The sequence below is a fragment of the Oncorhynchus clarkii genome, chromosome 5 (assembly GCF_045791955.1).
Source record: "Oncorhynchus clarkii lewisi isolate Uvic-CL-2024 chromosome 5, UVic_Ocla_1.0, whole genome shotgun sequence".
In the NCBI taxonomy this organism is placed as follows: domain Eukaryota; kingdom Metazoa; phylum Chordata; class Actinopteri; order Salmoniformes; family Salmonidae; genus Oncorhynchus; species Oncorhynchus clarkii.
This window is the reverse complement of record NC_092151.1, coordinates 29,289,614-29,433,792: the sequence shown is the minus strand read 5'-3', so window position 1 is coordinate 29,433,792 and position 144,179 is coordinate 29,289,614. Positions and strand designations below refer to the sequence as shown.

At 46.0% G+C, this 144,179-nt stretch overlaps 2 protein-coding genes across 5 annotated transcripts; one reads left to right on the top strand and one right to left on the bottom strand.

The window, feature by feature from the left end:
* The first annotated feature begins 41,749 nt into the window (after window positions 1-41,749).
* On the top strand, window positions 41,750-66,406 carry LOC139408629 (tyrosine-protein kinase ABL1-like). Of its 3 annotated transcripts, none has more exons than XM_071152742.1 (12): window positions 41,750-42,313; window positions 42,461-42,610; window positions 46,640-46,804; window positions 48,681-48,976; window positions 51,346-51,618; window positions 57,035-57,119; window positions 57,288-57,465; window positions 57,828-58,012; window positions 58,158-58,310; window positions 62,708-62,797; window positions 63,095-63,220; window positions 63,368-66,406. In XM_071152742.1, the coding sequence occupies exons 2-12, from the start codon at window positions 42,526-42,528 to the stop codon at window positions 64,969-64,971; spliced, it is 3,240 nt and encodes a 1,079-aa protein (XP_071008843.1). In that variant the 5' UTR covers window positions 41,750-42,313; window positions 42,461-42,525; the 3' UTR covers window positions 64,972-66,406. The 3 variants fall into 3 exon arrangements, 2 of the variants coding, with proteins under 2 accessions (XP_071008843.1, XP_071008842.1); XR_011634306.1 differs by having other exon boundaries at window positions 41,774-42,610; window positions 63,368-65,746; window positions 65,806-66,406; XM_071152741.1 differs by having other exon boundaries at window positions 41,774-42,610.
* LOC139408630 (ras-related protein Rab-14) lies at window positions 65,968-125,281 on the bottom strand. 2 transcript variants are annotated; one of them, XM_071152743.1, is made up of 8 exons: window positions 124,754-125,281; window positions 112,767-112,825; window positions 111,595-111,648; window positions 106,816-107,035; window positions 99,799-99,865; window positions 72,119-72,206; window positions 71,560-71,590; window positions 65,968-69,373 (listed from the first exon to the last, which is right to left on the bottom strand). In XM_071152743.1, the coding sequence occupies exons 2-8, from the start codon at window positions 112,816-112,818 to the stop codon at window positions 69,196-69,198; spliced, it is 690 nt and encodes a 229-aa protein (XP_071008844.1). In that variant the 5' UTR covers window positions 112,819-112,825; window positions 124,754-125,281; the 3' UTR covers window positions 65,968-69,195. The 2 variants fall into 2 exon arrangements, with proteins under 2 accessions (XP_071008844.1, XP_071008845.1); XM_071152744.1 differs by having other exon boundaries at window positions 66,476-69,373; window positions 106,858-107,035; window positions 124,754-124,997.
* Window positions 125,282-144,179: the final 18,898 nt, after the last annotated feature.

The following is a 144,179-nucleotide window of genomic DNA, read 5'->3' as shown; positions in this document are numbered from 1 at the left end:
GGCTTTACCTAGCATACACTTATAGATGACCTGGAGCCAGTGGGTTTGGCCACGAATATGTAGTGAGGGCCAGCCAACAAGATCATACATGTTGCAGTGGTGGGTAGTATATGGGGCTTTGGTGACAAAACGGATGGCACTGTAATAGACTACATCCAGTTTGCTGAGTAGAGTGTTGGAGGCTATTTTGTCGAGGATCGGTAGGATAGTCAGTTTTACGAGGGTGTGTTTGGCAGCATGAGTGAAGGAGTCTTTGTTGCAAAATAGGAAGTCGATTCTAGATTTAGTTTTGGATTGGAAATGCTTAATGTGAGTCTGGAAGTATAGTTTACAGTCTATCCAGACACCTAGGTATTTGTAGTTGTTCACATATTCTAAGTCAGAACCGTCCAGAGTAGTGATGCTAGTCGGGCGGGAGGGTGCGGGCATAGCATGCACTTAGTTTTACTTGCATTTAAAAGCAGTTGGAGTCCTCGGAAGGAGTTTTGCATGGCATTGAAGCTCGTTTTAGAGGTTTGTTAGCACAGTGTCCAAAGAAGGGCCAGATGTATATAGAAAGGTGTCGTGAAAGCAGGAGTATCATTGTTAGGGGCGTATATGTTTAAGATAGTAATTGGTTTCCCATACAGTGACCCAGTAATCAGAATGAATCTCCCCTTCGGATCTGATATGTTTTTGTCAATTATGAATGGAACATTCTTATGGATAAGTATGGCTGTGCGTCTACTGTTTGATTTGAAAGATGAGCAATACACCTGTCCCACCCAAGCTCTGCAGAGTTTGGCATGTTCGGCATCACAGAGGTGTGTCTCTTGTAAAAGCGCAATGTCTGCTTTTTCCTTTTTGAGAACACATAGTATATTTTTCAGTTTTATTGCATGACCTAGCCCATGGCAATTCCACGTCAGTAGATGGAAGGTACTAGTTAACGTCTAGTGCAAGTCATCTCTGGGTAAAGGTAGATAATAGTTACAGCTGCGATCACATAAAATAAAAAGAAACAGTGTACATAAAATAACAATGTCTGAACACCCCATGTGATTTTCCAAACAACTCAACATATCCTGTTGGACCTGTTAACCCCACGCTCAGTAACAGTTCGCAATGCACAACGTCTCCCGAGAGAGAGTAAGAAACATGCCTCATCCTCTCTGACCAGCGTTAAGTGACATTGTAGCCCCCGTCCAGACCACATTAAAAAAGAGAGGGAGAAATGAAGTAAATAAAATCAATAGCCAGCGTACAAATACATCCCCCAAAGAACATAGGCCTAATCGTTTGGACTAAATAAAACAGAAAATCCCTGAGAGGGATCTATTGGATAAGTTGTTTGTTATAAAAATAAATGAAATATAGAAATATATCAACAGGATAAGGCTGTCATAACCATAGGCATAAAATTGACACACTGAGGTTCTCGTTAGGTCTGTAGATGTGAAAATGATAAATACAAATAAAAAAGTAGGCTATAGGCCTAATATAAATTGACAATATCTGACCACTGTCTGCCAATTAGTCTCAATGTTCTACAGACAAGATTACAGGCTGTAAATGGTAGGCTAAAAAGTAGGCTATAATGTTAGTAGGCCTAGTTTAGGCTATAGGGCCTATCTCTCTCTCTCAGTTAAAATAAAATATGAATAAAATGGACATCTATAATGACATTTAGCGGGCGGGTGGGTCATTGGATGGTGGCTATGTGCTGTCTTATCTTCATTAGTAGTAACAGTAATCACTTAGTCATTGGTCCATTTCTCAGTGGCCAGGATTGTCCTTCAAAAAAAAGTTTTGCCTCTTCGGGAGTTTTGAAGTGTCACAGGGCTCCTTGGTGAAGAATCCTGAGCTCGTTTGGGTATTTGAATCCCCTGAAGATGCCTCGGTCAATAAAGTATTTCCTTTCCTCGTCAAACTTGGCGCTATCAGCATATTCCAGCTGACCGGTCCTGGTGTAAAGGCGCTAGCTTTTTCTGAAGCTTGCTGTTTCTTGGAGGCTTTTTCCACGGCTATTGCTCGAGTCCGGGTAAAAATGTCACATTTAATATTGCCTTTTGTAGCTGCCATGGCTTTTTTGACTAAGCTAATGGGGTTTAACTTGAAGTGGAGGTAAGATAAAATTGTCAGAGACTCAAGTCATAGACTGTTTTCTCTGCTACCGCACAGCAAACGATATCAGAGAACCAAGTCTAGGACCAAAATGCTCCTTAACAGCTTCTACCTCCCAGCCATAAGACTGCTGAACAATTACTCAAATGGCCACCGGACTATTTACATTGACCCCCCCCCCCCTCCATTTGTTTTGTACAATGCTGCTACTCACTGTTTATTATCTATGCATAGTCACTTCACTCCTACCTACATGTACAAATTACCTCAACTAACCTGTACCCCGCACACTGATTCTGTACCGGTATGCCCTGTATATAGCCTCATTATTGTGTTATTTTTTACTTGAGTTTATTTGGTAAATATTTTCTTAACCAACAGTGTAGTTCAAGAAGAGTTAAGGGCTTGTAAGCAAGCATTTCATGGTAAGGTCTACACTTGTTGTATTCCGCGCATGTTACAAATAAAGTTTGATTTGATTTGAGATTTAAGAATTTGAAATTACTTATGCGGAGCTCTCAGTTCATGCGGTCATCTCGTTCAAGGGTCACGTGATCCCCAACATGCAACAATTTTAACAATTTTGTTGAGTTAAAAGTTCATATAAGGAAATCAGTCAAGGGAGCAGGCAAATCCAGTTATTGTATTTGAAGAGGAAGTTACTGCAAGGCCGTGTGCAGTATTGACATGATCACAACTGTTTTACAACAGTGTAACCAGTATTTGACTAGGCAGGTGTTATCTGACTTGTCTACTGAGATACAGTGCATTCGGAAAGTATTCAGACCCCTTGACTTTTTCCACATTTTGTTACGTTACAGCCTTATTCTAGAATGGATTAAATAAATTAAAATCCTCAGCAATCTACACAATACCCCGTGATGACAAACTGAAAACAGGTTATTAGAAATGTTTGCAAATGTATAACTTATAATAAACAGATATACCTTATTTACTTAATTATTCAGACCCTTTGCTATGAGATTTGAAATTGAGCTCGGGGGCATTCCTGTTTCCATTGATCATCCTTGATTTTTCTACAACTTGATTGGAGTCCGTAATTTTAAATTGATTGGACATGATTTGAAAGGCACACACCTGTCTATATAAGGTCCCACAGTTGACAGTGCATGTCAGAACAAAAACCAAGCCATGGGGTCGAAGGAATTATGTGTAGATCTAAGATACAGGATTATGTCGAGGCACAGATCTGGGGAAGGGTACCAAAAAATGTCTGCAGCATTGAAGGTCCCCAAGTACACAGTGGCCTCCATCATTCTTAAATAATGGAAGAAGTTTGGAACTACCAAGACTCTTCCTAGAGCTGGCAAAGTGGCCAAACTGAGCAAACAGGGGAGAAGGGCTTTGGTCAGGGAGGTGACCAAGAACCCGATGGTCACTCTGACAGAGCTCAAGAGATCCTCTGTGGAGATGGGAGAACCTTCCAGAAGGTCAACCATCTCTGCAGCACTCCACCAATCAGGCCTTTTTATGGTGGCTAGATGGGATCCACGCCTCAGTAAAAGGCACATGACAGCCCGCTTGGAGTTTGCCAAAAAGCACCTCTAGACTCTTGACTATGAGAAACAAGATTCTCTGGTCTGATGAAACCAAGATAGCATTCATGCCAAAGAGTTCTAAGTGTCACATCTGGAGGAAACCTGGCACCATCCCTACGGTGAAGCATGGTGATGGCAGCATCATGCTGTGGGTATGTTTTTCAGTGGCAGGGACTGGGAGACTAGTCAGGGTCGAGGCAAAGCTGAACAGAGCAAAGTACAGAGATCCTTCATGAAAACCTACTCCAGAGCGCTCAGTTTCTCAGACTGGGGCGACGGTTCACCTTCCAACAGGACAACAACCCTAAGCACACAGCCAAGACAATGCAGGAGTGGCTTCGTGATAAGTCTCTGAATGTCCTTGAGTGGCCCAATCAAACATATCTGGAGAGACCTGAAAATAGCTGTGCAGCATTGCTCCCCATCCAATCTGACAGAGCTTAAGAGGATCTGCAGAGAAGAATGGGAGAAACTCCCCAAATATAGGTGTGCCAAGCTAGCAGCGTCATACCAAAGAAAACTCAATGCTGTAATCACTGCCAAATGTGTTTTAACAAAGTACTTAGTTAAGGGTTTGAATACTTATGTAAATGTAATTTTTCATTTTTGTATTTTTAGAAATTGGTAAACATTTCTAAACCTGTTTTTGCTTCGTCATTATGGGGTATTTTGTGTAGATTGAGGAAAAATAATGATTTAATACATTTTAGGATAAGGCTGTAACGTAACAAAATGTGGGAAAAGTCAAGCGGTCTGAATACTTTCTGAAGGCACTGTACAGGATTGTTTCCTTTCAATTGAAATAAATAAATTAGGCCCTAATCTATGGAATTCACATGACTGGGCAGGGCGCAGACATGGGTGGGCCTGGGAGGGCATAGGCCCACCCACTGGGGAGCCAGTTTTACCTCACAAAAGGTCTTTAATACATAGAGAATTACTTCCAATTTCATCAGCTGTCCGGGTGGCTGGTCTCAGACGATCCCGCAGGTGAAGAAGCTGGATGTTAAGGTCCTGGGCTGGCATGGTTACGCGTGGTCTGTGGTTATGAGGTCGGTTGGACGTACTGCCAAATTCTCTAAAACCACTTTGGAGGCGGCTTATGGTAGAGAAATGAACGTTAAATTCTTCGGCAATAGTTCCGGTAGACAATCCTGCCAATTGCACACTCCCTCAGAACTTGAGGCATCTGTGGCATTGTTGTATCACAAAACTGGACATTTTAAAGTGTCCCCCAGCACAATGTGCACCCGTGTAATGATCATGCTGTTTAATCAGCTTGTTGATATGCCACAAATGTCAGGTGGATGGATTATCTTGGCAAAGGAGAAATTCTCACTAACAGGGATGTAAACAAATTTGTGCACAACATTTGAGAGACATTTCTGGGATCTTTTATTTCAGCTCATGGAACATGGTACCAACACTTTACATGTTGTGTTTATATTTTTGTTCAGTGTAGACATATACGTTTCATGACCATCATAGTCCTGGTAAGGATGAAGTGGGGGAGCCAGTTCAAAGAAAACAATATTAAAAGGTGCTGCCAGTAAATGGAAAGGAGGGCTGGAGGGATCTGGGTCAGTGGCAGGATTGTTTTTTTTGTTGTTTTTTTTTCTTCCTGCGATGAGTCGAGTAGGTTACGAGAGGATGTGAGTCATGTAGCTAGAGGAGGGAAATGTCAGCACTCAGTCACTTACATACGATGTTGTTCTGCTAGCCTACGCAAAGCTTCTCACCGGGCAGGTTTAGACCTCCACACGCAGCCAGGGAGAGAAGCAGAGAGGGGCAAGCAAAGACCTGTCCCCCCCTGTACCACTGTGTTGGGCTTCTAGAGATGGTAATTGGAGGAGGATAATCTTTCCTACATGATTTCCTCTCGCATTTCATATAACAACAAAGGATACAAAGTGTGTGTCATTTGACCCCTGGTCATTGCTGTAGTTCCTTATCCGCTCTTGTTTTTTCTTTCAAGGGCGCTTGCACCAGGGCATGACAGCTGCCTGCTGGGATGTTTTTGCGGGGATTCAGGAAATGGAAATGCTGTGTGAATGTATCTAAAGGCAGTTGAGGAGATGCATTGTTTTCTTTCCCTTTGTCCCCTCAAAAACAAGCCTAGAACAGGAAGTAGGAAAGCCGTGTGGGTTGAGGATGGAGTTTGTAGGGCTGTGAAAGGAGTGAGGCCATTCCCCCAGATTCCTGACTTTCCAAGTTATTTCCCTCTGATGCTGCTGGCTGCATCTTGGCCTCTTCCAGGATTCATGTAGGCTAACATATAGGAAATATACTGCCATTTTATAAGGCCTACATCCTTGGGAAAAATCGAATGAGGCAGCCCCACTTACCTGATTTAGCCCTAAGAATTATAAGAGGTTAATTTATTTTGTCTGGTAAACAGACTCTGACATCTGCTTGGTCATATTACAATGCTCGCTTCGAGGCAAGCAACCTGCCTTGTTGCTTACCTCGCACAAGCATAGAAGGCATTTAGCTTGTCTGGTAGGCTCAAATCACTAGGTAGCTCACGGCTGAGTTTCCCTTGGTAATATGATCAAGAAGATGTCAGAGTCTTATGTTTTCCAGACAAAATTAATGAATGTCTTATTCTTAGGCCTAAGTCAGGTAAGTGGGGCTGCCTCGTTAGATTTTTCCAAGGATGTGGGCCTAATAAAATGGCATAAGAGCACCAGCTGTTCCGAACATCTGTGTGATCTCGCTCTCTGTAGCCGATGTGTACTCGGAGCATGGCAAGTGTCTTCACTGTCATTTTCAAACTCCCTGACCCAGTCTGTAATACCTACATGTTTCAAGCAGACCACCATAGTCCCTGTGTCCAAGAAACCTGTCTAAATGACTATAGCCCAGTAGCACTCACATCTGTAGCCATGAAATGCTTTGAAAGGCGGGTCATGGCTCACATCAACAACCGATCCACAAATAGCGCAATCTCTATTGCACTCCACACTGCCCTCCCAAGAGAAACACCTATGTGAGAATGTTGTTTATTGACTACAGCTCAGCGTTCATCACCATAGTGCCCTCCAAGCTCACCACTAAGCTCAGGACCCTTGGACTGAGCACCTCCCACTGCTGCTTGATCCTGGACTTCCTGATGGGCCGCCCCCAGATGTTGAGGGTAGGCAACAACACATCTGCCATGCTGACCCTCAACACGGGGGCTCTTCAGGAGTGTGTGCTTTGTCCCCTTCTGTACTCCCTGTTCACCAACGACTGCATGGCTGCACGACTCCAACACCATCATTAAGGTTGCTGATGACACGACTGTGATAGGCCTGATCACCGATGACGATGAGACAGACTATAGGGAGGAGATCAGTGACTTTCTTTCCCTCAGTGGCAGCAAGACAAAGGAGCTTATCGTGTACAACAGGAAATTGAGCACCAAGCACGCCCCTATCCATATCGACAGGGCTGTAGTGATCGAGAGGTGTCCGCATCACCAAGGACTTAACATTGAGTATGGCAACTTCTTGGCATCCGACCGCTAGGCGCTACAGAGGGTTCGTGCGTACGACCCAGTACATCACTGGGGCAGAGCTTCCTGCCTTCCAGGACCTCTATATCAGGTGGTTTCAGATACCAGGCAGTGTCAGAGGAAGGCCCTAAATTGTCAGACTCCAGCCACCCAAGTCATAGACTGTTCCCTCTGCTACCGCACGGCAAGCGGTACCAATGCACCAAGTCTGGAACCAACAACCCTGAACAGTTCTACCCCCAAGCCATGACACTGCTAAATAGTTAACCAAATAGCTACCCGGACTAACTCTTGACTCATCACATATGCTGCTGCAACTGCTTATTATCTATCCTGTTGCATAGTCACTTTACCACTACCTATATGTACATATCTACCTCAATTACCTTGTGCCCTTGCACATCAACTCGGTACTGGTACCCCGTGCACATCGCAAAGTTATCGTTAGTCATTGTGTATCTATCTATTCCTTGTGTTATTCTCTTCTATTATTAAAACTTTTTTCTCTCTGCATTGTTGGGTATTAAGCATTTCACTGTTAGACTACACCTGTTGTTTCCGAAGCTTGTGACGAATCATTTTTTGTTGTTGATAATTTTGACTTTGATACCAGGTTTAGTATTACAATACACAATACCAAAACGATACAGTGGCAAAAAACAAGGCATATTAGTCAAAAGGGGCATAATGTACCCCATAAATCTGAGAGGGCACAAAGTACTGGGCTGGCTGGCTGACTCAGCTTTTTCCTGAGTCAAAATCATTATGCTTAATTCCATGTAATTTAATTTTTTTTTTTTTTTCAGCATATCTAAGCATACCTCTTGATGTCTGTATCCTCCTGACCGGTGGTTATTTTTTTTAAAATAAATTAAATATGCATCTCTGCTAAAATCTGGGTAAAAGATTGAAAGGAATAGAGTCTTATTCAATATAAGTTATTGATTGCTTTTCTAAAGTCTACCAACCTTGCCAGCACACATGCCAGCTAAGATGTTAACTTCAGCTCCCTGTTCACCCATGACTGATTGGCCAAGCACGCCTACAACTCAATCATTAAGTTGGCAGATGATGCAACAGCAATATGCTTGATTACCAACAATGACAAGACAGCCTACATGGAGGAGGTGAGGGCTCTGGGGGTGTGGCGCTAGGAAAATAACCTCTCACCCAACGTCAACAAAACAAAGGACATGATCGTGGACTTCAGGAAACAGCAGAGGGAGCACCCCCCTATCCACATCGACAGGACTGCAGTGGAGAAGGTGGAAAGTTTAAAGTTCCTCGGAGTACACATCATTGACAAACTGAAATGGTCCACCCACACAGACCGTGTGGTGAAGAAGGTGCAACAGAGCCTCTTCAACCTCAGGAGGTTGAAGAAATTTGGCTTGGCACCTAGAACCCTCCCAAACTTTTACAGATGCACAATTGTGAGCATCCTGTTGGGCTGTATCACCGATTGGTATGGCAACTGCACCGCCCGCAACCGCAAGGCTCTCCAGAGGGTGGTGCGGTCTGCCAAACACTTCACCGGGGGCAAACTACCTGCCCTCCAGGACACCTACAGCACCCGATGTCACAGGAAGGCCCAAAAGATTGTTAAGAACAACAACCACCTGAGCCACTGCCTGTTCACCCGCTATCATCCAGTACAGGTGCATCAAAGCTGGGACCGAGAGACTGAAAAACAGCTTCTATCTCAAGACCATCAGACTGTTAAACAGCCATCACTAGCACATTAGAGGCTGCTGCCTTTATACGTAGACTTGCAATCACTGGCCACTTTCATAAATTGAACACTAGTCCCTTTTAATTATGTTTACATATTACTCATCTCATATGTGTAATAACTGACTTCTATACTATTCTACTGTATCTTAGTCTATACCGCTCTTACATTGCTCGTCCATATTTTTATATATTCTTAATTCCATTCCTTTACTTAGATATGTGTGTATTGGGTATATGTTGTGAAATTGTTAGATATTACTGCACTGTCGGAGCTAGAAACACAAGCATGTCCCAAATATTTGGGACATATTTTATTGTACTGATCAAGAACGGTTGCATAAAGTAGCTTATTTTATAAAAGTGTGCGCTGTCTCTCTTAACCAGTAATGTCACTCACAAGGGGGGTGGCCCGTCGGAACTCTATTCACACCCTGTCTGTTTGCTGAAGCAATAGATCATTTGGGAGAGACGTGAGAGAGACGTGAGACTATCCTCCAATTACCATCTCTAGAAGCCCAACTTTTATGTCACAAAGTGACACAAAGTCATAAAGTGCTGTACAGAAACCCAGCCTAAAATCCCAAACAGAAAGCAATGCAGATGTAGAAGCACGGTGTCTAGGAAATACTCCCTAGAAAGGCCAGTACCTAGGAAGAAACCTAGAGAGGAACCAGGCTCTGACGGGTGGCCAGTCCTCTTCTGGCTGTGCTTGTTGGAGATTATAACGGAACATGGCCAAGATGTTCAAACGTTCATAGATGACCAGTAAGGTCAGATAATAATAATCACAATGGTTGAAGAGGGTGCAACAGGTCAGTACCTCAGGAGTAAATGTCAGTTGGCTTTTCATAGCCGATCATTCAGAGTTGGAGACAGCAGGTGCAGTAGAGAGAGAGAGAGAGCATACTTAAATTCACACAGGACACCGGATGAGACATGAGACATGAGAAATACTCCAGATATAACAGACTGACCCTAGCCCCCCAACACAAACTATTGCAGCATAAAACTGGAGGCTGAGACAGGAGGGCTCACATCAACACCATCATCCCGGAAACCCTAGACCCACAACAATTTGCCTACCGCCCCAACAGATGAGAATTTGTTCTTAACCTCTTGGTGTTAGGGGGCAGTATTTTCATTTTTGGAAAAAAAACGTTAAACAGGATATTTTGTCAGGAAAAGATGCTACAATATGCATATAATTGACAGCTTTGGATAGAAAACACTCTAACGTTTCCAAAACTGTGAAGATATTGTCTGTGAGTATAACAGAACTGATGTTGCAGGCGAAAGCCTGAGAAAAGTCCAATCCGGAAGTGCCCCAGGTTTTGAAAGCGCTGCGTTGCAATGACTCCCTATATGGCTGTGAATGTACCATCAACGAGCTTACACTTTCTACGTATTCCCCAAGGTGTCTACAGCATTGTGACATAGTTTTACGCATTTCTGTTGAAGAATAGCCGTATGGGGGCACATTGCGTAAGTGGTCACATGGTGGCTCTGAGAGAGATTCTCGCGTAATGTGCAGAGGTGGTGAAGATCGGTCCTAGAGAAAAAGGAATTGTCCCGACGGATATATTATCGAATAGATATTAGAAAAACACCTTGAGGATGGATTCTAAACAACGTTTGCCATGTTTCTGTCGATATTATGGAGCTAATTTGGAATATTTTTCTGCGTTGTGGTGACCGCAATTTCCGGGCGATTTCTCAGCCAAACGTGAAGAACAAATGGAGCTATTTCGCCTACAAAAATAATATTTTGGGTAAAAATGAACTTTGGCTGTCTACCTGGGAGTCTCATGAGTGAAAACATCCGAAGTTCATCAAAGGTAAACTATTTAATTTGATTACTTTTCTGATTTCCGTGAGAAGTTTACCTGCTGCTAGCAAGGCATAATGCTATGCTAGGCTATGATAAACTTACACAAATGCTTGTCTAGCGTTGGCTGTAAAGCATATTTTGAAAATCTGAGATGACAGGGTGATTAACAAAAGGCTAAGCTGTGTTCCAATATATTTCACTTGTGATTTTCATGAATAGGAAGATTTTCTAAGAAGATTTATGTCCGTTGTGTTATGCTAATTAGTGTCAGATGATGATAACGGTCCCGTTCACGGGCTGGGCATTACTACAGGTTAAATGACTTGCTTAGTTAAATAAAGGTTACATTTTAAAAAATCCACAGTTGATGCAATCTCAATTGCACTCCACACTTCCCTTTTCCCACCTGAACAAAAGGAACACCTATGTGAGAATGCTGTTCATTGGAGCTGTAGTGGAGCTCAATAGCTTCAAGTTCTTTGGTGTCCACATCACCAACAATCTGTCATGGTCCAAACACACCAAGACAGTCATGAAGAGGGCACGACAACACCTATTCCCCTCAGGAGACTGAAGATTTGGCATGGGTACTCAGATCCTCAAAAAGTTCTACAGAAGCACTATCGAGAGCATCCTGACCGGTTGCATCACCACCTGGTATGGCAACTGCTCTGCCTCCGACCGTAAGGCACTTACAGAGGGTAGTGCGTATGGCCTAGCACATCACTGGGGCCAGGCTTCCTGCCATCCAGGACCTCTATACTAGGCGGTGTCAGGAAGGCCCAAAAATAGTCAGACTCAAGCCACCCTAGTTATAGACTGTTCTCTCTGCTACCGCACGGCAAGCGGTACCGGGGTGCCAAGTCTAGGTCCAAGAGACTCCTTAACAGCTTCTACCCCCATGCCATAAAACTGCTGAACAGTTAATCAAATGGTCACCCAGACTATTTGCATTCACCCCCCCTTTGTCAATGTTGCTGTTACTCACTGTTTATTAGTCACTTCACTTCTACCTACATGTACAAATTACCTCGACTAACCTTTACCTCCGCACATTGATTCGGTACCGGCACCCCCTGTATATAGCCTCGTTATTTTTATTGTGTTACTTTTTAAAACTTTTGTTTATTTCGTAAATATTTTCTTAACTGCGTTGTTGGTTAAGGGCTTGTAAGTAAGCATTTCACTGTATTTATTTTGATTTAATTAACCTTTTTATGTAGATCTTCACCTTTTGTATTCGACTGATGTGACAAATACAATATGATTTGATTAACTTCAGTGCAGCATGAGTGGGGCGCTAACATGATGCAGCCCCGACTTCCATTGCAGGCTAATATAGGGGACATCGGCTGTGCTGATAGACTTGGTCCGTGAGACACATTTGACAGAAGTACCGAGAGTAACACACATTCTAGTACCAAACTGTTTTTTTCATGTTGTATCGAAAAGTACCCACATTTTGGTATACCCTGCAACACTAATATTGTTGTCATTGGAATAAGTTATTATTCCTTGTCTGGTGCTTTTTGTCCCTCCATGCATGTAGTCGGGTGATATGAGTGCTGCCATTTAGATGACTATCGTAAACCAAGAGAAGGGCAGCCGAGATCAATGAGCCAATGGGTTATACTCTATTTTACTTTACTACATTATGGTTGCATGATCTCATTTTGAAGACCAGTGCTTCTGATGATGGCCAGAGCATACTTATCCAGTCTCTCTGCATGAGGGGAATTGTCAAGAATAGTAAAGATGTTTGCATGTTTCCCATCCGAAACAGTTCGGAACAGTTTATGCATACATTATGACAACATTTTGAGACATTTTGATCTTTGGCTTTTCGTTAGCATATTTTTTTCTCAAGGCAAGCCAATGTCGGTAGCTGAAGTCTACGCCCCTTTTGTCAGTGATTGGTCAACAGTAGGGATTGTTCAACTGTTTGTCATTCAGTGATAGACGAAACGTTTTCTTGCACATTTCTTCACTTGAGAAATACTGCACCAAACATATTAGTTAGATGCAGGAGTGAAAGTAGATTTAATTGCTTCCTGATACGAGACCTCCTATGTGTGTACGCGCTTGCACCAAAACAATGTATGGGTATTTTTATTAAAACATTTTATTTCCCCTTTATTTAACCAGGTAAGCCAGTTGAGAACAAGTTCTCATTTACAACTGGCCAAGATAAAGCAAAGCAGTGCGACAAAAAACAACAGAGTTACACATAAACAAACGTACAGTCAATAACATAATAGAAAAATCTATATACAGTGTGTGCAAATGGAGTGAAGAGGTAAGGCAATAAATAGGCCATAGTGGTCGAAGTAAGTACAATTTAACTAATTTAAAACTGGAGTGATACATGTGCAGATGATGATGTGAAGAAGAAATACTGGTATAAACCCGGCACTGGACGGTCTGCCACATAGAATAGAATAGTGTAGAGCTGGGGTCGGCAAAAGGTTTGGCTTTGGGCCCAATAACATTTTCAGCTAATAGTCGGCGGAATGGAACACAATAGTGGCCCAATTCATAATCAAATTTAAACAAAACATTTTAACACATCTGGTTAGTAGGCTCTATAATGAGTTATATGTCAATAACATATCATAATATTTTAAATCTGATTACGCTGGTAAAATCATCAATATCTCTATTCAATTATATAGAATAGCAAAGTACATTTTTTGTCTACTCTAATATTGAAGGCCGCAGCTCAGCTTCGGAATGTCATAGAGACTTAACAATATATCCCCAATTGCATCAGTCACATCTTTTGTGTCCATTTTAAAGCTTGTTTCTAGCATAAGTCATCATGGAGTTAAGCATTGTTATAGACCACTTTATATTATCTGGATACTTTTGATTTATTTCAATATATAAAGCTAACAATAGGTATCATTTTTGCCCTTGTTCCTTAAAGGGTATTTCATATCCTCACTCAATTTGAGCCCTGGTTTTAACGGAACACATCAAGCCCTTCCCAGATATGGAGGTACTGTATTTAAGGAGTGCATGGTGATAGTATTGGAGGATTTGGCTCTACCGACAAATCTATGGATAGCATAATTGCGTCTTAGGCATGTAGGCCTACTTCTTATTTTTTTTAATAGGAAGAAATCGGCTCCAACAAAGTCTAGTGAAGTCGAGTTAAAGCGAAGACGGTTGTTTAAATGAATTACTTTCAGCACCATTGACTGTCCACCTCTGTTTGATTATGCCATAGACGCTCCAAAGCTGGTCTCTGCCCGATTTCCTTTTTAGTTGACTTTCTCCTGCACTCTCTCATTAATAAGTTAATGATTGAAAAAGCGTCTGTCTCGTGACATTGTAATATATTTGGTTTCCAGTCTATGGTCTACAGAAAAACCACATAGGCTACTACCCTTTCTACCGGTGGCTACACCTTGGAGATGCACGCTGGGCATGGGCAAGCTAAATATTTTGCACCCCTGCTTTTTTGCAATGTGGGCACTGCTTTTCATGGGGCAGCATTAACGCTCACCTATATAGCCCTCACACCACTGGGTGAGAGAAGTTATCATTGTTTTTGGGCAGAATAATGTGAAGTGTTATGTGTTGTTGGAGGTGCGTCTTGGTCAGTTTAGCTCGGGAAATGCCGCCCTCGTCAAACAGACTAATCCTGTCTAATGGGTGGGACAGAATAGCAGATTATGATTATAATTCTAAATAGAATTATATTTAGAATCCCTGTTAATTTAATAGCATCTCTGTGGGCCTATGGTCATAAAGATTTGTCATTTAACTTTTAAAATGTATTACTTTTTATTGTGGCATAAACACAACCAGCCATGTTTTCATCTGATTTTCAAATAATCACTTCATAGGGCTCCTTACATTCATCCACAAGCAACATATTTCCAGCCTACAAACAGTGATGAATGGAAAGAGACATCTATTACACAAAACACCAAAAAGTCTAATGACATTTGGCGATTGTCATTAGGCTACAATGAATGCATCCACTGCGGTCCACGTGGGTCTCTGTGTCGCCCACTCAACTCTGCCTTGGCAAAATGTCTGTGTTCTTGTTGAACCACATCGCATTTTGGATCATAGGCAATAGGCCTACCAGTGGAGGCTCCTCAGAGGAGGAAGGGGGGAACCATCCTCAGTGAATTTCATAAAAATAGAAATTGCAAAACAGTATTAAAATATAGATAAAATTACACTAAACGTTTTTAGATAAAACTACACTAAATATATTCACATCACCAAATAATTTATTAAAACACACTGTTTTGCAATGGTCGACAGTAGCCTCAACAGCACTCTGTAGGGTAGCGCCATGGTTTAGCCAGAAGACAACTAGCTTCTGTCCTCCTCTGGGTACATTGACTCCAATACAAAACCTCTGAGGTTTATGGTTCTCACCCCCCTCTATAGACTTACACAGTAATTATATCAACTTCCGGACGTCCTCCAGCCTATCAGAGCTCTTGCAGCATGAACTGACAGGTTGTCCACCCAATCAAAGGATCAGAGAATGAATCTAGTACTTAAAGCAAAAACTATAGCTAGCTAACACTGCAGTGCGTAAACTGCGGTCAGTAGTTCAACTTAGAGAAAGACAATAGTTGAACGGTTTTGAACAAATGTATTTCTTTCAAAATGATGGAGAAGCAAGAGAGATTAAAAATTACCATTTTCACTTACTTAGCTATCAAATGCAGCTAAATAGTTTAGTCTACTCAAACAGAGGGATTCTATGTTACCTAGCTGGCTATGACTATCCAACACAACACTGGAACTATTCCATGCCATCTGGGGTACGCCAAATAAAAATGTGATTCACATAAAAAATATCTACTTCTTTTTTCTTCACATTTTCAAACAGTCCATTTAGATTTTCTAACGGGGCTATACATTTGGGCGAGGTTTTTTTCTCGCCTGAGTAGCCTCGTTTCACTGCCAAAAATAAAATTAAACCATATTGTTCAGCAAAATAACAACGCAATGGCAAATGCAGGTAGCCAAGTCAAATAATTAACATCCAATCTCATTAACCATTACTCTCTCGCGGGAATTTCACTAACGGTCCATATGTAGCCAAACGTAGCTGCTGCTCATTCCGAAAATTGATAAATGGTCAAAAAAATGTAAGAACCGCGTCCATAGACACATACCAGCATTACTACACCTGCACCTATCAACGACACAAGTTGTTCTGCTTCCACGAGCACATCCAATGCTAGCATCAGTAATTCTACATTTGTTGTTAGCCTAGCTAGCATGGACACTGACAGTTATGAATCTGATGCAGCCGAACAGCTACTGCCCTCTTACCTGGGAAAGCACCGAACAACAGACAGGGACGTTGGACCATCGAAGAAGTGCAAATATGATGAGAACTACATTGATTTCGGGTTCACTTATATTGGGAGTAGTGCCTTTCCTATATCTGCAAAAGTACTATCTCACAACTCAATGAAACCTTCACTCTTGTGCAGACATTTTAGAAACAAAACATGTCAATTTCAAAAATAAGCCACAGGAGTTTTTTGAGCAAGAGTTAAGATGACTTTCGAGTAGTAAGACATGTATAAAAGCAAAAGACCATTAATACCATTAATAAGAAGGCGTTAGAAGTGTCTTATGGTGAGCTACCGAGTGGCTAGGACAGGCAAGCCCCATACTATTGTGGAGGACTTAATTATTCCTGCTGCTGCGGATATGGCTGGGCCAATGCTGGGGGAAAAGGCCAAAAAAACAGAAACAGTGTTGTTTGATGATCAGTGACATGGCAGGAGATGTTTTGAAACAATTACTGCTTCGCGTACAAGCCAGTGAATTATCTGCATTACGGCTGGATGAGTCAACGGACGTGGCGGGCCTGGCACAGCTCCTGGTATATGTCCATTACGTTTATCGGGGGGTCAATTAAGGAAGACATCCTCTTCTGCAAACCACTGGAAACCAGGACAACAGGAGAGGATATTTTTAAAGTTCTGGACAGCTTTGTGACATCAAATGGACTTTGGTAGTCAAGATGTGTTGGTATCTGTACTGATGGTGCAAAAGCCATGTGCGGGAGACATAGTGGAGTGGTAAGCAGTTGCTCCCGACGCCACTTTGGTACACTGCAGCATCTCCCGAGAGGCTCCTGCTGCCAAGGGAATGCCTGACAGCTTGAAAGACGCTTTGGACACTGCAGTGAAAATGGTTAGCTTTGTTAAAGCAAGGCCCCTGAACTCTCGTGTATTTTCTGCATTATGCAATGATATGGGCAGCGACCATGTAGCGCTTTTACAACATACAGAGGTGCGCTGGATATCAAGGGGCAAAGTATTGACACGTTTTTTGGAATTGAGTGACGAGCTTAAAGTTATTTTTACTGACCATAATTTTCACTTGTCTGACCGCTTGCATGATGACGACTTTCTCACACGACTGGCCTATCTGGGGGATGTTTTTTCTCGCCGGAATGATCTGAATCTAGGATTACAGGCACTCTCCAACTATATTTAATGTGCGGGACAAAATTGAGGCCATGATTAAGAAGTTGGAGCTCTTCTCTGTCTGCATTAACAAGGACATCACACAGGTCTTTCCATCAATGCAATGATTTTTTTGTGTGCAAATGAAGCTTATGGACAATGTCAAATGTGATATATATAGCGAAGCACCTGAGTGAGTTGGGTGCACAATTACGCAAAGTACTTTCCCGAAACAGATGACACAAACAACTGGATTTGTTATCCCTTTCATGCCCTGCCACCAGTCCACTTACCGATATCTGAACAAGAGAGCCTCATCGAAATTGCAACAAGTGGTTCTGTGAAAATTGAATTTAATCAGAAGCTACTGCCAGATTTCTGGATTGGGCTGCGCTCAGAGTATCCTGCCTTGACAAATCGCGCTGTTAAGAAACTGATGCCCTTTGCAACCACGTACCTTTGTGAGAGAGGATTCTCGGCCCTCATTAGCATGAAAACTAAATACAGGCACAGACTGTGTGGAAAATTATTTTAGACAGACTCTCTCCAATACAACCCAACATTGAGTTATGTGCATCCTTTCAAGCACACCATTCTCATTAACCTGTGGTGAGTCATTCACAATTTTCAATTAACAAATAAGGTTTTATATGTAAGATGGCTGAATAAAGAGCAGCATTTTTTTATTTATTGTTATATTTTGTGCCCTGGTCCTATAAGAGCTCTTTGTCACTTCCCACAAGCTGGGTTGTAACAACTCAAACTCATTCTTATGTTTAATAAATGTATCGTATAGTGTGTGTGTGTGTGTGAAAAAACAATATTTGAGAGTGCGCTGACCCTGGTGCGCAGCTGGAGGTTGAATGTTTGAAGAGGTACGGGACTATGAAAGGTTTTTGGACCACTGGCCTAAACTTATCAATTTTAAATTGTCCTCCCTTATCTTCAACGGCACTGACCGCCACTGAGTCCTATCACCCGTTTTCAAGTCCATTCGCCATTTTTTTTATGCCTCTGACTTACAGATATTATAAATAATGGTTTAATAGCATACAGTTTTCTTGACATTTTGTTTTCATTGTGATAGACTCGTGTTTTACCGGTCAGGCGTAGCTCCACTATTTATTTTTCCGGGGCACTGTACCACCTTACTTTCACCCCTGGTTGCGCAACTAAGATCTTCTCGGCAAAACCTTTCTTAAATGATCTTAGATTAATTCTGACTATTTTGAGGAAGTGTATACTGACTACGGTGTCTCAAGATGGACAAACTACTATTGCTGCGTTTTTCTTGGTTTTTAAGCAAAAGTATTTTAAGGGAGTATTGAGCCCATTCGTTCGGTTCTCGGCTAGGCGCCACCCAAACCAAAGCATGCAGAAGGCTTTAGTGTAGGCATGTTGTGATATCACCCCCACTTCCTGGTTTCCTATGCCAGATATCTGCTCTAAATCAGCAGCTGCTTTCAGCATGCATGGAGGAGTCAACCCTAGTATTTGGTCCCCTCTCTTTTGGCTGGAACTTGTCGAATCTGTACAGTCTAGACACCAAAGCTCCCCATGATCCCTGTGGGATCTCAAGACGGGGGGCTATTTTGGACCTGGGGGGGGGGGGGGCGGCATGTGACTCATGTGGCTCTAGAGACATGCATCATTGTTTAGATGTATAATAGCCTAAATGGGTATTTCTGTAAGCTAGGGTACCAGTGAGCATTTCTTGTAGTGGACAACTGTTCGGAGCTGTTACAAAGTCATTAATAATAATTTCCTTTTTTAAATGTAAATACATGAAAATATAAAAGGGGAACATAGATACAGGGCTTGACATTAGCATTTTTAGGCACTTTTAGGAGGAGCCACTTCACCAAATAACATTCATTGTTATCACTTGTATTGACAATGAAAGGCTGCTGGTCTTTGATTCCATGCATTATACTGTATCTCCTGCCGTTGTGGCCTTGAGCAAGGCACTAACCCCCCTCAAAGTAAAATACTGCACTGGCTATGGTATAAAACACATGTGGTCCTTCAACCCTCCATCTGGAGAGCTAATGGGGGTGCGGCTAAGGTGGGCGAGGTAGCTAAGATGTTTATCTATTTGTAAGGTTAAAATATTCAGTATTCAGGGGAGATCTTGACAGAATAGGATTTACTTGTCAATTAGGCTATTCTAAGAATATATGTGTTTTTTAAAAACTTTGTCAGAATGACATGGCCGGTATTGATTAGAGGATAATCCTAGCCAATTCTGAACGCTTGAGAGACGGTTTTACAACCGGAGTATGCATCATTGGTTTCATAAACTGCGTGTCCGCCATTTGCGGTTATACATGAGTGTCGGTGGAAAGTTATTTTAGGACATTGGACATGAGTGACATTAATACATGCTAATAGCTAAATAGTTAACTCGTAAGACTACAGTGTTTTGAATTGGCTAGTTATTCTGTTGTACATGTATATCATTATTTTACCTGCTGCGCAATCGCGTTCTCTCTTTTTCTCCCCTGGCAACGACTCACTGGCACACGCAGGTGATGCACACACCATGACTTTTCCAGGATTTTCATTGCTGACTAGCAGAGTATGTGAGCGGAGTTGAGCTTCCTTTCCATCCGCTCCACTAAAAAACACTCCTCCCCCACAGGAAAAAAACTGCTGCTCCAAATTTATTCCATTCATTAAAATCACAATTTAACCAACACCCATCTACTTTTGTGACTACCTGGACTTACCATTTGGTTTTGAAATATTGAAACCAAACCATATTTTTCGAATGAAAAGTCTAATAAGCATGAAACGGTGAATTTAAGAAGCATTCATAATTTCAAATGGGCTACATGTCATATTAAACAGCTTCTAAACATTCTAAATAAGTCAGGAGCCAGACAGGGAGTCTAGGAAGCAACAAAAATGTGTTATTTAGGCTATATTATTTCAAGGCTATAGCATTCGCGAAGCATTTGCCAATGCAACACACTAGGCTGGTAGGGAGTCGAGGACATTAAACGCTCAGCATTTAAACAACATTTAGTTGTTTTAAATCATTGTAGTCTATAAATTGAGCGTATAGGCTGTGGCTTACTTAGAATTATATACAAATGCTTTAAAAGGCTACTGTGCCTTTTGAATTCATTTTAAGAAACACCAGTTTGTGGCTTCAGGCTCATGCAATGGTGCCTGGAGAGCAGGCCAGCGGTGGAGAAGATTGTCTCCGCGCTTGCAGAACTAATTTTTATATTTAGGTAGGCATAAAGGTTTTAGAAAAAATAACCCAATCAAAACGGAAAGCTCCTTCAAAGTTGGGAAATGCCAGGCCTTTTACGACTAGGGGGCGATATTTTAATTTTTGGATGAAAAACGTTCCCGTTTTAAACAAGATATTTTGTCACGAAAAGAAGCTCGGCTATGCATATAATTGACAGCTTTGGATAGAAAACACTCTGACGTTTCCAAACTGCAAAGATATTGTCTGTGAGTGCAACAGAACTGATGCTACAGGCGAAACCCAGATAAAAATCCAATCAGGAAGTCACGCATTTTTTGAAACCGCCTCATGCCAATGACTCCTTATATGGCTGTGAATGAGCTACAAATGAGCTTACTCCCCAAGGTGTCTACAGCATTGTGACGTCTTTTTACGCATTTCTGTTGAAGAATAGCCGTAAGGGACCACATTTAGCAAGTGGTCACCTGATGTCTCCCGCAGAAAATCTTGCGTAAAATACTGAGGTAGCCATTTTTCCAATCGCTTCTTATGAGAAAACAATTGCCTCGATGGATATATTATCGAATATATATGTTAAAAACACCTTGAGGATAGATTCTAAACAGCGTTTGCCATGTTTCTGTCGATATATGGAGCTAATTTGGAAAAAAGTTTGCCGTTGTAGTGATAGCATTTTCCGATCGATTTCTCAGCCAAGCATGATGAACAAACGGGAGCTATTTCGCCTACAAAAATAATCTTTTTGGAAAAAATGAACATTTGCTATCTAACTGGGAGTCTCCTGAGTGAAAACATCCGAAGTTCTTCAAAGGTAAATTATTTAATTTGATTGCTTTTCTTTTTTTCGTGAAAATGTTGCCTGCTGCCAGCAGAGCCTAGCATAGCATTATGCCATGATAAACTTACACAAATGCTTCTCTAGCGTTGGCTGTAACGCATATTTTGAAAATCTGAGATGACAGTGTGATTAACAAAAGGCTAAGCTGTGTCTCAATATTTTTCATTTGTGATTTTCATGAATAGGAACATTTTCTAGGGGTATTTATGTCTGCTGCGTTATGCTAATTTGTTTGAGGCTATGATTACGCTCCCGGATCCGGGATTGCTAGTCACAAGAAGTTAAGCCAAAATCAATTATGGCATATTGTATATGCCATGATAGATAATAATGTAAAACTTTTAAGAGATCTGATTTTTTAAAATAAATACTTTGCTACAATGACACACTTAATTAGCTACCCACCTCGTTCCTTATTTTTAGCATGTGCACGTAGTAAAGTACACCATCATGCTTTCAGGATATGTCTTTTCAGATTCCACAATGATTCTTCAGCTGTGGACATTATATCACTGCACTCCCTCTTGGTCCTCATCTTTGTAATTCACAATTAATTTGCACCTGTGTTTATCAGTTTCTTTCTGAAAATATTTAGCGAACTCCATGACAGTAGCAAAATCAAGGGGATATAGACTACAAATGCATGCTGGGACGGGCATGCCCTGAGCTTGTGAAGTGAGCGAAATTGGAGCGGGCGGGAAGGCCGACGCTTCAGGCTTTGGGAATCCAGTCAAATAGGGCACGCTCCGCTCCGCTTACATACTCTGCCAACGAGCAACGAACATCAACAAATGTGCACACGTGGCTAGGCTCGCTTTGATTCTCAAACGCATCTCACGACTGCCTGACGACTGCGCCTGACGACTGCGCCTGACGACTGCGCCTGACGACTGCGCCTGACGACTGCCTGACGACTGCCTGACGACTGCCTGGCCTACAAACATGACTCAGTTAAACCAGCTCTGTCAGGAGGAATGGGTCAAAATTCACCCAATTTATTGTGGGAAGATTGTGGAAGGCTACCCAAAATGTTTGATCCAAGTTAAACAATTTAAAGGCAATGCTACCAAATACTAATTGAGTGTATGTGAACTTCTGACCCACTGGGGATGTGATGAAAGAAATAAAAGCTGAAATAAATCACTCTCTCTACTATTATTCTGACATTTCACATTCTTAAAATAAAGTGGTGATCGTAACTGACCTAAGACAGGGAATTTTTACTTGGAATAAATGTCAGGAATTGTGAAAAACTGAGTTTAAATGTATTTGGCTAAGGTATATGTAAACTTCCGACTTCACCTGTAAATATATGGATGAGTGATGGCCGAGCGGCATAGGGAAGGTGCAGTAGATGGTATAAAATACAGTATATACATAAATGAGTAACGTAGGATATGTAAACATTATTTAAGGTGGCATTGTTTAAAGTGACTAGTTATCCATTTATTAAAGTGGACAGTGATTGGGGCTCAATGTAGGCAGCAGCCTCTCTGTGTTAGTGACTGCTGTTTAGCAGTCTGATGGCCTTGAGATAGAAGCTGTTTTTCAGTCTCTCTGTCCCAGCTTTGATGCACCTGTACTGACTGTTGTGCCATCTGTGGATCTGTTTTGGGGGCGGTATTTGAATTGTAGTGGTTCTGGGAGGATGATTTTGTAAGCCATGGCCAGCTTTTCAAAGCATTTCATGGCATAATTTAGACAGGTTACCTTGGTGTTCTTGGGCACAGGGATTATGGTGGTCTGCTGGAAACATGTACATATTACAGACTGGGTCAGGGAGATGTTGAAAATGCCAATGAAGACACTTGCCAGCTGGTCAGCGCATGCACTTGAGTATGCATCCTGGTAATCCATCTGGCCCTGCGGCCTTGTGAATGTTAACCTGTTAAAGTCTTACTCACATCGGCTACGGAGAGTGTGATCAGTCATCTGGAACAGCTGGTGCTCTCACGTGTGGTTCAGTGTTGCTTGCCTCCAAGCGAGCATAGAAGGCATTTAGCTCATCTGGTAGGCTTGCGTCACGGGGCAGCTCTCGACTGGGTTTCCCTTTTGTAATCAGTGATAGTTTGCAAGACCTGCCACATCCGACGAGCGCCGGAGCTGGTATTTGTACGTACTGTCACTGTGGGGAGGACGTCGTCAAGGCACTTAATGAAGCCAGTGACTGATGTGGTGAACTCCTCAATGCCATTGGATGAATCCCGGAACATATTCCAGTCTGTGCAAGAGAAACAGTCCTGTAGCTTAGCATTCGCTTCATCGGATCACTTCCGTATTGAGCGAGCCACTAGTACATCCTGTTTTGAGTTTTTTCTTGTAAGCAGGAATCAGGGTATAGATTATGGTCAGATTAGCCCAATGGAGAAAGAGGGGAGATCCATGTTTGCGTCTCTGTTTGGAGAAAAGGTGATCTAGAGTGTTTTTCGTTAAGTCCTTTAGTTGACATCCTGGTAGAAATTAGGAAAAACGGATTTCAGGTTTCCTGCATTAAAATCACCGGCCACTAGGTGCACCACTTCTGGATGAGATTTCTCTTGTTTTCTCATACAGCTGGCTGAGTGCGGTCTTAGTGCCAGCATCGGTTTGTGTTGGTAAATAGACAGTACGAAAAGTAGATAAACTCTCTTGGTATATAGCGTGGTCTACAGCAATTCATGAGGTATTATAAACTGGGTGGTTTGAGCCCTGAATGCAGATTTTGCTGACAGCCGTGGCATATGGTCTGATATACCACGGCTGTCAGCAAAATCTGTATGACAAAATATTTATTTTTACTGCTCTAATTATGTTAGTAACCAGTTCATAATAGCGATAAGGCACCTTGGGGGTTTGTGGTATATGGCCAATATACCATGGCTAAGGGCTGTATCCAGGCACTCCGCGTTGCGTCACGCTTAAGAACATCCCTTAGCCATGGTGTATTGGCCATATATCACACCTCCTCAGGCCTTATTGCTTAATTATGACTTGGGTAAGCAGAACATCAAGACTTCCATAATGAAACATGTTCAATTTGGTTTAAAACAAAGTGTTGGAAAAGTGCAATATGTGCTATGTAAGAAAGCTAACGTTTTAGTTCCTTGCTCAGAACATGAGAACAAATGAAAACTGGTGGTTCCTTGTAACATTAGTCTTCATTATTCCCAGGTAAGAAGTTTTAGGTTGTAGTTATTATAGGAATTATAGGACTACTTCCCTCTATACCATTTGTATTTCATTAACCTTTGACTATCGGATGTTTTTATAGGCACTTTAGTATTGCCAGTGTAACAGTATAGCTTCCGTCCCTCTCCTCTCTCCTCCCTTGGCTCGAACCAGCAGCACAACGACAACAGCCACCATCGAAGCAGCGTTACCCATGCAGAGTAAGGGGAACAACTACTAGAAGGCTCAGAGCGAGTGACTTTTGAAACGCTTCTAGCGCGCGCTAACTAGCTAGCCATTTCACTTCGGTTACACCAGCCTCATCCCTGGAGTTGATAGGCTTGAAGTCATAAACAGCGCAATGCTTGACGCACAATGAAGAGCTGCTGGCAAAATGCCCGAAAGTGCTGTTTGAATGAATGTTTACGCGCCTGCTTCTGCCTACCACCGCTCAGAAAGATACTTAGATACTTGTATGCTTGTATGCTCAGTCGGATTATATGCAACGCAGGACACGCTAGATAATATCTAGTAATATCATCAACCATGTGTAGTTAACTAGTGATTATGATTGATTGTTTTTTATAAGATAAGTTTAATGCTAGCTAGCAACTTACCTTGGTTTACTGCATTCGCGTAACAGGCAGTCTCGTTGTGGAGTGCAACTAGAGAGAGGCAGGTCGTTATTGCGTTGGACATGTTAACTCTAAGGTTGCAAGAATGTGTTCTTAACTGACTTGCCTAGTTAAATAAAGGTATAAAAAAAATATTCGGCAAATCGGCGCCCAAAAATACCGATTTTCGATTGCTATGAAAACTTGAAATCGGCCCTAATTAATCGGCCATTCCGATTAATCGGTCAACCTCTACTTCATGTTACACAATACATGTATGTTTTGTTTGATAAAGTTCATATTTATTGGCGCGTTACATTCACTATTACACAATTTACATTGGCGCGTTACATTCACTAATTCCAAAAACATCCCGTGATTTTGCATAGCCACATCATTCAACATAAATACTCATTATAAATGTAGATGATAATACAAGTTATACACATGGAATTATAGATATACACAGCAACCACTGTGTCTGATTTCCCAAAAACTTTACGGAATAAGCAAACCATGCAATAATCTGAGACGGTGCTCAGACGAAATAGTCACAATATCCGCCATGTTGGCGTCAACATAAACAAGAAATTACATGATAAATATTCCCTTACCTTTGATGATCTTCATCAGAAAGCACTCCAGGAACAATAATTGTTTGTTTTGTTCGATAGTGTCTGTTATTTATGTCCAAATACCTCCGTTGTTAGCGCGTTTGGTATACATATCTAAACGCTCATTCTGGTCAGCGTTACGTCGGACAAAAACTTCAAAAAGTTATATTACAGGTCGAAGAAACATTTCAAACTAAATACAGAATCAATCATTAGGATGCTTTTCACATTTCGCTTCAATAAAGTTCCAACCGGAGTATTCCTTTGTGTCTTGATGAGCAATGGAACGCAAGTGGGAATGCGTGTGATCAGAAAATGGCTGACTGTCAGTCACCTGATAGATTCTGCTCTCATTCAGTCCCACAACACAGTAGAAGTCTCATTCAAATTTCTATAGATGGTTGAGATCTAGTGGAACCCCTAGGCAGTGCAACATCATTAATATCTCAAGGGGAGTTCATTGGGAACTGTGGTGAGTACATACCAAGCTCAGATTTCTCACTTCCTGTTTTGATTTCTCCTCAGGATTTTGCCTGCCATATGAGTTCTGTTATACTCATAGACATCATTCAAACAGTTTTCGAAACTTTAGAGTGTTTTCTATCAAATACTAATAATGATATGCATATATTACCACATGAGACTGAGCAGGCCGTTTTACTTTGGGCAACTTATTCATCCAAGCTACTCAATACTGCAACCAGCCATAAGAAGTTAATATTAGAGACCACACACCAGTCTTTGTTGACAGAGACATCCTACCTCCACAGATTTTGTTTTTTGTTTCATTAGTCTAGGGACGGCAGGGTAGCCTAGAGCGTTGGACTAGTTGGACTAGTAACCGGAAGGTTGCAAGTTCAAACCCCCGAGCTGACAAGGTACAAATCTGTCGTTCTGCCCCTGAACAGGCAGTTAACCCACTGTTCCTAGGCCGTCATTGAAAATAAGAATTTGTTCTTAACTGACTTGCCTAGTTAAATAAAGGTAAATAAAAGTCTACTGTTAATACAGTTTTGCAGAGCGCATCATACTGTGACACTTTCTATATCTTGAAAGGTTGATATAATATCGTCAAAAATAATATTTCAACACTTTACTGCAGGGATAGGCAACTGGTGCCCCACAGACTCCCCTTTGAAGGCCCTGAGATCAATTAAACATAAATTACCCAAAGAGTATTTTATTTGTTTGAAACTGTCAGGTTCTCAACTTACTGTTGCAAGTGAATAGTCCAATACACAAGGTACGATTTCAACATTTGCTTGTGCATCATCAGTTTTTCTCTTATGTCAGTCATTGATGGTCGCTAAGTTAGCCCATGTCAGCTAAATTTGTTTTAGATTGGTAAGTTAGTCTAGCGACCAGCTATCTAAACTTAGTATTCATGCTCAAATTATTGGCTGTGGTGCCCCCCATTTTGATTTTGTTAGTCAGTCTCACTCAGATATATTAAAAACTGCAAACATTTCTCTCCATGCTATGGCAAATTGTCTAGAATTGCAGGAAATTTGTTATAAAATGTCTAAATCTTCTAACCGCACCTGGCCAAATGTGTAGAACTGCAGCGAACTTGCATTATAACTGCAACATTTTCTCTACGCCCCATTTCAAAATGTTTAGAATTGTACGAAATGAACTCTAAAACTAAAAACATTTATCTCCGCTGTCAAGGGGGGGATTGCTAAAATGTTTTTCTCACAATGTGGTGGTTGGGGGATGCACCTGTGAGTAGCTGCATCTTGCCTATGCTGCTCTGTACCATCACTCATTCATATCTTAATGTACATATTATTCATCCCTTTACACTTGTGTGTATAAGGTAGTTGTTGTGAAATTGTTAGGTTAGATTACTCGTTGGTTATTACTGCATTGTCGGAACTAGAAGCACAGGCATTTCGCTACACTCGCATTAACATCTGCTAACCATGTGAATGTGACAAATAAAATTTGATTTGATTTGAGTTTCCTATCCCCGCTCTACTGTATTGATTTCCGCCCCAACCCTACCTTCTAATGCTGGCAGATCGTTTTGACGCATAGGCCTATTTTGACTGTTCTAGAATAGTTTGGCTAACTGGTGTAACTTACCAGTAAGTAGATATTGATATTTCTCATGTCATCTGTTAGTTTTGGAGGACTTTTTGGGCCACCTTACACTTGGCACAGTCAATTCTATGTAACAGCCTTTGTCCCCTTGCTTGGGCAATACCTTGATGAGTCAATACGTTTTCCCTCTGATCAAGGTTTGACCACCTGGAAAAAAAGTTGTCAGCAAAGCTCTTTTAGTCCCAGGCCAGCTGATGGCTAGCTAAAGCAGGTGTCTGTGTGTAGCCAGAGGAGGAATGTTCCCTTTAGGTCAGCTTGACACCTCTAGGATGGCTGTTCACAGCAGGCTGGGTGTCCCAACACTTATGGACTCTTTTCCTAGTTGTCTTTCCTCCATAACATTTGAGTAAAAATGTTGTACAACAAAATGTTTTGAAACAAATGTTGTCACAAGTAATGCAGTCTCTCTCTTCACACTTGGCCAGTCCATATATACTGAACAAAAATATTAACGCAACATACAACAATTTCAACAATTTTATTGAGTTACAGTTCATATAAGTTAATCAGTCAATTGATATACATTCATTAGGCCCTAATCTATGGATTTCATATTACTGGGCAGGAGCGCAGCCTTGGGCGGCCTACCCACTTGGGAGTCAGGCCCACCCACTGGGGTGCCAGGCCCAGCCAATCAGAATACATTTTCCCCACATAAATAGCTGAATTATAGACAGAGATACTCGTCAGTTTCATCAGCTGTCTGGGTGGCTGGTCTCAGACGACCCCACAGGTGAAGAAGCCGGATCTGGAGGTCTGGCGTGGTTACACATGGTCTGCGGTTGTGAGGCTCGTTGGTCATACTGCCAAATTCTCTAAAACGACAATGGCTTAAGGTAGTGAAATGAACATTCAATTCACTGGCAGTAGCACTGGTGGACATTCCTTCAGTCATCATGCCAGTTGCATGCTCCATCAAAACTTTAGACATTTGTGGCATTGTGTTCTGTAATGATCATGCTGTTGATATGCCACACCTATCAGGTGGCATGAATTATCTTGGCAAAGGAGAAATGCTCACTAACAGGGATGTAAACAAATTTGTGAAAAACAAGCTTTTTGTTCGTGTGGAACATTTCTGGGATCTTTTATTTCAGCTCATGAAACATGGGACCAACACTTTACATGTTGCGTTTATATTTTTGTTCAGTATAGTTAGAGCTCAAGGCCCCAGGGTTCATACACCATTAGCCTACATGTAATCTAGCTTGAAGGTAATGAAAGAACACTGATGCTTAGTTTTGCCTCAACTCTCTTCTGGCTTTCTGTGTTGGACTTCTCCATTCACAATGAGATGTTTTGACATCTGGGGCATTAGCCAGTATTACTCTCCTTTCATTTTCTTCATTGGCCCAGTGTGAAGGATGTTGCTTCAGAGGCAGCTTGAGTAACATTGCCTATTGCAGAGAGAAAGATGGTTGAGTTGAACGTAGGGCAAGCCACAGCAGTGAAGTTAGGAATGTGACCTATTGTGCATTCCTCTTTCAAATAACTGGTGCAGCCCCCCTCCTCTCTCTTTCTCGCTCCTCCGTTTGCTTGCGTGCTCTTTTTCTGTCTTTTGCTCATGCGCCCTTCTCTGTTCCTTGCTGCGTCTCTCCTGCTCCCGTTTCATAGCAATTATAGGCATAGTTTTGTTGCTCAAATACCATCAAGTGTACCATTGGTCCCGGTCGCAGAAGAAGGTTTGAAGGATGGGTTCATGACCAATGATGTGATGGCTATGATAAAGGCAACGATTAGGTGTGAATGAGATGACTGAAGGCCATGATAGTGAAATAAGAATTGTAGGCGGGGGCCTCCCGGGTGGCGCAGTGGTTAAGGGCGCTGTACTGCAGCGCCAGCTGTGCCATCAGAGTCCTGGGTTCGCGCCCAGGCTCTGTCGTAACCGGCCGCGACCGGGAGGTCCGTGGGGCGACGCACAATTGGCCTAGCGTCGCCCGGGTTAGGGAGTGCTTGGTCGGTAGGGGTGTCCTTGTCTCATCGCGCACCAGCGACTCCTGTGGCGGGCTGGGCGCAGTGTACGCTAGCCAAGGTGGCCAGGTGCACGGTGTTTCCTCCGGCGCATTGGTGCGGCTGGCTTCCGGGTTGGATGTGCGCTGTGTTAAAGAAGCAGCGGCTTGGTTGGTTGTGTATCGGAGGACGCATGACTTTCAACCTTCGTCTCTCCCGAGCCCGTACGGGAGTTGTAGCGATGAGACAAGATAGTAGCTACTACAACAATTGGATACTACGAAATTGGGGAGAAAAAGGGGTAAAATTCACAAAAAAAAAAAAGAATTGTAGGCGGAAATTGAACGAGTTAGAGTTAAATAGAGTACATTGTTCATACATTCTGCAGTGCATACACTTGCTATGATCATCCTCTGGGGCACTACTGTTACCCAATGCAGGTTGTCGTGCAGATGGGACTTTACCACATGAGGTTGGTGGCACCCGAATTGGGAAATACGGGCTCGTGGTAATGGCTGGAACGGAATCGGTGGAATGGTATCAAATACACCAAAGACATAGTTTCCATGTGCTTGATGCCATTCCATTTGCACCTTTCCAGACAATATTATTAGCCGTCTTCCCCTCAGCAGCCTTAGGGCATGTCTGAATTATCAGTAACTTTCATCCTAGGGGCATGTAGGCCTAAGTGTTTGTCATTATTAGAAACACTGGTTGATAATTGTTCAGATTCCCACAATTTAGCCCAGGTCAATGGCTTGTACTTTTAAGTTTTTATTTCAGGTAGTAGTACTGTTCTCACCTTATTCCAACTCCCTGTAGGCTATACAACTTCAGGTATGCATGTATGTTGATGTTCCATTATGAACTTGACATTATAATTGTGTTAATACGGTCTCATCTCTCCAGACTTCATCTTATTTGGCATAATTTTCTTCTTCTGTTCCTCCTCTGTATGACTCCTATCTGGCATAGTTGGGCCGGGTGAGTGGGGAGAGCAGGGGGGCGGGCACCTCACCAGCAGCCTGGCTCTGGGGTCGAGGAGTTTGTTTAAGCCTCTCGTGAAATGTGCTCTGAGGAGTGTGTTTCATCATCGCTGTGCTAACCGGCGGGGCAGCAGCGGGCCCTCTGGAGGGCTGTTAAAACAACAACAGAACCCTGAGCAAAAAAAAACACTCATCAGCCCATCTGAGTCAGCCTGAGCACAGAGAGAGGGAGAGGGGATTTAAAGTGACAGGATCCCGCTCCGAATCCCTGTCTCCCTATAGCAGGGTTTCCCAAACTCTGTCCTCTGGACCAAAGGGGCTGCATATTTCGTTTTTTTGCTCTAGCATTATACAGCTAACTCAAATATTCAACTAATCATCTAGCTTAGATCATTTGAATCAGCTGTGTAGTGTTAGGGCAAAAAAGAAAACGTGCACCTCCTGGGGAACGCTGCCCTATACTCTCGTCTCCTCCTCACCCCCCATCCCATCGTCCTCTTGGTGCTCCTCCCCCTGGTGCTCCAAATTTTCGAAGCAGACGCATGCTCCAAGTCAGGGCAGGAATGCACTCTGGGAGCTCTCTTTCCCTGCCACCCTGCCTCCCCACTGCTCTGACTGGCAAAGCCCCCTCGGCCCCAGCCAGGTCAGACCTAGGCTAGCAGCGCAGCTGTTGTTTCCTCTGTGGACAACCTGATGTGAATTCCATTTTGTGAAAAAAATTCTGTCCAGTCATCCGTCCCCTAACCGAATGCTGTGTCCACAAAAGTAAATTTTGCTCATTGCTTCCAGAATTCTTACGTTTAAGCTAATTTGTGAACATTTTGAGAATGATGTTTGTAATATATATTTTGATACCGTAGCTGATTGCTCTTGGTCTAGAGCGGTGTTTCCCTGCTCCGCTCCTCGAGTGCCCCAACAAGCACACCTGATTCAACTTGTTAACTAATCATCAAGCCGTCAATGAGTTGAATCAGGTATGTTTGTTCGGGGCTTCAACAGAAATGTGTGCCGCTGTGGGTACTCGAGGATCGGAGTTGGGAAACACTGGTCTAGAGATCCAATGAATCTATTAAATGAGTAGTGTCTAGTAATTCAGCACTGCTTTTTATATTGTATTTTATAGGCAACCTAAGTTTATAATACTGTATTACAGAGCAATAAACGTCATACATATGATCATGCAAACAATCTCAAAACAAAGGATCCCAGTCCAGGCTAGTCGACATGAGCTGTCCTGTCCTTTGCACTCAAGGAACCTTCTATATATCCCAGCAGCGAGCTATATGAGGGGCCGCTACGCTGGCTGCATCTGGATCCACTTAAACACAAAGAAAACCAACCAGTAACTCCTCGACTGCAGCTCCCAGCCTCCTAGCATAGATTCATATCCACTCGCTCTCTACCCCCCCTTCTCTGGACAGGCAGGCCCTCTCCCTCTCAGACCTAGAAACATCTGCAGGACGTCTCATTAAGGTCGATCGTCTGTAAAAAAGAGCCGAGGCATTTACTGCATGTTCCCTGTTTACTGCGTCTGGGCTAAGTATATACAAGTGGCCTCGTTTAGACTGAAGTAACTGAGTCTGCCGCCACTACCATGTATTCTCTTATGTAGATGGACCTCATAACCGTTAACAGGGTTTCTATGCTCGCCAATGGGGGATAGACCAAGGTATGGTCAGCTCTGTCACAGAGCGAAAGATTCCACCAGCTACTCTTCTCTCTCTCGCTCTCTCCGCCCGCAGCGCACACGTGCACACCCACTCACCTCCTTTCTTTGTTTGGGCTTTTCTGTCCTGCACCTTCATAATACAATGGAATATCAAATGTTGCTCCATTGCTAGTTGTCTGAATCAAATTATGAGTTTTGTTAAATTTAGAAAATGACAGATTTTCTTTACATGCTACGCATAAGCCTACACATACATCTCTCTCCTGTTGCTGTTTTCCTTGGTGGGCCTCATTTGTCCGATAGCCCTCTCTCCTGCTCCATGTTGTTTTTCACCCTATTTCTTTCTGCTGCAGATGATTCATCGTTCAAAAAAACAAGTGACGCTTTTGGGATCCATAAGACTTGGCCGGGTCACACTAGCCTCCACTCCCTGCAGTGGGAAAGGAACATTATGGACAGAACATTTCAGTTATGGCATTGTATCTGACTATCAGAGAGGCCTTTTTGGGTGTGTGCATCAGACTTTGAATTTGTACATGGAATGTGTGGTGTGTTTGTGAATATGCCTGTCTGTACGTGTAGCCTAAAGCCTATTCCTGTGTTTGTGTATACACAAGTGTACTGCATTGCCCTCTGCTCCTCCTGTTAGTACTGTGTGTGTACACATTTCAACTGCATTCCCTGTCTCGGCCTCTAGCATTCCAGCGTGCAATGAGGAGAGTAGCACAGGTGTTGCTTCCTCGCCATGGCACCCCCTGAGAGTTTCCCCGACGACAGAAGAAAAGGGCCATCAGTGCTACAATATATACAGTTGGAAGTTTACATACACTTAGGTTGGAGTCATTAAAAATTGTTTTTCAACCACTCCACAAATTTCTTGTTAACAAATTATAATTTTGACAAGTCTGTTAGGACATCTACTTTGTGCATTTTTCCAACAATTGTTTACAGACAGATATTGCACTGTATGACTATTCCGGTGGGTCAGAAGTTCACATACACACTAAATTCCAGAAAATGATGTAATGATGTAAGCTTCTGATAGGCTAATTGACATCATTTGAGTCAATTGGAGGTGTACCTGTGGATGTATTTCAAACTCAGTGCCTCTGCTTGACATCATGGGAAATCAAAAGAAATCAGCCAAGACCTCAGAAAAAAATGTGTAGACCTCTACAAGTCTGATTCAACCTTGGGAGCATTTCCAAATGCCTGAAGGTACCATGTTCATCTGTACAAACAATAGTATGCAAGTATAAACACCATGGGACCACGCAGCCCTCATACCGTTCAGGAAGTTTTGTCTCCTAGAGATGAACGCACTTTGATACGAAAAGTGCAAATCAATCCCAGAACAACAGCAAAGGACCTTGTGAAGATGCTGGAGGAAACAGGTACAAAAGTATCTATATCCATAGTAAAACGAGTCCAAATTGACATAACCTGAAAGGCCACTCAGCAAGGAAGAAGCCACTGCTCCAAAACCACCATAAAAAAGCCAGACTACGGTTTGCAACTGCACATGGGGACAAAGATTGTACTTTTTGAAGAAATGTCCTCTGGTCTGATGAAACAAAAATAGAACTGTTTGGCCATAATGACCATTGTTATGTTTGGAGGAAAAATGGGGAGTCTTGCAAGCCGAAGAACACCATCCCAACCATGAAGCACGGGGGTGGCAGCATCATGTTGTGGGTAAAGCTCGCCGCCATTAGACTCTGGAGCAGTGGAAACGCGTTCTCTGGAGTGGTGAATAACGCTTCACCACCTGGCAGTCCGACAGACTAATCTGGGTTTGGTGGATGCCAAGAGAATGCGATCTGCCTGAGTAAATTGTGTCAACTTTAAAGTTTGGTGGAGGAGGAATAATGGTCTGGGGCTGTTTTTCATGGTTTTGTCTAGGACCCTTAGTTCCAGTGAAGGGAAATCTCAACACTACAGCATACAATTAAATTAATGACGATTCTGTGCTTCCAACATTGTTGCACCAGTTTGGTGAAGGCCTTTTCCTGTTTCAGCATGACATTGCCCCCGTGCACAAAGCGAGGTCCATACAAAAATGGTTTGTCAAAATCGGTGAGGAAGAACTTGACTGGCCTTCACAGAGCCCTGACCTCAAGCCCATTAAACAACTTTCGGGAAATTTTGACCGCCGACCGTGAGCCAGGCCTCACTAATGCTCTTTAACTTAATGGAAGCAAGTCCCTGCAGCAATGTTGCAACATCTAGTGGAAAGCCTTCCAAGAAGATGGAAGGCTGTTATAATAGCAAAGACCAAAAGTCAAAAGTTTGTACACACCTACTCATTCAAGGGTTTTTCTTTATTTTTTTAAAACTATTTTCTCCATTGTAATATAATAGTGAGCACATCAAAACGATTAAATAAAACATATGGAATCATGTAGTAACCAAAAAAGTGTTAAACAAATATATTTGAGATTTTTCAAAGTAGCCACCCTTTGCCTTGTTTACAGCTTTGCACACTCTTGGCATTATCTCAACCAGCTTCATGAGGTAGTCACCTGGAATGCATTTCAATTAACAGGTGTGCCTTGTTAAAGTACATTTGTGGAATTTTTTTCCCTCTGAATGCATTTGAGCCAATCAGTTGTGTTGTGACAAGGTAGGGGTGGTAAACAGAAGATATCCCTATTTGGTAAAAGACCACATTATGTCAAGAACAGCTCAGATAAGCAAAGAGAAACGAAAGTCCATCATTACTATAAAGACATGAAGGTCAGTCAATGCGGAAAATTTCAAGAACTTTCAAAGTTTCTTCAAGTGCAGTTGCAGAAACCATCAAGCGCTTTGATGAAACTTGCTCTCATGAGGACCGCCACAGGAAAGGAAGACCCAGAGTTACCTCTGCTGCAGAGGATACGTTCATTAGAGTTACCAGCCTCAGAAATTGCAGCCCAAATAAATGCTTCAGAGTTCAACAGACACGTCTCAGCATCAACTGTTTAGAGGAGACTGCATGAATCAGGCCTTCGTGGTCGAATTGCTGCAAAGAAACCACTACTAAAGTACACTAGTAAGAAGAAGAGATTTGCTTGGGCCAAGAAACATGAGCAATGGACATTAGAGCGAGTCCAAATTTGATATTTTTGATTCCAACTGCCGTGTCTTTGTGAGACGCAGAGTAGGTGAACAGATGATCTCTGCATGTGTGGTTCCCACCGTGAAGCATGGAGGAGGAGGTGTGATGGTGTGGGGTGCTTTGCTGGTGACACTATCAGTGATTTATTTAGAATTTAAGGCACACTTAACCAGCATGGCTTTGTGGTGACTACCATTTTATTTGTCGACAGAACAATGACCCAAAACACACCTCCAGGCTGTTTGACCAAGAGGGAGAGTGATGGAGTGCTGCATCAGATGACCTGTCCTCCACAATCCCCCGACCTCACCCAAATTGAGAGGGTTTGGGATGAGTCGGAATGCAGAGTGAAGGAAAATCAGCTAGTAAGTGCTCAGCATATGTGGGAACTCCTTCAAGAATGTTGGAAAAGCATTCCAGGTGAAGCTGGTTGAGAGAATGCCAAGAGTGTGCAGAGTTTAAGGCAAAGGGTGGCTACTTTGAAGAATCTAAAATATAATTTTATTTAAACACTTTTTTTGCTTACTGCATGATTCCATATGCGTTATTTCATATTTTTGATGTCTTTACTATTATATTACAATGTAGAACATAGTAAAAATAAAGAAAACCCTTGAATGAGTAGGTTACGTTACAGCCTGTTATTGTTTTTTTTCCTTCATCGATCTACACACAATACTCCATAATGACAAAGCAAAAGCTGTTTTTTGGGACTTTTTGCTAATTTATAAAAAATATAAAACTGAAGTAGCTTCTTTACCTAAGTATTCAGATCCTTTGCCATGAGACTTGAAATTTTGCTCCGGTGCATCCTGTTTCCATTGATTATCCTTGATGTTTCTACAACTTGATTGGAGTCCACCGGTGGTAAATTCAATTGATTGGACATGATTCGGAAAGGCACACATCTGTCTATATAAAGTCCCACAGTGCATGTCAGAGCATATTTGCCAAAATGTCTAAAAACCTGGGGGGGGGGGGGGGCAATTGAATTAATTTTAGAATAAGGCTGTAAAGTAACAAAATGTGGAAAAAGCCAAGGGGTCTGAATACTTTCTGAATGCACTGTATGTGCATGTGTGCAGAGACGCACACGAACACACACACCATTGATTTGTCACCCGGTCGCCTTAAACGCTACCCTACCCAAAACCTTACCCTCCGGGCCCCACCATAAATGGCCCATCTCCCACCCCAGCTGTGCCATGCCGATGGGGGAAATGTGGAACTCAAAACCCTTCTCATCTCCAGGCCTGCAAGGCCGAGACACCCAGGCTGCATTCTCTAGTGGCCCTGAGTAAACACACACACACTCGCGCGCCTGGTTCCTCACGGTCTGTCTTAGCAAGAGGGAGGCTGAACGAGTAACACTGGTGGCGCTAGGCTGGTTAGACGCAGCGATGGAATGAGGAGCCTTTCTATTATGGTGTAGAAAAACGTCTAATGCTTATATTAACTTACAGCAGGGCACCTGTCTCTTTCCATTTCATTCATTTGAATTCTGGGTCCAATACTTTACGTTGCCTCACGAAGATGGGCAGGACGAGTGCCAAGTTCTGCATGGCTGACATTTCTTACATTGTTATACAATGTCTGTGTTTAATGATCAGCGTAGGTCACTTACCTTGTGTCTCAGAGAGACGCTGAGACGACTTTGTGAGAGAACTGACTGACGTCCTCGCACTTATCCTCATTACTGCTTTCTGCCAAATGGGGCTAAGACAGACCCCTGTGGCCATACCAGTGTATATGTTTTGTTGGAAGCCTATGGTTACTTCTCTTCAATTCATCCAGTCCACAGCAACATGATGAATCCCAGAGCAGCTGACTTTTGGTAATGTCTACCTAATACCACTCTACTACCCATCTTGTGGTCTTTTACTCCTTTTCATTTCCCTTTCAACCGGATATCATCCATATTAGTCAATGGTCACAGCAGCTATCATTACCAATTTTGCTTCTAATGATCTTTAGATGCATTCCTTTGTGACCTACACTAGAGGGGCATGCGTTATATTAGTACATTTTCAGCATGAATATCCATATTCAGGTTACTACCTGAACATTGTCTGAACATTTTCCTTGTCCCACGTAATTACCGCTCTGTAAGGTTTGCTGTCAACACTAAAATGGTGTTTCACATTGCTGCTTTGTTAAGTATAGTCCCCAACTCTTCTGTGCTGGAGGGGTTCGAAAAAGGGAACAAAGAACAGGGCAAAATAGGAAAACCATCCTGTGTACGTCAGCTAACTGTTAACATACTGAGAGAGCCGGATTATATAAAACGCAATGGAGTGATTCTCCTATGAGCTCATCGCCAAACAATGTGCTTCATGTTTCTCCATCTGCAACCTTTTTCCCCCTGGCTTTTTTACAGCCTCGCCTCCATCTCTCCTCTTCCCTCTCTGCTCAGTGACTGCGGTGAGTTAATGGGGTTTCGGGGCGATGGAGGATGCGGGTACATTTCTCTTTGATTATTGTGCAGGCACTGTGTGGGTGAGAGGAACGCACATGTTTGCCATGCCAGTGACTGGATGGTCATCACTTAGTGCAACGCCATGTGTCAGAATGCCTACATGTCACACAGTTAAGATACAGTAACTTGAATGAAAAAGATGCCCAGTTCAAACCCATGACCCTTTTGGATCCACAGTCCATTGGGTAGCCTTAATGTCCAAGAGTTTGAAGTATGGATTTCCATCCGATTTGAGGATCGCATAGAATGTTAGACTATTTTGTCAGTAAACAAATAAGTTTTGAATATTTCTCTCTCATTAGGAGAATCCTATTGTCTTCTTGGTGGCATATTACCACCTTCAACACTGCTGCACTCACACCTCATAGACTGGCATAACAACCTCATTGACTGGCATAACAATAGCAACAGGCTCCTGGCCTTGATTCAGTCCTTTTATCAAATCAAATCAAATTTATTTATATAGCCCTTCGTACATCAGCTGATATCTCAAAGTGCTGTACAGAAACCCAGCCTAAAACCCCAAACAGCAAGCAATGCAGGTGTAGAAGCACGGTGGCTAGGAAAAACTCCCTAGAAAGGCCAAAACCTAGGAAGAAACCTAGAGAGGAACCAGGCTATGTGGGGTGGCCAGTCCTCTTCTGGCTGTGCCGGGTGGAGATTATAACAAAACATGGTCAAGATGTTCAAATGTTCATAAATGACCAGCATGGTCGAATAATAATAAGGCAGAACAGTTGAAACTGGAGCAGCAGCACAGTCAGGTGGACTGGGGACAGCAAGGAGTCATCATGTCAGGTATTCCTGGGGCATGGTCCTAGGGCGAGTCCTCCGAGAGAGAGAAAGAAAGAGAGAATTAGAGAGAGCATATGTGGGATGGCCAGTCCTCTTCTGGCTGTGCCGGGTGGAGATTATAACAGAACATGGCCAAGATGTTCAAATGTTCATAAATGACCAGCATGGTCAAATAATATTAAGGCAGAACAGTTGAAACTGGAGCAGCAGCACAGCCAGGTGGACTGGGGACAGCAAGGAGTCATCATGTCAGGTAGTCCTGGGGCATGGTCCTAGGGCTCAGGTCCTCCGAGAGAGAGAAAGAGAGAAGGAGAGAATTAGAGAACGCACACCTAGATTCACACAGGACACCGAATAGGAAAGGAGAAGTACTCCAGATATAACAAACTGACCCTAGCCCCCCGACACATAAACTACTACTGCAGCATAAATACTGGAGGCTGAGACAGGAGGGGTCAGGAGACACTGTGGCCCATTCCGAGGACACCCCCGGACAGGGCCAAACAGGAAGGATATAACCCCACCCACTTTGCCAAAGCACAGCCCCCACACCACCTGTATGGGTGCCAACCCATACAGGATGACCACATCAGTGACTCAACCCACTCAGGTGACGCACCCCCTCCAGGGACGGCATGAGAGAGCCCCAGTAAGCCAGTGACTCAGCCCCTGTAATAGGGTTAGAGGCAGAGAATCCCAGTGGAAAGAGGGGAACCGGCCAGGCAGAGACAGCAAGGACGGTTTGTTGCTCCAGAGCCTTTCCGTTCACCCTCCCACTCCTGGGCCAGACTACACTCAATCATATGACCCACTGAAGAGATGAGTCTTCAGTAGAGACTTAAAGGTTGAGACCGAGTTTGCGTCTCTGACATGGGTAGGCAGACCGTTCCATAAAAATGGAGCTCTATAGGAGAAAGCCCTGCCTCCAGCTGTTTGCTTAGAAATTCTAGGGACAATTAGGAGGCCTGCGTCTTGTGACCGTAGCGTACGTGTAGGTATGTACGGCAGGACCAAATCAGAGAGATAGGTAGGAGCAAGCCCATGTAATGCTTTGTAGGTTAGCAGTAAAACCTTGAAATCAGCCCTTGCTTTGACAGGAAGCCAGTGTAGAGAGGCTAGCACTGGAGTAATATGATCAAATTTGTTGGTTCTAGTCAGGATTCTAGCAGCCGTATTTAGCACTAACTGAAGTTTATTTAGTGCTTTATCCGGGTAGCCGGAAAGTAGAGCATTGCAGTAGTCTAACCTAGAAGTGACAAAAGCATGGATTAATTTTTCTGCATCATTTTTGGACAGAAAGTTTCTGATTTTTGCAATGTTACGTAGATGGAAAAAAGCTGTCCTTGAAATTGTCTTGATATGTTCTTCAAAAGTGAGATCAGGGTCCAGAGTAACGCCGAGGTCCTTCACAGTTTTATTTGAGACGACTGTACAACCATTAAGATTAATTGTCAGATTCAACAGAAGATCTCTTTGTTTCTTGGGACCTAGAACAAGCATCTCTGTTTTGTCCGAGTTTAAAAGTAGAAAGTTTGCAGCCATCCACTTCCTTATGTCTGAAACACATTCTTCTAGCAAGGGCAATTTTGGGGCTTCACCATGTTTAATTGAAATGTACAGCTGTGTGTCATCCGCATAGCAGTGAAAGTTAACATTATGTTTTCGAATGACATCCCCAAGAGGTAAAATATATAGTGAAAACAATAGTGGTCCTAAAACGGAACCTTGAGGAACACCGAAATTTACAGTTGATTTGACAAACTATTCACAGAGACAAACTGATATCTTTCCGACAGATAAGATCTAAACCAGGCCAGAACTTGTCCGTGTAGACCAATTTGGGTTTCCAATCTCTCCAAAAGAATGTGGTGATCGATGGTATCAAAAGCAGCACTAAGGTCTAGGAGCACGAGGACAGATGCAGAGCCTCGGTCCGATGCCATTAAAATGTCATTTACCACCTTCACAAGTGCCGTCTCAGTGATATGATGGGGTCTAAAACCAGACTGAAGCATTTCGTATACATTGTTTGTCTTCAGGAAGGCAGTGAGTTGTTGCGCAACAGCCTTTTCTAAAATTTTTGAGAGGAATGGAAGATTCGATATAGGCCGATAGTTTTTTATATTTTCTGGGTCAAGGTTTGGCTTTTTCAAGAGAGGCTTTATTACTGCCACTTTTTTTTTATCAGTGTGCTTCTGGGCTGTGGAGTGACACATCTAAGGTTCCAGCCAGTCTGGAGTCACCCGCTGAAGTGTGCCTCTTATCTCTGCAGAGGTAACACACACACACAGCATCTGCATAAAGGGAAGTGAATAACCTGCTGTTTTGAGGAATACTGGTCTCGACTGAAGTCACAAGTCTATCCGTCTATGACTATATTGAGTATTGCCTTCCGTCTATAGGGGTAACACTTAATTTACCCACAATTACCTCTGCACCTTTTGTGTCAATGTTCTGGTTTTGGAGCAACTGCATGGTTGTGCCTGTAATTGCCTATTCATTCAAGTGACTCTTGTTGATAACATTGCCAAGGCATAAGATGCTAAAGTATGACGCAACACATGCATGGCCACTCTAAAGACAGCTGAGGGAAGACCGAGCTAGAGAAAGGCATGTCGCAAGAGTGCCTGACTTCTGCCAGAGATTCTTTGTTCCTCACAGAAACAGCCAAACATTCTCTCCCTAGAAGCACATGGCCCTGCATGTTTCTTTTAGATGAATGTCTTTATTTTATCAGTTGAGAAATATTAGATTTCACAGTTATCACAGTTCACCTCCAGTTGACACAGCCCGGGGCAATTCAACCTTATTTGAGTAGTTTAAAAGTTAAGGGAGGGCTTTTCTCTGTTATCTGACTGTGTAATAGCTCTCTACTCCAAGCTCCAACTATTGTGCCTTTAAAAAGCCAGCCATTTTCCAGACCCCACTCTCTAACCTGTAAACATTTTAGAATCGAGCAAGAGAAAAGGGGAGGAAGAGGGGGAGAAGTGAGGGTGGGGTTTGAAGTCTTGGAGGAGGGGCTTTAGAAAAAGTGTCTTGTGACTCTCTCAAACAGAAGGACAAAGAGAAACTTCAGAATGGACTTTTCAGTTTTAACTTCAAGTTTTGTTGTCAACAGAGGTTTCATCTGTCTTTTTGAATGTGTTTTTGGCACACTGGCGTGTTTCTGTTTGTATTCTTCTTGGTGTGTGTGTATAGTGGTTCTCTCTCTCACTTTCTTGAGTGTGTGTTGGGGGAGGTGGGAGGGCCCAACCAGCTGATGTCATTCAGTGCAGCAGGCAGATCCTGAAAGAGGCCCTTTGTTGGCAGCCTGTAGCACGAGTGAGTCCCTGTGCTTCTCCTGCTAACGGACACACACACACACACACACACACACACAGGGGACAGGAGCGGGAATGGCACCATCCGGACTGCCCTACTGCCCACTCAACTGACACATCCGCATGTCCAGCACGCTTTCGGACACTTTTGGGTCGTTTCTGCCTCCTCCGGAGAGGAGCTAACCAAGACCAGAGAGAAAAAAAAGATGGAGCCGCTTGGACTAGAAAGTTTGTAGACTTTTCTGGCAGCACAGAGTTCGCTTTTCTGTTTGGTGAAAGAGAGGAGAGAAAAGGGTAATAACAGCCAAAGATTCTGAGGAGAACAGCAGAATCCCTTGTTCCTTAACCTTTTTTGTCTTGTTCTTTGTTCATGTTCTTTGTCTTTTCATGACCGACCACAAAACATTTCAAACTTTTTTTCTGTTGATCTTCCGTCGAAAGGTAACCGAAGGGACACTGGGCCGACAAACTAACAAGATTTTTAAAGTGGAAGCGAAAGAAAGCAAATGAAAATGTTGGAGATTTGCCTGAAATTGGTGGGGTGTAAATCTAAGAAAGGCCTCTCGTCCTCCTCCAGCTGCTACTTGGAAGGTAAGAATTTGAGGAACTGCTGTAGAGGGGTTGGCATGGGGTATTGCGAGTTTTGTTTTGGGATTGATTCTCAGAGAAAGACAAAGATGGTCAGAGAAAGAAAGGAGAGGACAGTGTAGAGGAGCTGGTTGTGCTGGGCAGGGAGGTGAGAAGGTCGAGAGAGGGAGAAGATGAGCTCTCTACGCCTCTGTCGTTCCTGGGCTCTGGAAAGCGGAGGAGGGGGAGAGAGGGAGAGCGAGGGAGAGCGGAGGGAGAGGGAAGCCAGACACACTGGCTCGGTGCAGAGGAAAGAGGGGGGGGGAGAGAATACAAGGAAATCTGATTCCCGGCTGGGCCCGTTTTACTTTTGTTTATGAGGAGAGAGGATCTTATCTAAATCTACACTTTCCTTTTTGTGCTTTGCTAAGATTTACATCTTGTTTATTGCTTTTCTACGTTATGAAGTGCAAAGACAAGTTGAACTGAGTTGTAGAGTTTTTTTAGGACTAAATGCCTTATAAAGTGTGCTATTGTACTTATTTTCCAAGCCTACACTCTGCCCTACTTGAAACAAAGATGAGCTAAATGGATTAGCCTGAATCAAAGATTAATGGAATTCTGGGAAATCCGGAGTACATTGAGTTTCAACCGTGAAATTGTTTTGTAATGGAAGACTGTGAAATGGCCCATGTCACATGCTCCCAGGCAGTGGTGTAAAGTACTTAAGTAAAAATACTTGAAAGTACTACTTAAGTAGTTTTTTTGGGTATCTGTACTTTACTTTACTATTTATATTTTGGGCAACTTTTACTTCTACATTCCTAAAGAAAAGAATGTACTTTTTACTCCAAACATTTTCCCTGACACCCAAAAGTAGTCATTACATTTTGACAGGAAAATGGTCCAATTCACACAATTATCAAGAGAACATCCCTGGTCATCTCTACTGCCTCTGATCTGTCACTCATTATACACAAATGCTTTGTTTATAAATTATTTCTGAGTGTTGGAGTGTGCCCCTGGCTATCTGTAAATGAAAGGAGAAAAAAAATGCCGTCTGGTTTGCTTAATACAAGGAAGTTTAAATTATTTATACTTTTACTTTTGATACTTAAGTATATTTTAGCGATTCCATTTACTTTTGCTACTTAAGTATATTTAAAACCAAATACTTTCACTTTTACTTGCCTAATTTTCTATTAAGGTATCTTTACTTTTACTCAAGTATGACAATTGAGTACGTTTTCCACCATTTCTCCCAGGATTGCGTAAAATGGTCCCGGAACACATTCCAGCAAAGTGAATGTTGATTAATCTTTCAAACACACCCTTTCATATAACTTTACATACACAAAAATTAAGATGGACCAAAAAGCATGTTGAATGAACAGTCTCTGATTTGGAATTAAGTGTTTTTCTCTTAAAAAATGAAGCAATTCTCTCTGGAAGAATATCCACTGAATGAATTTGCAAGAGGAAAGATAAACCCAAATGTAATCTTCTTTCAGTTGACATTACTGATAGCAACAGTATGTGTTACAAATTCTTCAATAACTCCTAGCAATTTACACCTGTCCCCCTCTGTGTGGCAGGTTCACTCACCCTCATGTTTAATGCCCCAATGTTTGACCTAACCACAGTAGAGCTGACTAGTCTACAGCGGCACCAGCCACAGATCCAGATAGGATCTCCAAACAGTGGTTAGACCTCCAGATCTCAGGCTTGATCCAGCATCAAGCTCTTTGTCACCCGTCACAGTTGTCAACAGCCAGGTGATGCAACAGAATCGCCCCAGCGTGAGTTATTTTCCGTCCTTCACCTCACGTGGCTTGGCTCTACATCATGGAACTGGAAAGTTTGGACCTACTGTGTTTTGATCTGAGGTCAAGAAGGTACTGGTTGTGATAAACTCCACCAGGCCAATCTCTGTATCCTGTGTTCTGTCAGTGTGTTTGGGGTTAGTTTCAGCTCATCAGTTCATCTCTAATACTCATACCATCTCTGTCATAGAGTGCCTCGATTTCCACACATATTTCATCACTGCTGGATGGATTCTCTTCCCCAGTAATGTAGTCAGGATATGATGTAATCCCCGCCTCTCCACGAGCTACTGCTGGATTTCTAGCTTTCCTTCTTTCTTTTTAGCCTCATGTTCAGTCTCATTCCATTTCTATCTCTGATATCATGCAGTGTATCAGTCTGCTGTCACTCTTCACTCACTAAGAGCAGAGGTGTTTGTGGTCAGTAAAATGGATATACAGTATGTGTAGGGGGTTGGCTGTTCTAGTGCCCACACACCAGTCTGTCCCCTCCACCCTCCTCCTCTCATGTCTTACTCAGTACACTCATGTGTTTATCTTCCTCCAACTCTGTTATTTCGTCACCATGCAACCTTCGTTTGCCAATGTTTATTCTCCAAAATCGAAGAGCTTATTTTTTCCGACTTGAATCATAGCCTTGGAGTTCGATTGATTTCAGCCGCTCACTTTCAGAAATCAAGCCGTCTTTCCTCATGTGCACCCTTGCGCTTGTAGCCTATTGTTAGAAAGATAGGGATTCTCAAATGTCATGAATGATTATAGAGTGAGAGACCTTCTTTCTGCTCATCGTCTGAATGGTTATGTTCTTGCTCTGCAATCCCAATCCACTGTTAACAGGAGGCCCCTCTACCAGTGGCTCAATGCTGGGGAGCAGAATGTGTTCAGATGCCTCTTATCACAGACTCCTCGGGAATGTTCATCATGCACATCCCTAATGTCTGTCCTGTGCCCAGCACCCAGTTAGAGCCCCAGCGCATAGCACCCAGCCGGTGAGCAGTGTGTGGTAACCATGGATTTATTTGATCTCTCTCTGTGGCTCTCATCACACTATGTATGCCCACAGTAGAACACAAAATAGCCTTCCAGTCTGCATTTCACCAGATTGCTCTGTCAGGGCTGTTGGCTTGACGTAAGATACAAATAAAGATCATAACAATCAAGGATCAGTGCTTTGCCAGGGTTCACTATATCACAGCATCCCTGTCTCCTGAATGGATTATTTAGCATAAACTCAGTAGGTTAGCCTACTACCAACAGGCCTGTCCTTTCTCTCGGGTATCACTATGGCCTCAGCAGATGATCAAAAGACTCTCCCTGGCTTTCTCAGGCCGTGACCGAGCTGAGGAGGTGTGTGGTGAGAGGCGCAAGGTGCTGAAACAGCTGATTTGGCCACACAATGAAGTCACCATCACACAATAAAGTCACCTCTATCTCTTCCCCTTTCTCTTTCCATTGTTTCCACATCTCTTCTGCAACACTCTCTCTCCAGTTCTGGTGACATTGATGTGTCATCCAGATACCTCTCAGGCTCTCAAACTCCCATTATTTGGGTATAATGAGCATAATCTGTTGTTGTAGTGCCTGTAAACAGTTATTTCACACCTTATTGGAAGCTTATCACAGTTAGAATTTCCCTTCTTACTACAACATTGCAGGCAAAGATGGGTCAACTCTTATTGGAGAGTCTTGTTATTGAAAACAATGTCTTGAAATTGAAGCAAAGCCATGGTACTCCAGGAAATGAAAGGTAAGTAGTGCAGAGATGGACAATGTTATCGGCCTGGTCTTAATGAAAGATATCAGTTCATATTGCTGCCTTTAATATCATAGTCAAATCACAGCTGCTGTGCAGGCCAGCACAATAGTGCAACCATGAAACTTTTTCTGAGAAATGTTCCTTCGGTGTGACGGGGGGAGTTTTTTCTTTAAAGAACAGGCTACATATACAGGTGTGAATGACTTTAGTGTTTGTAATGTGTTAAGTGTCTGTGTGTGTTCCTGGAATAGCCTGAAGACTGAAATGTCAGTACATTGAGAATGTATTTTTCTCTTATGTCTGTTTCTATGACATGGTGATAGAAAGTCTATTGACTTGTTAGTTGTTGGTTTATTTAACACAGATCTGATCGACTCACTCCCAGTTCCCGATCTCGCTCTTTTCCCCCAATGTCCACTTGTTTAATAGATAAAGACATGTTCTCACATTGGACCTGTCTGTTGTGTGTTCCAGAAGCTCTCCAGAGACCAGACTTTGAGCCCCAGGGTCTGACCGAAGCGGCCCGCTGGAACTCAAAAGAGAACCTGTTGGCCGGGCCCAGCGAGAATGACCCCAACCTTTTTGTTGCGCTGTATGACTTTGTGGCCAGTGGGGACAACACTCTCAGCATAACTAAAGGTAAGAGAATGTGTGTGAGTGTGTGTGTGACAGAAAGTTGCGATCAAATGCAGTACTGTGACTTAAAATGGAACAGTCCCCAGCTCTGCACTGTGAGTCTGTCTCTGTGAGGGTACATTAGTTTCCCATCACAGAACCGTCTCTGTGAGGGTACATTAGTTTTCCATCACAGAACCATCTCTGTGAGGGTACATTCGTTTTCCATCACAGAACTGTATCTGTGAGGGTACATTAGCTTCCTGTCAGAGAACCGTCTCTGTGAGGGTACATTAGTTTCCCGTCAGAGAACTGTCTCTGTGAGGGTACATTAGCTTCCCGTCAGAGAACCGTCTCTGTGAGGGTACATTAGATTCCCGTCAGAGAACTGTCTCTGTGAGGGTACATTAGTTTCCCGTCAGAGAACTGTCTCTGTGAGGGTACATTAGTTTCCCGTCAGAGAACTGTCTCTGTGAGGGTACATTAGTTTCCCGTCAGAGAACTGTCTCTGTGAGGGTACATTAGCTTCCCGTCAGAGAACCGTCTCTGTGAGGGTACATTAGATTCCCGTCAGAGAACTGTCTCTGTGAGGGTACATTAGTTTCCCGTCAGAGAACTGTCTCTCTGCTCTGAAACGTTTAACAGTAAAACCGTCCATCATAGCCCAGAGAGCATCAACAGGCTGTGTGAAAATACTCCCTCTGGTCTTGTTGTTGTCAGGGACCTGCCTTCGTCATGGGGTCAATGTGCAAAACGGCCCTTATCAGCAGTAGATAAACAGGACTGTGTGTGTGAACTGCTTGTGTTTTTATCTTCATTTAAAAGTTCTGACTGCGCTGAGATGGGTACAGTGTCCTCTCGGGGGGATGGGGAGGGTTTAGACTGTCTGGAAATCCACATATTTGTGTCCCGTTCCCTATCTCTCCTTGATTGTCAGCTAGGTCAAACATATACAGGCTAAGACAACGTAATGATTCCATGTGTCAGCATTAAAACATAAAACAAATCATTGGACGAGCGCTGTTGCTACCTGCTACTGCTATTGCTAACTAGCATAGCTGGTCCCATTGTCGCAAAGAGCTCTTTCCACTGGAGCGGCTGGAACACAATGCAGCAGGCAGGAGAGAGAGAGATGCAAAAATTCATATTTATATATGAGGAAATAAAAAGGCAAAATACGTTATGTAATAAGGCAATCTAAATAGTTGTGTCACTAAGGCTATATAAGGGTAGATTTTATACAGAAGTCTATAAAATAAATATTGAATTTAGGGCTTCAATTAGGGCTTCTTACTAAACAAGTTGGGTTGGCATCGTATCTTCATATCTCCAAATTGAAAAGTACAGTTTTCATGTTAATGTTTAAAAATACATATATTATTAACTAATACACTTTTGCATGAAACTCTCTTGTGAATTGTAGTTTATGCTGAGCCGCTATGCTGAGTCTAAAACCAGGATCAGACAGTGACGTCAACCCTGCTAACCCCATAACCAATGGGAAAAAAACCCAGTGTCACAATCTGAGTAAACATTACATTAGATACAGTGGATTAACCACTCTGGCTCAGTCTCAGAATACTGAGTATGTGGCACTTTCATGTTGGTCTATGATGCAACTGGAAATAAACGTTAGCACAAGCTCCTTGCAAGCATTGCCTCAATTGTGTAGAATGTAGAACCTTTAGGATAGTAACTATACTAGTAATTTATAGCAACCAATCAACCATTCTATAGTAAGTCTCTTTTACATGTGACGTTTCTCCTTTAACCAGTAGAAATCTACTTGGAGTGGTGTCTATATAAACCGCCTGCCGTACTCCTTAAAGGTCTCGCATGTAGTGTAGAATCCCCCTGTAGTTTCCCCTGATTTCACTCTAATGGCATGTCCGTGCTGCAGGAGAGAAGCTGCGAGTCCTGGGTTATAACCATAATGGGGAGTGGTGCGAGGCACAGACCAACCACGGCCAGGGCTGGGTGCCCAGTAACTACATCACCCCGGTCAACAGCCTGGAGAAGCACAGCTGGTACCATGGGCCTGTGTCGCGCAACGCTGCTGAGTACCTGCTCAGCTCGGGTATTAACGGCAGCTTCCTGGTCAGGGAGAGCGAGAGCAGCCCCGGGCAGAGGTCTATCTCACTGCGCTACGAGGGTCGCGTCTACCATTACAGGATCAACACAGCCTCCGACGGGAAGGTGAGGATATACAGTACACACACACCTCCTACCTCTACTCTATCACATCTTCATATGTAAAGGTGCCCAGACAGAGACCAATGATGCAAGTACTTAAGTAAAAATACTTGAAATCAATTTGTTTTTTGGGGGTATCTTTACTTTACTATTTTATATTTTTGGCTACTTTTATTTCACTACATTTATGTACTTTATGAAAATATTATACTTTTTACTCCATACATTTTCCCTGACACCCAAATGTACTCGTTACATTTTGAATGCTTAGCCTGACAGGAAAATGATCTAATTCTCACACACTTGTCAAGAGAACATCGCTGGTCATCCCTACTGCCTCTCGTCTGGCGAACTCACTAAGCACATGCTTCGTTTGTAAATTATGTCTGAGTGTTGGAGCATGCCTCTGGCTAGCCGTAAATAAAAATAAGAAAATTGTGCCATATGGTTTGCTTAACATAAGGAATTTGAAATTATACTTTTACTTTTGATACTTAAGTATATTTTAGCGATTACATTTACTTTTGATACTTACGTATATTTAAAACCAAATGGTTTAAGACTTTTACTCAAGTAGGGTTGTACTGGGCAACATTTACTTAAGTCATTTTCTGTTAAGGTACTTTTACTCAAGTATGACAATTGGGTACTTTTTCCACCACTGCCAGAGTCCTATGTCCCCAAGTCCTAAACATCCATGGGTTTTACCTCTCTCTCTGGTTAAGTGATTATTGGAGGCAGCTGTAAGTGACATGACTGTCTCACTGAGCTCCTCTGGTTATACAGCCCATTACGCTGTGGCCAAGGCAGACGGTGGGCTTTAGTGGAGGTCTCCACAGAGCAGCTTACTGTACCCCCTCTGGGAAAGGCTCATTTAGAGAGGACACGGCAGGTCTGGAACTGGTTAAGGTTAGAGGCCTATATTTCAACACTCTAAAATGGCCTCTCCTCTCCTTCATGACCACTGACCACAATAGAAAGATGCTGAGGACCAAATCCAGGTGAAAATACAGTGAGTGGAAAAATCAGTACCTAATAGTTCATTATCAACCTATTATATTTTCAGCTCAACCAGCATCATCATTCATTGCAGAAGCCTGTCCGTTTGAAGAAAAGGAGGCTGTATGTGACTGTTAGGACACACTGTTATTGTGCTATACCAACCGTTATTAGTGGTCAGGAGGAATGGAGACTGGGAAAGAAGTCGTACGAGTATTAGGATAGTCAGTCTGCCAGCTGTCTTCTCCCCTCTCTTAACCCAGCTGTCTGTCAGGCCAGCTGAGGTAAACCACCTCCACCGCAGGACAGCTGCCATCCTTTCTATGTCATACGGATCCCAGCATTCCTCACTGCACAGAGGTGAGCGAGTGGAACGGCATGCACGAGAGGAATGCTCCAAACGACCTCTCTGTTCCACACCAAACCAGCACGCGCACACAAACACACACACGTAGACAAAATGACACACACACACACTGGTCTCGTGCGTGTGTGTGTTAAAGTATCAATCTCCTACCCTCCCTATCCCCTGCAGTTCCGCTATCTCCCACTGTGCTCACAATCAGCCGGCTGGAATGCAGACTTTCCCAATATGTGTACCTCTCCTGTCTGTGGAACACTCCTCATATCACCCCCACACAACACAGTGATTGACAGTATTCTGATCAGCCCAGATTCTTGTGTTAATGAAATTGAGCTCCCGCTTGGATGGTTTTTACTGAGACAGGCCCTGATAAGTGGTCAAGTTGGAGCTTTAAGCTGAATGTGAGGTAGTTGAACAACGGAACAGGCCTCTTTATTGTTCCAGACCCTCGGATGCGGCTCTTTTCAGGTTCTTTCACGACCTACCTACTCAGTTAGTACCTACTTACATTATCTCCATTGACATTATGTTATAAACTCTGGAAATCTATCCATTTATGAAGATATGAAGAGTGCGGAATGTTTCCACAGTGGAACACAGGATCTGGGACTGTGGTCTTATATAAGACATGGACAATGGAAAAGACTGTGTTCAGTCAGCCTTGACCAATATCTCTCGCCAGAGATCATCTGCTGCTGGAAAGTGCTTTTCTTGCTCTACGTGCTTTCTGAGTGTGCTGCTTTTCCACATATTATCATATCCAGCCAGTTCAGGTGATTCATACTACAGAATCATTTATCTATCCTCTTTGGTGTTCATCTATTAGACACTTTAATGTAATGTTACCTATTTAATGTCTATGTAACTCGAGCTGGATTTAAACCCACATCTCCGGTGTTGCTCCAACCAACCTCTCACTCCCAAGGTCATTGAATCTCCTTTCTGTTATGGGCTTAACAGTCATAGTCTCAACTGGAAATGGTCTCTTCCCTCTTCTCCCTTTCCCCAGCTATATGTGTCGTCTGAGAGTCGATTCAACACACTGGCAGAGCTGGTTCACCACCACTCCACGGTAGCCGATGGCCTCATCACTACACTGCACTACCCAGCGCCCAAACGCAACAAGCCCACCATCTATGGCGTGTCACCCAACTATGACAAGTGGGAGATGGAGCGCACCGACATCACCATGAAGCACAAGCTGGGCGGGGGCCAGTACGGAGAGGTCTACGAGGGGATCTGGAAGAAGTACAGCCTCACCGTGGCCGTCAAGACCCTCAAGGTACACGTGAGATTAAACCATCAGAATGAGTTGATGACAGTGTTTTTGTTTTATTTTATTTGTCACACACACCGGATAGGTGCAGTGAAATTGTTTTACAAGGTCCGCCATAATAGTAGTATGGCGCTCATGGATCAAATTAGGGTTAAGTGCCTTGCTCAAGGGCACATCAACAGATTTTTCACCTTGTCGGCTCAGGTATTCGAACCAGCTACCTTTCGGTTACTGGCCCAACGCTCTAACCGCTAGGCTACCTGCCACCCTAATGTAGTGCTGTAGTCAATATTGTCTGTAGTAGTTCGTTTTTGTATTTATTTTTTGTAGTAGTTAATAGTGCAGTTGTCAATATTGTATTTTAGCTGCTTGTAGTCTTAGTTAGGCAGTTGTAAAATAACAGTGGAGTTTCAGGATGGTGTGATGGGAACTGGGAACTGTGCTGAGTATACCACCACCTGGTGTAGAACAGAAGAAGGTTACCCAGTTTAGACATCTGCTGAGCAAACACACTTATTGTAACGCTTCTATAGGTAGAAACATGTGAAGCTAGCCATGCGTATAGTCTACAGTGCCATCAAAGTATTCACACCCCTGGACTTTTTCCACATTTTGTTACAGCCTGGATTTAAAATGGATTACATTTAGATTTTTGGTCACTGGCCTACACACAACACCACATAATGTCAAAGAGGAATTATGTTTTTTGAAATGATAAATTAATTGAAATGGCTTGAGTCAATAAATATTCAAACCCTTTCTTATGGCAAACCTAAATAAGTTCAGGAGTAAAAAGATTGCTGAACAAGTCACATAATAAGTTGCATGGACTTGTGTGCAATAATTGTGTTTAACATTGTTTTTTAATGACTACCTCATCGCTGTACCCCACACATACAATTATCTGTAAGGCCCCTCAGTCAAGCAGTGAATGTCAAACACAGATTCAACTACAAAGACCAGGGAGGTTTTCCAATGCCTCGCAAAGAAGGGAACCTATTGATAGATGAGTAAAAATAACTAAATTAAAAAGCAAACACTGAATATCCCTTTGAGCATGGTGAAGTTATTAATTACACTTTGGATGGTGTATCAATACACCCTGTCACTATAAAGATACAGGCGTCCTTCCTAACTCAGTTACCGGAGAGGAAGGAAGCTGTTCAGGGATTTCGCCATGAGGCCAATGGTGATTTTAAAATCAAATCAAATTTATTTAAATAGCCCATCTTACATCAGCTGATATATTAAAGTGCTGTACAGAAACCCAGCCTAAAACCCCAAACAGCAAGCAATGCAGGTGTAGAAGCACGGTGGCTAGGAAAAACTCCCTAGAAAGGCCAAAACCTAGGAAGAAACCTAGAGAGGAACCAGGCTATGAGGGTGGCCAGTCCTCTTCTGGCAGTGCCGGGTGGAGATTATAACAGAACATGGCCAAGATGTTCAAATGTTCATAAATGACCAGCATGGTCAAATAATAATAATCACAGTGGTTGTCGAGGGTGCAACAGGTCAGTACCTCAGGAGTAAATGTCAGTTGGCTTTTCATAGCCGATCATTGAGAGTATCTCTACCGCTCCTGCTGTCTCTAGAGAGTTGAAAACAGCAGGTCTGGGACAGGTAGCACGTCCGGTGAACAGGTCAAGGTTCCATAGCCGCAGGCAGAACAGTTGAAACTGGAGCAGCAGCACAGCCAGGTGGACTGGGGACAGCAAGGAGTCATCATGCCAGGTAGTCCTGAGACATGGTCCTAGGGCTCAGGTCCTCCGAGAGAGAGAGAATTAGAGAGAGCGTACTTAAGTTCACACAGGACACAGGATAAAACAGGAGAAATACTCCAGATATAACAGACTGAACCTAGCACCCTGACACATAAACTACTGCAGCATAAATACTGGAGGCTGAGACAGGAGGGGTCAGGAGACACTGTGGCCCCATCCGATGATACCCCTGTACAGGGCCAAACAGACAGGATATAACCCCACCCACTTTGCCAAAGCACAGCCCCCACACCACTAGAGGGATATCTTCAACCACCAACTTACCATCCTGAGACAAGGCCGAGTATATCCCACAAAGACCTCCACCACGGCACAACCCAAGGGGGGGCGCCAACCCAGACAGGAAGATCACATCAGTGACTCAACCCACTCAAGTGACGCACCCCTCCTAGGGACGGCATGGAAGAGCACCAGTAAGCCAGTGACTCAGCCCCTGTAATAGGGTTAGAGGCAGAGAATCCCAGTGGAGAGAGGGGAGCTGGCCAGGCAGAGACAGCAAGGGTGGTTCGTTGCTCCAGAGCCTTTCCGTTCACCTTCACACTCCTGGGCCAGACTACACTCAATCACAGGACCTACTGAAGAGATGAGTTTTCAATAAAGACTTAAAGGTTGAGACCATTCCATAAAAATGGAGCTCTATAGGAGAAAGCCCTGCCTCCAGCTGTTTGCTTAGAAATTCTAGGGATGACAATTAGTAGGCCTGCGTCTTGTGACCGTAGCGTACTTGTAGGTATGTACGGCAGGACCAAATCGGAAAGATATTCAGGAGCAAGCCCATGTAATGCTTTGTAGGTTAGCAGTAAAACCTTGAAATCAGCCCTTGCCTTAACAGGAAGCCAGTTTAGGGAGGCTAGCACTGGAGTAATATGATCAAATTTTGGGGTTCTAGTCAGGATTCTAGCAGCAGTATTTAGCACTAGCTGAAGTTTATTTAGTGCTTTATCCGGGTAGCCGGAAAGTAGAGCATTGCAGTAGTCTAACCTAGAAGTAACAAAAGCATGGATTCGTTTTTCTGCATCATTTTTGGACAAAGTTTCAGATTTTTGTAATGTTACGTTTTTTGCAATGTTACGTGTTATGAAAAAAAGCTGTCCTTGATAGTCTTGATATGTTCGTTAAAATAGAGGTCAGGGTCCAGAGTAACGCTAAGGTCCTTAAGAGTTTTATTTGAGACGATTGTACAACCATCAAGATTAATTGTCAGATTCAACAGAAGATCTCTTTGTTTCTTGGGACCTAGAACAAGCATCTCTGTTTTGTCCGAGTTTAAAAGTAGAAAGTTTGCAGCCATCCACTTCCTTATGTCTGAAACACAGGCTTCTAGCGAAGGCAATTTTGGGGCTTCACCGTGTTTCATTAAAATGTACAGCTGTGTGTCATCCGCATAGCAGTGAAAGTTAACATTATGTTTTCGAATGACATCCCCAAGAGGTAAAATATATAGTGAAAACAATAGTGGTCCTAAAACGGAACCTTGAGGAACACAGAAATGTACAGTTGATTTGTCAAGGACAAACCATTCACAGAGAAACTGATATCTTTCCGACAGATAAGATCTAAACCAGGCCAGAACTTGTCTGTGTAGACCAATTTGGGTTTCAAATCGATGGTATCAAAAGCAGCACTAAGGTCTAGGAGCACGAGGACAGATGCAGAGCCTCGGTCTGACGCCATTAAAATGTAATTTACCACCTTCACAAGTGTCTCAGTGCTATGATGGGTCTAAAACCAGACTGAAGCATTTCGTATACAGTGTTTGTCTTCAAGAAGGCAGTGAGTTGCTGCGCAACAGCTTTTATAAAATCGAGAGGAATGGGAGATTCGATATAGGCCAATAGTTTTTAATCTTTTCTGGGTCAAGATTTGGATTTTTCAAGTGAGGCTTTATTACTACCACTTTTAGTGAGTTTGGTACACATCCGGTGGATAGGGAGCCATTTATTATGTTCAACATAGGAGGGCCAAGCACAGGAAGCAGCTATTTCAGTAGTTTAGTTGGAATAGGGTCCAGTATGCAGCTTGAAGGTTTAGAGGGCATGATTATTTTCATAATTGTGTCAAGGGATATAGTACTAAAACACTTGAGTGTCTCTCTTGATCCTAGGTCCTGGCAGAGTTGTGCAGACTCAGGACAACTGAGCTTTGGAGAAATACACAGATTTAAAGAGGAGTCCATAATTTGCTTTCTAATGATCATGATCTTTTCCTCAAAGAAGTTCATGAATTTATTACTGCTGAAGTGAAAGCCATCCTCTCTTGGGGAATGCTGCTTTTTAGTTAGCTTTGCGACAGTATCAAAAATACGTTTCGGATTGTTCTTATTTTCCTCAATTAGGTTGGAGAAATAGGATGATCGAGCAGCAGTGAGGGCTCTTCGATACTGCACGGTACTGTCTTTCCAAGCTCGTCGGAAGACTTCCAGTTTGGTGTGTCGCCATTTCCGTTCCAATTCTCTGGAAGCTTGCTTCAGAGCTCGGGTATTTTCTGTATACCAGGGAGCTAGTTTCTTATGACAAATGTTTTTAGTTTTTAGGGGTGCATCTGCATCTAGGGTATTACGCAAGGTTCAATTGAGTTCCTCAGTTAGGTGGTTAACTGATTTTTGTCCTCTGACGTCCTTGGGTAGGCAGAGGGAGTCTGGAAGGGCATCAAGGGGTCTTTGGGTTGTCTGAGAATTTATAGCACGACTTTTGATGCTCCTTGGTTGGGGTCTGAGCAGATTATTTGTTGCGATTGCAAACGTAATAAAATGGTGGTCCGATAGTCCAGGATTATGAGGAAAAACATTAAGATCCACAACATTTATTCCATGGGACAAAACTAGGTCCAGAGTATGACTGTGGCCGTGAGTAGGTCTGGAGACATGTTGGACAAAACCCACTGAGTCGATGATGGCTCCGAAAGCCTTTTGGAGTGGGTATGTGGACTTTTTCATGTGAATATTAAAGTCACCAAAGATTAGAATATTATCTGCTATGACTACAAGGTTCGATAGGAATTCAGGGAACTCAGTGAGAAACGCTGTATATGGCCCAGGAGGCCTGTGAACAATAGCTATAAAATGACTAGAAGCTCAATAGACGAAAACATTTGGGTTTTTTTGTAAATTGAAATTTGCTTAAAACAGTTAGAGTTTAATGGCTGTGATAGGAGAAAACTGAGGATGGATCAACAACATTGTCATTACTCCACAATACTAACCTAAATGACAGAGTGAAAACGAAGCCTTTACAGAATAAAAATATTCTAAAACATGCATCCTGTTTGCATTAAAGTAATACTGCAAAAAAGGTGGCACTGGCAATCTACACTGGAGTTGCTTACCAAGAACACAGTGAATGTTCCTGAGTGGCCGAGTTACAGTTTTGAATTAAATCTACTTGAAAATCTATGGCAAGATCTGAAAAGGGTTGTCTAGCAATGATCAACAACCAATTTGACAGAGCATGAATAACTGTTTTAAGAATAATGTGCAAATATTGTACAATCCATTTTGAATTCAGGCTGTAACACAACAAAATGTGGAATATGTCAAGGGGTATGAATGCTTTCTGAAGGCAGTGTAGATGTAGCTAACTCTTTGAATATATTTTCACCTGATGTGTGTGGTTGACCCTCTGACCCTGTTCTCACCCACTCAGGAGGACACCATGGAGGTGGAGGAGTTCCTAAAGGAGGCTGCTGTCATGAAGGAGATCAAACACCCCAACCTGGTACAGCTACTGGGTGAGTTACTGGGTTATGTCTCAGGCTGCGTCTCAAACAGCACCCTATTCCCTTTATATTGCACTACTTTTAACTAGAGCCCTCAGTCTTAATTGTCTCTTTGTGAAATGCCACACTGTACTGCCATTGTCAGTGCTGTGACTAACTCTGCCTCTCTCTCTCTGCCAGGCGTGTGCACGCGGGAGCCCCCATTCTACATCATCACAGAGTTCATGACCCATGGCAACCTGCTGGACTACCTGAGGGAGTGTAACAGGGAGGAGGTGAACGCTGTGGTGCTGCTCTACATGGCCACGCAGATCTCCTCCGCCATGGAGTACCTAGAGAGGAAGAACTTCATCCACAGGTGAGACATGACACTAGCTTAACCTCAGTTTCTCTCTCTTCGCATTTCTTACCTTTCACTAACCTCCCCTGCCCCTCACTCTTGCCTATCATTTGTCCTCCCCTCCCCCAGACAGAAATATCATATGTGCGCTGTTGCTGTGAGATTGACTTTGCCCCAGCATGTTTTATTATGGCCTAGAAGATGTGATTTATGTCCTCTTTTCGATTCCCCAATTTGCTTTTAATTGTCAAGCTTGTTGAGACTCAGCTTCATACTCAAGTGCCCACGTAACAGACAACACCTAAAGACATAGATATTATAAGAGAATTGCCATCCTAAAAAAATACATCATGCTCCTCTGTTTTCACTCTGTGCTCCAGGGACCTGGCAGCCCGTAACTGTCTGGTGGGGGAGAACCACCTGGTGAAGGTGGCAGACTTCGGGCTGAGCAGGCTGATGACGGGGGACACGTACACGGCCCACGCTGGGGCCAAGTTCCCCATCAAGTGGACCGCCCCGGAGAGCCTGGCCTACAACAAGTTCTCCATCAAATCTGACGTCTGGGGTGAGTTTGAAGATGACACAGTAACTCAATGACAAATGTATTTCTGATATTTAGAATTATTTATGTCATTGTGATTACAATGTCATAGTCTTGTTTTGGCATGCAAATAGACTAATCTCTGTACTTTGTTATCCCAAACTCCCAGCGTTCGGAGTGTTGCTGTGGGAGATCGCCACCTATGGGATGTCTCCGTACCCTGGCATAGACCTCTCCCAGGTGTATGAGCTCCTAGAGAAGGACTACCGCATGGACCGTCCGGAGGGCTGCCCAGAGAAGGTCTACCAGCTCATGAGGGCCTGTGAGTACACATACATCTGTCTGTCTAAATGGCACAGCCTGGCTTCTCAAAATAGTTCTCTAACTATCTTCATCATGTTTTGTTTGTTTAATGTCTACTGGAATGAAGTAATTGAGTGCTTAATGACTAACTATACTGAACAAAAATATAAACGCAACATGTAAAGTGTTGGTCCCATGTTTCATGAGCTGAAATAAAAGATCCCAGAAATGTTCCATACGCCAAAAATCTTATTTCTATCAAATTTTTTCACAAATTTGTTGACATCCCTGTCAATATAATATATAAATCAAATCAAATGTATTTGTCACATACACATGGTTAGCAGATGTTAATGCGAGTGTAGCGAAATGCTTGTGCTTCTAGTTCCGACAATGCAGTAATAACCAACGAGTAATCTAACCTAACAATTCCAAAACTACCACCTTCTACACACAAGTGTAAAGGGATGAAGAATATGTACATAAAGATATGAATGAGTGATGGTACAGAACGGCATAGGCAAGATGCAGTAGATGGTATCGAGTACAGTATATACATATGAGATGATTAATGTAGGGTATGTAAACATTATATTAAGTAGCATTGTTTAAAGTGGCTAGTGATATATTTTACATCAATTTCCATCAATTCCCATTATTAAAGTGGCTGGAGTTGAGTCAGTGTGTTGGCAGCAGCCACTCAATGTTAGTGGTGGCTGTTTAACAGTCTGATGGCCTTGAGATAGAAGCTGTTTTTCAGTCTCTCAGTCCCTGCTTAGATGCACCTGTACTGACCTCGCCTTCTGGATGATAGCGGGGTGAACAGGCAGTGGCTCGGGTGGTTGTTGTCCTTGATGATCTTTATGGCCTTCCTGTGACATCGGGTGGTGTAGGTGTCCTGGAGGGCAGGTAGTTTGCCTCCGGTGATGCGTTGTGCAGACCTCACTACCCTCTGGAGAGACTTACGGTTGTGGGCAGAGCAGTTGCCGTACCAGGCGGTGATACAGCCCGAATTTCTTTAGCCTCCTGAGGTTGAAGAGGCGCTGCTGCGCCTTCTTCACGACGCTATCTGTGTGTGTCCGTGATGTGTACGCCGAGGAACTTAAAACTTACTACCCTCTCCACTACTGTCCCATCAGGAGGGGGCTCAGAACTCACCCTTGTGGGGCCCCAGTGTTGAGGATCAGTGGGGTGGAGATGTTGTTACCTACCCTCACCACCTGGGGGCGGCCCGTCAGGAAGTCCAGTACCCAGTTGCACAGGGCGTGGTTGAGACCCAGGGTCTCGAGCTTGATGATGAGTTTGGAGGATACTATGGTGTTAAATGCTGAGCTGTAGTCGATGAACAGCATTCTCACATAGATATTCCTCTTGTCCAGATGGGTTAGGGCAGTGTGCAGTGTGGTTGAGATTGCGTCGTCTGTGGACCTATTTGGGTGGTAAGCAAATTGGAGTGGGTCTAGGGTTTCAGGTAGGGTGGAGTGATATGGTCCTTGACTAGTCTCTCAAAGCACTATGACGGAAGTGAGTGGTAGTCGTTTAGCTCAGTTACCTTAGCTTTCTTGGGAACAGGGACAATGCTCTTGAAGCATGTGGGAACAGCAGACTGGGATAAGGATTGATTGAATATGTCCGTAAATACACCAGCCAGCTGATCTGCGCATGCTCTGAGGGCGCGGCTGGGTATGCCGTCTGGGCCTGCAGCCCTGCGAGGGTTAACACGTTTAAATGTTTTACTCACGTCGTCTGCAGTGAAGGAGAGTCCGCAGGTTTTGGTTGCGGGCCGTGTCAGTGGCACTGTATTGTCCTCAAAGCAGGCAAAAAAGTTATTTAGTCTGCCTGGGAGCAAGACATCCTGGTCCGTGACGGGGCTGGTTTTCTCTTTGTAATCCGTGATTGACTGTAGACCCTGCTACATACCTCTTGTGTCTGAGCCGTTGAATTGTGACTCTACTTTGTCTCTAAACTGACGCTTAGCTTGTTTGATTGCCTTGCGGAGGGAATAGCTACACTGTTTGTATTCGGTCATGTTTCCGGTCACTTTGCCCTGGTTAAAAGCAGTGGTTCGCGCTTTCAGTTTCACGCGTATGCTGCCATCAATCCACGGTTTCTGGTTTGGGAATGTTTTAATCATTGCTATGGGAACGACATTGTCAATGCACTTTCTAATGAACTCGCTCACCGAATCAGCCTATTCGTCAATGTTGTTGTTGGAAGCAATGCGGAACATATCCCAGTCCACGTGATCGAAGCAGTCTTGAAGCGTGGAATCAGATTGGTCGGACCAGCGTTGAACAAACCTGAGCGCGGGAGCTTCTTGTTTTAGTTTCTGTCTGTTGGCAGGGATCAACAAAATGGAGTCATGGTCAGCTTTTCCGAAAGGAGGGCGGGGGAGGGCCTTATATGTGTCGCGGAAGTTAGAATAGCAATGATCCAAGGTTTTACCAGCCCTGGTTGCGCAATCGATATGCTGATACATTTTAGGGAGTCTTGTTTTCAGAGTAGCCTTGTTAAAATCCCCAGCTACAATGAATGCAGCCTCGGGATATGTGGTTTCCAGTTTGCAAAGAGTCAAATAAAGTTTGTTCAAGGCCATCGATGTGTCTGCTTGGGGAATATATACGGCTGTGATTATAATCGAAGAGAATTCCCTTGGTGGATAATGCAGTCGACATTTGATCGTGAGGAATTCTAAATCAGGTGAACAGAAGGACTTGAGTTCCTGTATGTTGTTGTGATCACACCACGTCTCGTTAATCATAAGGCATACGCCCCCGCCCCTCTTCTTGCCAGAAAGATGTTTGTTTCTGTCGGCGCGATGCGTGAAGAAACCAGCTGGCTGCACCGACTCCATTAGCGTCTCTCGAGTGAGCCATGTTTCCGTGAAGCAAAGAACGTTACAGTCTCTGATGCCTCTCTGGAATGCTACCCTTGCTCGGATTTCATCAACCTTGTTGTCAAGAGACTGGACATTGGCGAGTAGTATGCTAGGGAGTGCTGTGCGAAGTGCCCGTCTCCGGAGCCTGACCAGAAGACAGCTTCGTTTGCCTCTTTTACGACGCCGTTGTTTTGGGTCGCTGGCTGGGATCCATTCCGTTGTCCTGGGTGGAAGGCAGAACACAGGATCCGCTTCGCGAAAGTCATATTCCTGGTCATACTGATGGTGAGTTGACGTTGCTCCTATATTCAGTAGTTCTTCCCGACTGTATGTAATGAAACCTAAGATTACCTGGGGTACCAATGTAAGAAATAACACGTAAAAAAAACAAAATACTGCATAGTTTCCTAGGAACGCGAAGCGAGGCGGCAATCTCTGTCGGCACCGGAAGTACTATATATAATCCATCCACCTGACAGCTGTGGCATATCAAGAAGCTGATTAAACAGCATGATCATTACACAGGAGCCCCTTGTGCTAATAAAAGGCCACTCTAAAATGTGCCGTTTTCCACCGATGTCTCAAGTTTTGAGGGTGCGTGCAATTGGCATGCTGACTGCAGAAATGTCCACCAGAGCTGTTGCCAGAGAATGTTAATTTCTCTACCATAAGCCGCCTCCAACGTCAGTTTAGAGAATTTGGCAGTACGTCCAACCGGCCTCACTATCCACAGACCTTGTGTATGGCGTCGTGTGGGGGAGCGGTTTGCTGATGTCAACGTTGTGACAGTGCAGTTATGGTTTGGGCAGGCATAAGCTACAGACAACGAACACAATTGCATTTTATCAATAGCAATTTGAGTGCACAGAGATACTGTGATGAGATCCTGATGCCCATTGTCGTGCCATTCATCCGCTGCCATCACCGTGTTTTAGCATGATAATGCACAGCCCCATGTCGCAAGGATCTGTACATAATTCCTGGAGGCTGTAATTGTCCCAGTTCTTCCAAGGCCATACTCACCAGACATGTCACCAATTGAGCATGTGTGGGATGCTCTGGATCGATGTGTACGACAAAGTTCCAGTTCCCACCAATATCCAGCAACTTCGCACAGCCATTGAAGATGAGTGGGACAACATTCCACAGGCCCAAATGTACAGCCTGATCAACTCTATGCAAAGAAGATGTGTTGCGCTGCATGATGCAAATGGTACTGACACACACCAGATACTGGCTGGTTTTCTGATCCACGCCCCTACCTTTTTTTAAGATATCTGTATCCCCAGTCATGTGAAATGCATAGATTACGGCCTAATTTATTTATTTAAATTTACTTAATTCCTTCTATATCCCTGTAACTCAGTAAAATCTTTGAAATTCTTGCATGTTGTGTTTCTTTTTGTTCAATATAGTTGAAACATGTCTGCCAATATTGAAAAATCCCTGAATGTGAAATAACCAGACACATTCATATCATGCAGACAGTTTTGTGATTGGTACCAAACCTAATTTCCTGTTCTCTCCCTATCTCCCAGGCTGGAAGTGGAACCCGACCGAGCGGCCCTCCTTTGCTGAGACCCACCAGGCCTTTGAGACCATGTTTCAGGAGTCCAGCATCTCTGACGGTGAGTGTCCTTATATTGTCACAATTACTCACGTTATAGCTGAATTTAAGACAACTGTAACTCTTAAATTTGAGGTATTATCTGTAGGTTGTGTGCTAGATCAAACCAGATTGAGAGAGAATAGCATCTAAGCACTTCCAGACAATATTTGGGTCAGTAATCTTTCAGCTTAGAGGAGTTAATTTGCCATCTGTTTTCCAGGTGCTGTACTCCAGAGCTGTTTAAGGGTTATAAGAGCAAGAAGTAGGTTAATACACAGTCTCTGATGCTGGTGTGTGTGTGTGTGTCATGTGACAGAGGTGGAGAAGGAGTTGGGCAAGAAAGGGAAGAAGGTGGTGCTGGGCCCCATGCAGCAGGCTCCACAACTGCCCACCAAGACCAGGACCCTCCGTAGGAACGTGGACCGAGATGGAGACAGCCCTGGTGAGATTCGCCTAACATACCCCTCTTCTCAATGCATTGCACCCTTAAGTGTTTTTAACCCATATTTAACAGATGTCAAAAGAGCTTTGGGACAATTTATTGAGTGTTCAAACAACTGATGATATGCATATCTGTGTGTTCACCCAGACGCGTTGGAGCCGGAGGTGGCCGTGTCCCCCATGCTCCCCAGAAAAGAGCGTCCGTTCCTGGACAGCAACCTGAACGAGGACGACCGCCTGCTGCCCAAAGACAAGGACAAGTCCCGCAACAGCCTCTTCAACCTCATCAAGAAGAAGAAGAAGACGGCGCCTGCCCCGCCCAAACGCAGCAGCTCTTTCAGGGAGATGGACGGACACCCGGAGAGACGAGGGCTGGCGCCTGACCACCGAGACGACTTTAACAACGGCAACTTCAGTGATACACATACCAACGATCCCAACAAGGTTCTGGGTGCTAACAACAACGGGGCAGGGGGTATTACCAACGGGGCGCCCACCTACCCGGGCCCCTTGTTCCCCCCTCATCATGCCAGGAAGAAGTGTACGCCGGTGGTGCCCAGTGTAAGTGGTAAGACTGCCACCACTCCACCCAGCGAGGAGGATATAGTATCTAACTCGAAACGTTTCCTGCGCTCCTCCTCGGCCTCCAGCATGTCCCCAGGCTCGGATCGCTCTGAGTGGAAGTCAGTCACGCTGCCCCGCGACCTGCACAAAGGCCATTTTGACTCGGGCACCTTCGGGGGAAAGCCCGCCCTGCCCCGCAAGAGGGCCAACGAGAAGCCAGAGATCAGCATGCCTCGCATGGGCACCCTCACCCCCCCACCCCGCCTGCCCAAGAAGACAGAGGATCCATCAGATGAGGTGTTTAAGGACGCGGAGTCCAGCCCCCTGACGCCCAAGCTTAGTAGGAGGCTTCCAGGGCAGGGGGTAGACAGCTCCAAGACCAGCGCCCTGCAGGCCGAGCTGCTCAAGCCCAACGTGTTTCCCACTCTGGGGGCAGCTGGGGACGAGTGCAGGGCCCGCCGCCACAAACACAACCTGGACTCCTCCGGTCCCAGGGAGAGAGGCAAGTTCCAGAAGCCCAAGCCTGCTCCCCCTCCACCCCCGCCCTCCAGTGCCAAATCAGGCAAGATCTCCCGCAGCCCCACTCAGGAGCTCCCCTCTCCCTCAGACTCCCACAACCCATCCAGCCCCAGTGACCAAGCTCGCTCTCTCCTGGAGGGCCACAAGAAACTCAGCCTCAGCACCTCCTCTAAACCACAGCCATCAAAGACCTCCTCTTCCTCAGTGTCTGGCTCCACCTCCAGCCCCCTGGGCTTCTCCTCCCTCACCTCCCCAGGAGACCAGACCTCTCCCACAGCCTTCATCCCCCTCATGAACACCCGCCGCTCCCTGAGGAAGACGCGTGCGCCCCCAGAGCGCCAGCCCAACTCTGCCATCACCAGAGAGATGGTCCTGGAGGGCACGGAGCTGCTGCGTGCCGCCATCGGACGCAACTCTGAGCAGACTGGCAGCCACAGCGCCGTGCTGGAGGCGGGCAAGAACCTGTCCAAGTACTGCGTCAGCTACGTGGAGTCCATCCAGCAGATGAGGAACAAGTTTGCCTTCCGCGAGGCCATCAACAAACTGGAGAGTAGCCTGCGCGAGCTGCAGATCTGCCCTGCTGCCATTGGGGGCACCAGCGGAGCACAGCAGGACTTCAGCAAGCTGCTCTCGTCTGTCAAAGAGATCAGCGACATCGTTCAGAGGTAGCGGAGAGGCCACACTGACTGAAAGAAAAAGCAGAACTTTAATGAACTTCCCCCTTCTCTCTCACTGCATGTAATGTTCCATAGTCGTGTCTTCTACACTGTGGTCATGCTGAACTCACGTTGAGGTGGAGCGCAGGGCATGCTGCAGTGGCACTGGACAGTTTGAGCATGATGCACACTTCGGAGAAATAGATGTTATGCAGCCTTACAGGATGTCGGAGGACACTTCAAACACTAGACTGTGGTTACCATGCTCAGAATCAAAATAACCTTTTTGAGTTTTTCCTCATGTGTTTTGTCTGAAAGCCAGAGAGGCCTGGGCCCAATTCTGCATCACGTCACCTTTTCATCAATCATTTTCTATGTCTATCATGTCACAATAGACAAAAAGCATATCCCATTCTTTCCTTTACTGGCAGAGTTGCAAATGTGCCACAAACTTAAAGCCTCATATGGCTGAGGATGCCTTTCAGCTCTGTGGAGACAAACAGCCAAAGCGTCTGAGTGAAGTGTCTGGAAGTGCACATTGTCTCTCCACCTCATTTACCGTTTTCCCCTCAGCTTGCGACATCACCCTTCATGGCAGATCTCTGTGGTGTGAGATGAATGGTGAAGATGTGACTGTCAGTATTGAGTTTGAATGGATGCTAGTAGCAGTAATGCAGCAAAGTGAGCAGGAAGACTACCTGGGAACATGTTGTTTCTGTGCACAAGATCTGAATAGAGTGCCTTAAAAAACACTGGCTTTGGGAATTACATTGATAAACTAAAACAGAGCAATATAGCCTTATAAATACTTATGTGGATGAGGAAAATTGTAATGTTTCTCCTTCAGGCAGGCACATGACTGTCATATACTGAACACTACTGGAGAGGGACCAGGGAACTCCAACTTAGCTCCGATGGATTTGAATGTTGTTTCCATCTTGTCCTCTTGACTGACCATTTTATTACATTCAACACACACCACTTACAAACCTCACAAAAGCCTTCTGTATTTGGATGGACATCATGTTTTAATGTATGGAGGATGCATAACCAGATATACAGTGAGAAATTGACCATTGATTATAGGGCAGTTATTTCTTACCAAACCAATGAAATGCCACTGTGTAGTCAGGGGGTGACTAAGATATTCTACTTGTCGTTTAAATAATGCATTTCTTTTCAGTATTAGTTTGTGCTGTTCCCCACACCCTTGCCCTGACTGACTGCCATGCCTGAGGACAAAGTCAACCTGAAGCTGCCTTTACTTCATGGTACTGTTCATGTTTTTTTTATTCCCCCTCTCCACTACTTAGATTTTTGTTTGTGTGTCCGAGCCACCTCACAATTTGACCTATTTTGCTTTCCTTTGTAAATACATATTTTCTCCCTGTAACCTTGGTGCAATTTGTTGCATTAAAATGCAAAGCAATTTTGCTACTTGAAACCCATCAATTGAATCTGTTCTTACTCTACTTACATGTTTACGTGCACAATGTGACAAGAATGACAAGCAGTACAACAGGTTATGTATAATGTATTTTCTGTCTAGAGCATTTTGTCATTGAAATCATATACACGCAAGAATGCATTTAAATGTTAACACAGCTCCTTCAAAATGTATACATGTACGTTTTAGAACGTAGGAGGACCCATCTCTAGACATTCCCACGCCCCAAAATTAAGACAGCAATGCATCATGTTACCATTGGTGTATTAAAATGAGTTAGGGTGATGGCACCCTATCCCCTTAATAATCCCGCCAACATTGGGGAGGGGACCACTATCATCGTAGAAGCAATTTTTCCATACTTTGGTCATAGTTTTATCCAATTTCATTAAACATTACATGGAGAGAAAAAACCTAACTCAAAAACAGTGACATTCTCCACTCCACCTCCTACAAGCAAGAGTTGAGTGGAATCGACAAAGCACTAGTTTGAACACTTCCACTCCCCTTCTACTCAGACTGAGGATGAAGAGTGAAGAAACAAAACGATGGAACCACCAAGTAGCACTATTGAGTAGAGGGAGTCTGTCCAAACATTTATTCATAGAAACTATGGGCTCAATCTAATCCGCATAGCGGTTGTTTTGGCAGTGTGGAGGTTTAACTGCATTAGAGCTGTCAAATCCACAAGCGGCTCCGGGCATTATACATAAAGCGTGCATTGCCATTGGCTACACAGAGCTGCATTAAAATGCAACTTGTTTAGAAGTTCATACATTGGAATGTGAGAAGTAATCTACACCTTGATTTGGCTGATTTGAAATGAATCCTAATTTGAGTGATTATTTATTTATAGCCAACACTTTCTTGTTATGAACTTCGATGGGATGGGTGTGGCGTCATGACAATGATCAAGAGCACCTCACTGATTTGACAGCTCCAAAACATCAGCTATGCTTTTAGTCTGCCATCCCTGGCTAATGTTACAGAATTCCCAAGCATGAAATAAACATGCCGAGATGTGTGTATCTTCAATCTCTGGGTTGACCAATCCTCTAAATAGCATGGTCACCTACAGAAATTGAGCTTGAAAAAATTCCGTATAACTATTTCCGTTTGGGGCCGTTCTGGTGGGGCATGTTGCTTGGTGTTGTTACTATACAAGCCTGTGAGGAGAGTGGGCTGGGGTGAGGGACCACAGGTGTAGGGTTAAGATGGAAGCTGATCGCAGCAGGTAGCCTAGTGGTTAGAGCGTTGGGCCAGTAACCGAAAGGCTGCTAGTTCAAATCCCTGAGCGACTAGTTGAAAATAAATCTATCAATCTGTCTTTGAGCAAGGCACTCAACCCTAATTGCTCCAGGATCCCTGGCTGTGACACCACTCTCCGAGGGTGTCTCAGGGGTAGTGGGATATACAACAAAATAACATTTCCATTTCACACTTGTACATGTAAGAAACAGAACAAATATAAAACAGCCCCAATTTGACTTTTGTTTTTAAATCCTAGCTCTGGATTTAAGGGGCAACATCTACCTTTCTTCACCAGCACCCCTGTGTTACACCAGTTACCATGTTTTACACAGAAATATCACCATATTGTAAAACAGTTTGTTTATTTGACAGCAGTATGTAGCGCAGCAAAGAAAAGATGAAACAGTAATAATATTAACCATAAGGCAACAAACGACAAAGAAAATGCTGGTAAGGACAGACAGATTCTATTGATATGGTCTGGGGGGGGGGGGGGAGAGGAGGAAGTTGGTGCAATGAAACTGATGATCTGAAGGAATCCTTCCCCATAAAGGAAAACGTTTGTTTTCTTAAGTGTCATTAACTTAGTTAAAGAAATCCCTGCACACAGACACACTGTAGTGGCAGGAAAACACCCAGAGCCTTTCCTGTGACATCCTATAGGGAGAAAGACAAGTAGGTTGGGGAATTCCAGGTCTCTTGGGCTTTAAAGTGTCTCTCTACTACACTAGTGTTGCCACTCTGAGGTGTACTGTAGAACACCATTAGAGGGATTCCATCTCTGCCTAGTATCATAGCTTTACCATAAGGACCAGGGGGCAAAGCTTTGGGTAGAGACAGTGGATACCTGTTCTAGACCAGGTTCAACAACTGGACCAAACACACACGCACACAAACACACACACCGCTAATAGTGATCAGTAGCGGGCCGCGTCATACATTACATAATTTCTTTCACTAACCATCTCCTCCCCCGGAAGAGACCAAGCCATCGAGGGAAATTTTTTACTCATACACATTTCAGTTCAATTAAAATAGTCCTAGATCATTAAACCATGCAGGAGTGATGCAGGGGGAGAGATGCGGAGAGAGTGTCTAGATAACTCAATGTCAGTGGAGGTTAGACTATACAGGCTTGGTTGGTTTCAGATGTGCTAGATGAGACTTGATTGATAATATAGTAGAAGCTATAAAAGGAAACGTTAAAAAAAGTATTTCTTCAGGTTTACCCATCTATGTGTCTTTATACATGGAACTGGAATCCCATGGCAGATGAGCTGGACTGAATGATGAGGAGGAGGAAGACGTGAAGACTACGACCATGTGAAAAGGTGGAGGAGGATGCACAGACAGGAAAAGAAGAGGAATAACGAGGGAGGCAGAGGGACGTACACTACTACACAACCCAGCCAACCCATCCCTTGTTCCCTCCCTCCATCCGTGCCCCACCCTCATGCAGTCCCAGTGGGGAGGGGATGATGGAGGATGAGGAGAGAGAGGGGGGGAGGTGGAGAAGGACACAGAGAGAGGCGTTGGTCATTAGCAGCCGCAGCCTTCCCTCTGGGGCTGTGGTTCGTTGGATAGTGGGCCTCCCTGGGGGGCAGAGGGCTTGTGTTGGACACCAGACTCTGCAGCGTTCAGGTCCAGACTACCGTCCTGGATGTTCTGGTAGATCTTCTTAGCCGCCTCCAGGAAGGCATCCTCCACGTTCTCACCCCTGGGGAGAGGACACCCACAGTCAGTCACCCGGTTAGGAACACAGTCAGTCAGTCACCCGGTTAGGAACACAGTCAGTCAGTCACACGGTTAGGAACAGTCAGTCAGTCACACGGTTAGGAACAGTCAGTCAGTCACACGGTTAGGAACACAGTCAGTCAGTCACACGGTTAGGAACACAGTCAGTCAGTCAGTCACACTGTTAGGAACACAGTCAGTCAGTCAGTCACACGGTTAGGAACACAGTCAGTCAGTCAGTCACACGGTTAGGAACACAGTCAGTCAGTCACGCGGTTAGGAACACAGTCAGTCAGTCACACGGTTAGGAACACAGTCAGTCAGTCACACGGTTAGGAACACAGTCAGTCAGTCACACGGTTAGGAACACAGTCAGTCAGTCACACGGTTAGGAACACAGTCAGTCAGTCACACGGTTAGGAACACAGTCAGTCAGTCACACGGTTAGGAACACAGTCAGTCACACGGTTAGGAACACGGTCAGTCACACGGTCAGTCACACAGTTAGGAACACGGTCAGTCACACTGTTAGGACCACAGTCAGTCAGTCACACCGTTAGGAACACAGTCAGTCAGTCACACGGTTAGGAACGGTTAGGAACACAGTCAGTCAGTCACACGGTTAGGAACACAGTCAGTCACACGGTTAGGAACACAGTCAGGAACACAGTCAGTCACACTGTTAGGAACACAGTCAGTCAGTCACACGGTTAGGAACACGGTCAGTCACACGGTTAGAAACACGGTCAGTCACACGGTTAGGAACACGGTCAGTCACACAGTCAGTCACACGGTCAGGAACACAGTCAGTCAGTCACACCGTTAGGAACACAGTCAGTCAGTCACACGGTTAGGAACACAGTCAGTCAGTCACACGGTTAGGAACACAGTCAGTCAGTCACACGGTTAGGAACACAGTCAGTCAGTCACACGGTTAGGAACACAGTCAGTCAGTCACACGGTTAGGAACACAGTCAGTCAGTCACACGGTTAGGAACACAGTCAGTCAGTCACACGGTTAGGAACACAGTCAGTCAGTCACACGGTTAGGAACACAGTCAGTCAGTCACACGGTTAGGAACACAGTCAGTCAGTCACACGGTTAGGAACACAGTCAGTCAGTCACACAGTCAGTCAGTCACACAGTCAGTCACACAGTCAGTCAGTCACACAGTCAGTCACACGGTTAGGAACACAGTCAGTCACACGGTTAGGAACACAGTCAGTCACACGGTTAGGAACACAGTCAGTCACACGGTTAGGAACACAGTCAGTCACACGGTTAGGAACACAGTCAGTCACACGGTTAGGAACACAGTCAGTCACACGGTTAGGAACACAGTCAGTCACACGGTTAGGAACACAGTCAGTCACACGGTTAGGAACACGGTCAGGAACACGGTCAGGAACGCGGTCAGGAACGCGGTCAGGAACGCGGTCAGGAACGCGGTCAGGAACGCGGTCAGGAACGCGGTTAGGAACACGGTTAGGAACACGGTCAGGAACACGGTCAGGAACACGGTCAGGAACACGGTCAGTCACACGGTCAGGAACACGGTCAGGAACACGGTTAGGAACACGGTTAGGAACACAGTCAGTCACACAGTCAGTCACACGGTTAGGAACACAGTCAGTCACACGGTTAGGAACACAGTCAGTCACACGGTTAGGAACACAGTCAGTCACACGGTTAGGAACACAGTCAGTCACACGGTTAGGAACACAGTCAGTCACACGGTTAGGAACACAGTCAGTCACACGGTTAGGAACACAGTCAGTCACACGGTTAGGAACACAGTCAGTCACACGGTTAGGAACACAGACAGTCACACGGTTAGGAACACGGTCAGTCACACGGTTAGGAACACGGTCAGTCACACGGTTAGGAACACGGTCAGTCACACGGTTAGGAACACAGTCAGTCACACGGTTAGGAACAGTCAGTCAGTCACACGGTTAGGAACACAGTCAGTCACACGGTTAGGAACACGGTCAGTCACACGGTTAGGAACACGGTCAGTCACACGGTTAGGAACACGGTCAGTCACACGGTTAGGAACACGGTTAGTCACACGGTTAGGAACACGGTTAGTCACACGGCGGGGCATTTCAGCACATTGAAAATGGGAGGTAAAAGCAGACAGAACGTACAGAGGTCAGTTAACTTACGTTTTGGCGCTGGCTTCCAGGAATAAGAGACCTGTAAGAAGGAATGGAGTCAGGCTACTGCAGTTCCCCAACCACCCTGCTCACTCATCGCTCTCCTTCTATGAATGTCCTCATGTCTTTGCACTCCGTGCATGAATGCATGTGCCATTTCCTCCTCATTCACCTCTCTTCCTCTATCAGAGACGAGTTGCTATTTTTCATCCCTCCATATCTGGAGGAATCTGTTCTTCCCCACGCCCCTCTTGCTCTGCTTCCAATCACCAATCAGCATTCTGTTTGAGCCGTGGTAGGGCCGCATTACAGCGCAATTCACATTTAAAGGTATTTTCTAATTGAGACGGAATCTGCAGCGTTTACCTTGAACGCTGTAATATTGCCTAAAAAAAGCTGCGTTGTCGAAATTCACAATCAGGTTGAATCGCAACTCAAGTGAGAGTGTGGGGGCATTATCGCACAGTCAATTCCATAGGGAGGGATAGAGAGAGATTGAGTTTTACTCATCGTCCATCTCTCTCAATCCTTCTCGGTCTCATGGAGTCGGAGGGTGTTTCCGACTCACCGTTCTCCTCAGCAAACTGCTTGGCCTCCTCATACGTCACGTCCCTCTGGGCTTCCAGGTCTGCTTTGTTACCTATAAGAATGATCACCTGGGGGAGGAGAGACCGACTCAGTCAGTCCTCCAGGTACCAAACACATCAACATCCTCACTACTCACCTATAGGCAGAAAACTACATGATTCAGCTCGCTCACTTTACCCAGTGTCTTAGAAAAGAGAGGTCTTATAACTTATTATTGGTGTGAAAAATGGATTTAGCAATATATACTGTATCGGCTAAACACCATGAAAGATCCAGGTATTACTATACAATTTCCAATGCATCTGGGCACTAGTCATGTATCCTTTTCCAACGTGAAACTCTGTTGTCTGAGTACAAACTAGGTGACTGAGTTTAGGATGTTGCCTTTGTATAAACACCCTAAAAGCATATTCTGCACTGTAAATGAAAGCAGGGTGATTTGGCCATAATACATTTGGCCATAATACATTTTGTCAAAATCCAATTTAGAGATGCACAGGGCTCTAGGACATCAAACACACTGGGTGTGCTGCAGTAGTCGAGAGAGCGACACGCACAGGATGAGAGAGCGACACGCACAAGATGAGAGCGAGACGCGAGAGATGAGAGCGAGACACACGTGAGATGAGAGAGAGAGAGAGCGAGAGACACACGAGATGAGAGAGAGAGAGAGCGAGACACACACGAGATGAGAGAGAGAGAGAGCGAGCGAGACACACACGAGATGAGAGAGAGAGAGAGCGAGCGAGACACACACGAGATGAGAGAGAGAGACACACACAAGATGAGAGAGAGAGAGAGAGAGAGCGCGAGAGCGAGACACACAAGGAGAGAGAGAGAGAGAGAGCGCGAGAGCGAGACACACACAAGATGAGAGAGAGAGAGAGCGCGAGACACACACAAGATGAGAGAGAGAGACACACACACACAAGATGAGAGAGAGAGAGACACACACAAGATGAGAGAGAGAGAGACACACACACAAGATGAGTGAGAGAGAGAGAGAGCGCACGAGACACACACACACGATCTGACCACACTAAGAGAGGAGCTGCAGGAGAGAAAGAGAACAGAACAGAGGACAGGCTGCAGGAGCAGCTAGATCACCACTCTATGACCTGCCCTCACACAGCAGAGGAGCCCAGATCAACCAGCCAGGCTTCCCCAGCCCTGCCTGCTGCACCCCTCCTCCCCAACCCACAGAACAGCCTAACACTGACAGTGGCACAGGCACAGACCTGCCACACCCCAGCTCCAACTCCCACCAGATCCCACTCTACCCCCTCTAGTCCAGAAGAAACACTGGCTGACATCGTCCTGTTGATGGACTCAAATAGGAAGTTTGTTCAGGAGAATAAACTTTTCCCTAGACACAAAACCAGAAAGGTGTGGTGCCCAACAACGCAGAGTGCCATGGAGCTGCTTGATAAGGCCCATCTCGGGTCGCCAAGCCACATAATCATGCATACCGGAAGCAACGACCTGCGTGCTCAGCAGGAGAGGGTGGCGACTTCACTACGGGGAGTGATTGAGAAGGCCTCCGTAATCTTCCCCAACTCAAGAATCGTGGTGTCAACCCTTCTACAGAGGAAGGACTTCCACCCTGCCACAATCCAAAGAATAAACACCAGCCTATCCCGGGACTGTGCCCTGCGACCCAATGTACACCTGGCCCACCCTCGATCTGGACTGTCTCTATGACCATGTTCACCTGTACAGGGAGACAGTCCCCATCCTTGCCAAGACTCAAGGACGTTGCTTTAAACCGCAGTCCGTCCTCTCCACCCATGAACCACGGAGCAATCTCCACCCCGCCAAGATCACCGAGACAACACCCCGGACCACCCAGCCACGACCACAGCACGACCAACCTCAATGCACACCACAGCCAGCACAGCACTGCACAGACCACCCCAGCCCAGCTTCAGAGCCACCCAGACGAGGCCTCCCACCCCCCTGCACCCCACCGCAGACCCACACTTGGAGGAGCCACAGCCGAGCAGGCAGAGCTACGCACAGGCTGTGAGAGGAGCAACTGGCCCAGCCCCCACCAACCAAATGAGTGACATTAAACAAATGCTGAGTCTACTATGCTCACATGTGATAACCCTCTGCCTATGGTAAGAAGAGCACAATAACTCCACACACACTACACCCACCCAAGTGGCATGACACAAATTCTATCTTAAATTATAAACAAATCACATTTGCATAATAAGAGTTGTTTAATAGAAAAATCTTATTTTAATAGTTATTGTTGGATTGTGAGTGTGTCTAATTTTGAAGGTAAAGAAAAATACATTTTTGTTTTGAAATAAAGTTTTGGAATCTTTTTACGTTGCATGTTGGAATTTACAAGGATTGAAGTCCTCTGCTTTTGGACGAAAGAGCAGAAACCCAGACTTCCTGAAAGAAATTGATGATGTTGATATTGTAGTACTACAGGAAACATGGTGCAGAGGTGATGTTTCCACTGGCTGTCCACTAGGTTATAGGGAAATAATCATACCATCCACTAAATGAAAAGGAATCACAGGGCAGAGACTCAGGGGGAATGCTACTATGGTATAAATCTGAACTAATTCAATCAAATTGATCAAAACAGGAGAATTCTTTATATGGTTAAAAATCAACAAGGAGGCTATCTTGACAGATAAAAACATCTTCCTCTGTGCCACATACATTCCCCCCTCAGAGTCACCCTACTGCAGTGAAGAGAGTTTCTCCATTCTAGAGGGGGAAATTAGCCACTTTCAGGCCAAAGGCAACATACTGGTCTGTGGAGGCCTGAATGCTAGAACAGCAGAAGAACAAGACACTATTAACGGTCACGGGGATAAACACCTACCAGAAAGAAACAACCTTTCACTCCCTACATACCCCCACAGAAACAACTATGACAAAGTGAAAAACAAAAACGGAGTACAGCTCGTGAAGCTCTGTCGAATACTGGGTCTGTACATAGTAAATGGTAGGCTGAGAGGGAACTCTTTTGGTAGGTACACCTACAGCTCATCCCTTGGCAGCAGCACTGTAGACTACTTCCTCACCGACCTAAACCCAGAGGTCTCTCAGAGCCTTCACAGTCAGCCCACTAACACCTCTCTCAGACCACAGTAAAGTCACAGTGTATCTGAGAAGAGCAGAACCCAACCATGAAGCATCACAGCCCAATAAATTACATGGTACAAAACAGGCCTATAGATGGAGTGCAAACAGTACAGACATACCACAAAGCAATTAGTAGCCAAAAAATACAATCTCTCCTGGACAACTTTTTAGCCTTAACATTCTCCTATAGCAATGAAGGTGTATATTTGGCTGTTTGGAACATAAACTTTATATTTGACAAATTAGCAATAACAGATAATGAAAAATCGTTTGATAATGATTGCAAAAATCTAAGAAAGTCATTGAGAAATATATCTAATCAAAAACCTAGAGAACCAGACAACAAAAATAGGCCTTCAATATGGGTAACACTGAAGCAATACAAACACACCCTAAGAACAAAAAAGGAACAGCACATTAGAAATCAGCTGGATGGAATTGAGGAATCCATAGAATCAAACCACTTCTGGGAGAATTGGAATAAATTAAACAAGCCTCATCATGAGGAATTGGCTATCCAAAATGGGGATATGTGGAGAAATCACTTTCCAAACCTCTACAGCAATATAACAAAGAGCCCAGAACAAAAAGATATTCAAGAAAAATGACAAATCCTTGAATCAGCAGTCAAAGACTATCAGAATCCTGTGGATACCCCAATTACAGAAGAAGAATTATTGGAAAAACTACGCACTCTCCAACCCAAAAAGGCCTGTGGTGCTGATGGTATTTTAAATGAAATGATCAAATATACAGACCACAAATGCAAATTGGCTATACTTTTTAGATTAACTAACTTCAAAGTAATGACTCGGACATTGGGTTTGATACGAAAGCTTCTTTTAGTAATAATACTTGTTCACGTTACATTTAACCACTTTGTTTTGGTACAGAGCAATGCAGGTAAGATGCTATCGGAAAGTCAGCCACCATCACTCGCACATAATTGGCGCGTTATTTCTCTCATTCCTCTCGCAAGGCATTCTGGAACTTGCAGTCAAAAAGCCGTAATTCAACACAACCCAATACAATTACATATTCGAAATAACTGTAAAGAAATATCTTTAGATACAGCTCAATGAATAAACTTAAACATTAACTCTGTAACACATTAAAGTTACAACAATACTCAAACTCTTAAACATTATCCTCACTGCAGGTATTTTCCCCGATATTTGGAACCAGGGATTGATCACACCGATCTATAAAAACGGAGACAAATTTGACCCAAATAATTACAGAGGAATTTGCGTTAACAACAACTTGGGGAAAATTCTCTGCAGTATTATAAATAGCAGACTACGTAATTTCCTTGACGAACACAACGTCCTGAGCAGAAGCCAGATTGGATTTCTAAAAAAGTATCATACAACAGACCACATTTACACCCTCCACACTCTAATTGATAAACAAGTAAACCAAAACAAAGGAAAAATCTACTCGTGTTTTGTAGATTTCAAGAAAGCATTCGATTCAATTTGGCACAAAGATCTTTTTTATAAACTAATAGAAAGTGGTATTGGAGGGAAAACATATATGATTTTATTAAATCAATGTACACTAAAAACAAATGTGCGGTTAAAATTGGCAACAAGCAAACAGACTTCTTCTCTCAGGGACGGGGAGTGAAACAGGGCTGCCCAATAAGCCCAACACTATTTAACATCTACATTAATGAATTGGCAAAAACATTAGAAGAATCGGCAGCACTTGGTATCACCCTACACAACACTGAAATCAAGTGTCTGCTGTACGCAGATGACCTGGTGCTGCTGTCTCCCACTAAAGAGGGGTTACAGCAGCACCTAGATCATCTTCACAGGTTCTGTCAGACCTGTTAACCTAAAAAAAAATATATATGATATTCCAAAAAAGGTCTGGAAATAAGGATGACAAATATCAATTCTATTTGGACACAGTTCTATTAGAACACACCAAAAACTACACATATCTAGGACTAAATATCAGTAACACAGGTAGCTTTCACATGGCTGTGAATGAGCTGAGAGACAAAGCAAGAAGAGCATTCTATGCCATTAAAAGGAACATCAAAATCAAAATTCCCATTTGAAACATTTTGAGACAGATTCTATCAGTTATAGAACCAATTGCTCTATATGGCAGTGAAATATGGGGTCCAATCTCTAATAATGAATTTACCAAATGGGACAAACATCCAATTGAAATACTGCATGCTGAGTTTTGCAAGACTGTATTGCAAGTGGAAAGAAAAACTCCAAATAACGCATGTAGAGCAGAATTGGGCCAATACCCCCTCCTCATTCAAATAGAAAAAAGAGCCATCAAATTTTACAACCATCTAAAAACAAGTGACCCCAAAACATTCCATCACACAGCTCTACAATGTCAAGAGATGAAACAAGAGTCCCCTCAGCCAGCTGGTTCTGAGGCTCAGTTCACCAACCCAAACCAACCCCATAGAGCCTCAGGACAGCACTCAGAAAATCTGGCCCAACCAAATCATCACAAAACAAAAATAAAAATATATCACCTATTGGAAAGACACCACAAAAAATCAAAGTAAACTTCAATGATATTTGGCTCTAAACAGACAGTAAGTACATGGTGGCAGACTATCTGACCACTGTGACTGATAGAAAACTGAGGAAAACATTGACTAGGTACAGACTCAGTGAGCACAGTTTTCAGTCATGTTGACACTGGTCCACTACTATTGCTTTAATGTATTGTTGTTCTCATTAATATTGTTGTTGTAGTTAATGGTAATCCCATGTCCACTACTACTATTATTATTGCTGTTGGTCCCACCACTAAACCAGAGAGCGAGAGACACACACAAGGCGAGAGAGAGAGCGAGAGACACACACACGGCGAGAGAGAGACACACGGCGAGAGAGAGAGAGAGAGAGACACGGCGAGAGAGAGAGAGAGAGAGAGAGACACGGCGAGAGAGAGAGACACGGCGAGAGAGAGAGAGAGAGAGACACGGCGAGAGAGAGAGACACGGCGAGAGAGAGAGACACGGCGAGAGAGAGAGACACGGCGAGAGAGAGAGACACGGCGAGAGAGAGAGAGCGAGAGAGACACACGGCGAGAGAGAGAGAGCGAGAGAGACACACGGCGAGAGAGAGAGAGCGAGAGAGACACACGGCGAGAGAGAGAGAGCGAGAGAGACACACGGCGAGAGAGACACACGGCGAGAGAGAGAGAGCGAGAGAGACACACGGCGAGAGAGAGAGAGCGAGAGAGACACGGCGAGAGAGAGAGAGCGAGAGAGACACACGGCGAGAGAGAGAGAGCGAGAGAGACACACGGCGAGAGAGAGAGAGCGAGAGAGACACACGGCGAGAGAGAGAGAGCGAGAGAGACACACACGGCGAGAGAGAGAGCGCGAGAGAGACACACACGGCGAGAGAGAGAGCGAGAGAGACACACACGGCGAGAGAGAGAGCGAGAGAGACACACACGGCGAGAGAGAGAGCGAGAGAGACACACACGGCGAGAGCGAGAGAGACACACACGGCGAGAGCGAGAGAGACACACACGGCGAGAGCGAGAGAGACACACGGCGAGAGCGAGAGAGACACACACGGCGAGAGCGAGAGAGACACACACGGCGAGAGCGAGAGAGACACACACGGCGAGAGCGAGAGAGACACACACGGCGAGAGCGAGAGAGACACACACACACGGCGAGAGCGAGAGAGACACACACACACGGCGAGAGCGAGAGAGACACACACACACGGCGAGAGCGAGAGAGACACACACACACGGCGAGAGCGAGAGAGACACACACACACGGCGAGAGAGAGAGCGAGAGAGACACACACACACGGCGAGAGAGAGAGCGAGAGAGACACACACACACGGCGAAAGAGAGAGCGAGAGAGAGACACACACACACGGAGAGAGAGAGAGAGACACACACGGCGAGAGAGAGAGAGAGACACACACGGCGAGAGAGAGAGAGAGACACACACGGCGAGAGAGAGAGAGACACACAGCGAGAGAGAGAGAGAGACACACAGCGAGAAAGAGAGAGAGACACACACGGCGAGAGAGCGAGAGACACACACGGCGAGAGAGCGAGAGACACACAGCGAGAGAGAGAGAGACACACACACACACAAGGCGAGAGAGAGACACACACACACGGTAAGAGAGAGAGAGAGACACACACACACACACACACACACAAGGCGAGAGAGAGAGAGAGACACAAGGCGAGAGAGAGAGACACACACAAGGCGAGAGAGAGAGACACGGCGAGAGAGGCGGCGAGAGAGAGACGGCGAGAGCGAGAGACACACACGGCGAGAGAGAGAGAGCGAGAGACACACACGGCGAGAGAGAGAGAGAGCGAGAGAGACACACGGCGAGAGAGAGAGAGCGAGAGAGACACACGGCGAGAGAGAGAGAGAGCGAGAGAGACACACGGCGAGAGAGAGAGAGCGAGAGAGACACACGGCGAGAGAGAGAGCGAGAGAGACACACGGCGAGAGAGAGAGAGCGAGAGAGACACACGGCGAGAGAGAGAGAGCGAGAGAGACACACGGCGAGAGAGAGAGAGCGAGAGAGACACACGGCGAGAGAGAGAGAGCGAGAGAGACACGGCGAGAGAGAGAGAGCGAGAGAGACACGGCGAGAGAGAGAGAGCGAGAGAGACACACGGCGAGAGAGAGAGAGCGAGAGAGACACACGGCGAGAGAGAGAGAGCGAGAGAGACACACGGCGAGAGAGAGAGAGCGAGAGACACACACGGCGAGAGAGAGAGAGACACACACACACACACGGCGAGAGAGAGAGAGACACACACACGGCGAGAGAGAGACACACACACACACAAGGCGAGAGAGAGAGAGAGAGACACACACAAGGCACACACACACACACACAAGGCGAGAGAGAGAGACAAACACGGCGAGAGAGAGAGAGACAAACACGGCGAGAGAGAGAGAGACAAACACGGCGAGAGAGAGAGAGACACACACAAGGCGAAAGAGAGACACACACAAGGCGAAAGAGAGACACACACAAGGCGAGAGAGAGAGAGAGAGACACACACACAGAGAGAGAGAGAGAGAGAGAGAGACACACACAAGGCGAGAGAGAGACACACACACGGCAAGAGAGAGACACACGGCGAGAGAGAGAGAGAGACACACGGCGAGAGAGAGAGAGAGACACACGGCGAGAGAGAGAGAGAGACACACGGCGAGAGAGAGAGAGAGACACACGGCGAGAGAGAGAGAGAGACACACGGCGAGAGAGAGAGACACACACGGCGAGAGAGAGAGAGAGAGAGACACACACACGGCGAGAGAGAGAGAGAGAGAGACACACACACGGCGAGAGAGAGAGAGACACACACACGGCGAGAGAGAGAGAGAGAGAGAGACACACACACGGCGAGAGAGAGAGAGAGAGAGACACACACACGGCGAGAGAGAGAGAGAGAGACACACACGGCGAGAGAGAGAGAGACACACACACGGCGAGAGAGAGAGAGAGAGACACACGGCGAGAGAGAGAGAGAGACACACGGCGAGAGAGAGAGACACACACACGGCGAGACAGAGAGAGACACACGGCGAGAGAGACACACACACGGCGAGAGAGAGAGAGAGACACACACACGGCGAGAGAGAGAGACACACACACGGCGAGACAGAGAGAGACACACGGCGAGAGAGACACACACACGGCGAGAGAGACACACACACGGCGAGAGAGACACACACACGGCGAGAGAGACACACACACGGCGAGAGAGAGAGAGACACACACACGGCGAGAGAGAGAGAGAGAGAGAGAGAGAGAGAGACACACGGCGAGAGAGAGAGAGAGAGACACACACACACACGGCGAGAGAGAGAGAGACACACACACACAAGACAGAGAGAGACACACGGCGAGAGAGACACACACACGGCGAGAGAGAGAGAGAGACACACACACGGCGAGAGAGAGAGACACACACACGGCGAGACAGAGAGAGACACACGGCGAGAGAGACACACACACGGCGAGAGAGACACACACACGGCGAGAGAGACACACACACGGCGAGAGAGACACACACACGGCGAGAGAGAGAGAGACACACACACGGCGAGAGAGAGAGAGAGAGAGAGACACAAGGCGAGAGAGAGAGCGAGAGACACACACAAGTTGAGAGAGAGAGCGAGACACACACACACACAAGGCGAGAGAGAGAGAGAGAGACACACACACACACACAAGGCGAGAGAGAGAGAGAGAGAGACACACACACACAAGGCGAGAGAGAGAGCGAGACACACACACAAGGCGAGAGAGAGAGCGAGACACACACACAAGGCGAGAGAGAGAGCGAGAGACACACACAAGTTGAGAGAGAGAGCGAGACACACACACACACAAGGCGAGAGAGAGAGAGAGAGAGACACACACACACACAAGGCGAGAGAGAGAGAGAGAGAGACACACACACACAAGGCGAGAGAGAGAGCGAGACACACACACAAGGCGAGAGAGAGAGCGAGACACACACACAAGGCGAGAGAGAGCGAGAGACACACACACAAGGCGAGAGAGAGAGCGAGAGACACACACACAAGGCGAGAGAGAGAGCGAGAGACACACACACAAGGCGAGAGAGAGAGCGAGAGACACACACACAAGGCGAGAGAGAGAGCGAGAGACACACACACAAGGCGAGAGAGAGCGAGAGACACAAGGCGAGAGAGAGAGAGCGAGAGACACACAAGGCGAGAGAGAGCGACACACACACAAAGCGAGAGAGAGAGAGCGAGACACAAGGCGAGAGAGAGAGCGAGACACACACATGGCGAGAGAGAGAGCGAGACACACAAGGCGAGAGAGAGAGCGAGACACACAAGGCGAGAGAGAGAGCGAGACACACACAAGGCGAGAGAGAGAGCGAGACACACACAAGGCGAGAGAGAGAGCGAGACACACACAAGGCGAGAGCGAAAGACAAGGCGAGAGAGAGCGAGAGAGAGCGAGAGAGAGACACAAGGTGAGAGAGAGAGAGCGAGAGAGAGCGAGAGAGACACAAGGTGAGAGAGAGAGAGAGCGACACACAAGGTGAGAGAGAGAGCGAGAGAGACACACAAGGTGAGAGAGAGAGCGAGAGAGACACACAAGGTGAGAGAGAGAGCGAGAGAGACACACAAGGCGAGAGAGAGAGCGAGAGAGACACACAAGGCGAGAGAGAGAGCGAGAGAGACACACAAGGCGAGAGAGAGAGCGAGAGAGAGACACAAGGCGAGAGAGAGAAAGAGAGAGAGCGAGAGACACAAGATGAGAGCGAGAGACACACACAAGGCGAGAGAGAGAAAGAGAGAGAGCGAGAGACACAAGATGAGAGCGAGAGACCCACACAAGGCGAGAGAGAGCGAGAGACCCACACAAGGCGAGAGAGAGCGAGAGACACAAAAGGCGAGAGAGAGCGAGAGAGACACAAGGTGAGAGAGAGAGAGCGAGAGAGAGCGAGAGAGCGAGAGAGAGAGCGCGAGAGAGCGAGAGAGCGAGAGAGAGAGCGAGAGAGAGCGAGAGAGAGCGAGAGAGAGCGAGAGAGAGCGAGAGACACAAGGTGAGAGAGAGAGAGCGAGAGAGAGCGAGAGAGAGAGAGAGCGACACACAAGGTGAGAGAGAGAGAGCGAGAGAGACACACAAGGTGAGAGAGAGAGAGCGAGAGAGACACACAAGGTGAGAGAGAGAGAGCGAGAGAGACACACAAGGCGAGAGAGAGAAAGAGAGAGAGCGAGAGACACAAGATGAGAGCGAGAGCCACACAAGGCGAGAGAGAGCGACACACACACACACAAGGCGAGAGAGAGAGAGCGAGACACACACAAGGCGAGAGCGAAAAACACAAGGCGAGAGAGAGCGAGAGAGAGAGCGAGAGACACACAAGGCGAGAGAGAGCGAGAGAGAGAGCGAGAGACACACAAGGCGAGAGAGCGAGAGACACACACACAAGGCGAGAGACACACACACAAGGCGAGAGAGAGAGCGAGACACACACACAAGGCGAGAGAGAGAGCGAGAGAGACACACGGCGAGAGAGAGAGAGCGAGAGAGACACACGGCGAGAGAGAGAGAGCGAGAGAGACACACGGCGAGAGAGAGAGAGCGAGAGACACACACGGCGAGAGAGAGAGAGCGAGAGACACACGGCGAGAGAGAGAGAGCGAGAGAGACACACGGCGAGAGAGAGAGAGCGAGACACACGGCGAGAGAGAGAGCGAGAGAGACACACACGGCGAGGGAGAGAGCGAGAGAGACACACACGGCGAGAGAGAGAGAGAGACACACACACACACACAAGGCGAGAGAGAGAGAGAGAGAGAGAGAGACACACACAAGGCACACACACACACACACACACACAAGGCGAGAGAGAGATAGAGACACACAAGGCGAGAGAGAGAGACACACAAGGCGAGAGAGAGAGACACAAGGCGAGAGAGAGAGACAAACACGGCGAGAGAGAGAGACAAACACGGCGAGAGAGAGAGAGAAACACGGCGAGAGAGAGAGAGAAACACGGCGAGAGAGAGAGACACACACGGCGAGAGAGAGAGACACACACGGCGAGAGAGAGAGAGAGAGACACACACGGCGAGAGAGAGAGAGAGAGACACACACACGGCGAGAGAGAGAGAGAGAGAGACACACACACGGCGAGAGAGAGAGAGAGAGACACACACACGGCGAGAGAGAGAGAAAGACACACACGGCGAGAGAGAGAGACACACACGGCGAGAGAGAGAGAGAGACACACACACGGCGAGAGAGAGAGACACACGGCGAGAGAGAGAGAGAGAGAGACAGAGAGAGACACACGGTGAGAGAGACACACACACGGCGAGAGAGAGACACACACAAGGCGAGAGAGAGACACACACAAGGCGAGAGAGAGAGAGAGAGAGAGAGAGACACACACACACACGGCGAGAGAGAGAGAGAGACACACACGGCGAGAGAGAGAGAGACAAACACAAGGCGAAAGAGAGAGAGAGACACACACAAGGCGAGAGAGAGAGAGAGAGACAGAGACACACAAGGCGAGAGAGAGAGAGAGACACACACACGGCGAGAGAGAGAGAGAGACACACACACGGCGAGAGAGAGAGAAAGACACACACACGGCGAGAGAGAGAGACACACGGCGAGAGAGAGAGAGAGACACACAAGGCGAGAGAGAGAGAGAGAGACACGGCGAGAGAGAGAGAGAGACACACACAAGGCGAGAGAGAGACACACACACGGCGAGAGAGAGAGAGAGACACACACGGTGAGAGAGAGAGAGACACACACGGCGAGAGAGAGAGAGAGACACAAACACGGCGAGAGAGAGAGAGAGAGACACACACACGGCGAGAGAGAGAGAGAGAGACACACGGCGAGAGAGAGAGAGAGACACACAAGGCGAGAGAGAGAGACACGGCGAGAGAGAGAGAGAGAGACACGGCGAGAGAGAGAGAGAGACACACACAAGGCGAGAGAGAGAGACACACACAAGGCGAGAGAGAGACACACACACGGCGAGAGAGAGACACACAAGGCGAGAGAGAGAGAGACACACACACGGCGAGAGAGAGAGAGAGAGAGAGAGACACACACAAGGCACACACACACACACACACAAGGCGAGAGAGAGATAGAGACACACAAGGCGAGAGAGAGAGACACACAAGGCGAGAGAGAGAGACACACAAGGCGAGAGAGAGAGAGACAAACACGGCGAGAGAGAGAGACAAACACGGCGAGAGAGAGAGACAAACACAGCGAGAGAGAGAGAGACAAACACGGCGAGAGAGAGAGACACACACAAGGCGAGAGAGAGAGACACACACACGGCGAGAGAGAGAGAGAGACACACACACAGCGAGAGAGAGAGAGAGACACACACACGGCGAGAGAGAGAGACACACACGGCGAGAGAGAGAGAGAGAGACACACACGGCGAGAGAGAGAGAGAGAGACACACACGGCGAGAGAGAGAGAGACACACACGGCGAGAGAGAGAGAGAGAGACAGAGAGAGACACACGGCGAGAGAGAGACACACACAAGGCGAGAGAGAGACACACACAAGGCGAGAGAGAGAGAGAGACACACACAAGGCGAGAGAGAGAGAGAGACAGAGAGACACACACAAGGCGAGAGAGAGAGAGAGAGAGAGAGACACACACACGGCGAGAGAGAGAGAGAGACACACACAAGGCGAGAGAGAGAGAGACAAACACAAGGCGAAAGAGAGAGAGAGACACACACGGCGAGAGAGAGAGAGCGAGAGAGAGACAGAGAGAGACACACGGCGAGAGAGAGACACACACACGGCGAGAGAGAGAGAGAGACACACACAAGGCGAGAGAGAGAGAGACACACAAGGCGAGAGAGAGAGAGAGAGAGACACACACACGGCGAGAGAGAGAGAGAGACACACACAAGGCGAGAGAGAGAGAGAGAGACACGGCGAGAGAGAGAGAGAGACACACACAAGGCGAGAGAGAGACACACACACGGCGAGAGAGAGAGAGAGACACAAACACGGCGAGAGAGAGAGAGAGAGACACAAACACGGCGAGAGAGAGAGAGAGAGACACACACGGCGAGAGAGAGAGAGAGACACACGGCGAGAGAGAGAGAGAGACACACGGCGAGAGAGAGAGAGAGACACACGGCGAGAGAGAAAGAGAGAGACACACGGCGAGAGAGAGAGACACACACGGCGAGAGAGAGAGAGAGACACACACGGCGAGAGAGAGAGAGAGAGACACACGGCGAGAGAGAGAGAGAGAGAGACACACGGCGAGAGAGAGAGAGAGAGAGAGACACACACACGGCGAGAGAGAGAGAGAGACACATACACGGCGAGAGAGAGAGAGAGACACACGGCGAGCGAGAGAGACACACACACGGCGAGACAGAGAGAGACACACACACGGCGAGACAGAGAGACACACGGCGAGACAGAGAGAGACACACGGCGAGACAGAGAGACACACGGCGAGACAGAGAGAGACACACGGCGAGAGAGACACACACACACGGCGAGACAGAGAGAGACACACGGCGAGACAAAGAGAGACACACGGCGAGACAGAGAGAGACACACGGCGAGACAGAGAGAGACACACGGCGAGACAGAGAGAGACACACGGCGAGAGAGACACACACGGCGAGAGAGAAAGAGAGACACACACACGGCGAGAGAGAGAGAGACACACACACGGCGAGAGAGAGAGACACACACACGGCGAGAGAGAGAGAGACACACACACGGCGAGAGAGAGAGAGACACACGGCGCGAGAGAGAGAGAGAGAGAGACACACGGCGCGAGAGAGAGAGAGAGAGAGAGAGAGAGACACACAGCGAGAGAGAGAGAGACACACACACACACAAGGCGAGAGAGAGAGAGAGAGAGAGACACACACACAAGGCACACACACACACACACACACACACACGGCGAGAGAGAGAGAGAGACACACAAGGCGAGAGAGAGAGACACACAAGGCGAGAGAGAGAGAGACACGAAGAGAGAGAGACAAACACGGCGAGAGAGAGAGACAAACACGGCGAGAGAGAGAGAGACACACACAAGGCGAGAGAGAGAGACACACACAAGGCGAGAGAGAGAGACACACGGCGAGAGAGACACACACACGGCGAGAGAGAGAGAGAGACACACACACGGCGAGACAGAGAGAGACACACGGCGAGACAGAGAGACACACGGCGAGAGAGACACACACACGGCGAGAGAGAGAGACACACACAAGGCGAGAGAGAGAGAGAGACACGGCGAGAGAGAGAGAGAGACACACACACGGCGAGAGAGAGAGAGACACACACGGCGAGAGAGAGAGAGACACACACACACACGGCGAGAGAGAGAGAGAGAGACACACAAGGCGAGAGAGAGAGACACACACACAAGGCGAGAGAGAGACACACACACAAGGCGAGAGAGAGCGAGAGCGAGAGACACACACACATAGAGAGACACACACACACACGGCGAGAGAGAGAGACACACAAGGCGAGAGAGAGACACACACACAAGGCGAGAGAGAGACACACACACACACAAGGCGAGAGAGAGAGCGAGAGACACACAGCGAGAGAGAGAGAGACACACACACACACAAGGCGAGAGAGAGAGAGAGAGAGAGACACACACACAAGGCACACACACACAAGGCACACACACACACACACACACACACACGGCGAGAGAGAGAGAGAGACACACAAGGCGAGAGAGAGAGACACACAAGGCGAGAGAGAGAGAGACACAAGGCGAGAGAGAGAGACAAACACGGCGAGAGAGAGAGACAAACACGGCGAGAGAGAGAGAGACACACACAAGGCGAGAGAGAGAGACACACACAAGGCGAGAGAGAGAGACACACGGCGAGAGAGACACACACACGGCGAGAGAGAGAGAGAGACACACACACGGCGAGACAGAGAGAGACACACGGCGAGACAGAGAGACACACGGCGAGAGAGACACACACACGGCGAGAGAGAGAGAGAGACACACACAAGGCGAGAGAGAGAGAGAGAGAGAGAGAGAGAGAAAGCGAGACACACACACAAAAGACACACGGCGAGAGAGAGAGAGACACGGCGAGAGAGAGAGAGAGAGAGACACACACACGGCGAGAGAGAGAGAGACACACACGGCGAGAGAGAGAGAGAGACACACACACACACGAGAGAGAGAGAGACACACAAGGCGAGAGAGAGAGACACACACACAAGGCGAGAGAGAGACACACACACAAGGCGAGAGAGAGAGCGAGAGCGAGAGACACACACACATGGCGAGAGAGAGAAAGACACACGGCGAGAGAGAGAGAGACACACACACGGCGAGAGAGAGAGACACACACAAGGCGAGAGAGCGAGCGAGAAACACACACACAAGGCGAGAGAGAGAGCGAGACACACACAAGGCGAGAGAGAGAGCGAGACACACACAAGGCGAGAGAGAGAGCGAGACACACACAAGGCGAGAGAGAGAGCGAGAAACACAAGGCGAGAGAGAGAGCGAGAGACACAAGGCGAGAGAGAGAGCGAGACACACACACAAGGCGAGAGAGAGAGCGAGACACACACACAAGGCGAGAGAGAGAGCGAGAGACACACACAAGTTGAGAGAGAGAGCGAGACACACAAGGCGAGAGAGAGAGCGAGACACACACACAAAAGGCGAGAGAGAGAGAGACACACACACACGGCGAGAGAGAGAGCGAGACACACACACAAGGCGAGAGAGAGAGCGAGACACACATACAAGGCGAGAGAGAGCGAGAGACACACACACACGGCGAGAGAGAGAGAGCGAGACACACACAAGGCGAGAGAGAGAGCGAGACACACACAAGGCGAGAGAGAGAGCGAGACACACACAAGGCGAGAGCGAAAGACACAAGGCGAGAGAGAGCGAGAGAGAGAGCGAGAGAGAGACACAAGGTGAGAGAGAGAGAGAGCGAGAGAGAGATCAAGGTGAGAGAGAGAGAGCGAGAGAGAGAGCGACACACAAGGTGAGAGAGAGCGAGAGAGACACACAAGGTGAGAGAGAGAGCGAGAGAGACACACAAGGCGAGAGAGAGAGCGAGAGAGAGACACAAGGCGAGAGAGAGAAAGAGAGAGAGCGAGAGACACACACAAGGCAAGAGAGAGAAAGAGCGAGAGCGAGAGACACAAGATGAGAGCGAGAGACCCACACAAGGCAAGAGAGAGAAAGAGCGAGAGCGAGAGACACAAGATGAGAGCGAGAGACCCACACAAGGCGAGAGAGAGCGAGAGACCCACACAAGGCGAGAGAGAGCGAGAGACACAAAAGGCGAGAGAGAGCGAGAGAGACACAAGGTGAGAGAGAGAGAGAGCGAGAGAGAGCGAGAGAGAGACACAAGGTGAGAGAGAGAGAGCGAGAGAGAGAGCGAGACACAAGGTGAGAGAGAGAGAGCGAGAGAGAGCGAGAGAGAGACACAAGGTGAGAGAGAGAGAGCGAGAGAGAGCGAGAGAGAGACACAAGGTGAGAGAGAGAGAGAGCGAGAGAGAGATCAAGGTGAGAGAGAGAGCGAGAGAGAGAGCGACACACAAGGTGAGAGAGAGCGAGAGAGACACACAAGGTGAGAGAGAGAGCGAGAGAGACACACAAGGCGAGAGAGAGAGCGAGAGAGAGACACAAGGCGAGAGAGAGAAAGAGAGAGAGCGAGAGACACAAGATGAGAGCGAGAGACACACACAAGGCAAGAGAAAGAGCGAGAGCGAGAGACACAAGATGAGAGCGAGAGACCCACACAAGGCGAGAGAGAGAGACACACACACGGCGAGAGAGAGAGACACACACGGCGAGAGAGAGAGAGAGAGACACACACACGGCGAGAGAGAGAGAGAGAGACACACACGGCGAGAGAGAGAGAGAGAGACAGAGAGAGACACACACAAGGCGAGAGAGAGACACACACAAGGCGAGAGAGAGAGAGAGAGACACACACAAGGCGAGAGAGAGAGAGAGACAGAGAGACACACACAAGGCGAGAGAGAGAGAGAGAGAGAGAGAGAGACACACACACACGGCGAGAGAGAGAGAGAGACACACACAAGGCGAGAGAGAGAGAGACAAACACAAGGCGAAAGAGAGAGAGAGACACACACACGGCGAGAGAGAGAGAGCGAGAGAGAGACAGAGAGAGACACACGGCGAGAGAGAGACACACACACGGCGAGAGAGAGAGAGAGACACACACAAGGCGAGAGAGAGAGAGAGAGACAGAGACACACAAGGCGAGAGAGAGAGAGAGAGAGAGAGAGACACACACACGGCGAGAGAGAGAGAGAGACACACACAAGGCGAGAGAGAGAGAGACACACACAAGGCGAGAGAGAGAGAGAGAGACACGGCGAGAGAGAGAGAGAGACACACACAAGGCGAGAGAGAGACACACACACGGCGAGAGAGAGAGAGAGACACACACGGCGAGCGAGAGAGAGAGAGACACAAACACGGCGAGAGAGAGAGAGAGACACACACACGGCGAGAGAGAGAGACACACGGCGAGAGAGAGAGAGAGACACACGGCGAGAGAGAGAGAGAGACACACACGGCGAGAGAGAGAGAGAGAGAGACACACACACGGCGAGAGAGAGAGAGAGACACATACACGGCGAGAGAGAGAGAGAGACACAAACACGGCGAGAGAGAGAGAGAGACACACACACGGCGAGAGAGAGAGACACACGGCGAGAGAGAGAGAGAGACACACGGCGAGAGAGAGAGAGAGACACACACGGCGAGAGAGAGAGAGAGAGAGACACACACACGGCGAGAGAGAGAGAGAGACACATACACGGCGAGAGAGAGAGAGACACACGGCGAGCGAGAGAGACACACACACGGCGAGACAGAGAGAGACACACGGCGAGACAGAGAGAGACACACGGCGAGACAGAGAGAGACACACGGCGAGACAGAGAGAGACACACGGCGAGACAGAGAGAGACACACGGCGAGACAGAGAGAGACACACGGCGAGAGAGACACACACACGGCGAGACAGAGAGAGACACACGGCGAGACAGAGAGAGACACACGGCGAGACAGAGAGAGACACACGGCGAGACAGAGAGAGACACACGGCGAGACAGAGAGAGACACACGGCGAGACAGAGAGAGACACACGGCGAGACAGAGAGAGACACACGGCGAGACAGAGAGAGACACACGGCGAGACAGAGAGAGACACACGGCGAGAGAGACACACACGGCGAGAGAGAAAGAGAGACACACACACGGCGAGAGAGAGAGAGACACACACACGGCGAGAGAGAGAGAGAGAGAGAGACACACGGCGCGCGAGAGAGAGATAGAGAGACACACACACACACGGCGAGAGAGAGAGAAACAAGGCGAGAGAGAGACACACACACAAGGCGAGAGAGAGACACACACACACAAGGCGAGAGAGAGAGCGAGAGACACACAGCGAGAGAGAGAGAGACACACACACACACAAGGAGAGAGAGAGAGAGAGAGAGAGAGAGACACACACACAAGGCACACACACACACACGGCGAGAGAGAGAGAGAGACACACAAGGCGAGAGAGAGAGACACACAAGGCGAGAGAGAGAGAGACAAACACGGCGAGAGAGAGAGACAAACACGGCGAGAGAGAGAGACAAACACGGCGAGAGAGAGAGAGAGACAAACACGGCGAGAGAGAGAGAGAGACAAACACGGCGAGAGAGAGAGAGAGACAAACACGGCGAGAGAGAGAGAGAGACAAACACGGCGAGAGAGAGAGAGAGACACACGGCGAGAGAGAGAGACACACGGCGAGAGAGACACACACACGGCGAGAGAGAGAGAGAGAGAGAGAGAGAGAGAGAGAGAGAGAGAGAGAGAGAGAGAGAGAGAGAGAGAGAGAGAGAGAGACACGGCGAGAGAGAGAGAGAGACACACACACGGCGAGAGAGAGAGAGACACACACGGCGAGAGAGAGAGAGACACACACACACACACACAAGGCGAGAGAGAGAGAGAGAGACACAAGGCGAGAGAGAGAGACACACACACAAGGCGAGAGAGAGACACACACACAAGGCGAGAGAGAGAGCGAGAGCGAGAGACACACACACATGGCGAGAGAGAGAAAGACACACGGCGAGAGAGAGAGAGACACACACACGGCGAGAGAGAGAGACACACACAAGGCGAGAGAGCGAGCGAGAAACACACACACAAGGCGAGAGAGAGAGCGAGACACACACAAGGCGAGAGAGAGAGCGAGACACACACAAGGCGAGAGAGAGAGCGAGACACACACAAGGCGAGAGAGAGAGCGAGAGACACAAGGCGAGAGAGAGAGCGAGAGACACAAGGCGAGAGAGAGAGCGAGACACACACACAAGGCGAGAGAGAGAGCGAGAGACACACACAAGTTGAGAGAGAGAGCGAGACACACAAGGCGAGAGAGAGAGCGAGACACACACACACAAGGCGAGAGAGAGAGAGACACACACACACGGCGAGAGAGAGAGCGAGACACACACACAAGGCGAGAGAGAGAGCGAGACACACATACAAGGCGAGAGAGAGCGAGAGACACACACACACACAAGGCGAGAGAGAGAGCGAGACACACACAAGGCGAGAGAGAGAGCGAGACACACACAAGGCGAGAGCGAAAGACACAAGGCGAGAGAGAGCGAGAGAGAGAGCGAGAGAGAGACACAAGGTGAGAGAGAGAGAGAGCGAGAGAGAGATCAAGGTGAGAGAGAGAGAGCGAGAGAGAGAGCGACACACAAGGTGAGAGAGAGCGAGAGAGACACACAAGGTGAGAGAGAGAGCGAGAGAGACACACAAGGCGAGAGAGAGAGCGAGAGAGACACACAAGGCGAGAGAGAGAGCGAGAGAGAGACACAAGGCGAGAGAGAGAAAGAGAGAGAGCGAGAGACACAAGATGAGAGCGAGAGACACACACAAGGCAAGAGAGAGAAAGAGCGAGAGCGAGAGACACAAGATGAGAGCGAGAGACCCACACAAGGCGAGAGAGAGCGAGAGACCCACACAAGGCGAGAGAGAGCGAGAGACACAAAAGGCGAGAGAGAGCGAAAGAGACACAAGGTGAGAGAGAGAGAGAGCGAGAGACACAAGGCGAGAGAGAGCGAGAGAGAGAGCGAGACACAAGGTGAGAGAGAGAGAGCGAGAGAGAGCGAGAGAGAGACACAAGGTGAGAGAGAGAGAGCGAGAGAGAGCGAGAGAGAGACACAAGGTGAGAGAGAGAGAGAGAGAGAGAGAGATCAAGGTGAGAGAGAGAGAGCAAGAGAGAGAGCGACACACAAGGTGAGAGAGAGCGAGAGAGACACACAAGGTGAGAGAGAGCGAGAGAGACACACAAGGTGAGAGAGAGAGCGAGAGAGACACACAAGGCGAGAGAGAGAGCGAGAGAGACACAAGGCGAGAGAGAGAAAGAGAGAGAGCGAGAGACACAAGATGAGAGCGAGAGACACACACAAGGCAAGAGAAAGAGCGAGAGCGAGAGACACAAGATGAGAGCGAGAGACCCACACAAGGCGAGAGAGAGCGAGAGACCCACACAAGGCGAGAGAGAGCGAGAGACACAAAAGGCGAGAGAGAGCGAGAGAGACACAAGGTGAGAGAGAGAGAGAGCGAGAGAGAGCGAGAGAGAGCGAGAGAGAGCGAGAGAGAGAGACACAAGGTGAGAGAGAGAGCGAGAGAGAGCGAGAGAGAGAGAGCGACACAAGGTGAGAGAGAGAGAGCGAGAGAGACACACAAGGTGAGAGAGAGAGAGCGAGAGAGACACACAAGGCGAGAGAGAGAAAGAGAGAGAGCGAGAGACACAAGATGAGAGCGAGAGCCACACAAGGCGAGAGAGAGCGACACACACACACAAGGCGAGAGAGAGAGCGAGAGAGACACAAGGCGAGAGAGAGAGAGCGAGAGAGACACAAGGCGAGAGAGAGAGAGCGAGACACACACAAGGCGAGAGAGAGCGAGAGAGAGAGCGAGAGACACACAAGGCGAGAGAGAGCGAGAGACACACACACAAGGCGAGAGACACACACAAGGCGAGAGAGAGAGCGAGACACACACACAAGGCGAGAGAGAGAGCGAGAGACACACAAGGCGAGAGAGAGAGCGAGAGACACACAAGGCGAGAGAGAGAGCGAGAGACACACAAGGAGAGAGAGAGAGCGAGAGACACACACAAGGCGAGAGAGAGAGCGAGAGACACACACAAGGCGAGAGAGAGAGCGAGAGACACACACAAGGCGAGAGAGAGAGAGCAAGACACAAGGCGAGAGAGAGAGCGAGACACACACACAAGGCGAGAGAGAGAGCGAGACACACACACAAGGCGAGAGAGAGAGCGAGACACACACACAAGGCGAGAGAGAGAGCGAGAGACACACACACGGCGAGAGAGAGAGCGAGAGACACACACACACACAAGGCGAGAGAGAGAGCGAGAGACACACAAGGCGAGAGAGAGAGCGAGAGACACACAAGGCGAGAGAGAGAGCGAGAGACACACACAAGGCGAGAGAGAGCGACACACACACAAGGCGAGAGAGAGAGAGCGAGACACAAGGCGAGAGAGAGAGCGAGACACACACAAGGCGAGAGCGAAAGACACAAGGCGAGAGAGAGCGAGAGAGAGAGCGAGAGAGAGAGACACAAGGTGAGAGAGAGAGAGCGAGAGAGCGAGAGAGAGACACAAGGTGAGAGAGAGAGAGCGAGAGAGAGACACAAGGTGAGAGAGAGCGAGAGAGAGCGAGAGAGAGACAGCGAGAGAGAGCGAGAGAGAGACACAAGGTGAGAGAGCGAGAGAGAGACACAAGGTGAGAGAGAGAGAGCGAGAGAGAGAGCGACACACAAGGTGAGAGAGAGAGAGCGAGAGAGAGAGCGACACACAAGGTGAGAGAGAGAGAGCGAGAGAGAGAGCGACACACAAGGTGAGAGAGAGCGAGAGAGACACACAAGGTGAGAGAGAGAGCGAGAGAGACACACAAGGTGAGAGAGAGAGCCACACAAGGTGAGAGAGAGAGCCACACAAGGTGAGAGAGAGAGCGAGAGAGACACACAAGGTGAGAGAGAGAGCGAGAGAGACACACAAGGTGAGAGAGAGAGCGAGAGAGACACACAAGGCGAGAGAGAGAAAGAGAGAGAGCGAGAGACACAAGATGAGAGCGAGAGACCCACACAAGGCGAGAGAGAGCGAGAGACCCACACAAGGCGAGAGAGAGCGAGAGACCCACACAAGGCGAGAGAGAGCGAGAGACCCACACAAGGCGAGAGAGAGCGAGAGACCCACACAAGGCGAGAGAGAGCGAGAGAGACACACAAGGTGAGAGAGAGAGAGCGAGAGAGAGCGAGAGAGAGCGAGAGAGACACAAGGTGAGAGAGAGCGAGAGAGAGCGAGAGAGAGCGACACACAAGGTGAGAGAGAGACCAAGAGAGACACACAAGGTGAGAGCGAAAAACACAAGGCGAGAGAGAGCGAGAGAGAGAGCGAGCGAGAGACACACAAGGCGAGAGAGAGCGAGAGAGAGAGCGAGAGACACACAAGGCGAGAGAGAGCGAGAGACACACAAGGCGAGAGAGAGCGAGAGAGAGACACAAGGCGAGAGAGAGAGAGCGAGAGAGAGACAAGGTGAGAGAGAGAGAGCGAGAGAGAGAGCGACACACAAGGTGAGAGAGAGAGAGCGAGAGAGACACACAAGGTGAGAGAGAGCGAGAGAGACACACAAGGTGAGAGAGAGAGCCACACAAGGTGAGAGAGAGAGCGAGAGAGCCACACAAGGTGAGAGAGAGAGCGAGAGAGCCACACAAGGTGAGAGAGAGAGCGAGAGAGACACACAAGGTGAGAGAGAGAGCGAGAGAGACACACAAGGCGAGAGAGAGAAAGAGAGAGCGAGAGACACAAGATGAGAGCGAGAGCCACACAAGGCGAGAGAGAGCGACACACACACAAGGCGAGAGAGAGAGCGAGAGAGACACAAGGCGAGAGAGAGAGCGAGAGAGACACACACAAGGCGAGAGCGAAAGACACAAGGCGAGAGAGAGCGAGAGACACACAAGGCAAGAGAGAGCGAGAGACACACACAAGACGAGAGAGAGAAAGAGCGAGAGCGAGAGACAAGATGAGAGCGAGAGACCCACACAAGGCGAGAGAGAGCGAGAGACCCACACAAGGCGAGAGAGAGCGAGAGACCCACACAAGGCGAGAGACACACACACGGCGAGAGAGAGCGAGAGACACAGACAAGGCGAGAGACACACACACGGCGAGAGAGAGCGAGAGACACACACAAGGTGAGAGAGAGCGAGAGAGAGAGCGAGAGACACACAAGGCGAGAGAGAGCGAGAGAGAGAGAGCGAGAGACACACAAGGCGAGAGAGAGAGAGAGAGCGAGAGACACACAAGGCGAGAGAGAGAGAGCGAGAGACACACAAGGCGAGAGAGAGAGAGCGAGAGAGAGCGAGCGAGCGAGAGCGAGAGAGAGCGACACACAAGGCGAGAGAGAGCGAGCGCGACACACAAGGCGAGAGAGAACGAGCGAGAGACACACACAAGGCGAGAGAGAGCGAGCGAGAGACACACACAAGGCGAGAGAGAGCGAGCGACACACACAAGGCGAGAGAGAGAAAGAGAGAGAGCGAGAGACAAGATGAGAGCGAGAGACCCACACAAGGCGAGAGAGAGCGAGAGACCCACACAAGGCGAGAGAGAGCGAGAGACACACACACAAGGCGAGAGAGAGCGAGAGACACACACGAGGTGAGAGAGAGCGAGAGACACACACGAGGCGAGAGAGAGCGAGAGACCCACACGGCGAGAGAGAGCGAGAGACCCACACGGCGAGAGAGAGCGAGAGACCCACACGGCGAGAGAGAGCGAGAGACCCACACGGCGAGAGAGAGCGAGAGACCCACACGGCGAGAGAGAGCGAGAGACCCACACGGCGAGAGAGAGCGAGAGACCCACACGGCGAGAGAGAGCGAGAGACCCACACGGCGAGAGAGAGCGAGAGACCCACACGGCGAGAGAGAGCGAGAGACCCACACGGCGAGAGAGAGCGAGAGACCCACACGGCGAGAGAGAGCGAGAGACCCACACAAGGCGAGAGAGAGCGAGAGACCCACACAAGGCGAGAGAGAGCGAGAGACCCACACAAGGCGAGAGACACACACACGGCGAGAGAGAGCGAGAGACACAGACAAGGCGAGAGACACACACACGGCGAGAGAGAGCGAGAGACACACACAAGGTGAGAGAGAGCGAGAGAGAGAGCGAGAGACACACAAGGCGAGAGAGAGCGAGAGAGAGAGAGAGCGAGAGACACACAAGGTGAGAGAGAGCGAGAGACACACAAGGTGAGAGAGAGCGAGAGAGAGAGCGAGAGACCCACACGGCGAGAGAGAGCGAGAGACCCACACGGCGAGAGAGAGCGAGAGACCCACACGGCGAGAGAGAGCGAGAGACCCACACGGCGAGAGAGAGCGAGAGACCCACACGGCGAGAGAGAGCGAGAGACCCACACGGCGAGAGAGAGCGAGAGACCCACACGGCGAGAGAGAGCGAGAGACCCACACGGCGAGAGAGAGCGAGAGACCCACACGGCGAGAGAGAGCGAGAGACACACACGGCGAGAGAGAGCGAGAGACCCACACGGCGAGAGAGAGCGAGAGACACACACGGCGAGAGAGAGCGAGAGACACACACAAGGCGAGAGAGAGCGAGAGACACACACAAGGCGAGAGACACACACACAAGGCGAGAGACACACACACACAAGGCGAGAGAGAGAGAGAGAGCGAGAGACACACAAGGCGAGAGAGAGAGAGCGAGAGACACACAAGGCGAGAGAGAGAGAGCGAGAGAGAGCGAGCGAGCGAGAGCGAGAGAGAGCGACACACAAGGCGAGAGAGAGCGAGCGCGACACACAAGGCGAGAGAGAACGAGCGAGAGACACACACAAGGCGAGAGAGAGCGAGCGAGAGACACACACAAGGCGAGAGAGAGCGAGCGACACACACAAGGCGAGAGAGAGAAAGAGAGAGAGCGAGAGACAAGATGAGAGCGAGAGACCCACACAAGGCGAGAGAGAGCGAGAGACACACACACAAGGCGAGAGAGAGCGAGAGACACACACGAGGCGAGAGAGAGCGAGAGACCCACACGGCGAGAGAGAGCGAGAGACCCACACGGCGAGAGAGAGCGAGAGACCCACACGGCGAGAGAGAGCGAGAGACCCACACGGCGAGAGAGAGCGAGAGACCCACACGGCGAGAGAGAGCGAGAGACCCACACGGCGAGAGAGAGCGAGAGACCCACACGGCGAGAGAGAGCGAGAGACCCACACGGCGAGAGAGAGCGAGAGACCCACACGGCGAGAGAGAGCGAGAGACCCACACGGCGAGAGAGAGCGAGAGACCCACACGGCGAGAGAGAGCGAGAGACCCACACGGCGAGAGAGAGCGAGAGACCCACACGGCGAGAGAGAGCGAGAGACACACACGGCGAGAGAGAGCGAGAGACACACACAAGGCGAGAGAGAGCGAGAGACACACACAAGGCGAGAGAGAGCGAGAGACACACACAAGGCGAGAGACACACACACAAGGCGAGAGACACACACACACAAGGCGAGAGAGAGCGAGAGACACACAAGGCGAGAGCGAAAGACACAAGGCGAGAGAGAGAGAGCGAGAGACACACAAGGCGAGAGAGAGCGAGAGAGAGAGCGAGAGACACAAGGTGAGAGAGAGAGAGCGAGAGAGAGCGAGAGACACACAAGGCGAGAGAGAGAGAGCGAGAGCGAGCGAGAGAGAGCGAGAGCGAGAGAGAGCGAGAGCGAGAGAGAGCGAGAGAGAGCGAGAGAGAGCGAGAGCGAGCGAGAGCGAGAGAGAGCGAGAGAGAGCGAGAGAGAGCGAGAGCGAGAGAGAGCGAGAGAGAGCGAGAGAGAGCGCGAGAGAGAGCGAGCGAGCGACACACACAAGGCGAGAGAGCGAGAGACACACACAAGGCGAGAGAGAGCGAGCGAGAGACACACACAAGGCGAGAGAGAGCGAGCGAGAGACACACACAAGGCGAGAGAGAGCGAGCGAGAGACACACACAAGGCGAGAGAGAGCGAGCGAGAGACACACACAAGGCGAGAGAGAGCGAGCGAGCGACACACACAAGGCGAGAGAGAGCGAGCGAGCGACACACACAAGGCGAGAGAGAGCGAGCGAGCGACACACACAAGGCGAGAGAGAGCGAGAGACACACAAGGCGAGAGACACACACAAGGCGAGAGACACACACACAAGGCGAGAGACACACACAAGGCGAGAGACACACACACAAGGCGAGAGACACACACACAAGGCGAGAGAGAGCGAGAGACACACACACAAGGCGAGAGAGAGCGAGAGACACACACACACAAGGCGAGAGAGAGCGAGAGACACACACACAAGGCGAGAGAGAGCGAGAGACACACACACAAGGCGAGAGAGAGCGAGAGACACACACACAAGGCGAGAGAGAGCGAGAGACACACACACAAGGCGAGAGAGAGCGAGAGACACACACAAGGCGAGAGAGAGCGAGAGACACACACACACAAGGCGAGAGAGAGCGAGAGACACACACACACAAGGCGAGAGAGAGCGAGAGACACACACACAAGGCGAGAGAGAGCGAGAGACACACACAAGGCGAGAGAGAGCGAGAGACACACAAGATGAGAGAGAGCGAGAGACACACAAGATGAGAGAGAGCGAGAGACACACAAGATGAGAGAGAGCGAGAGACACACAAGATGAGAGAGAGCGAGAGACACAAGATGAGAGAGAGCGAGAGACACAGCGAGAAATGGGACAGGGAGAAAAATGTCAATCAGGAGAGAGAACGCCAGAGAGGAGCCTTGGCAGTACAATTAGACATCCAACCAGACAAAGTGTGTTAAGAGAGTCAGACAGGAAGCCAGAGGAGCAGTGTGAAACCATGCTTACAGTATTGGGGTTGGTGAGGTTTCTGGCGTCAGTCAGCCAGCTGCTGAGGTGGTTGTATGTGCTTCTCCTGTGGCACACACAGAAGAGGACATTAGTTACCATGGGACAAAACAGATTGTGCCACATCCTAAGTGGGATCAAAGGTGCGGTGGTGAGATATGGCGACATGTCTGTGGGCCTGTATATAAAACCTTTCACTAATAGAAAAGACGTTCTGACATTAGTTCTTAGTCTGAGGCAAAATTACAGTTTGGAAAAACGGGAGGGCAACAGGATGCAGACTCCATGTTTGCTCAGGTAGAGGGGGGGGCACTTCATTGTATTCATCGGTCTCTTTTCCTCTCCTACTCAAATGTAGGCCTCCAGACACAGACCAACGTTAATTCCAGACAGATGATCTGAAAAGAGTGTGTTGTGTATTGTAGAACAGGCTGAGGGGGCCAGGAAGACTAGGATGAAGTTGACCCTAGAGGCTGATCTGAGGTCAGTTATGAGTTTCTAAACCTAACGGTTTAGTTTAGTAGCATCTGACCCCAGATCTGGACCTACAAGCAGCTACTACCTGGAGCTTCAATGTTCGGACACATTAGTGTGTGTGTGTACCTGGTGATGTCGTCGACCATGAGTGTGTGTGTACTTGGTGATGTCGTCGACCATGAGTGTGTGTGTACCTGGTGATGTCGTCGACCATGAGTGTGCGTGTACTTGGTGATGTCGTCGACCATGAGTGTGCGTGTACTTGGTGATGTCGTCGACCATGAGTGTGCGTGTACTTGGTGATGTCGTCGACCATGAGTGTGCGTGTACTTGGTGATGTCGTCGACCATGAGTGTGCGTGTACCTGGTGATGTCGTCGACCGCGAGTGTGCGTGTACCTGGTGATGTCGTAGACCGCGAGTGTGCGTGTACCTGGTGATGTCGTAGACCATGAGTGTGTGTGTGTGTGTGTGTGTGTGTGTACCTGGTGATGTCGTCGACCATGAGTGTGTGTGTACTTGGTGATGTCGTCGACCATGAGTGTGTGTGTACTTGGTGATGTCGTCGACCATGAGTGTGTGTGTACTTGGTGATGTCGTCGACCATGAGTGTGTGTGTACTTGGTGATGTCGTCGACCATGAGTGTGTGTGTGTGTGTGTGTGTGTGTGTGTGTGTGTGTGTGTGTGTGTGTGTGTGTGTGTACCTGGTGATGTCGTAGACAATGATTGTGTGTGTGTGTGTGTACCTGGTGATGTCGTAGACCATGATTGTGTGTGTGTGTACCTGGTGATGTCATAGACCATGATTGTGTGTGTGTGTGTGTGTACCAGGTGATGTCGTAGACCATGTGTGTGTGTGTACCTGGTGATGTCGTAGACCATGTGTGTGTGTGTACCTGGTGATGTCGTAGACCATGTGTGTGTGTGTACCTGGTGATGTCGTAGACCATGTTTGTGTGTGTGTACCTGGTGATGTCATAGACCATGATTGTGTGTGTGTGTACCTGGTGATGTCATAGACCATGATTGTGTGTGTGTGTACCTGGTGATGTCGTAGACCATGAGTGTGTGTGTGTGTACCTGGTGATGTCGTAGACCATGAGTGTGTGTGTGTGTGTGTACCTGGTGATGTCGTAGACCATGAGTGTGTGTGTGTGTGTGTGTGTGTGTACCTGGTGATGTCGTAGACCATGAGTGTGTGTGTGTGTGTGTGTGTACCAGGTGATGTCATAGACCATGATTGTGTGTGTGTGTACCTGGTGATGTCGTAGACCATGAGTGTGTGTACCTGGTGATGTCGTAGACCATGATTGTGTGTGTGTACCTGGTGATGTCGTAGACCATGATTGTGTGTGTGTGTACCTGGTGATGTCATAGACCATGATTGTGTGTGTGTGTACCTGGTGATGTCGTAGACCATGAGTGTGTGTGTGTGTACCTGGTGATGTCGTAGACCATGAGTGTGTGCGTGTGTACCTGGTGATGTCATAGACCATGAGTGTGTGTGTGTGTGTGTGTGTGTGTACCTGGTGATGTCGTAGACCATGAGTGTGTGTGTGTGTGTGTGTGTACCAGGTGATGTCATAGACCATGATTGTGTGTGTGTGTACCTGGTGATGTCGTAGACCATGATTGTGTGTGTGTACCTGGTGATGTCGTAGACCATGATTGTGTGTGTGTGTACCTGGTGATGTTGTAGACCGAGATTGTGTGTGTGTACCTGGTGATGTCGTAGACCATGATTGTGTGTGTGTGTACCTGGTGATGTCATAGACCATGATTGTGTGTGTGTGTACCTGGTGATGTCGTAGACCATGAGTGTGTGTGTGTGTGTGTGTGTACCTGGTGATGTCGTAGACCATGAGTGTGTGTGTGTGTGTGTGTGTGTACCTGGTGATGTCGTAGACCATGAGTGTGTGTGTGTGTGTGTGTACCAGGTGATGTCATAGACCATGATTGTGTGTGTGTGTACCTGGTGATGTCGTAGACCATGATTGTGTGTGTGTACCTGGTGATGTCGTAGACCATGATTGTGTGTGTGTGTACCTGGTGATGTCGTAGACCATGATTGTGTGTGTGTACCTGGTGATGTCGTAGACCATGATTGTGTGTGTGTGTGTACCTGGTGATGTCATAGACCATGATTGTGTGTGTGTGTACCTGGTGATGTCGTAGACCATGAGTGTGTGTGTGTGTACCTGGTGATGTCGTAGACCATGAGTGTGTGTGTGTGTGTGTGTGTGTGTGTGTGTGTGTGTGTGTGTGTACCTGGTGATGTCGTAGACCATGAGTGTGTGTGTGTGTGTGTGTACCAGGTGATGTCATAGACCATGATTGTGTGTGCGTGTACCTGGTGATGTCGTAGACCATGATTGTGTGTGTGTACCTGGTGATGTCGTAGACCATGATTGTGTGTGTGTGTACCTGGTGATGTCGTAGACCATGAGTGTGTGTGTGTGTACCTGGTGATGTCGTAGACCATGAGTGTGTGTGTGTGTACCTGGTGATGTCGTAGACCATGAGTGTGTGTGTGTGTACCTGGTGATGTCGTAGACCATGAGTGTGTGTGTGTGTACCTGGTGATGTCGTAGACCATGAGTGTGTGTGTATGTGTGTGTGTGTGTACCAGGTGATGTCGTAGACCATGATTGTGTGTGTGTGTGTGTGTGTGTGTACCAGGTGATGTCATAGACCATGATTGTGTGTGCGTGTACCTGGTGACGTCGTAGACCATGATTGTGTGTGTGTACCTGGTGACGTCGTAGACCATGAGTGTGTATGTGTACCTGGTGACGTCGTAGACCATGAGTGTGTATGTGTACCTGGTGACGTCGTAGACCATGAGTGTTTGTGTGTACCTGGTGACGTCGTAGACCATGAGTGTTTGTGTGTACCTGGTGACGTCGTAGACCATGAGTGTGTGTGTGTGTACCTGGTGATGTCGTAGACCATGAGTGTGTGTGTATGTGTGTGTGTGTGTACCAGGTGATGTCGTAGACCATGATTGTGTGTGTGTGTGTGTGTGTGTACCAGGTGATGTCGTAGACCATGATTGTGTGTGCGTGTACCTGGTGACGTCGTAGACCATGATTGTGTGTGTGTACCTGGTGACGTCGTAGACCATGATTGTGTGTGTGTACCTGGTGACGTCGTAGACCATGAGTGTGTATGTGTACCTGGTGACGTCGTAGACCATGAGTGTGTATGTGTACCTGGTGACGTCGTAGACCATGAGTGTGTGTGTGTACCTGGTGACGTCGTAGACCATGAGTGTGTGTGTGTACCTGGTGACGTCGTAGACCATGAGTGTGTGTGTGTACCTGGTGACGTCGTAGACCATGAGTGTGTGTGTGTACCTGGTGACGTCGTAGACCATGAGTGTGTGTGTGTACCTGGTGACGTCGTAGACCATGAGTGTGTGTGTGTACCTGGTGACGTCGTAGACCATGAGTGTGTGTGTGTACCTGGTGACGTCGTAGACCATGAGTGTGTGTGTGTACCTGGTGACGTCGTAGACCATGAGTGTGTGTGTGTACCTGGTGACGTCGTAGACCATGAGTGTGTGTGTGTACCTGGTGACGTCGTAGACCATGAGTGTGTGTGTGTACCTGGTGACGTCGTAGACCATGAGTGTGTGTGTGTACCTGGTGACGTCGTAGACCATGAGTGTGTGTGTGTACCTGGTGACCTGGTGTGTGTGTGTACCTGGTGACGTCGTAGACCATGAGTGTGTGTGTGTACCTGGTGACGTCGTAGACCATGAGTGTGTGTGTGTACCTGGTGACGTCGTAGACCATGAGTGTGTGTGTGTACCTGGTGACGTCGTAGACCATGAGTGTGTGTGTGTACCCGGTGACGTCGTAGACCATGAGTGTGTGTGTGTACCCGGTGACGTCGTAGACCATGAGTGTGTGTGTGTACCCGGTGACGTCGTAGACCATGATGTGTGTGTGTGTACCCGGTGACGTCGTAGACCATGAGTGTGTGTGTGTACCCGGTGACGTCGTAGACCATGAGTGTGTGTGTGTACCCGGTGACGTCGTAGACCATGAGTGTGTGTGTGTACCCGGTGACGTCGTAGACCATGAGTGTGTGTGTGTACCCGGTGACGTCGTAGACCATGAGTGTGTGTGTGTACCCGGTGACGTCGTAGACCATGAGTGTGTGTGTGTACCCGGTGACGTCGTAGACCATGAGTGTGTGTGTGTACCCGGTGACGTCGTAGACCATGAGTGTGTGTGTGTACCCGGTGACGTCGTAGACCATGAGTGTGTGTGTGTACCCGGTGACGTCGTAGACCATGAGTGTGTGTGTGTACCCGGTGACGTCGTAGACCATGAGTGTGTGTGTGTTCCCGGTTGACGTCGTAGACCATGAGTGTGTGTGTGTTCCCGGTTGACGTCGTAGACCATGAGTGTGTGTGTGTTCCCGGTTGACGTCGTAGACCATGAGTGTGTGTGTGTTGACCCATGAGTGTGTGTGTGTTCCCGGTTGACGTCGTAGACCATGAGTGTGTGTGTGTTCCCGGTTGACGTCGTAGACCATGAGTGTGTGTGTGTGTTCCCGGTTGTGTGTTCCCGGTTGACGTCGTAGACCATGAGTGTGTGTGTGTTCCCGGTTGACGTCGTAGACCATGAGTGTGTGTGTGTTCCCGGTTGACGTCGTAGACCATGAGTGTGTGTGTGTTCCCGGTTGACGTCGTAGACCATGAGTGTGTGTGTGTTCCCGGTTGACGTCGTAGACCATGAGTGTGTGTGTGTTCCCGGTTGACGTCGTAGACCATGAGTGTGTGTGTGTTCCCGGTTGACGTCGTAGACCATGAGTGTGTGTGTGTTCCCGGTTGACGTCGTAGACCATGATTGTGTGTGTGTGTACCTGGTGACGTCGTAGACCATGATTGTGTGTGTGTGTAGACCATGAGTGTGTGTGTGTTCCCGGTTGACGTCGTAGACCATGAGTGTGTGTGTGTTCCCGGTTGACGTCGTAGACCATGAGTGTGTGTGTGTTCCCGGTTGACGTCGTAGACCATGAGTGTGTGTGTGTTCCCGTTGACCCATGAGTGTGTGTGTGTACCCGGTGACGTCGTAGACCATGAGTGTGTGTGTGTACCCGGTGACGTCGTAGACCATGGTTGTGTGTACCCGGTGACGTCGTAGACCATGAGTGTGTGTGTGTACCCGGTGACGTCGTAGACCATGAGTGTGTGTGTGTACCCGTGACGTCGTAGACCATGAGTGTGTGTGTGTACCCGGTGACCCGAGTGTGTGTGTGTACCCGGTGACGACCATGAGTGTGTGTGTGTTCCCGGTTGACGTCGTAGACCATGAGTGTGTGTGTGTTCCCGGTTGACCATGAGTGTGTGTGTGTTCCCGTTGACGTCGTAGACCATGAGTGTGTGTGTGTTCCCGGTTGACGTCGTAGACCATGAGTGTGTGTGTGTTCCCGGTTGACGTCGTAGACCATGAGTGTGTGTGTGTTCCCGGTTGACGTCGTAGACCATGAGTGTGTGTGTGTACCTGGTGACGTCGTAGACCATGATTGTGTGTGTGTGTACCTGGTGACGTCGTAGACCATGATTGTGTGTGTGTGTACCTGGTGACGTCGTAGACCATGAGTGTGTGTGTGTACCTGGTGACGTCGTAGACCATGAGTGTGTGTGTGTACCTGGTGACGTCGTAGACCATGAGTGTGTGTGTGTACCTGGTGACGTTGTAGACCATGAGTGTGTGTGTGTGTGTGTACCTGGTGACGTCGTAGACCATGAGTGTGTGTGTGTGTGTGTACCTGGTGACGTTGTAGACCATGAGTGTGTGTGTGTGTGTGTACCTGGTGATGTCGTAGACCATGAGTGTGTGTGTGTGTGTGTGTGTGTACCTGGTGATGTCGTAGACCATGAGTGTGTGTACCTGGTGATGTCGTAGACCATGAGTGTGTGTGTGTGTGTGTACCTGGTGATGTCGTAGACCATGAGTGTGTGTGTGTGTGTACCTGGTGATGTCGTAGACCATGAGTGTGTGTGTGTACCTGGTGATGTCGTAGACCATGAGTGTGTGTGTGTACCTGGTGATGTCGTAGACCATGAGTGTGTGTGTGTACCTGGTGATGTCGTAGACCATGAGTGTGTGTGTGTACCTGGTGATGTCGTAGACCATGAGTGTGTGTGTGTACCTGGTGATGTCGTAGACCATGAGTGTGTGTGTGTGTGTGTGTACCTGGTGATGTCGTAGACCATGAGTGTGTGTGTGTGTGTGTGTGTGTACCTGGTGATGTCGTAGACCATGAGTGTGTGTGTGTGTGTGTGTGTACCTGGTGATGTTGTACACACACACACACAATCATGGTCTACCTGGTGATGTCGTAGACCATGATTGTGTGTGTGTGTACCTGGTGATGTCGTAGACCATGATTGTGTGTGTGTGTACCTGGTGATGTCGTAGACCATGAGTGTGTGTGTGTGTACCTGGTGATGTCATAGACCATGAGTGTGTGTGTGTGTACCTGGTGATGTCATAGACCATGAGTGTGTGTGTGTGTGTGTACCTGGTGATGTCATAGACCATGAGTGTGTGTGTGTGTGTGTACCTGGTGATGTCGTAGACCATGAGTGCGCCCGCGGCCCCCCTGTAGTAACTACGCGTGACAGCCCTGAAGCGCTCCTGGCCCGCCGTGTCCCAGATCTGCAGCTTGATCTTCTGGCCGCTCACCTCGATTATCCTTGTGCCAAACTCCACGCCGATCGTATGGGGGCAGTCCGCCATGACTGGAGGAGACAGAGAGATGGGGAAAAGGCACTGGTTGTTTGGCTAGGCAAGGAGGAATCTAATGAGGTTCCCCTAAATCCTACAGAAATATTTAAATCAAAGATGGCAGTGGAATTAATTAAATCTCACATATTAACAAGAGTCATGAGGAGCCTCAATGGAATGAACCACATCTCCCATCATGCAAGACTGACTCAGTAGACATAACACTTCCTCAGCCTGCCTCGTCTCCTCCCTTCTCTCTGGAGTGTGATTAGATCAGACTGACTCAGTAGACAGAACACTTCCTCAGCCTGCCTCATCTCCTCCCTTCTCTCTGGAGTGTGATTAGATCAGACTGACTCAGTAGACAGAACACTTCCTCAGCCTGCCTCATCTCCTCCCTTCTCTCTGGAGTGTGATTAGATCAGACTGACTCAGTAGACAGAACACTTCCTCAGCCTGCCTCGTCTCCTCCCTTCTCTCTGGAGTGTGATTAGATCAGACTGACTCAGTAGACAGAACACTTCCTCAGCCTGCCTCGTCTCCTCCCTTCTCTCTGGAGTGTGATTAGATCAGACTCACTCAGTAGACAGAACACTTCCTCAGCCTGCCTCATCTCCTCCCTTCTCTCTGGAGTGTGATTAGATCAGACTGACTCAGTAGACAGAACACTTCCTCAGCCTGCCTCGTCTCCTCCCTTCTCTCTGGAGTGTGATTAGATCAGACTCACTCAGTAGACAGAACACTTCCTCAGCCTGCCTCATCTCCTCCCTTCTCTCTGGAGTGTGATTAGATCAGATTGATGTGATTAAGCTGTCTCTCTAAACCTAACGTCGCTGAGCCTCTCACATTAAACCACTATCTTTCCTGTCATTTATTCATCTTGACAAACATGTGAAGCAGACAGGGGGGCACACTAAACCATGTGGAGCAGACAGGGGGGCACACTAAACCATGTGGAGCAGACAGGGGGGCACACTAAACCATGTGGAGCAGACAGGGGGGGCACACTAAACCATGTGGAGCAGACAGGGGGGCACACTAAACCATGTGGAGCAGACAGGGGTCACACTAAACCATGTGGAGCAGACAGGGGGGCACACTAAACCATGTGGAGCAGACAGGGGGGCACACTAAACCATGTGGAGCAGACAGGGGGGCACACTAAACCATGTGGAGCAGACAGGGGGGCACACTAAACCATGTGGAGCAGACAGGGGGCACACTAAACCATGTGGAGCAGACAGGGGGGCACACTAAACCATGTGGAGCAGACAGGGGGGCACACTAAACCATGTGGAGCAGACAGGGGGGCACACTAAACCATGTGGAGCAGACAGGGGGGCACACTAAACCATGTGGAGCAGACAGGGGGGCACACTAAACCATGTGGAGCAGACAGGGGGGCACACTAAACCATGTGGAGCAGACAGGGGGGCACACTAAACCATGTGGAGCAGACAGGGGGGCACACTAAACCATGTGGAGCAGACAGGGGGGCACACTAAACCATGTGGAGCAGACAGGGGGGCACACTAAACCATGTGGAGCAGACAGGGGGGCACACTAAACCATGTGGAGCAGACAGGGGGGCACACTAAACCATGTGGAGCAGACAGGGGGGCACACTAAACCATGTGGAGCAGACAGGGGGGCACACTAAACCATGTGGAGCAGACAGGGGGGCACACTAAACCATGTGGAGCAGACAGGGGGGCACACTAAACCATGTGGAGCAGACAGGGGGCACACTAAACCATGTGGAGCAGACAGGGGGGCACACTAAACCATGTGGAGCAGACAGGGGGGCACACTAAACCATGTGGAGCAGACAGGGGGGCACACTAAACCATGTGGAGCAGACAGGGGGGCACACTAAACCATGTGGAGCAGACAGGGGGGCACACTAAACCATGTGGAGCAGACAGGGGGGCACACTAAACCATGTGGAGCAGACAGGGGGCACACTAAACCATGTGGAGCAGACAGGGGGGCACACTACAAGATTCTTCTCTTGGTCGTGAGGATTCTCCATACCACGCGGCCAAAACAATGATGTGATTAGCCTTAACGTACCTAGAACGAGCTGTGACTCAAAGCAGCCTCAAACATGTTTTTGTCAGATATTCATGCTTGCCATACAGAGTTGAAATTAGAGGTCGACCGATTAATTAGGGCCGATTTCAAGTTATAACAATCTGTGATCTGCCTTTTTGGACGCCGATTACGTTGCAATCCACGGGGAGACTGCGTGGCAGGCTGACCACCTGTTACGGGAGTGCAGCATCAAAAGGACCTTGTGCCTGCAAGGAGTCAAGGTAAGTTGCTAGCTAGCATTAAACTTATCTTACAAAAAACAATCAATCAATTAACTACAGATGGTTGATGATATTACTAGGTTAACTAGCTTGTCCTGCGTTGCATATAATCAATGCAGTGCCTGTTAATTTATCATCGAATCACTACTTCAACTTTGCCAAACGGGGGATGATTTAACAGAAGAACATTCGCAAAAAAAGTACAATCGTTGCACAAATGTACCCAAACATAAACATCAATGCCTTCCTTAAAATCAATACACAGAAGTAGATTTTTTTTTTAAACCTGCATATTTAGTTAAAAGAAATGCATGTTAGAAGGCAATATACATCACACTGTATATAGACTTTTCTATTGTATTATTGACTGTGTGTTTGTTTATTCCATGTGTAACTCTGTTGTTGTTTGTGTTGAACTGCTTTGCTTTATCTTGGCCAGGTCGCACATGTTTCATTATTTACTTGAGACTAAATTGATTTTGCTTAAAGGTAAAATAAAGTGTTCATTGTTCATTCAGTATCGTTGTAATTGTCACCATTACAAATATATATATATTTTTTTTTTAAACAGCCCGATTAAATCGGTATCAGCAAATCGTAATTGGTTAGTTCTAGTTGAAATATTTAGCCTGTGAACAGAGGTATAAAATATATAATATTTGCTTGTGAACAGAGGTGTAATGATTTGACACTGGCTTTGGTTAAAAGCAAGTACAAATGCATACTAGTAGTCACATTCTGGGTGATGTGATACACGTCTGGCTAACTCTCATTGGCTTTTGCTGGTCACCACGCTCAAATGTTCATTGCACATCAAACACTACAAGGTAGGGTTGCAGGTAGCCTAGTGGTAAGTGAAAGGTCGCTGGTTCGAATACCCGAGCCGACAACGTGAAGAGTATGTTGATGTTCCTTTGAGCAAGGCACTTAACTCTAATTAGCTCCATGGGCACCGTACTACTATGGCTGACCCTGTAAAACAACACATTTCACTGCACAATTTGTGTGACAATACATTTTTAAAAGCATTGTCGATTGTGCTGATAAAATCAAGCATGTGAATATATCGGCATGTCTGGGACTACTCAAATACAGGATCGGTAGCCCTCAGATTGTGTCTCTAACCCACTCACATTAAATGACCACCGGTGACGGCCGCGTGGCCTGAGTAGGCAGCGACATGGGGATTTTGTCTCCGATCTCAAAAACTTGTCTGGGACAGCTTAATCAGGGCCAAAAGCATATAGTGTACACCCAGCTTTACTGTAACTACACTCCCTCATTCCCCTGCTCAATCTCCCTCTCGCTATAAACTACCATACAGAACAGCCTTCCTGTGACACAGCTAGCACTAACTGAAAGTATTAATAGAACCCATATACACATACAGTACGACAGGCACATCCAACCACACAGAAAAATCAGGTGCTCTCGATCATATACAGACACTTCACCTCCATTGTGAGGCAACAGAGAAGGCAGGTGGTATCAATTTGCCACTTGTATGACGAGACGGTGCCATGCAGGATGAGATGCGAGATAGACCAATGAAGAGCAGAGCATCTGCACATACTGCTGCTAATACTGCCATAAATATTTTTTTTAAATCATAGCCAGGCGCTTAAATAGAACTTGGTTCTATATTTGACACTTGACGCTCTGCAAGTCCTGCCTCTCCCATCTCCTCATTGGTTTTTAGGAGCATATACCCAAGTGGGTGATTGAAAGATGAACTGAGGTCCACACTCCAGTCCAGTTGGTAGTGGTAATGGACTTTAAAAGTTGGTTGCCAACCACCATATAAAGTCCACAGAAGGAGAGATTAGCTAGAAACAAATGAATTCATCCGAATTAATTATCGGAGTAGAGAACACACAATTTTGTGCGACTCAAAATTCTACAAAGATCCAGAAAGAAAAAAAACTAGTGCATTTCAGGTCAAATAACAACCCAATGTTAATGTCGAAGGACAAATTAGCTAGCAACAGCAAGCTAGCTAGCTAAATGGCCATGAATGTTTGTGTTTCGACCTGTCCTCTAATTTATATAGTTGGTTCAGAGTTCGCGTTGCTATTTCAACCTGCGTGTCCTGATCGTGTCTGTGGTGGATGGACAAAATCAACATGCGCGCGATGACGGACGCAGACTCGTGCCCAGTCTAGTCAGTGTGAGTCTGATGGCATCAGAGGGGATTTAGAGTAGATGGAGTCAGAGGGTTGGGTCTGTCTGGAGTCAGTGGGGAGCTGGGATGTACTTACATTTCTTCTCTGTGAACTGATGAAGCAAACACGACTTCCCTACCCCCATGTCCCCTATGGAGAGAGAGGAGGTGTTAGGATCCATGTTCAATCTCAACATAACATACAAGATGGAGACTAATTTTTTTGCAGATTTAACTTATTTCTTATGTCATATCTAGGGAGGAGTTTTCCCTGACCACTTAGTCTGACCAGGAAAGACTCTGGGCCCTAGTTGTAGCAGAGAAAGAGCATCTTCCCTCTCCTCTTCAGACATTATTAACAGATTCTATCTGCACATACGAGAGCATTTCAAGAGGCAGTATGAATAGGCCTGCAGGGCTTTGACTGAGTGGAAGGCTGGTATGGTTACCTCCAGTCGAGTGGGGGAGAGGAGAGCACCTTTTGTTTGTTTAGGCCTATACACTAATGTCTGCTCTAGCTATGGGGCTAAAGTGGTGTGTAAAGTGTGTGTTTGTGTTGTATGACCACGTTGATGTCTGCGTAACAGACAGCAAACAAAAGAAGAACATGACAGAGCCTTTCGGCTGTTCTCGAACAAGTCCACAATCAGACAAGGAAGGGAAATGTGTTGACATTAAGGTGGGGCTTTTAAGGCCTCAATGCACCACAGTAAACTACCTACAACTAGTTGGAGAGATGTTGAGATAGTGATTTAACTGCCCTGTTTTAAAAAGGTCCCAAACAGATGGGAAAACACTATTTGGAAAAGTGGACCACCTCCACAAATGTAAGCTATTTATGCTCATTACTCACTTTTTTCTGTTAGTAATATAGACCATACAGAAGGAGAGCAATAATTAATGTATTCATGTAATTTATTTATTAGCCTACTCTAGTACATTGTTGGTTCATTATAACAAACAATTTAGCTTGGCCTAGGCTAGCTACCTGGGAAAACAATTATTGATGAAAATGTTTCAAGTCACTTTAGGTGGTAACCTCATACTACATACAAATAAGCTGCTGTGATAGAGGTCATGGGTAGGGCCTGGGTAGGGCCTGGGGTTTTAGTCTCTAGTCTCCTGATGGGAACTCTTCCAGGGCTTGTGTAGGGAGAGCAGCAGTAGCATCTCACTGAGTTGTGTACTAACTGCAGCCACTGGGTGACCCACATACAGCACAGTAGTATACAAATACAGGCCTCCACTCCACTCCCTCAGCACACTTACCGATGATGATGTATTTGAAAATGTAGGAGTAGTTGTACGGTGCGGTGGCCATCGTGGCTCTGAAAGAGAGAGAGAGAGAGAGAACGCTTATAGGATTCAGAGACAATGAAGTCATTACCGGCCTGCTGGGCGAATCAGGGTGGTGTTTGTGGGTCTGTGAATCAATTATATCTGGTATCATGCAGAAACCACACATTATCAATACATTTTGTCTATCGACATCACTCACAATCCCATTTAATTGTACAGTGCTTGGGCTGACCACACAATTAGTGCCTTCAAAAAGTATTCATACCCCTTGACTTTTTCCACATTGAGTTCCAGCATGATTTCAATTGATTTCTCACCCATCTACACACAGAAACTCCATAATGACAGTGAAAACATGTTTACAAATGTATTGAAAATTAAAATACAGAAATCTCATTTACCTAAGTATTCACACCCCAAGGGGTCAATACTTTGTATAAGCCCCTTTGGCAGCGATTCCAGCTGTGAGTCTTTCTGGTAAGTCTCTAAGAACATTCCACACCTGGATTGTGGAACATTTGCCCATTATTCCTTTTGAAATTCTTCCAGCTCTGTCAAATTGGTTGTTGATCATTGCTAGACAACCATTTTCAGATCTTGCCATAGATTTTCAAGTAGATTTAATTCAAAACTGTAACTCGGCCACTCAGGAACATTCACTGTCTTCTTGGTAAGCAACTCCAGTGTTGATTTGACCTTGTGTTTTAGGTTATTGTGCTGCTGAAAGGTGAATTAATATTCTAGTGTCTGGTGGAAAGCAGACTCAACCAGGTTTTCCTCTAGGATTTTGCCTGTGCTTAGCTCCATTCCATTACTTTTTTATCCTGAAAAACTGTGTTGGATTTGCCCCAAACATAACACTTTATATTCAGGACAAAAAGTTAATTGCTTTGCCACCTTTTTTGCAGTATCACTTTAATGCAAACAGGATACATGTTTTGGAATATCTTTGTATTCTGTAAAGGCTTTCACTTTGTTAATTAGGTTAGTAATGTGGAGTAACTACAATGTTGTTGATTCATACTCAGAGTTTAATGGGTTGACGGGGAGACTGTTTTAAAGTCACCATCGACCTCATGGTGAAATCTCTGAGCGCTTTCCTTCCTCTCCAGTAACTGAGTTAGGAAGGACGCCTGTATCTTTGTAGTGACTGGGTGAATCGATACATCATTTTTATTTTACCCAGCTACCAATAGGTGTCCTTTGCGAGGCATTGGTAAACCTCTGGTCTTTGTGGTTGAATCTGTGTTGAAAATTCACTGCTCAACTGAAGGACCTTACAGATGTGTGTGTGGGGTACAGAGATGAGCCAGACTTTTAAAAATAACGTTCAACACTATTATTACACACAGAGTGAGTTCATGCTACTTATGTGACTTAAGCAAATGTTTACTCCTGACCTTTTTTAGGCTTGCCAATAACAAAGGGGTTGAATACTTATTGACTCAAGATATTTCAGCTTTTCATTTTTAACTAATAAAAAATAAAATTGAAAAACAACTCCTCTGACATTATGGGGTACTGTGTGTAGGCCAGTGACAAAAACATCTAAATGTAATCATTTTAAATTCAAGATGTAACAACAAATTGTGGAAAAAGTCAAGGGGTGTGAATACTTTCTGAAGGAACTTTCTCTACTGCAACATTGTGTCTAGCTGCTCACCACTGCAACTTTAGGCCTATGGATTCATCAATATGGTCAGTATTGTCACCATGTCTCAGAATGTACTATACAGACAGAGCAGCTGGTTTGCTGTCTGACAAATAAACAGAATTCTAGGTAGTACAGTGCCTTGCGAAAGTATTCGGCCCCCTTGAACTTTGCGACCTTTTGCCACATTTCAGGCTTCAAACATAAATATATAAAACTGTATTTTTTTGTGAAGAATCAACAACAAGTGGGACACAATCATGAAGTGGAACGACATTTATTGGATATTTCAAACTTTTTTAACAAATCAAAAACTGAAAAATTGGGCGTGCAAAATTATTCAGCCCCTTTACTTTCAGTGCAGCAAACTCTCTCCAGAAGTTCATTGAGGATCTCTGAATGTTGACCAATGTTGACCTAAACGACTAATGATGATAAATACAATCCACCTGTGTGTAATCAAGTCTCCGTATAAATGCACCTGCACTGTGATAGTCTCAGAGGTCCGTTAAAAGCGCAGAGAGCATCATGAAGAACAAGGAACACACCAGGCAGGTCCGAGATACTGTTGTGAAGAAGTTTAAAGCCGGATTTGGATACAAAAAGATTTCCCAAGCTTTAAACATCCCAAGGAGCACTGTGCAAGCGATAATATTGAAATGGAAGGAGTATCAGACCACTGCAAATCTACCAAGACCTGGCTGTCCCTCTAAACTTTCAGCTCATACAAGGAGAAGACTGATCAGAGATGCAGCCAAGAGGCCCATGATCACTCTGGATGAACTGCAGAGATCTACAGCTGAGGTGGGAGACTCTGTCCATAGGACAACAATCAGTCGTATATTGCACAAATCTGGCCTTTATGGAAGAGTGGCAAGAAGAAAGCCATTTCTTAAAGATATCCATAAAAAGTGTTGTTTAAAGTTTGCCACAAGCCACCTGGGAGACACACCAAACATGTGGAAGAAGGTGCTTTGGTCAGATGAAACCAAAATTGAACTTTTTGGCAACAATGCAAAACGTTATGTTTGGCGTAAAAGCAACACCCTGAACACACCATCCCCACTGTCAAACATGGTGGTGGCAGCATCATGGTTTGGGCCTGCTTTTCTTCAGCAGGGACAGGGAAGATGGTTAAAATTGATGGGAAGATGGATGGAGCCAAATACAGGACCATTCTGGAAGAAAACCTGATGGAGTCTGCAAAAGACCTGAGACTGGGACGGAGATTTGTCTTCCAACAAGACAATGATCCAAAACATAAAGCAAAATCTACAATGGAAAGGTTCAAAAATAAACATATCCAGGTGTTAGAATGGCCAAGTCAAAGTCCAGACCTGAATCCAATCGAGAATCTGTGGAAAGAACTGAAAACTGCTGTTCTCCATCCAACCTCACTGAGCTCGAGCTGTTTTGCAAGGAGGAATGGGAAAAAATGTCAGTCTCTCGATGTGCAAAACTGATAGAGACATACCCCAAGCGACTTACAGCTGTAATCGCAGCGCAACAAAGTATTAACTTAAGGGGGCTGAATAATTTTGCACGCCCAATTTTTCAGTTTTTGATTTGTTAAAAAAAAGTTTGAAATATCCAATAAATGTCGTTCCACTTCATGATTGTGTCCCACTTGTTGTTGATTCTTCACAAAAAAATAGCACTGATCTCTCAAACATATGGGTAGGATTCAACCTCGTCTCAAAAACCTCACCCTAGGCAACAGTAACTAAGGTCTGGTTTCAATGATGGACTCCTCTGGCAACTTCGATAAAGGAAAAATATTTTTCAGGGGTGGGTGCTCTTAAGACAGACAACTCTCCCAACAAATCACAAGGCAGACATGCAAGAACGCTACAACCCGAAACCAAAAGTTTACAAGCTAAACCTTTAGAGGTTTTAGTAAAGGTAGTAGTTGAGGCAAACTAGCCACTTGTGAAATGCACTCATTAAAAGTAACCTCTGATCTCCCTTTTGCTAGATGATCTGGTATTTTATTCAAAACAGATAAGGTAGTGACATCGGCAGTAATGTAGTTGCGCTGTGCCAAAAGAGTCCATCATTGAAACCAGCCCGTAGTCACTGTTGTGCCTAGGGTCTGGTTTGAGACTAGATTCAACACAGCTGGAGATGAAACCATCAGATAGCAATGTATCTGACCACAAAGTCAACATACAGTCAGTATATTTAACTCCAATATCTATATGAAATGAATCTACATGGCCTAACCAAACCAATGTCTGTCCATCAAATCAGCATGAAGTCGTCAAGCTTCAGACAACTGACACCGGCTTCGTCCCAATTAGGCCATCTCTTGTTTCTCCCAAAGTGTGCACTTGCTCACTGCCCTTCATTGATTTGAAAGGAAATGACTGGAATAAACAAAATATGGTGGAAACTCCCTCTAGCCCATGCCTTCACCAATCTAATTATTTTAGATTGAATGGAAGTAGTGAACAAGTGTACACTTCAGGAGAACGGAAATATAATTTGGAGTCGGGACGTACTTTGTGGGCAGGTTGTGTAAAAGGACTAGACAATGGCCTAAGCCTAGATGAGAAAGCGAGGCCAAACAAGTACTCTCAGGGAGGCTGCAAAATCAGGCTGAGGCTCATCATAGATCACACATGCACGCACACACGGAGGGGGCCTGTCCGGGGAGTTATTCCAAGAAGCCTTAATCCTATTTGCAACAGAACTATGGACAGTAACAAGATGAGATGCAGCAGAGCCAGACTCATCGTTATTACCATCCCATGATGAACCTACAATCTGTAGTTTTCCATTACAATTAGGGATATGACAAACAGACAATTTTGCTTAACATTTAAACCAGGAGTTGGAAGCGAAATTGTTTTCTATTAGTTTCATTCTTAGTTTCAACTATTTATTTTGTTCCTTGAAATTCTGCAATGGGGGAGAGAGCGAGAGGGTGGAGGAGCCGAGGAGGAGGCTTTGCTTGAAGTGTTGGGCATCTTGTTATGACATGCATTATGGAAGTGGTGTTGGAGGGCCAGTAGGAGGCATTCTTTCCTCTGGTCTAAAATAATATCCCAATGCCCCAGGGCAGTGATTGGGGGACACTGCCCTGTGTAGGGTGCCGTCTTTCGGATGGGACGTTAAACGGGTGTCCTGACTCTCTTGAGGTCATTAAAGATCCCATGGCACTTATCGTAAGTGTAGGGGCATTAACCCCGGTGTCCTGGCTAAATTCCCAATCTGGCCCTCAAACCATCATGGCTACCTGATCATCCCCAGTTTACAATTGGCTCATTAATCCCCCTCCTCTCCCCTGTAACTATTCCGCAGGTTGTTGCTGCAAATGAGAACGCGTTCTCAGTCAATTTACCTTGTAAAATAACGGATAAATAAAAATCTGAATTAGACCCACAGAATTATACCTACGAAGGAGCGGCTTCTATGGAGGAACTTGAATATCTTTGAACTTCCAACCAGAGCTAGCTAGCTAACAAGCTTATGTGTGCAGAGCGTAACCAGAATTAAAATAAACACGTCTTACCTTTTTGTAGTTAATAAATCCAATTTGAAACATGATAACTATAGTTTCCTTAATTAGCATTGAACAAGTTAGTCCATTGTTCTCTAATAAAACATCTCTATTCCTAATTTCTGAATCACGCTTGTAACGTCAGTAGACTCCAGTAGCCTAAGTTTCGGAGGAGGTTGAAGCCTACACGCACTGGCAAAGATTTTCAGCTAGCAGGCAGACACTGGAATAAGTTTGAGTGACAGAGTGAAGGCATTGCAGAGGGGCTTTGCTGTGTTTTTTGGTGGCCTAAAATAAAAATAAAATGTTTTAAAAAAAAGTTTTATTAACCGGTTCCCATGCTTTTAAAATGACGGTTCTGTTACAGAACAGTATAGATCACTTTCGTTCCCGGTTCTGATCCTCAATTTTGGTTCCAAAAACGGGTTTAAAAAACAGCCATTATTTTTTGTTTGTCTGTAAAGGAATACCGCTTCTGAAGCTCGACAAACGTCCATCACTAGGCAACCAGAATTGTCAACCAAATAATCTCAAACTGTCTGTGCATAGACTTTCTGCCTGCACGCAGACAGCCCTCTCCTAAAAAAATACCTTAAAGTTAGTTAAATACTGTGACATACCAAGACATTCAGTAGAAACAAAAAATCTTCTGCTAGGAATCGACTCCTAAAGATTCAGTATTTTGGAACAAAGGAGACTTATTAGCCACCGTACTTCTGAGAACGGAGAGCCGTCCACTCTAAGACAGAGAAGCCATCTTCATCAGGGTATAATGACAAACACCGCGGGTCACTAGTTTATATAGTGTCAAATGACGCACAGGTGTCTGTAATCATGGCCGGGTGTGCCCTGACATCGTTGGTTAATTCTCAGATATAAACATGAATGGATAGCATATGATCATAGATACAATTTGGTTACATAGACCTACAAACAATGAAGAGCAAAATCACAACAATCACAAGAATGGCTTCAGATCAAAGTCTACCTTGAGACCGTACTTCCGAGAACAAACACTTGCATCTTTCATAGAGAGCTAGCAAGGGACAGAGAGTGAGCGGGGAGAGGCACAGTATAGGCAGGTCAGCCACCAGGCAATGTCTTACAACTTCAGTAAAGCAGGGCCTATCATCAAAGAATAGGCTAATATATTCTACACACAACAGACCGAAGACTAACGATGCGAGTGTGTTTAGCGATGAGAGAGCAGGCGAGCAAGCTGCAATGTGATTTAACATTTTAAAAGGGGAAAAACATTTTTCCATTAGTGATATTTCTTAATGTCCCCGATTTTGCTTAAAAGTTTAAACATTCACACCCCTAATTACAATCTCTAGGTCAGCAGTCAAATCAGTAAAATGGTTAGTTAGCAGAATAATAACCAATTACGAAATGAATGTCAAATTTGTGAAGTTAAATAAATTAAATTTAAAAAACGCTTACCCCCTTATTTTTCCATCATGACAAAGATCGAGAACTTCTCTGGAGATGTAGCCTAATCTCACTCAATGAAAGCTAGAACTGCATAGCACCAAATAGGTGTTTATGTTGGGGTTGTTCATTATCATTATGCACCATGTTCAATGGAGTGTTTCCTAGACATGGGGGCTCCCACTCTGCCTCATAAACCTCAAGCAACAAACTGCTCTAAGGACTCACAGATAGTCAGAGTAAAAGGGGTGTGACAGTAGTTTACAGAGGAGTCAGTCCACCTCAAAAAGCACAAGAAGGAGACTCACCTTTCTATAGAGGGGTTATAAAAGTTACTATGGCCAAACCGGTCGGGCGCTACAGACATTTTTGTGAGAAGACCGATTTTCAGGATGTCTTATGGTCTGACTGCTCTAGCTCTGCCACCTTTCACCTCAGGCGTGGAAGGGCGACATCGGCGGATTGAGACGCAGCCCATGCAAAAACATGTTTTTATGTCTCTAACTTAAAACTAACAGATTTTGATGGGGATTTTTTATATTATGATAATTAGATTTCGACGGGGGTACGGACGTGGACTCTAGGGGGTTAAATGGATAACATTTTCTTTGCAACTTTGGGAAAAAAGCTTTTGCTCATGGTGAAAATGCATTGTGTGGTCGAGCCAGTCCTCCATGAAAGCAATTCAGCTTGTCCTTCAACCCAACTCGACCTTGAATAGTCAAAAATGGCAGCTCTCTGAGAGGGCTATCTGTATGGTGCAATTCTCTTATGAAGACCTTTCTTACAAGCCCAAACTTTGATGGAGAAATCAGCTAGTGACTAAAATGTTGTGACAACCCTAATAAAATACAATTGTATGGCAGTCGTTATATTTTTCAATCAAATTCTTAGAAAACATGTAGTGTGATTAGTGACATTTACCATTACACCCAACCCCATTGGAAAACACTATACAATGTGTTTGAGATTTTTACCATCGAAGACCATAACAAAGAAACCATTATAACGGCTTTAGTTTAATGGGTTTGCTTGTTTCCCAATCGCCAAGAATGGTATAACTTTTTTTCTGGTTAGGCTATATTGATCTCTGACACCCTCTTCAGTAATCTGTGTATTAAATGTTTTATCACAGTGCTTATGGCATCAGACAAGCTTATATAGTTGATTTGATTCAAACATAGGGTGTGTCTATATATGGAAAATACACGTCTCGGTCGACCAATATATATATATTTTTTGGGGGGGGTCTAACACTGGAGTTTGAGAGCTGACATCTGTAATGCAAGTCGAATTCAAATTCAACCACCCTGGATAGTAGCCTATAAAGTACAACCTGTGAATACCAGTGACTAAGTAATCTATTATCATGGTAATCCCAGTGTCCCATTTTGTTTCCCTCTATCCGGGAAATTCCTCTTTAGCCTGTGGTTAAGTACACAGTAGTTATAACGGCATTGCAGTTAAAGCAGGTTTGTAGATTCAAATCGCTATGCAACAGAGCCTGGTGCCAACCAGAAAAAGAGCTGTGCTATGGCCTGCTGTTCAACGACCAAGTTTTCCTTCTAAACAATTTAGCACTATGACAAATGCTTCTGTTTTGAGCTAGGGTTTTATTTATTTATTTATTTTTTATTTTACCTTTATTTAACCAGGCAAGTCAGTTAAGAACAAATTCTTATTTTCAATGACGGCCTGGGAACAGTGGGTTAACTGCCTGTTCAGGGGCAGAACGACAGATTTGTACCTTGTCAGCTCGGGGGTTTGAACTCACAACCTTCCGGTTACTAGTCCAACGCTCTAACCACTAGGCTACCCTGCTAGGGTGAATTGAGAGAAGATGGGAGAAGGTGAAAGACAGAAGTAGAAAGTGAAAAGGAGACCGGGGAGCAGGATGAAGAAAAGGGATGCTCTCATTGTGATATGCAGAGGCAGATTGAGTAAACTACACAGGGAAGAGAGAGCAGTGTCATCCAGAACAGAAGTGAGTGGATGCGTGCTAATTGGCTGAGTGGGGTAATTCCAGGTTAAGGTGTCATCTAACCCTTTTCCTCTCAGTACGTGGTTGGTCAGAGACCCTTGGGGGCCACACACCCCTGCAGAAAAACACTCCCCTTTGCAGCTCTAGCTGCTTGAAAAACAATAGTGCAGAGAGTTCAGAAGAGAAGCTGTGGGGTAAACAAGGACAACGGCAATTGATGAGGTAGGGGAAATCATGTACTTAGGGTGTGGGATAAGCTCTGGTGAGGGATTTGATACACTGACCGTGAAGTGGTCTACCACAACCAATTTAAACTGGTGGTAAAACTCTTTTCCCCTGCTGTTAACAACTGTGTCAGTGGTGTGTGAGGTCCTGACTACTTGCTTGCCTTGCTGCTAACCTGACTGCCACCCCTCACATGACCCTCTTATGTGGTGCCACCAGGCTCATATGTGAGAGTTTCTCCATAAGGTGGCAACTATACGACTACAAGAGCCGTACACACACAAACACGTATATTCTGGACACTAACGCTAGGCCCATTCCTTCTTTGGGTAAATTATGGGGGAAAACTCCCCTTTTCCTGAGTGAAGCCCAGGTGGAGTATCCATCCAAGGAGAGGGCGATTGAGAGCAGCATGTGACCAAACTGCAGTCTCAATGCTTATCCATCCACTCACACCGATTCATAAAACAGAGAGCTGTCACCTCTTTCTTTTTAATCACATCCATTTCCTGTTGTTGAACAAATATAAAAATCGGTGTCACACACACACATATGGGCTGTTTGCCCTCTTCTCTGACTCATTGCCATATTGTTATGCTGTCACACAACATCCAAATCCTGTGGTAAATTGCACATGTCTTTGGGTTGTGATCAGAACCAAAGGCAGAGATGGAATGAACAAAACACTTGCAGAACGTGGTTTTAATCAACACACATACAGTGCATTTCTTTTCATTTCATTTACTGTGTAATTGTAATAAGGGATTTAATATAAATAAAATTCAAGGCCAAGAAATTACCAAATTCCTCTGCTCATGTCACACAGATGGGTATCTTTCATATGGTGACACTTCTACATGAATACATTCATATTCCAACCTAATCAAAGCCTAATTTGTATCATAACAAATAAATATTTATGTGATCTGGCTGAGACGAGGCCTAGATAAGGATGCATGGTGTGTGTGTGTGTGTGGGGGGGGATATTATTGTTTTGACAATATTATGTTTGCGTTAGATGGCTGTACCTGCACCAAAACTCCCAGTATTTTTTCCTTCATAGCTTGTTCTCCATCTTTCTAAAAAGGAAGCCAATTTGTTTCTCATGGCTCTCCCTTGTCCCTCTGCAGAAGACTTATGGTGAGCAATATGTTTGGAACATCGAATCTCAATAAAATCACAATATAGAATCGGAATACATATAATATCGGTACCTAAGTATCGTGATAATATTGTATCGTGAGGTCCCTAGTCATCTGTGTGATTACTGGATAGCTGGCTGAGCTACTGAACAAATATATAAATGCAACATGTAAAGTGTTGGTCCCATTTTCATGAGTTGAAATAAAATAATCCAGAAATGTTCCATACGCACACACACAAAAAAAAGTGCACCAATCTTTTTAGATCCTTGTTAGTGAGCATTTCTCCTTTGCCAAGATAATCCACCTATCTGACAGGTGTGGCATATCAAATAGCTGATTAAACAGCATGATCATTACACACACCTTGTGCTGGGGACTATAAAAGGCCACTAAAATGTGCAGTTGTGTCACACAACACAATGACACAAATGTCAAGTTTTGAGGGAGCGTGCAATTGGCATGCTGAATGCAGGAATGTCCAACAGAGGTGTTGTCAGAGAATTGAATGTAAACTTCACTACCATACGCCGCCTCCAACATTGTTTGAGAGAATTTGGCAGTACTCCCGAGTGGCGCAGCGGTCTAAGGCATTGCATCTCAGTGTAAGAGGCTTCACTACAGTCCCTGGTTTGAATCCAGGCAGTATCACGTTCGGCCGTGAGTGGGATCCCCATAGGGCGGCGCACACCATCATTGTAAAAAAGTATTTGTTCTTAACTGACTTGCCTAGTTAAATAAATAAAAGGTTCAATAAAAAATAAATTAAATTACATCCAACCGGTCTCACAACCACAGACCACATGTAAACACACCAGCCCAGGGGGGTGCTGAAGAGTATTTCTGTCTGTAATAAAGCCCTTTTGTGTGTGTGAGGCCCACCCATGGCTGCGCCCCTGCCCAGTCATGTGAAACCCATAGAGTAGGGCCTATTGAATTTATTTCCTTCTATGAACTGTAACTCAGTACAATCTTTGAAATTGTTGCCTTCATATTTTTGTTCAGTAAGTTAATAATGATGTACTTTGATGAATGACACAATATCGCAGAACAATACAGTTGGCTTGTGAATGATCTTTGACATTTCAAGTAGCTACACGTCTGATTATAGCTAGCTACATGAATGGAAAAGATTGACAAACTAATTTGGCTAAGGATTCAGCACCATCCATCAGCTGGCCATGGGTGGCTACCTAGCTGTCGGACTAACTGATGTTGTTAACACAAACCGTGGCAACGTCAGTTGGTGTCTGTTGAGACAGCTGGCTAACTAACATCTATTTATTGTAGATGATTGGACGCTAAGAGAAATGTATATCTAGCTAATTCAGGCAACGGAGCTTGGAGAGAGGTGGGTAGTTAATTGGAGTAGCTACATTTCTAGCTATGACCATAACATTGGGCCTAGTCTCGTACGTCGTTAGCTATCGTCACTGACCTGCTAGCTAACAAGCTAACTAGCCAGCTAGAAACAAGCTAATCATAATGCGTGTCATCATTTATTGGCTCTACAAATAGGTAGCTAGATAACTATGTCGGTCAAAAAGACAGTAACGTTACCACGATGAGCTGTGATAACTCTAACATAAACTAGCTACCTTAAGTGAAATGTTGCGCCAACAATTGTGATAGGTACTGAACATTAGCCAACTTACTCTTCCGGTCAGCTAGCTAGCTACTTATACTAGATAGTTACCGAAATTCAACAGCCTGTTCCCGAAATACAGATAGACCGAAAACCACAATGGCTAGCCAAAACCACGGGAACTGAAGAATGGTAAAAACAAATATATACAAAGCAAAATACATCTCGTTAGATAGCTAGTAGTCACCCTTCTAGTAAACGTTGTCAATTTATGAAACTCGTTAACTACTGGTTAGCTAGGCTTGACAGCTAGCTGCCATGTTAGCAAATTAGCGTAGTACGTTAGCTAGTTAGTTTACTATGTAAGACAACATGTTTACAGTTTTATAAATGTGTTATATGTGGATACGAGCACGTCTATATCGTGTTTTTGTTCTCACCGGGAATTGTCGGTTTTATGTCTTGAGCTGCTCAGAAGGGATCTGTAGGTTATCCTGCCTGAAGTATCTGCCTTGGCTGTCTATCCAAGATGGCTGCTTGCACTGCACAGGGTTTCCTCTGTTGTATATGGGCTTCTTGGACAAAGGCACTGCGGTATAATAAGAACTGGATACTGCGTCCAAGATGTCCGCCCGTTGTTTTCAAGGTAATCTACTCACGTTCTCATACGCCAATTCATAGACCGTCTATATCCGGGTTGCATCCGGTTTATACTTATTAAGCAATAACGCCTCAATCACACTAACAGTATAATTGCGCAAAATAGTACATAGCATCATCTGAATATGTGCAACAAAGTTCAACATTCACCTTCTGCTACCATGTGAAGCCGTCTATGGGTAAAGTTTGACGCATACCTTCAATAAATCCAACGTATGCACCACACAGAACGCATTGCAACTGCCTCTGCAACCAATGCTGCAAGGCAAACACAGCATTCCATTGGAAATGAATGTACCGCCTGGTGTACCAAACTGTAAGCACTGTCGGTGGGATCGAGGCGTAAGCTCCGAGGGGGTGCGGTATAGGGCTAATAATATATGATGGCTATTTCTTATGCGTAGCTCAATGCAGAGAGCCTGGATATAGCCAATGGTGGTATATTGGCCATATCAAATCAAATGTATTTATAGAGACCTTTTTACATCAGCAGATGTCACAAAGTGCTTATACAGAAACCCAGCCTAAAGCCCCAAACAGCAAGCAATGCAGATGTAGAAGCACAGTGGCTAGGAACAACTCTGTAGAAAGGCAGGAACCTAGGAAGAAACCTAGAGAGGAACCAGGCTCTGAGGGGTGGTCAGTCCTCTTCTGGTTTTGCCAGGTAGAGGTTATAAGAGTACATGGCCATTAAGGCCAGATTGTTCTTCAAGATGTTGAAATGTTCATAGATGACCAGTAGGGTCAAATAATAATCACAGTGGTTTTAGAGGGTGCAACAGGTGCAACCTCAGGAGTAAATGTCAGTTGGCTTTTCATAGCCAAGCATTCAGAGGTCGAGACAGCAGGAGCGGTAGAGAAAGGGAGAGAGAGAGAAAGAGTTAGAGTAGAAAACAGCACTGTGGAATAAGGTAGCATGTCCGGTGAACAGGTCAGAGTTCCGTAGCTGCAGGCAGAACAGTTGAAACTGGAGCAGCAGCACGACCAGGTGGACTGGTCATATGAATCACACATTGTGTATGAGAGAGAGAGAGAGAGAGAGAGGAGAGAGGAGATAGAGAGAGAGAGAAAGAGAGAGTGTTTGTGGTGATATATTTCCATAATAATGGATTGGAGAGTTTTTTTATGTGAGTGGGTACCTGTTTAATGGCATCTGGTTGACATCAGATTTCTTTAATTAATTAATTAAATCCATTATTAAAGGGGAAATTTTGAATTGGTACATACGTTTTTTTTTACCTTAAAAGTATTAATATGTAGCCATTGATTCTTGAAGAATGTAACTTTTAAATGCCTTATGAGCAAAGGTCTTACCCCATCAGAACTCAAATGTATGCATGTTTTACTCCATTGTTTTAAAACAATGTAATTTTTTAACAAACACTGTATAGCTTCAAAACATGGTTAAAACCTGTATATCATGCATGCTTTTAGTTTGGTTTTGGGGTGGGACTCTGTTAGAGTATGGGGGAGTTGGGGTGGGTTTGATTTGCTAGGGGATCCGTGTGTTTTGACCTCTACCTGTTCTGTCTGTGTTATCTGTATAATTATAAATAAGGCCCAAAAAGAGAGTCCTTGCGTCTATATAAATGAGTGATTACATTTCTCCTGCCCCTTTCCTCAGCTGTAAAGTGGCAGGGAGAACACTTTGGTCACACTTTATTTCTTTATTTGGATAGTCCATATTTACCATCTGTAGAGCATACTATCACAATCCTGACTTACTATCTATCTCACAATAATGACTTAGTATCTTGTTATTATTATTATTATTATGACTTACTATTGCATAATTATGACCTACTAGCTCATAATAATTACTTACTATCTCATAATTCTGATTTAGTATCTCATAACTTGTAGTCAGATTTGTTTGTGGGGAGTGGCGGGAACAGCCTTCCATATTTATAGACCCACACTTAAAAAAATGCATATATTAGAATGGGATCTGGGCCCACTGAACTCACTCCATAGGATAACTAGGTTCATATTTTGTAGGCCCCCTAGATCAAATTAAAAACAATACGATGATATAGCTTGTGAACTTGTCATCCACATCACCAACAAATTAACATGGTCCAAGCACACCAAGACAGTCGTGAAGAGTGCACGACAAAACCTATTCCCCCTCAGAAGACTAAAAAGATTTGGCATGGGTCCTCAGATCCCCAAAATGTTTAACAGCTGCACCATCGAGAGCATCCTGACGGGTTGCATCTCCGCCTGGTATGGCTAATGCTCGGCCTTCGACCGCAAGGCACTACAGAGGGTAGTGTGCATGGCCCAGTACATCACCGGGGCCAAGCTTTCTGAATTGCAGGATCTCCATACCAGGCAGTGTCAGAGGAAGGCCCTAAAATTGTCAAAGACTCCAGCTACCCTAGTCATAGACTGTTCTCTCTGCTACCGCACGGCAAGCGGTACAGGAATGCCAAGTCTAGGTCCAAGATGCTTCTAAACAGCTTCTTCCCCCAATCCATAAGACTCCTGAACATCTAATCAAATGGCTACCCAGACTATTTGCATTGACCCCCCCCCCCCCCCCCCCCGCCTTCTACACTGCTGCTACTTTCTGTTATTATCTATGCGTAATCACTTTAATAACTCTACCTACATGTACATATTACCTCAATTACCTCGACACCGGTGCCCCAGCACATTGACTCTGTACCAGTACCCCCTGTATATAGCCTCCACATTGACTCTGTACCAGTACCCCCTGTATATAGCCTCCACATTGACTCTGTACCGGTACCCTCTGTATATAGCCTCCACATTGACTCTGTACCAGTACCCCCTGTATATAGCCTCCACATTGACTCTGTACCGGTACCCTCTGAATATAGCCTCCACATTGACTCTGTACCGGTACCCTCTGTATATAGCCTCCACATTGACTCTGTACCAGTACCCTCTGTATATAGCCTCCACATTGACTCTGTACCAGTACCCCCTGTATATAGCCTCCACATTGACTCTGTACCAGTACCCCCTGTATATAGCCTCCACATTGACCCTGTACCAGTACCCCCTGTATATAGCCTCCACATTGACTCTGTACCAGTCAGTACCCCCTGTATATAGCCTCCACATTGACCCTGTACCAGTACCCCCTGTATATAGCCTCCACATTGACTCTGTACCAGTACCCCCTGTATATAGCCTCCACATTGACTCTGTACCAGTACCCCCTGTATATAGCCTCCACATTGACTCTGTACCGGTACCCTCTGTATATAGCCTCCACATTGACTCTGTGCCAGTACCCCCTGTATATAGCCTCCACATTGACTCTGTACCAGTACCCTCTGTATATAGCCTCCACATTGACTCTGTACCAGTACCCTCTGTATATAGCCTCCACATTGACTCTGTGCCAGTACCCCCTGTATATAGCCTCCACATTGACTCTGTACTGGTACCCCCTGTATATAGCCTCCACATTGACTCTGTACCAGTACCCTCTGTATATAGCCTCCACATTGACTCTGTACCAGTACCCCCTGTATATAGCCTCCACATTGACTCTGTACCAGTACCCTCTGTATATAGCCTCCACATTGACTCTGTACCAGTACCATCTGTATATAGCCTCCACATTGACTCTGTACCGGTACTCCCTGTATATAGCCTCCACATTGACTCTGTACCAGTACCCCCTGTATATAGCCTCCACATTGACTCTGTTCCAGTACCCCCTGTATATAGCCTCCACATTGACTCTGTACCGGTACCCCCTGTATATAGCCTCCACATTGACTCTGTACCAGTACCCCCTGTATATAGCCTCCACATTGACTCTGTACCAGTACCCCCTGTATATAGCCTCCACATTGACCCTGTACCAGTACCCCCTGTATATAGCCTCCACATTGACTCTGTACCAGTCAGTACCCCCTGTATATAGCCTCCACATTGACCCTGTACCAGTACCCCCTGTATATAGCCTCCACATTGACTCTGTACCAGTACCCCCTGTATATAGCCTCCACATTGACTCTGTACCAGTACCCCCTGTATATAGCCTCCACATTGACTCTGTACCGGTACCCTCTGTATATAGCCTCCACATTGACTCTGTACCAGTACCCTCTGTATATAGCCTCCACATTGACTCTGTGCCAGTACCCCCTGTATATAGCCTCCACATTGACTCTGTACTGGTACCCCCTGTATATAGCCTCCACATTGACTCTGTACCAGTACCCTCTGTATATAGCCTCCACATTGACTCTGTACCAGTACCCCCTGTATATAACTCCACATTGACTCTGTACCGGTACCCTCTGTATATAGCCTCCACATTGACTCTGTACCAGTACCCCCTGTATATAACTTCCACATTGACTCTGTACCGGTACCCTCTGTATATAGCCTCCACATTGACTCTGTACCAGTACCCCCTGTATATAGCCTCCACATTGACTCTGTACCAGTAGCCCCTGTATATAACCTCCATATTGACTCTGTACTGTAATACCCTGTATATAACCTCCACATTGACTCTGTACCGTAATACCCTGTATATAACCTCCACATTCACTCTGTACCGGTACCCCCTGTATATAGCCTCCACATTGATTCTGTACCGGTACCCTCTGTATATAGCCTCCACATTGACCCTGTACCAGTACCCCCTGTATATAGCCTCCACATTGACTCTGTACCAGTCAGTACCCCCTGTATATAGCCTCCACATTGACCCTGTACCAGTACCCCCTGTATATAGCCTCCACATTGACTCTGTACCAGTACCCCCTGTATATAGCCTCCACATTGACTCTGTACCAGTACCCCCTGTATATAGCCTCCACATTGACTCTGTACCGGTACCCTCTGTATATAGCCTCCACATTGACTCTGTACCAGTACCCTCTGTATATAGCCTCCACATTGACTCTGTGCCAGTACCCCCTGTATATAGCCTCCACATTGACTCTGTACTGGTACCCCCTGTATATAGCCTCCACATTGACTCTGTACCAGTACCCTCTGTATATAGCCTCCACATTGACTCTGTACCAGTACCCCCTGTATATAACTCCACATTGACTCTGTACCGGTACCCTCTGTATATAGCCTCCACATTGACTCTGTACCAGTACCCCCTGTATATAACTTCCACATTGACTCTGTACCGGTACCCTCTGTATATAGCCTCCACATTGACTCTGTACCAGTACCCCCTGTATATAGCCTCCACATTGACTCTGTACCAGTAGCCCCTGTATATAACCTCCATATTGACTCTGTACTGTAATACCCTGTATATAACCTCCACATTGACTCTGTACCGTAATACCCTGTATATAACCTCCACATTCACTCTGTACCGGTACCCCCTGTATATAGCCTCCACATTGATTCTGTACCGGTACCCTCTGTATATAGCCTCCACATTGACTCTGTACCAGTACCCCCTGTATATAACTTCCACATTGACTCTGTACCGGTACCCTCTGTATATAGCCTCCACATTGACTCTGTACCGGTACCCTCTGTATATAGCCTCCACATTGACTCTGTACCGGTACCCCCTGTATATAGCCTCCACATTGACTCTGTACCAGTACCCCCTGTATATAGCCTCCACATTGACTCTATACCAGTACCCCCTGTATATAGCCTCCATATTGACTCTGTACCGGTACCCCCTGTATATAGCCTCCATATTGACTCTGTACCAGTACCCCTGTATATAGCCTCCATATTGACTGTACCGGTACCCCCTGTATATAGCCTCCACATTGACTCTGTACCAGTACCCCCTGTATATAGCCTCCACATTGACTCTGTACCGGTACCCCCTGTATATAGCCTCCACATTGACTCTGTACTGGTACTCCCTGTATATAGCCTCCACATTGACTCTGTACTGGTACTCCCTGTATATAGCCTCCACATTGACTCTGTACCGGTACCCCCTGTATATAGCCTCCACATTGACTCTGTACCAGTACCCCCTGTATATAGCCTCCACATTGACTCTGTACCAGTACCCCCTGTATATAGCCTCCATATTGACTCTGTACCGGTACCCCCTGTATATAGCCTCCATATTGACTCTGTACCAGTACCCCCTGTATATAGCCTCCACATTGACTCTGTACCGGTACCCCCTGTATATAGCCTCCACATTGACTCTGTACTGGTACTCCCTGTATATAGCCTCCACATTGACTCTGTACTGGTACTCCCTGTATATAGCCTCCACATTGACTCTGTACCGGTACCCCCTGTATATAGCCTCCACATTGACTCTGTACCAGTACCCCCTGTATATAGCCTCCACATTGACTCTGTACCAGTACCCCCTGTACATAGCCTCCACATTGACTCTGTACCGGTACCCCCTGTATATAGCCTCCACATTGACTCTGTACCAGTACCCCCTGTATATAGCCTCCACATTGACTCTGTACCAGTACCCCCTGTATATAGCCTCCACATTGACTCTGTTCCAGTACCCCCTGTATATAGCCTCCACATTGACTCTGTACCGGTACCCCCTGTATATAGCCTCCACATTGACTCTGTACCAGTACCCCCTGTATATAGCCTCCACATTGACTCTGTACCAGTACCCCTGTATATAGCCTCCACATTGACCCTGTACCAGTACCCCCTGTATATAGCCTCCACATTGACTCTGTACCAGTCAGTACCCCCTGTATATAGCCTCCACATTGACTCTGTACCGGTACCCCCTGTATATAGCCTCCACATTGACTCTGTACCGGTACCCCCTGTATATAGCCTCCACATTGACTCTGTACCGGTACCCCCTGTATATAGCCTCCACATTGACTCTGTACCAGTACCCCCTGTATATAGCCTCCACATTGACTCTGTACCAGTACCCCTGTATATAGCCTCCACATTGACCCTGTACCAGTACCCCCTGTATATAGCCTCCACATTGACTCTGTACCAGTCAGTACCCCCTGTATATAGCCTCCACATTGACTCTGTACCGGTACCCCCTGTATATAGCCTCCACATTGACTCTGTACCGGTACCCCCTGTATATAGCCTCCACATTGACTCTGTACCGGTACCCCCTGTATAAAGCCTCCACATTGACTCTGTACCGGTACCCCCTGTATATAGCCTCCACATTGACTCTGTACCGGTACCCCCTGTATAAAGCCTCGCTATTGTTATTTTACTACTGCCCTTTAAGTATTTGTTACATTTACATTTAAATAACATTTAAATAAAATGTGATTTGGTTACTAATGAACAATATATGCAAGTGTATGTTGTAGGATAGAGAACATGATCTTATTACTTTAATTACTTTAATACAGTATTTCACAACATTTCACTTTCACTGGACATTATTTCCTACCATCTTACAACCTGAAATAAAAGCCACATGCAACGTGCATCTCAGCTTGAATCAAAGAAAACAAAAAAAAATCAAACAAGCATTTCCTTTTCTTTGCTAGCCATACTGATGGTTTTATTAAATGAACATTACTCTCTGGGACACTTCCTCAACTGATTTAATAACTGTATAAAATCATCATTATAATCAATTATGAGAACCTTGGCTTAGTTATTTGCCTTTGTTTTTCACATTGGGATAAAAATAAAAAAAACTGTGAAAATTCATCTTCACAAAACCTGCTCTGATGTACAGTATTGTACAACCCTCCTCTCAGTCTCAGACCCTTAACACATGGAGCTGAGAAGAGACACTGAGAACTAGCCATGTAAAGTGTCATTCATAGATGGTTTATCCAGAGTTCCATCTGTCCAAGTACAAGCTGTGTGACCTCATATCACAACCACAACCTCAGCAGCAGCAGGCTTGCCAGTGCGTAGATGTAATGCAATGTGCTCGCTTGACAGTTGGGGGTGCTGTTACACAGGTCTGAGGTGCAGCAGTGGATGCGCACTCCAGGCAGCTCTTGTTGCTGGCAGTGTCTTGATGTGGCACATCCACTGGTCAGGACAATTCCCAGGGCTGCTGAAATGACAGGAAGACAGAGACAAGTCAGTGTCAAAGAAGAGTGACAAGTAGATGGTGAGATCAGCAGGAAAGAGGCAGAAGACACAATGAATGGTATGTTGTATTCGTGTGTGTTTTGAAGTCCTTGAGAGCCAAAGGAGTGCAGAGAGGGATGCTGTCATAGAACATAATTACATCATCGGATCGCTCCCTTTTCCTTGTGATAAACTGTTGAATGTAATGGTAGTTTAGTACAATAGATTGAAAAATTTGCATGTCTCTAAGTCAGAACAAAAAAGTTCAAACCTGGCGCTTGACGGCAAGATGTTGCTGTACAACTACTAAGGACATCCAGCTAAGCCATCAAACACTCCATAACACTTGGCACATAGACAACCCTTGAGAAAAAACGCCCTCCTTTAAATCCAAGCGGAAAACTTTTATGTCTCTCACGAGCTATAAATCCCACATTAGTCATAAGAAAGGGACAGCTGAGGCCTCCCGGGTGGTGCAGTGGTTAAGGGTGCTGTACTGCAGCGCCAGCTGTGCCACCAGAGACTCTGGGTTCGCGCACAGGCTCTGTCATAACCGACCGCGTCCGTGGGGCGACACACAATTGGCCTAGCGTCGTCCGGGTTAGGGAGGGTTTGGCCGGTAGGGATATCCTTGTCTAATCACGCACTAACGACTCCTGTGGCGGGCCGGGCGCAGTGCGCGGTAACCAAGGTTGCCAGGTGCACGGTGTTTCCTCCGACACATTGGTGCGGCTGGCTTCCGGGTTGGATGCGCGCTGTGTTAAGAAGCAGTGCGGCTTGGTTGTGTATCGGAGGACGCATGACTTTCAACCTTCGTCTCTCCCGAGCCCGTTTGGGAGTTGTAGCGATGAGACAAGATAGTAGCTACTAAAAACAATTGGATACCACGAAATTGGGGAGAAAAAGGGGTAAAATTCAAACAAAAAAAGAAAAAAAGAAAGGGACAGCGGGACGGTGGATACATGGTGGGGAACAGCCGTGTCAGTCCCCAGCTGGGGACAAAGCGAGGGGAGTGGGACTCTAAGCCAGTTCTGAAACAGCAGCCGCCTCTACGGCCAGCCACCCGTATGGAGCTGAACCCATGGGATTAATATGAAGAATAGGTATAGATTATCCCCAAGACGCTGTTTAAAGGGATCCTGCTTCCCATTTCAGCACAGCCCTGTCATTCTTGTCTTCTCTGACCCCATTATTTCCCTGAGCAAATGGAAAGCAGTGCCACATCAGCCCTTTACATGAGTGGCTCCTTCAGCTGTCAACAGCAGAACAGCTGGATCTTACATGCATGGATGTCAGCAGAACTCCTTATGTGGTAATCATTAAGTTTTATGGCAGTATTTTGGTTTTACGTAAGCTAAAGGAATGATTGACTGTTAATTACAAATTTGGTGGAATAAAGCCCTTGTTGTTATTTATGTAGTAAGATGCCATGGAATCTTCACATCAAGATAAAATCTTGCCCTTTTGACATACAATTGTGTGGCTAAAGAGTGCAGAGGAGAGGTTAGGGGATTTCCTCCTGTTTATTCTCTATATACTGGACAATGTGGGTCAATAAACACTCTTACATCGACATATTCATTAACAGACAAGGAAGACCGTGAATGAGAAAATCTATAGCATCCAGCTAAGATGAAGATGAAGACAGGCATTGGTTGAGACAGTCATCAGTTCAGGAACATTAGAAACAGACTCACTGCTCTCTGTCTTGATGCAGAAGCGATGTTTGAAGCCCTTGTGTGAGTGGGTGCAGGTGATGACCTCTGGGTTGGAGCAGCCAATGTCCATGTACCTCTGGCCCTGGATGATGTTACAGCCATAGCACTGCAGTCCATGGACTAAGGAAGAGAGAGGAGAGACACAGTATATCACCTTGTTAGTGTGGACCGGTAGACATGCCGACTTGTTAATGTGCACCCTTGAGTATGTGATGTTACCATAGCACTGCAGTCCATGGACTAGCGAGGAGGGAGGGGACATGTCATCTTATTAGTGTGCAGCACTAGATATGTCAACCTATTAGTGTGCAGCACTAGATATGTCAACTTATTAGTGTGCAGCACTAGACATGTCATCTTATTAGTGTGCAGCACTAGATATGTCAACCTATTAGTGTGCAGCACTGGATATGTCATCTTATTAGTGTGCAGCACTGGATATGTCATCTTATTAGTGTGCAGCACTAGATATGTCATCTTATTAGTGTGCAGCACTAGACATGTCATCTTATTAGTGTGCAGCACTGGATATGTCATCTTATTAGTGTGCAACACTAGATATGTCAACTTATTAGTGTGCAGCACTAGATATGTCAACTTATTAGTGTGCAGCACTAGATATTTCATCTTATTAGTGTGCACCCTATGGGGTGTTACAGCCATAGCACTGCAGCAACATGGACTACAGGGTAGCTCTGAGCAACATGACTGACATCTTTAAAAAAGCTATCATGTATTATTTTATGCATTATGTTTTCTCAAGCTTTCCAATATTCCCTACTTACAAAACAATTAATTTGCTTTGACTATAAAAGCATCTACATCTAGCGTTTGACTTTCTCTGAAACCATAGCTTACTGCTGGGGCAAATGAGGCTATGGAGTGCCATCAACTCTGTCTTGTGGTAACTTGGATTTAGCATATATTTAGACATTTACCCTGTAGAATAACCTCACGCTTTGTAATGTCATCAGTTCTGAAGGAAGAAAGAGCTCCTCAAAAGTCAATGTCTAAATTTCTCTGATCTCTTGCTGGGATGGTCTTGTCTGTCAGCCATAGTGGAGTATGTCTCTTTCTCAAGTTGACAGTGACACATCACAAGATTGTACAACCATGACTCACCCTTACTGTCGTTGTCTGAGGAAAACCTAGCAAATACATTTTTGCCAATTTTCAAATAATTTTACATCTATTGAAAGCAGTAACTCCCCTTAATATGCTCTGAACAATTCATGACTTTTGGTAATTTTTTTCAATTTCCAAATAAGTTTCTGTTTTGGATATACAACGCTGTATGCTGTATCTCGAGCCTGTCTGTTCTGTAAGGTTGTGATCTCATGGTAAACCCCTGTCTCCATCTGGTCCCAGAGTAGTAAAAATAGACACCTATGACCATAGAATTACATATAATGTCTATGCTCATGACCATCAGAAACTACACCCAGTTCACATCTGAACTGTTTTGATATGGTGTTTCTGATTATGCAACATGATCTCAGAGCATTTTGTATTATTCTGTACGTAAATTCATGACACTCTATATGTTACGTTTTGTATGGTATGTATTATTTTATGGATGTCCAACACTCATTTCATATGATATGTTACGAATTACAATTCGTATTATATGTTACAAATTTGCTAAACGTACAATATGTTACGAATTTGCAAAACATATGATGTTACAAATTCTAGCGAGTTGGCTAGGTGGCTAACCTTAGCTAGCTGGCTAATGTTAGCTAGGTTATGGGTTAGGGTTAAGTTTAGGAGTTAGGTTGAAGGGTTCAAGTTACAGTAAAGGGCAGGGTAAGCTGAAAGGGTTAACGTTAGGATTAGGCTCGCGGGAAGGGTTAGGTAACATGCTAAGTAGTTTCAAAGTAGCTGAAAAGTTGCAAAAAATGCTAAAGTTGTCCGGTGATGAGATTCAAACTCGCAAACTTCGGTTGCTAGACATTCACATTTTTTGACCACCCATCCTACTTTTGTTTTTGCCTTAAGTTATCATCTGTTTTATGTAACCATACCAAACACAACATATGATACTAATTTGAGTACCCAGGATTTACATTTACTATGTTACGTCTAGTCTATGAGACCAGGCTGGATTATATGAGTCAGCTATGAAAGTAAGCAAAACTACATGAATGATTATCAGGTTGTGCAATTGAGGTCCATAACAGAAACAGTTCAATTAAACAGAGAATCACAAACGGATTAAAAACTTACAAAAGACCCATCCATGGATCATGCTTACCAATTACTATAGCCTATTGAGTTCATGAGTTCATCACCCAGTCTCAACTCCTAAATGGTCTGACTTACTTTCAAGTAAGTATCGTGCAGCTTAGTGGTGTATATCCATTAGGCCTAAGGGGATTGGTAATGAGACTGGACTGGACCCTCGTACACCTGTAGCTGACCTACAAAATCTTGTGCACAAGTTGGGAGATCAGCTTTGCCTGACAGCAATTCCCTCTCTTTATCAACATCCCCTCATCTAGTGCTGCTCAGAGCTGGGTCAGTAAGGTAATGCTGACCTGCCTCTCTGTTAAATAGCCAACCAAAAGCTCTCATGCAGCTTTCAGAGGCAAACTAATCCCCGCCAAATGCTCTTACAAAAATCACTTTAGAAATCTACTGAAATCAATGTAATGCCTCGGAGGGAAAGAAAACACATGCCAGCCTTCAGGGAACAGGTAATATTACACTAGTGCAGAGCAGTGGCGGTTCAAGCTTGTACACCCCCTCCCCCCCCCCCCCCCCACACACACACACACACACACACTTGGTGCAAAGTCATCAATTACATCATCATAAGAAATCTTCCCAGCATGATTAATACTGATGACAGCAAGGCCACTAAGGCGTTCCTGTGACGTGGTGGACCTCAGGTATAATTTGATGAGCTTCAGCTTTGAAAAGCTCCTCTCTGCTTGAAGAGTAAGACACATTCTGAGGGCAGTCCACAAATGTGGATACATTTCTGAGAGCTCCCTTTCATGTATTAATATCAGCAGCTCAAGCAGGGTCATGGTCTTCGATGGCAAGTCAGGCAAGATATTCAGTTCCTGTGCAAGCTCTCTGCCATCCAACTCTGAGTGAGGGCCTCACATTGTTCTGTCAGCTCCTCATTTGAGAGACTTTGGTTAACAGCACTCCAAACTTCTCTCCCACATTTTCCAATATTGAAAATCTTTCCTGAAGGGCTGAAGTTGCAGCATCAACAACGACATTTGGAAATGTAACCTCCAGCTTCTTTAGGGCATCACTCAAAGGCACATCAAATGATTCGTATGAAAAGAGCCGCTTTGTGGACTACAGCCTTTTTTGTTGTCGAACGGCCTCTACATTCATACTCTCGCAAATATCCTTGGCTGACGTTTGGGCAGTCATCAAGCCTGTTGCCCTGTAGTTGCTGAGACCTCTCTCTGTCTTTCTGAGAAGACTGACTGTAACATCCACATGCATACTGGGAGACTGCATCAGCTTGCTCACATGTTGGATCTGGCTCAAGATGTCGTACCACACCACCGTACAGATGCTGAAGAGGTATGATCCCACCTCCTCTGACAAGGACTGGGCCTCAATCTTTATCACAGGGTCTTTGGTTTGACCCCTCACCTCAATCAGTGCCTCTCTCACCGCTGCTGCCTGACACTCTTAACTTTACTCTCCCACCTTGTCTCAGTCCACATCTTCAAGTGATGTCCACATGTTTTTTCAGGATGGCCCATCGCTGTGTGGAGGCTGAGAACAAGGTGTACAGTTTGTGTAAGATGCCAAAGTAACCTGTGGCATCGACAGAACTTTTAGCAGCATCAGCCACGACCAGGTTCAATGTGTGAGCCCCACATGGCACCAATAGAGCTCTTGGATTCATTTCCAGGAGTCTGGCTTGGACACCTTTGTTTTTGCCTCTTATGTTGGCCCCATTATCTTAAGACTGTCCTCTGCAGTCCTCAAAAGGAATTGTTAGCTCCTATAATCTTTTGAGAATCAGGGATGCCAAATGTTGGCCCGTGGACTCCTCTGCCTCCGAAAACCCCATACAATTTTCCTTTATGTGGTGCTCCTCCTTCAGTGACACAATTCTAATCACAACTGACAACTGTTCAGTGTGGCTGACATCTGAGAATGATAGAGAAACATTTAGCCAGCTTGATGTCACTCACCATTATTGAAATGACCTTGCTGCTCAACAAAACAATGACTTCATTCTGTGTTTGGTGGCCAAGGTAGCTGGTGGTGTGACTCGAGGTCCCTTTTTGGACGCGGTTAAGGTGCTCTTCATGACTGGATCAAATTGTGCCATCAGTTCAACCTCTTTGAGGAAATTTGGAGAATACAGTGTTTCTGTGTGTCCCCTTAATGCCACATTTCTATTTGCCAGAGACTGCACAATAGCAGTCAGACGTGTCAACACCTCTCTCCATCTTATCCTCTCAGCCTCCATAAGTGCCATCTCATGCTTATCAAATGTTCCCCTTTTTTGATCCTCATTGCCAGTTCTTTCCATGTTTTCATGCAGTTTTAAAATTAAAATTAATTTTCTTCTCAGAAAAGAGTTTGCAGCAGAAGCAGAAGAGGCTGTTGTTTCTTTCAGAATACACCAACCAACTTCTAGGGATATTTTCACCACTCACCAAGGTCTTCCTGAAATACTGGTGGTGGCAACTTCTTCCATCACTCTCATTCCTTGGGAAAACAAAGTGAGGTGGTACCTCACTTGGTCCTCTGCAAACTAGTTGTGTCCGAATTCTGTCAGTCAGGGTCTGTAGACAGTGGTTCATCCTCAGCAGCAGGGTCTGTAGACTGTGGTTCATCCTCAGCAGCAGGGTCTGTAGACAGTGGTTCATCCTCGGCAGCAGGGTCTGTAGACAGTGGTTCATCCTCGGCAGCAGGGTCTGTAGACTGTGGTTCATCCTCAGCAGCAGGGTCTGTAGACAGTGGTTTATCCTCAGCAGCAGGGTCTGTAGACAGTGGTTCATCCTCGGCAGCAGGGTCTGTAGACTGTGGTTCATCCTCAGCAGCAGGGTCTGTAGACAGTGGTTTATCCTCAGCAGCAGGGTCTGTAGACAGTGGTTCATCCTCGGCAGCAGGGTCTGTAGACAGTGGTTCATCCTCAGCAGCAGGGTCTGTAGACAGTGGTTCATCCTCAGCAGCAGGGTCTGTAGACAGTGGTTCATCCTCAGCAGCAGGGTCTGTTGACAGTGGTTCAACCTCAGCAGCAGGGTCTGTAGACAGTGGTTCATCCTCAGCAGCAGGGTCTGTAGACAGTGGTTCATCCTCAGCAGCAGGGTCTGTAGACAGTGGTTCATCCTCAGCAGCAGGATCTGGTGGGGATGCTGCTAAAGGCATTTCTAATGGAGAACACATTAGCATTAGTTTACATGTTTACATGTTATTCACAACATTTATAGTGGTGGAACATCCCACATACATACCCAGTAATAATAAAATCATCATTGTTACCTACAATATGGAAACCTAAAACTCTGCAAAATTAAAATTATGTATTTTGTTATGTTATGCAGGGATGCACACATAAACACATGTGTGTGTACCCACACACACACTTGCCCATGCGCACAAACACACCTGAAGAATCCTGCTGGGGAGAAGTGGAAGCAAATGGGTCTTCATCCTCAGGCTCAGACAACATTTGTGAAGACACCTGTGTGGCTGAGGAGGTGGATGGTTCCTCATCCTGAGGCTCTGAGGTAATTTCTGAAGAGGCCTGTGTGGCTGAGGAGGTAGATGGATCCTCATCCTGGCCAGTGCCAGAGGGTGCTCCAAAATATTTCAGAAGTGCCCCTGAATTTGCATTGAAATACAGTATATGAGTCTGACACCCTAAATACATTTGTTGCACAATTAAATATACATGGCATTATGCACAATTGATCAAACTTTCAGAATAGGAACCAAATGACCCATACAACCTCCTTGGTTAATTCTTGGTTCTAATTCTAGGTTCTAATTCTAGGTTCATTCTAATTCTAAGACACTCCAAAAGACTCAATATATCACAAAAGATACAAAATATCAGCATAATATAGACGTCTTTTAAGTTAGCCTACAGCATTGGAAATTCCCCTTATTGAGCTCAGGACCTAGCCAATACAATCACAGAAAACCGTTATGATGTCACCTCAATGAAAGTTAACCAAATCAATAATGTGCTAGTTAGGTTGTAATCGTTTTGCTGCAGGCTACACACATTATCATGATGAAACTGTGTGAAATTATATCAAATGTTATGGAAGCTAGTTGAAAAGAAAGGGCGAAAATATTCAATTATGTGTAATAGCATAGCAAGCAACATAGGCTAACAAACATAAGTGTTATACTAGCCTCTTTCATGACATGCATAATATTATACTCATAAAGAGATGACATAGCTGCATACCTTAATCTTTTGCGCGTTTCTCCTCTTCTTCTTTCCTCTTTTTCCTAAACTGGGCACCTGATGGCTTAGACCTTTTCTTATCCATTTTGTGTTGATTTGGCACTTGAACATCATTACATTACCCATCCCCCAACACTGTCAACCAAGAGTCAAGACTAAACCAATTCACCTTGGTGGTGTGCAGACTGGTTTATATAATTCTTATTGATTTCGCACAAACCAGAAAAAAATGCAGCAATATGTCTGTGAAACTATATATTCACAGTATTATGAATGAATTGTGGTTTATTTGGTAGCATTTCGTAGTGTGACTGATTTTACTAATTGCATTATTACAAAGTTAGGGGTGCGCTATTAGATTCACCCGCTTCCCCTGCCTCTGGCTTCCAGTGGGGAGACCTGAGGTCAACCTAGACCTGCCCCGTCTCTCCATCTCGTACTTCTGAGTGGGAGACCTTCTCAGGCAGTAGCCTGCCTAGCTCACAAACTAGAATCAGGGCGCCCACTCCAACAAGGTTAATTGACCCACAGTCCCACACGGTGACATGATATCATTGATGTATCGTGCAAATAAGCGATAGAAAACCGATGCAAATGTCACCATTCCAATTTTTTTTGTGCGGGTGCCCTGTGCCGCCCCTGGCAAGATGCCTCCCTGGGCGGCAGCCCATGTCACCCATACCTAAATCCGCCACTGGTGCAGAGAAAGAGCTCATATAAATGACACTGTGCAGTCTATCCACAGGGTATATGTGATGCGGATGAGGATGAATAGCAGTAGTGTACTCAATGGCTGTTGGCTGCCAATTTGACTTGTAGAACTAAGGTTGTTTTATCTTGTACTCATTAGACATTGAAAAGGCTCCCCTCTGTGGCCATCTATTACATTCATTAAGACAGACAGAATATACAGCACCAGCGTTAACTGCAGATTCATTGCTATGAATGGAATATCCATTGGTGATTTTGATCATATTTTAGAGGATCCATATCCAGTTCAGAACGCTGATGGAGTAAGAACACTTGTCATGCTTGATGGTACATCACTAATGCACACATACATTTTTACTGTCAAATATGTCCAGTATATCGTTTTATCTACACAGTATACAAAACCATGCTGTCAATTGACTAGAAATCATCACATCAAATGAGCTTCCTTTGCATCTTTTAGTACTCTTATACTCTTTCTGTTCAGATCCATTCTCTTTGTGTGTAAACACACCACTTAATGTATATTGTTAAAACAGTTATTGCAGGGGTATCAGATATGGCATGTCCTTAATATATGCTGATGTGAATAAACGTGAATATGATAGATTAGTTGATGTGTGTCACAATGTTCCTGAAATACTGCAGATTGCGTGTGAATGTAGAAAAATCTGCCTTAATAATCTTAGCATGTTGACCACATCATCGAGCTGAGTGGGCAGTGTATCTATTGATATAAATACTTAACCAGTAATCTGACCAAGAGCTTACTGGACCCTCAGTTTCATCCATAAACAGATCAAATGAGCTTTGATACATAAGTCATTATGACAGTGAGAGGAATACGAAAATAAAACATCTATGGCTGAACATCAGGGAACCTATTTGACATGTTTTTGCCCCTAGCAAGAAAAAGACATTCAGCAGGTTAAAGTCAAAACAAGTCATGTCAATCCTTATTATCTCTTTAAGGAAATGTAGTTTGACCCCCTTTGTTATAGTTCCATTGGAAGGTTTATGGATATTCCCCCTCGTGACAATTGTTTGCATCATAAAAGCAATATTATTGCACACAATTTGGTGTCCATTCATTAAAAAAAATGTAATTATTTTTTTTTCTCCCCTTTTCTCCCCAATTTCATGGTATCCAATTGGTAGTTACAGTCTTGTCCCATCGCTGCAACTCCTGTACGGACTCGGGAGAGGCGAAGGTCGAGAGCCATGCGTCCTCCGAAACACGACCCAACCAAGCCGTACTGCTTCTTGACACAATTCCCACTTAACCCAGAAGCCGGCCGCACCAATGGGTCGGAGGACACCTTACACCTGGCGACCATGTCAGCGTGCACTGCGCCCGGCCCGCCACAGGAGTCGCTAGTGCGCGATGGGACAAGGACATCCCTGCCGGCCAAACCCTCCTCTAACCCGGACAACGCTGGGCAAATTGGGCGCCGCACCATGGGTCTCCCAGTCATGGCCGGCTGCAAAAGAGCCTAGACTCGAACCAGGTTCTCTAGTGGCACAGCTAGCACTGTACATTCATTATTTTACGCACGCACGAACGCACACACACACACCTGAACTCAGTATGCCCATACTCACCCTGCGTGATGAAAAAATAAGATATCACAGTAAATCCAAGCCCATACACCAGCCAAGCATGTAAAGTCATGGATGCAGCACAGGTGACGGTCTATAGTCAGAGGTAGGAGAAAGAAAGAGACTTCCACTGTTCTCATCCAATATTCTACTGGGAAAGGAAGAGTAGAGAACCACTCCACAGCTTGCACAGCGTACACTCCACCTTAGCCTGAGACAAACGCACTCTCACACACACACCCTCACTCACTGAGAGAGAGGAGCCAGTGTGAGCCCAGTCAGCCACGCAGGCAGAGGGGGGAGGAAAATAGATGAGTGAAGGAACTAAATAAATGAGCCTCCTTCAGCTGTCTGTGCACGTCTAGGGCACGAGAAGCAACAGCCAGATGCTTGTTGTTGTTGTAGGTAGTGTGGCTCAGTGGGGGGGGGGACACTGTATCTACACCTCTAATTCCTCTCCTGACTCACCTCCTCTTGTGGAGCATGATTCATTCCAAATTGATAATCCATGACTTCTAATATTAAGATATAATATTGTGTTAGTGCCGGCCTGCAAGGGTCAGACTAATGGTGTGACTATTTATCAACATACTTCTCTCTGGTCAGGTTATCGCTCCTCTGTGTATCACTGAGTTTGCTCTGTGGAGAAATTCTATCTAATCAAGAATTAAAGAGTAAATCCTTTCTTAGAGACCGTAATGCTGGGGATAAGGCAGGCTTTGCAGTAAGCCTCTGTTCCCGCCCTACCCAAAGCCACATACGGTCAGTCTTGATAGA

Bases quoted from the DNA above. Each gene is read 5' to 3' on its own strand.
- LOC139408629 (XM_071152742.1), top strand. From the start codon at position 42,526: ATGAAAATGTTGGAGATTTGCCTGAAATTGGTGGGGTGTAAATCTAAG. The intron at 51,619-57,034 runs GTACACGTGAGA...TCACCCACTCAG, and splicing joins TGGCCGTCAAGACCCTCAAG to GAGGACACCATGGAGGTGGA. The intron at 57,120-57,287 runs GTGAGTTACTGG...TCTCTCTGCCAG, and splicing joins CAACCTGGTACAGCTACTGG to GCGTGTGCACGCGGGAGCCC.
- LOC139408630 (XM_071152743.1), bottom strand. From the start codon at position 112,818: ATGGCCACCGCACCGTACAACTACTCCTACATTTTCAAATACATCATC. The intron at 111,649-112,766 runs GTAAGTGTGCTG...CTCTCTCCATAG, and splicing joins TTTCAAATACATCATCATCG to GGGACATGGGGGTAGGGAAG. The intron at 71,591-72,118 runs GTGAGTCGGAAA...TCCTTCTTACAG, and splicing joins GCAGTTTGCTGAGGAGAACG to GTCTCTTATTCCTGGAAGCC.